The sequence below is a fragment of the Alosa pseudoharengus genome, unplaced genomic scaffold (genome assembly GCF_046254945.1).
Source record: "Alosa pseudoharengus isolate Yale_2024_CS ecotype anadromous, Long Island Sound unplaced genomic scaffold, YU_APseudo_1.1 YU_APseudo_1.1_scf_3, whole genome shotgun sequence".
NCBI lineage: Eukaryota > Metazoa > Chordata > Actinopteri > Clupeiformes > Clupeidae > Alosa > Alosa pseudoharengus.
In genome coordinates, this window is record NW_027468718.1 from 32,731,571 (window position 1) to 32,875,749 (window position 144,179).

At 41.5% G+C, this 144,179-nt stretch overlaps 2 protein-coding genes, 1 long non-coding RNA gene and 1 pseudogene across 4 annotated transcripts; 2 read left to right on the top strand and 2 right to left on the bottom strand.

Annotated features, from left to right (window-relative positions):
• The first annotated feature begins 31,548 nt into the window (after positions 1-31,548).
• Positions 31,549-72,569, top strand: LOC143100667 (alpha-(1,3)-fucosyltransferase 7-like). 2 transcript variants are annotated; one of them, XM_076264064.1, is made up of 2 exons: positions 31,549-31,646; positions 67,775-72,569. In XM_076264064.1, the coding sequence occupies exon 2, from the start codon at positions 67,797-67,799 to the stop codon at positions 68,892-68,894; it is 1,098 nt and encodes a 365-aa protein (XP_076120179.1). In that variant the 5' UTR covers positions 31,549-31,646; positions 67,775-67,796; the 3' UTR covers positions 68,895-72,569. The 2 variants fall into 2 exon arrangements, with proteins under 2 accessions (XP_076120179.1, XP_076120180.1); XM_076264065.1 differs by lacking the exon at positions 31,549-31,646 and adding an exon at positions 52,353-52,652.
• Positions 72,570-89,281: 16,712 nt separating this feature from the next.
• Positions 89,282-100,477, bottom strand: LOC143100669 (uncharacterized; annotated as a pseudogene).
• Positions 100,478-100,485: 8 nt separating this feature from the next.
• Positions 100,486-108,063, top strand: LOC143100670 (uncharacterized). The gene is made up of 2 exons (XR_012981916.1): positions 100,486-104,173; positions 107,564-108,063. It is a non-coding gene; the product is annotated as an uncharacterized LOC143100670 (long non-coding RNA).
• Positions 108,064-108,492: 429 nt separating this feature from the next.
• LOC143099738 (ZP domain-containing protein-like) lies at positions 108,493-113,064 on the bottom strand. The gene is made up of 9 exons (XM_076262671.1): positions 113,047-113,064; positions 112,872-112,904; positions 112,576-112,596; positions 112,448-112,471; positions 111,933-112,096; positions 110,411-110,811; positions 109,855-109,954; positions 109,445-109,742; positions 108,493-108,882 (listed from the first exon to the last, which is right to left on the bottom strand). Exons 3-9 carry the CDS (start codon positions 112,592-112,594, stop codon positions 108,761-108,763), a joined length of 1,128 nt encoding a protein of 375 aa, XP_076118786.1. The 5' UTR covers positions 112,595-112,596; positions 112,872-112,904; positions 113,047-113,064; the 3' UTR covers positions 108,493-108,760.
• Positions 113,065-144,179: the final 31,115 nt, after the last annotated feature.

Consider the following 144,179-nt stretch of genomic DNA (forward strand, 5'->3'; position numbering starts at 1 on the left):
TTACCTGCTGGTTCCCACCTCCGAAATGGGTATCCTTCACTTCCCGCGCATACTTGCAGCTCCAATTTTCGCTGTAATCGATATGGACCATCACATCATCATCATGGATGCTATCCTTCATCGTCTTGAGAGCGGAAAACTGGTGCCTGATGTTGAAGATATGTGCGGCAAAGTTGGGGAGATGTTCCGTGGTAAGAGCTACCAACCTCTCAATGGAAGTACTTCGGGTTTCAAGTGCGGTGTTCTTTACTTCTTTCTCCCTGGTTGCAGCTTTCCCAGTCCTCTCCACTGTGATAGACCTGGTCACCCACTCCTGCCAGGTGATTATGTTGCCCTTGTTCTCCACATCAAGTGCTGTTGGAATCACTCTGTCTTTGCAGGCCTCACAACGATTGTACATACAGTCAATGTTGTTGTTGTTGCACACAACTGACTGTACGACATCACCTGCGCAAGATGATTCCAAAACTCCAAGCTGGTGTAACTTTTTTATTTTGAAATGGAAATTTTCATGCAGCTTGCATGCACATGTATCCCTGTCAGCAACTTTTGGCCTGACAATCCAAAACGGTCTAAGCTTAAAGAAATGCGCCTTAGACACATTTTGATGCAGGTTTTCACCACAAAACTTCCTGTGCAGGTTATCCATTGTGTCACACAAGTGCCTTTTCCTATGGATCACTCCTCTCCGCCGGATCTCCCCAGATTTTCCGTTGACCACAGTGGATACATCATCCCTATGGGGGAAAGAATGTACCATTTTCAACAGGCCTTTCCTCTTGCTGTTGAGCAAAATGCCACCTTTCTGCTGCCTGACTTTTTTGTTTTTTGCGGTCGTGGCAATCTGCTTGGTCACAGTCACCCTTCAAGCTTGAAGTCTCCACTTGAGTTTTTTTTTCTCATGCTCTCTTTTCGTAAGGTCCTTGACAGTCTTCACTTTACCACTCTCCTTACGTTTGTGATACCTGAAAGAAGAACCCAAGATTTGTGTTACTGAACAGTCATTACACAAATGAAAGTTATGTGCACAACCATTGTTATTTATATTTGGACTTCATTGTGTGTCCATGTGTGAGCGCATGCACATCTGCCTCAGCCTCATGTACACGCCTGTCTTTCACAGTCTGTCTCAACCTGTGTGTGTGTGTGTGTGTGTGTGTGTGTGTCCCTATTATCTCCCTGTCACCCCGAACCTCTCTCTCTCTTTCCGTCTGTACTCCTCAAGTAGCTCAGGATTGCTGTAGATTTTCTCTCTGAACTTAGCCAGCCTAGCCTTTGCGGATGCCTTTTTATTCAGAACAGATTCCTGTCTGTTAGGAAATGAAATGACATTGCATATTACAGTTGATTTTAAAATGTAAAAGGTAAAAATATTACTTTACTATTTACAAAGAGAGCTTATATGGATAGCCATATCATAGAATTGTTACATTGAACCACACATTCTATTATGCAATGTATATTAAACTTATCTCAAAATGACATGATACAATGCAATGACATGAAATGATGAAAATTCATATAATAAACGGATTTATATAGCAGGTCAGTGCTCAATTACAAAGGACCACAGCGGCACCCATATAATTTCCGAATAAGATAAAAAAAAACTGTTAATAAGTATTGATGATATATACGTGTGTGTGTATATATAAATAAATAAATATTTTATATATAAATAAATACATAAATAAATATTTTTGTAAATAAATAAATACATAAATAAACTATGACATAGATACTATAATATACTATATACTATACTATATATCAAGTAAATTAATAAATAAATAATAAGTAAATAAATAACGAGTAATAAATAATAATAAATAAATAATATAAATAAATAATAAATAAATAATATAAGTTCATGTCACTTAAAACATTAATTTCTCATTACCGCAACAGTGAATCTCTTCACCGCAACAGGCTTTTAATTGTTGCGGTGTATGAGAAAGCTGTTGCGGAGCCTGAGTGACCTTGACCTTCTGGGGCCTCTCTGGGGCCACCATGATGCTAGGCTCAACTTTTGCTAGCTTTTTGTATTTAGACTTTAAAAACCTTAAAAATTCCCAAAACACAATAAAATTTTCATTTTTTAAACATTGAAAACTTGCTGTTTCGGTAATGAGAAACAAAAAGTTGTGTATGCTCGCTGACAACCAAGTTTTTAACATTTATCTGGAGAGATATAAAATGAGGTGCTTACCTGGTAGCCATCTTGGGTGTTACAGTAAAAGGTGTCCCCCTTCTCACAATGGCTGTTTTTTGTCTGTTCCTTGTGGTCTTAAATGGTGCTTGAAAATTGTTGCGGAGGCTGAGAATATTGGGTGTGACCAAAGTTCTTTTTCTAAATATTTTCTTTTTTTTTACCAGTGAATTCCAAGCAATAACTTTTTATTGAATGTAACAATTTACCTTATGAGATACATTTAAGTTTTTTATTATTTATTTATTTTAAATATTAAAATTATGTAGTTGAAGAGCCGAGATTCAGTAATGGACGCGTTGCGGTACTGAGAATTTCACATTAAATTGTAAAAAATACATAATTTAAAATATCACAATGTCTTCTTTTAATCACTTCTAATATAGCCTATGATGAGATGTTTATAAACCAGTGTTTCCCAAATTGATAGCATTTATCTGTTCATCACAATCCTTAATGCCACCTCATGAGTCTGATTTCGTGAGAATCACCCAGCGAATATAAATGCATAATAAAGAAATGTATTGATAATATGGCTGTAAGTAGATAGGTTAATGGCTTTAGGCCCAAATAATATTCAAATTGTATCAAATATAACAAATGATCATACAAAAGTATGTTTTTAGATAGGATATTGCAGTTACATTATGCAAATAGGTAATTTTTTTACCTTTTTTGTTCATGTGCGATTTCACCTTTACAAGAACACCATTGCAAAGCAATTATGGATGTTTTGACTTAATAAGTGTGCATTATTTTGTGAGAGCTAATTTGCATATGGGTATCATTTTATCAACTAATTTGCATGCGAGGGTGGGTCTGTGAAGAAATAGATTCTAGTTTTGAGGCTGTATTGTAACTGATCTTCCCCTGCAGTTGTCCACTGATTTTAGTAATAATAAATAGTATATAGAAATAGTATACAGTAATATTAAAATAAAAAAGAAAACATTTTACTATTCAATGTGAATTGGTAATCAACATTAAAGGAACACCAGGCAAGTCTGATGCTTTTTCTCTACGAAACTCCCCCTAGCGTCTGTACGTGTCGATACATGTGCGAGCCCTCGCTCGGTCTGAAGCTCTTTTCCTTTTCTTTGCATCTTCCGTCAAGGGTTTCCACTGCTTCTGTCGTGGAAAAAATCACTAACTTTTAACTCTAACTTAGCACTCTGAACAAAAACCAGCGGAGAACGGTCTGAGATGAGAAGTGGCCGCTTGTGGCCTTTTATTCACAAGTCCTCCTGGGTACAGCTCTGAAAAATGCACAGAGACTAAGTGTCACCAGGAAGGAATTTGCGAATGATGGATGTCCTCTGCAGCGGAGACTCCACGACCCAGGCCTTGGGGAGAAGGTGCGCATGTTCTGAGGATTTTCCTCTTGGGGGAAAGTTTTTGTATGTGGTTTTGTATGGCCAACCCTGGTCCAGTGTCTGCCCCCTATGAAATCGGCAGACCCTTTTTCATCCAATCAATGTATATTCAATAAATCATATAGGTAGATGAGCTCACTGAGCTGCCACAAAAATTATTAAATAATCCCCAGTAGGCCTGTGTCACGTTCGCGCACGTGCATGACATCCTCCCCCAGCTTCTGCCTGGCCACCTGGCTGCACATGAACTCTTCATGAATTTTACTACATATATCTCTCGGCTGCTGCCTGGCAACACATGACATCTTCAAAAAAAATCTGCCACACTTCGCCGGCTCTGCCATTATACACACGTTTGCAACAATCGCTAGCGTTTCATTAGCCTGCCTCTGTGCTGTGGATGCAGGATGTAAACTGATCCTGCTTCTCGCTATGTCTGAGACTTTGTGAGACTGAAGGTCGGTGGGTACGATACACTGAACTTACAAGCGGGATATTCTTCCTACAGGCAGTAGGGCGGGCGAGAGAGAGTCTTCATTCGCCCTGTAATGAGTCATTTAACCATATACCGACTTACGAAGATACGAAAACATTGCCTGGTGTCCCTTTAATTTCTACGAAATGTACCTTTCAACCAATATTGCCATCAGCATAATTTGCTAGCTATCAAATCAAGACTGGTATGTCCAGCTAATGTAACGCTTGCAAAGTAGGAGGCAATGGTTTACATGTCAAAGAAATCTTATGACAATTTAAAGGTTTTTGGTCATATTTTCAGTGCACAGTGACTTTGTACACTGGCACTTGTTTCATTCCTATTTTGCAGTATCCGCTGTATTCGAGCGGAATACAGTGGAATTTTCCCTCCACAGACGCACATTGGTAAATTATGGAATGAACTTGCGCTCCCGGGGGTGGTTCAGAGAAAAGAGGAGGCGTGTTCCGGCGCAAACGTTCCTTGGTGCTATTTTGCAGTTTCAGAAAACAATTCCGCCACAGACCAGGAAAAACCTAGTCTAAAGTCAGTGGCGCGTTTTTCAGATGCTATTTTAAGGGCACATGATAGGCAATAATGTAGCGCGTGCACAATTTGGTAAAGATGCGCTTGTTCATAATTTTTCTATTGCACAGTGAGATGGAGTACGTCTTGGGATAGAGAATTAGATGCGGGAGGGAGAGGGTCTGCTGGGCCAGACTGACCTATCTCTCCCTCAATGAGGAGGTATGTAGGCGTAACCTACGCCTGACCTGTCAGGCTGTGACAGATGTCACAAACACGCAACATTCGGCATACTGAAGATGCGCTTCAGGTGTTTGGATAGGTCAGGAGGCACTTTACTAGCCTGGAAAATCCAGACCCTGGTAATCTAGAAAGATTAAGGGTCTAGCCACGAATAATGAAAATGGCCCAACTCGAGGTGCACCAAGCATGCATTTGAAAATCTCACTGCACGCAATTGGATAACGCTACGACCAATGTTTACTGACTGATTCCGGACTTCAACGCAATTGGATAACACTACGACCAATGTTTACTGACTCACTTGCAGCACTGTCATCTACACCGACGGGATTGGTTCCTCGCGATGCAAGGGGTAAAAGTAACATGCATCATTACTCGTTGCCAGAGTGTCTCGCAGAGACAATTCAGATTGTGCTTTCGCGAGAACTCTGGATTTCCAGAGAGAGCACAGTTCCCTGTGGAGCTCCAGTGCTGCTGATCACACCTGTGTGAATCTGGCCCCCCATGTTATTCAAAAATGATTAAAAACACTGCTATTCGTTTGTGCTACGTTTGTGCCGTAAAAATTATTGTTTGTGCTGTTAAGGGTTTTAAGTAATTAAACTTTACATTTTCTGGCCAGTGACGTCACTCAGCCCCCCATCAATGTCCAAATCTTCCCAAAACGGTCTCAATCGTTTTTGTTAGGTTTGTGCTGATTTGTGCCGTTAAAAGAAACATTTGTGCTACTATGTTTTCTAAGTTATTATGGTTTATTTATTACTCCTGTGACGTCACCAGCCCCCCATCAATGTCCAAAACTCACCAAAATGGTCTCAATCATTTGTGCTATGTTTGTGCTGATTTGTGCCGTTAAAAATAACATTTGTGCAGCTATGTTTTTTAAGGTAACACGCTTTGTTACATGTGTGACGTCATTCAGCCCCTCATCAGTGTCCAAATCTCCTCAAAATAGCCGCGATCATTAGTGCTAACGTGCGTGCTGATTTGTGCCATTTCAATAAACGTGTGTAGGGTAGGCTACTATGTAAATTGTCCAGCGGCCTTGTCCAGCAGTTGTAGCTTATGCTTGACATCACCCAGCCCCTCCATCAATGTCCAAACCTAGGCCTATACCCAATCGTTTGTGCTGATTGCGTCGACATTTCTCCTGTTTATTACACGTGATAGCCTACCCAGCCCCATCAATGGGTTTTCTGTAACTATATTTTTACATTACCAAGTTCTATCTGCTATGCGCATGACATCAGTCTCACACACACTGGCCAAATCGTCGTTTATAAAGAGTATATTAATTTAGTCAACTTTATAAAGTGCTAAAAAGGCTACAAATGTACCTTTAGTTTTAGTTTACTGTCGTATGACTTTAATGTTTAAACATTATTTTGACAAACATACCAATTTAGCCTACCTTCTTGCCCATCTGAAATAACTCCTAGCTTTGCTGCCTACTTCCTTTCTGTTTTTGCTGTTTGCAAAGTTTCATATCCACGGTGCCTTGGAGACTTGGGTCAGCAACAGCCTAAGTGCTGCTTGTGTGCACAATCCACTGTAATTCTGATGCATAAAATTATTGAAGAAATGTGTTTATTTTAGAGAATATGGGCTACAGTGCAGTGATGAGTTATGGTAGGCCAACTTGGAGTTAATATACAGCCTCTCGTACTCTCGTAGCCTATTTATTCTGGTAGTGGTTGCAGTAATTCTGACGTTATGCACAAACAGCCACGTAGGCCTAAATAGTAGCACATCTTCTTTTCTTTTCTCGGTTAAGATCAGCACGATATAGCTTTGTAACTTAAAACATATAACAACACAAATGTTTCTTTTTTTTAACAGCACAATCAGCACAAACGATTAGGACTACGATTGGACATTGATTGGGGGGGGGGGGGGGTGCAGGGTGATGTCTAGCATAAGCTACAACTGCTGGGCAACTTCTACATAGTAGGCCTACACAAACGTTTCTTTAAATGGCACAAATCAGCACGCACAGCCAACGCGGGGTCATCCCTATGTTCCCCGGGTCCTATGTTCCCCGCTGCATCCAAGTAGACTGCAGCCGCACGGCAAGGCGCGGGTTGGTAAAGTGCTGTCGCGCGTGTTTGAGCTCCGAGTCGCCTCTTCTTGGAGGAAGAGCGCATGTTTGAATCTGCAAGCACTTTCACTAATGAGCATTTCTTGACGAAGCTGGCCTATCTTAGCGATATATTTGATATATCTTAGCGATACATGAGTTAAATGTCCAGTTACAAGGCAAAGACAAGCACCTCACCTAGCAAATAGATGACTGCATTCACCAAAAAAACTTGAGTAGGACAGGCGCCTCGATCGCGACAGTATTATGCCTTTGAGATTTCTGAGCGAAATCGCTGAAACGTCTGATTGGGAGGCACTCTTGTGATCCCATGTATTAAACAGTAGGCCTACATCACATCCCTGCAGAGTTTATTTAAAAAATATTTCCCAACCAGCAGTGCTCAGTATGACTGGATTATGGATCCATTTAATGCAGCATGTTGGCATTTCATTGAATATATTGTACAATGCTGTATAATGGCCAATGCTTCCTAATATGTTGCTGGAAAACAGAAATATGTGTGTTATGTAGGCTATTTATTTATTATTATATCTGCAGCACCAGCTGATTTTAACTCTGTTGAAGAGGATATATTTAGAACTTGTCATTATTTCAATACATTTGACAATTTTAAGCTTGACCTACCACTTTCTTAGAGCGATGAGGGACAGGTGGGGCTCGAGAATGCCCCCTCAAAGTGGGGAATGAAAGAAAAAGTTTGAGAACCACTGATCTAGTTTGTTAACTACCACAGTCACGAGTTAGGTCGCGATAGTCTGTCATTTTTAAAAAGTGGGTCCCCAGAAAAAAAGTTTGAGAAACACTGTTAAATCTAGCCGAGTCTGCATGGCTTCAGTCCCAAGCTTGTCGTTGTCTTTGCACTTGGCATGTCATTATTGATTCTTACTGTACAAGAGGTAAGGGAGGTGATCTAAAATAGCCTTTGGTTGAGCTGTCGGAAGAATGGGATTAATTTTAATGGAACAAAGAGATATCAAACTATACTGGGCTGTAGACCCAAAGGGACATTTTTGGATTATTGACGAGTCAGACCAAAGGGGCTTCGGAGCAACGCGCAGTCCCCCCTGCAGCGTGCCAGCGAACGGAAAAATGAACAAAACAAACCAATTAAATATCAACTTAAAAAGGCATGTAGTTGTAGCGCGTTTCTTCTGTGAGAGATGCAGCTCGTGTGTGTTGCTGTCCTCAATTTAGTGCTGAAGCCATGGAGGTATTATATATAACTGGAGAGAGTGACTAAGTCCCGCCCTCCATACAAATGAATGGTGGAGGCTAGGCTAGTAAATCCGGCCAATTCATAGTCAACGCCATATTGAACACTGGGGCTCAGATCCAGCGCCAGTCGGCTCTGACCATGCGCCAAGTTCTAAAGCTGGAAATGACGCATGAACCACGTCGATTTTTATTGGATATTCTGTAAAAAGAGAGTTGTCCTCCAGTAAGAGGGTGGCGATAATGCACATACTTTGCTTGCCACGTAACAAGAAGAAGAAAAAGTTGCTCGGGAACGCGCATTGAGTCCGAGTGGAGTCGCCCTGAAGCGCAACTTAATTTCATTGGATAACACAGCGGCTCAAACTAAGAGCGGTCTGCTTGCTGTCCTGCTGCAAATATGCATTCGAACTTGACGTGAAATATCCGTAGTCGAACTATAAATAAACTATTCGGTTTTTAGTGCCAAGTGTAGCGCATTTTTACAGTTTGTAAAAAGTTTGTTTTTTATTTTATTGTTTGCCATCTCATAGCGGGTGCTCTAAACGTATTCTAGCGTTGGCCCATGACCAAATCAAGCCAATAATAGCTAGTAGCCACAATAATGACTGAAGCCAGAGCCCTCAATAGCCACCCTGTTTTGAAAATTATATTGAAGATATTCAATATTATTGAAGATAGTATTGAAGATAACGCACAGAACGGTCAGCCTGAGCGGACAATTACGTCCCCAACTCATCTAAAATGTGGTGTCTTTACTTTGAGTTGTACACCGCAGATGGTAAAGTAACGGTTAAAGAGAATGTTGTCTGCGGACTCAGCAAAGAACAGTTTACTTACGCATCCACGACGTCCAATCTTCGCGCTCACCTGTGGAGTTACCATCCAAATGAGGCAGCGGTGTCAGAGGCACAGTAGACGGCCAGAGCATCGCCAGGCGTCCAACATCGTATGATTGCATTTCCGTAAATCCTAAATTATGTCCAGGGTCTGCTATTTACTTAGGCTGCAAAGCACAGGTATTTATTTGAGGTATGCTTATTCGAGGCAGACCTTTATTTCTTACATTGTACGTTATTGTGAGACATGCGTTTTGTTTGGAGCGGCATACCAGCTATCAAACGCAGACGATTTTCGGTTTTGGTATGGGATTTAATTTACTTTTTGACTTGTATTATATAGTTAAATGTTGAGGCTGATGGGCATTTAAATCTAGAGGGTATTTGATGATCACTGTAAAGTTTCGTGTAGTTGAAAAAGTGTGAGACAAGGCCTTTTTCATTCATTGAACGTGCACTGTGCTCTAATGGAATCCTTATTGCATAGCGAAGTAGCCTAAATTGAGTTTTTTTTAATTATGCATGGTTTACTTTTTATTAAATTCGTAGGCTGGAATGCCTCGCGGCAATATTGTGTTTAAATGTAGTAGCCTAGTGCTTCAGCCTCTGGCAAGCTCCAAAGGGGGCGGCTATAGGTTGAGAGCAACGTGTTGGAGACCCATGGTGTAACGAGACAAGGTCTTTATGCCGCTGTTGTGTAATTTATTGTCTTTAATCATGTTTAGGCTACGTTTGTTCGGGACAAACAACAACGAAACAAGATCAATACAATTTTCTTTATTTGTTTATTTGTCATATGATGGATAAACAACCATAATATGCACGTCTTCTCATAGGATCCTCAAGAAATACGCACTGAATAACGTTTGGCTGTAGCCGCCGAATAGGTACCCGCCCACCAACATGTACGCGCATGAGAGCTCGTGCCCAACATGGATTTTCGTGCATGGAGCTGGTTCCAAATGCTCCATGCAGCGCCATATTTGAAAATGGCGTATGCTAACATGCCGAAGCTAATCTGCACGCTCTTGACCCCCTGGCTGAAGCGGACAATGCGAAGTTACCTAGAATGCAGGGGCGGAGCTACGTGGTGGCCAGGGGGGGCCACGGCCACCACTGGTCAAAGCTTGGCCACCCTGCTGGCCCCCCCCAGCTCCGTTCTGTGAAAAGTAAAAAAAAAAAAAAAGAATTGCTGCCGTTTTCGACGGCACTTTGACAACACTTGGTGGACTGAACCAATTACTGCACTTTATCTACGACCATTGGCCCAGTCAGGAAGTGTAGCCTACGGTTCTAATCACATTGTGAGTAGGCATAGTGCAGCAGCAGCGGGACAATTCAAGTCATCTGTTAAAAACACTTGACAGTAGATTACTTAACCTCAGTAACAACAGGTGAGTTGATGATGAGTTGTAATATTAATGCTAATAAGATGTTAGAATGTGTCACGAATCATACCCTAGTGAGCTGCGTTGGGCTGTCCTTGTTAGGTAGCCTAGGCTCTGACATTGACGTGGGGCTGATCAAAAATAATCGGATGCCCGCGGTAACGCTGTTACAAAAATATTTCGATAAAATTCGGGTGAAATGCAAGCATATTAGGCACATATCTCCGGATGGCTCCAATAAAAGTAGGCTAATAGGGCCTAGCCTATGCTACTTTATAAAAACATAATTTGCTGACTAGTCCACTAGTGTGGTTCTTCCCATAGCTGGTCAGGCAGAGGCAGGCTGCTTTGCCTGAGTTCTTTGTTACATTGCTCCAGAACTGTTCATCGCAGCGAGATGAAACCTTAATTGCATGACAGAGCAGAAGTGGGGCTTTCCAACGAGACTAAACACTTGTCTGTGCGATCAAGTATGACAAAAAAAATCATGAAATTAAATCAAATTGATTCATATTTACAGTTCACCTGCGCACACATTACTCTCGTCTGAATTACTCGCGAACCCGTGATCGCATAGATATGGCAAGCATATCAGAAGAAAGAGGAGACACAGGGCTATCTATTGGTACCAAGTTTATTGATGCTTCTGGGCTGTAAAAACAGACAACGTGACTGCAAAATAACATAATGTACAAAAACCAACGCTGCACACCCATTACCCACGTTTGAATTAGGCCCTACTCACGAACCCGTGATCGGATAGATGCCACGCATGTCAGATGAAAGAGGAGACACAGAGCTATCATTTGATACCAAGTACATCCTTCTGGGTAAACAGACGAAATTACATCAAAATAATAACTTCATATAGCTCGACTTACCCCACGTTTTTGTGTGTTGTGGTGGCAAAGCATGTTCATAATCCAACGCTATCATGTGTTTCTCTATGGCAAAGCATGCTTGTAATCCGGTTTTGAGATCCTAGCAAATTCCTGCATGGCATCCAATTCGAGACTCACATTGCATCCCAATTTATTCGACAAAGAAACACCTTTTTGCCTTCACTTTGTTCATGACATTGCAGTAAAAAGTTGTTTCAGAATAAGTGTGTAGCCTACACACAGAACATGAATGATATTGCCAGATTCAGAACAGTCTGCCCTCACACATGTGCCAGCTGACAGCTTGCAGTGGTGAGATACATATAAGAATTTTTATAATACACTTTAAAAAAAAAAAAAATCAATGCAAGTATTAATACATGAAAATGTGGCAGATCTGGGTAGACTCTGAACTCCCTAGACTCTGAAAAAAAACTATGTATAGCATGTGTGTATGGCACTTACATTGATAATGCTTCTAACTAGTGAAAAAGCCCTTAAAACAGTCTAGGATTCTAAGGGTTCATTTCTTAATTCAGAGCCATGTTACGTACAGCCAAGTACTTGGAGTGGATATCAGAAAGAAACATAGTTTGGCCATCAGTATAAGATTAAATATCTGCATACAATATTTGTAGTATTTATCATTGTTCTTTGAGTTAACATCAATTGAATAAGACTGATTAAGTAAGGTGCATTATCATAATGTACTTTTTTATTGGCATTGACCTATTTATGGAAAATGTGTTGGAGTGGCCAACAAACTGACCTGTGTATCAGTGTTGGCTTTACACAATGTACTGACATTATTAAAATAGGCTATCCTAATCTTCAAAACGTTTTGAGTAGTTTTCAAATAGTAGTTTTGATTCCCAAGTGCCACCCCAATAAAAAGTCTGGACCCAGCTGGCCCCCCCTATAAAATAATCCTAGCTACGCCCCTGCTAGAATGTTAACTTTGAACTCGTTATATTCAGTAAAGAAGCACAAGTAAAACCATTGTAGGCCTATGTTATAAAAAATGTTCTTCATCTATTCTTTTACTCCGCTATACTCAACGTGGAAGTTAGGAAAATCGCCCTTCTGGCTTGTGTCAATATTGCACCGTGCGCGTATGTGTAGGTCTACCTGGTGTGCTACGGCAAGCAACATTGATAGAAAAATACACTTTGCTACCGTTTGTGCACGAAATGTGCACTCGCAAGCATATCTCATGCAATTTCCGTGGTCAGATACAAGGCGGGGAACATAGGACCCTTTTCTACAAAAAGGGTCCTATGTTCCCCGGTCCCATACAAATAGCGGGGAACATAGGACCCGGGGAACATAGGACCCGGGGAACATAGGTACGCTCCCGCCAACGCGATCGCAACTATTTTCATAAATAGTATAAGTAGTCACACATGTAACAAAGCGTGTTAACTTAAAAACATAGCTACAGAGATGTTATTTTTAACGGCACAAATCAGCACAAACATAGCACAAACGATTGAGACTATTTTGGGAAAATTTGGACAAGTATGGGGGGCTGAGTGACGTCACTGGCCAGAAAATGTAAAGTTTAATTACTTAAAACCCTTAACAGCACAAACAATAATTTTTACAGCACAAACCGGCACAAACGAATAGCAGTGTTTTTAATCATTTTTGAATAACATGGGGGGCCAGCTTCACGCAGGTGCTGATCACAGTGTCAGAGAGACAGTTCTTCAGTCTGATGAACTGTGGCCGCTCGGTCAGGTAATCTGTAATCCAGGATACCAGGTGAGTGTCCACACCCACCCATTATTCTCACAGCACTTTTCCCCTTGTCTAGGTGAGAATGTGTCCTGTGTAGGAGATAAGTGATGGCATTGTCCACGCCCACTTTCTCCTGGTAGGCAAACTGTAGCGGGTCTAGTGCATGGCGTAACTGGGGTCTGAGTATGCACAAGACCAGACGCTCCATTGTCTCACGTGTGATGTTAGAGCGACAGGCCTGTAGTCATTAAGATCACTTGGGTGTGGCTTCTTAGGGACGGGGGTGAGAGATGATGTCTTCCACAGTGTTGGGACTCGTCCGAGACGGAGGTTGAAGATGTGCTTCCATGGCTTCCCCAGTTCAGCAGCACAGACCTTGAGCAGCCTTGGACACAGTCTGTCAGGCCCGGCTAAGTATAGGTATATATACTCTTTTGATCCTGTGAGGGAAATTTGGTTTCTGCATTTATCCCAATCCGTGAATTAGTGAAACACACTCACACAGTGAACACACAGTGAGGTGAAGCACACACTAATCCCGGTGCAGTGAGCTGCCTGCAACAACAGCAGCGCTCGGGGAGCAGTGAGGGGTTAGGTGCCTTGCTCAAGGGCACTTCAGCCGTGCCTACTGGTCGGGGTTCAAACCGGCAACCCTCTGGTTACAATTCTGAAATGCTAACCAGTAGACCATGGCTGCCCCAAAAGGCTGCCCTCCTAGGTCGAAGTTTCATCAGCTGTCCTCTAACCTGATCTGCCGTAATGATGGGGGGGGGGGGTGTCTGAGGGGGTTGTCGGGTGGCTGGAGACTGATGGCTGTTAACTGAAGCCATAGTCCCGCCCCTCCTCAGAGAGAGCTTAGTTTCCGGAAGTAAGTTTCCCATTCATTTCTCCCATTGACGTTTTGGAAAAATCCGTATCTAAAGAGTTTTAGAGCATGTCTTAGGCTAATCAGCTATGGCATAACTCATAAGCATACGACATATTGTAACGATTTGATAGCGACACACACAGTTGTCCAATCAAAAGGTTTATTAGCTGAGAACGAGAGCAGGTACACAGACACATAACACAATACACACGGGCAGGGGCGTCACTAGACCTTATTCACTGGGGCACGTGCCTTAGTAAAAGTCTCCAGTGCCCCAGTACAATTCTAGCGCTGCTCTCGATGGAAATGGCATTCATGAGCGCATCTCCGTGCCTGCTTTAGTTATGACTCGAGCCTGTCACTTACCAGCCAATAAAAAAAAACAAGGAAAAAAGAAAGGGGCCATAATAGCCAATCAGGAAATAGCACCTCTGTAGCTGGGTAAGATTGAACGCAACAACCAATGAAAATCGTTCACATGATTCTTCCGAGTATTTCGTCCGCTGGAGCTCGTCATATCACTTTGAGCACAGAGTAAGTCGTCCCCTGTTTTAATGTTACAACAAATTCACAACTTATTTGACAGAAAAAATGACAAGTTGATCGCTGTTAGAGAATGTTGCCCACATAATTAGCATCTGTTTTTCAATGCTTAGCGTCGTAGCCTAAATTTAGCAACAGTTTACCAGCTTGTGCTCTCTCCCTCACACAAACACTCACACCATGTGTAGGCTGCATGCACACATGCGGACAATTAATAATGATTTATACGTATACTGGAGAGAGAGAGAGTCCTGTAAAAGTAGCCTATACTGTTTGTGAAGCTGTCCTACTGTAAAACTAAACATAGCCTTCTGATAAACTATTCAGAGATGGACATAAGACAATTCTTCCTGAACAGAGGGAGAGGGAAAGGAACAGTGAGGAGAGATGAGGAGGACGAGGGAGGTATGATAATTGCCCACATTAAAGGTAACATTTATGCTGATAATAGCCAGTGCTGTGATTTGATCAGTGGTTTAATGGCAAACTTAAATAAGTTTGCTGCATTTGTAAATGTAGCCTATAATAATCTACACAGAATCAGACTCTGATTCTGTGTAGATTATTAGGCTACATTTGCAAATTATCACCAAAAGTCAGTATGAAGGCTTTAGTAGGCTATTTAAGCTACAAAGAACTGCAGTATTGCCAGGATGACTACAGGACCCTTGCCTGGGAGGGAAGTATATCTCAATTTTGACTAAAAATAAGCTTCCCTTGTGTAGGAAAGCCTATTAAATTCATGCAGTGAGTAGGCTTACGTGTTTGGATGGCCTATGTGTTTGGATGTTGCTGCAGTGGCTGCTACAACATTTGAGGGAGAGAGTGCTGGAGGAGAAGGAGGAGGAGAAGAAGGTCGAAAAGAAGGAGAAGAGAGGGGAGAAAGAGCACAGGCTGGGCAGTACCAGGCAGGAGGAGGAGGAGGAGAGAGACAGGCAAGAAATGGATGAGGACATGATGGGGGGCTAGACAAAAAAGCCATTTATGTCATATTGCGCGCATTTAAATGTTTTTTTTTTATGTATTGGGAGTTGGGGGCCTGTGCCCCAGCAAAGCTCTAGGTCTAGAATCGCCCCTGCACACGGGGCAGGTCAAGCAGACACACACACTACACATACAGGGGAGGACGCAGCCCCCCACACAAAAAGGATCACACACGAGGGAGAACTAAAAGGGAAACATGTTACAATAAAGACGCTAACATTACACTCAAAACTAAGGAGAATAACGACATAAACCCCCCAAATGTTCGCTCTCGTATCCGAGGATGCCCTGCGCGGGAGAACGCTAACACTGTCTTTTGCGCCGACGTTACAATATCATTTCAAGTGAAAAAACGAAGAGAAAGTCCAAAAAAAGTCAAAGGTACAAGACTGTGTACATATTTTAATTTCCGAGCGAAGGAACTACTCATCCCATAAACCACCGTGCCTCACTGAATAGTATAGCAAGGCAGAAACCGGCGCGATTTTGCCATTTGAACAACTTCCAACCGACGATAGCATGCGAACCTTTTCCTCCAAACAGTGATTTTTATATAGTGAATGTGCAGTTAATAGCAGTTATCATGTAAATAATAGTGTTTTGGTATTTAATGTTATATTTACCATTGTGTATTTTATATCGTGTGTGTGTGTGTGAAAGCGGTTAATGTTAACGTTAGCAACATGGTGCAGTGCTTCATATCTGACTGCCATCCTGATGCATGGACCTGCATGGTCTGCTCTTGGACCACCATATTTAGTTTATTAACTTGCTGTGAATTATTACACAAAATGTTCATTAAATGTACGAAGAAGTATTTCTAGGTTAATTATTGATGATATGACTCGTACAGTATCAAGGCTACAGTAGCCTAGCTAATGTTAACTAGCATTACCAACCTCCCTGCAAAACCCACCACAACTTTGTAGGTCTTGTCCCTCATGCTGGCCCTTACAAAAACCACAAGCTGACCCTTGGACGCACAACAGTCAATAATGTGGCCCGATTTAAAGTGGTTTTTACCCGTTTGGACACTCTTGATTTCGTCCTTGAAACAGTGAAATATTCACGGGGGCATGGACGGTTTGCTAACCATTTTACTGCAGTGTCTAGCTGGTGGTAGCATCCAGCTTGGGCTATCAGCTAGCTAGTTCAAAAGTTTAAGTACTTAATGAGGATATACAGGGCTCTTTATGCCTCGACTAAGTTGATGTTGCTTATAAACAACAATTCATGTTCATAGAAACAACAAGGTCACTGAAACATAATATATTTCATACAGAGGCGATTGCTCTAAGACTATAGGGGAAGCTCAGCCTCCTAAAACATCACGGAAAATCGCATCAAATAACACTATTACATTAGCTTCTAGCCTACTATTCCAACTACAACATGCTGAAAACATGTTCATCTTCATGGCTAGTTTGTTCAGCAATAAGGTTTTGCCGGTCATTTATCGTGATTTCGCACCCGTAATACATTGCTGTGACGACACGATCCATCAAAAAACCATGCAAAAAACCCATAGATGCTCGGCTTCACTGGACTTTCAATGGCACTACAGAGTGGGCTGATCTCAGTGCAGAAAAGCTACACGTTTATTGGACAAGCGCCACAAAATCGTCATTTCCAGGGAAGCCCGGCGTCTCTGGGAGTGAATTGGACAGTGGGATGGCCCGGACGCCGAGCTTCTGTATGATGATTGGAGGAACCGTCATAGAGGCTGGACTCTTTTTGATTGACAGCATATGTGACAGGAAGTGCTTCAAGTTCAAGGGATGCATAGTGTTGGCAGGTAAAGTCGAGAGGCAAGGCAAGTTGCAGCTCAAATTCTCATAATTTGGGAGCAATACAGTCGGTTTCTATTTGTCTTTGTATATAGCATACTGTAAATAAAACTGTAATGTGGAGTTACAGAGTTTGTGACTTTTGTTTCAGTTGTGTATTTAGGCTAAGTTAGGTAGCGTGCTATATAACGGTGTAGGCTACATTATGCCATGTCTGCCATGTCAACTCTATAGCCTACTACTGTTTGGCCTATTCTGGGTTTTGGGATAATTTTTGCCCACAAAGAACAATATAGCACCTTAATAATATTAATTTCATAATTTACCATTTTTATCAGAGCTTCCCTGTAACAAAGAGCAGCAATCGCCACTGATTTCATACCTGTGTTGCAGCATGTAGGCTGTTAGCAGCATTCCAATCTGAAAGGCTAATGATTAGCCTATCGGCTACCTGAAAAGTTAAGTGTTTAAACATTTACAGTGTTCTATTTGATGGTGTATCGGCCCTGACTAAGTTTGTGTGACATATAAACCACAATCCTTGTTGATACAAGTATCAATGTTCCTCTAGAAAGTTTTTATTCACATTAAGATTTTCGCCATAGCAGAGCCCGTTTACGGAGAGCCGGATCACTCCCTATTAGCTCCATTGTACCACCAATCTGTTGCAGTTCCGCTAGGGGTGATCACAAATAAGTGCAAAAACAATGGGGGTCTATGGAGCTAGATGGCTAAATTGGTCTCTTTCACCTGGTTGTCATTGAGAAATTGAATATTTGATTGTGGTTTCTGCAGGCTCAATATGGATTATAGGTCAAAAGTTGAATGAACGAGTAGTCACGTCCTTTCGATTTCTTACAGGTTGGGTCGTTGTTGCCCACAACACACTAGCTTTCTGCTAATGAATGACATCATTGACACATTTGAAAGGCTTTTTAGAACAAATAAGTGACTCAATACATATAATACTCAGCGGTTTGTATTTTCTCTGCCCCCTCTTTCGACTGCAACATTCAAATTTTTGGGAAAAAAATTATATCCCGAGAAAAGTGGATTTGAGGGGTACAGCTCCATAGGCCTCCATTCATTCTGCACTTATTCGTGAGCGCCCTCATGTGGAACCAGAAGAGGAACAGCAACCTGTTCAGAAACCGGAAGTTTCCCGAGAGTGGCGGTTCTCCCCTTATTAGACATTCTCTGGCCATAGGCAGTAAAAGAGTCCGCCATCTTGGTCAGGAATTTTCACTGAGAAAGTTTACGCACTTTCAACCAATCGGAGGCATCCTGCCTGTGGGATTGTTCAGGATTATGGGTAATGAAGTACTTATCCAAGACATCGCGAATAAAATACATTTATCTCAAAACAAGGTTGCCCAGAGGAAAGAAAATGTTAAAATGAGAGCTCTTATCTTTATCAATTCTTTCTCCTAGACAATAATGAGATCACAGTGATATAAAAATGAGATTATTGCTTTTGTCTCCTGCTTCTCAGGTTTGTCTCTGGAGCAAAAGAGTTAAGTTATCTCAGTGTAGACTCCCTTTAATCTACAAATGAGATCTCAACAATATTTTAAATAATGCTCAGTGTTGTCCAATTTATACATCTCATATTTTACTCAGGCTGATCCACCAGAGAGCTCTCTCTGTAAACTCATGCAATACTCATTTCAGATCTATTTGGTAAATCTCAGATTAGGCTCCATCAGTTCTGTAAAAGGGATCTCTTTACAAGCTTGAACCATTCTCATTCTAGTCATCTCAGTTTAGTCCTTTTTTGATTTACAAAAGAGATCTGAGCAAAGGCTTATACAATACTCAGACTTGCTCAATTTATATATCTCATATTTTACTCAGGCTTATCCATCAGAGAGCTCTCTAAGTCAACTCATGTAATGCTCATCCAGACCTATTTGTTTTATAAATTAGTCTGATCTGTAAGAGATGTGATACAACAATTCTCAAATGATTTTCATTGGCTTATTTGTTTTAATTGCACATATTTTCAAGTTCACATTTGCAAACAGCCTAACCATGTGATGTGACCACCACACATGATGATGATGGCTCTGACAGAGACCTCTGAAGTTCGCCTACAAAAAAGCTACCATCTTTGCCCATATAAGGAGATCACCTGTTAAATTCTCGTGCAGGGAGACGACGAAATTGGAGATGCAGACGTTTTCCTGAACACACTTTTGTCCTCAACCTTCGAGTGGATATTATAATCTCTGGTACGTGAAGGCGGCACAATTTGATTTTTGCTACCCCAGAGCTAACTTGCGATGCAACTCGCTATTAAGCTAGCAAATTAGAGAGAGCAAGTTAGACTCCAGAGGTCTATGACGGTCGGACATGGCAAACTCGCGTGCAGAAGACTCCTAACCCATACCTGTCAACACTCCCGTTTTTCCCGGGTTTCTCCCGTATTTCAAGGTCATCTCCCAGCACCCTCCCTTTTTGTTATTTCTCCCGGAAAATCCCGTAATTTTGGCCATCAAACTTCATTTTAAAATCATTGATCCATTCAGGTTGCCAGATTGTGTATGAAATACACCCTACACATACAGGATCACTTAGTTTCAATTTCAACTGTTTTGTCATAGGCTAAAACCTGGCAACCCAAAACCCAAATAAGGAAGCGGGTGCCGACTGCGCAGCCTGAGTCTCGTCGTAAGCAAGCGGGCTAGTTGAATGGCCTACTCCAGAACTAGCTGTTGTGAAATTGTTGGGAATTTAATTGATTAACACATCACATACACTGTTATTGAGTGTTGTTGATACACTGAACTTGTGCCCTTGGAACCAAATCTGACAGCAAGCAGCTTTGGAGTTTTGGAAGTAGACTGCAGGCAGGCAGCTGGCGGATACATAACTGGCATGCGTAAGGTAATGGTAAGGTAAAAGCAACGACCGAAATGCAGTGTTAAAACACGTGTATGAAACGTATTAAATATGCAAACACAGATCCGGTATAAACACTGACTCCCCCACCCCCTGAAAAAAAATCTCCCGTTTTTGGAAAGCTAAATGTTGACAGGTATGTCCTAACCTGACTCTCGCCAGATGAATTTCGTTCCGCCTAGCTCCACTCATCCATCTGGGATCGATCCATTGGATTGTTGCTTCAGAAGGCTGGGCCTTATTAAAAAATCCTTCCATAAGATTGGATAAGCCACTTGTCTGTCATCTATTGACGTGCTACTTCAACCACTCACATCGAAGCCAACCCGTGACGCTGATAAGAGTCTCACAGTTGCTTCTACGCTATGTCACATCTATGAAACTCCCGCCCTGCGTCCTGATTGGCTGTACCATAAAATCGGTTGCAGAAATCACTCTCAATGGAAGAGGTCCCAGATGGATGTGAGTGAAGCTAGGCGGAGCTAAGCGGAACAAAATTCATCTGGCGAGAGTCAGGTTATGTTTGGTATGCCATATTCTTTAATATAGGTAGACAAAGGTGGCAAATACCCCTTCATGGAAAAGGTCGGCGATGCATTTCAGCCTTTTCTGAGACGAGAGGTTAAATGCAAACATTTCTTTTGCAATTAATAGAATCTGTAGCATGCAAATCAAACCAGCTATTAGCCTAACTGAAATAAAACTATGATATATCTAGGTATGGTGAAGGGTATGTCATGTGGGGCTATTTTAATTACAAAAGCCAAGGGAACTTTATTCAGGATGCATAGTATCCTGAGTCCATGAAATAACTGGCCTTTAAAAATAAAAATCTGCCTGCCTCTATGGGATTTTAACATAGGGGGTTCCTTTCTTATGCCCCCTGTATTTTAAGGAATAACATTTATTAATTTACGATACCTGGTTCATTCACAAAGAATATTGGTGTGTTTAAAGGTTGAATTTTTTCCTCATTTTTTAATTGAGGCATTAAGATCAATTTCCAACAGATGATTTATTGTATTCCTCTTTTAGTCATTTCAGCATGGTTGTCTTAACTTATGCACAGTTGATGGTTTTATAAAGACACATCACGTTAAAATGAATAGGATTTATTTAAAAATAACCATTCCCTACACCATGGGTTCCCAAACTCCATCAATGTGGGCCTCTCCTCTGAAAACAGTGACACCTCCTGTGGAACGCTCTGCGGATGGACAGCTGTGGAATCCGCAAAGGTCAAGAAGACTTTTGTTACGAGGGCTGGAGGTTCCAAAACATCCATGAAGCTGGGGTAATTTTGTCTTATTTTACATTATTGTGGTGAGCATTATTGGTGGGCTTTTTATAAAGGGTAGGCCTCTATTGCACTAAAATTATTCAACTTTATACAGTTAACGTCAAACTGTGTAGCTACGAAAGCTACGAAATCACATTGTCATAGAAATGATAGAGGCGAAATTTCCACTAGGTTTTATGAAGATATTTTACAGATGGGCTGAACATACATCAAAAGTAAAAAAAAAAATGACATGGCCAAAATGATTAACTCCCCAACAATATTTGTTGTATGGTGTATACTGTATTTTCTTTATTTTGTTTTTGTTCTTGACAATTGTCAGTGTCTCTTGAGTGATCAGAGATAAATGTTTTGGTCTAATTTAGATGTAATATTGAGTCATTGTCTTTGCTTTACTGGATTGACCCTAAAGCACTCCTACTCGTTTACAAATCACTTAAAGGACAAATCCCGTATGAATTGATCCATAGCTCTTGTTGGAAATCACTGTGTGCTGTTCATAGGAAAAAGAAAATGTGGCACAGCCAATTCTGAGCTATGGACAGGGAAGTATAGCCCAGAGCCGTATAGAAGTACTTTTGGTATAGCTGACCTAATGCAGGGTAGCCACGGGGTCTTAAAAGTCTTAAAAAGGTCTTAAATGTCATGTTCCTTAATTAAGGCCTTAAAAAGTCTCAAATTCCATTGCCGAAGTCTTCATTTTTTAAACAAAGGTCTTAAATTGCATTATACTACACTGCAAGCAAGGTGAAATGGGGGGAAACAACAACAACAATGTGAAAATTCAACAGGGGGTTGCGTAACGTCAGAGAACGTCTAATTTAGTTTTGCACGTCTAATTTAGGTTGCACCGATACTACAAAAGTGTCGCAATAGCTATTAGCAGTTGTCACAATACCTAATTTTATTAGTATCAATACTTTTAAGAATGACCGTGTTCTTGTGCATGTGCGCAAGGCATGCTTCTAGTGCCTCCTCCCCAAGCCTGTGGCTGTGCGTCTTTTCTCCTCACACACATATAAGCAGCTGTTGTGCCATAAACAGCGAGACATGGCTGCTAGTTTAGCTTAAGTGATTTTGTGGTGACACATAATAATAAGCTAATATCAAGTTGATTTGCTCACTTGCACCTCTTAAGTTTGTGTTGCTAACCTACCTAGGCTATGAGATGTAGGTCTACTATTGGATTTAATGTCATTTAGAAATAGGCAGTGCAACCTTTGCAAACTTTTACATCTGGAGAGAGCTCCTTGCTAACTAATCCTGCTAGCTCAGGTCATGTATGTCATTCGTCATTAGTGCTAAAATCATTATTGAACATGATCCCTTCTATGAACTTGTTAGGTTTTTTTTTACATTTATTTTATCTAATGCACATCCACATATCCTTATGAACTATGTGCAACTATTATTCACTAGCCTAAAACCGTGAGACTGAAGACTACAGTAATTACTCACATATTTCATAGTGACAGGCACTCAATTACACCTAGGCCTACACACCACCAATGTGCACTCAATTAGCCCTACACACCACATTAAAATTTGCCTAGGTGTAATAGTTTAAAAATACATATTAAGTGTTCAAATGACTAAATATGTTTAGCAATTAAGCAGATTAATAGTAATTATGCAGATTAAAAATACATTAACTGTACACTTTATATGAATTCGAAGATATATGAAATAGAAACATATGAAATGAGCCATAATTTTCCGTGTGTGTGGAAAGAGTCAATCAGAATCTAGGATGCCCACTGGTGTGAATGACAACACTATATTCAATATTACTGATGATGTCAAGGTGGTGGGGGCCCCCAAATCAAATACATTTTCGGAATGTCTATTTACACCCCTGGTACGAATAGCCTTGGCCACACAGCTGAGCTATTCACACCCTGTGACATAACAACAAAAAGACGTTGCTCACGTGCACAAAAAACATGTCGGACATTTGTTTTTTCGTCAGCAGAAAGTGAAGAATTCTGAAAGGTTTCGGCACTAATATCTGTTCAGATTAAGTTTTAGATTGAAAAGTTGTGTTTTATTTTAATACTCTTGGTTCAGTGAACACATACAACCGTCAGTTTGTTAGTTAACAGAAATGTCGTGAATATGACGTTCAGGCCTATAAGGGACCGTTCGTTATTTATAAACGGGATCACCGGAGGGATTTTGAGTGCTTCGATCAAAAGTTGCATGACCCTCTCCTGCCTGCTATATAATTTTCAACGACCCTCCAGTAGCATTTTCAAAAAAGACATGACCCTCCCCGGCCAATTGTCGAGGTCTGCCGCCCACGCTCTTACGCGCTAAGCTATGAAAACACATCAACATATATGCTACCGCCCTAATACCAACCTCTGCTTTCTGATCTTACACATCACACTTCACCAAGATGGTGGCCATTTCAGTAGATTTACTCACTAACATTGTTGTGGAAACAAAATAAGCATGGAAACTAAATGCACACTTCCTGCAACTGCATTAGCCTACTTGAAAAGTTACTCCTCTAGTAAGTATTCACATGAAATAAAACAATAAAGCATTGAGACCATTCAACAAAGCACACTGGGTAATAACAAATTCAACACATGAACTTGTTGCTATGGACTCGTCTCTAGGCTTCCTCAGTCATTGTAAAGCTGCCGAAGCTGAACATTATCCAAAACTCAATTTCTCAGACGAGCGTCAATTTGGGAGCTTGCTACACTCCTTCCTTCTCAAATGACTTGAAAAGGCCGTTTGCACAATTTCACAAATAATCACAGGGACCGAAAAATACCTAACATGGCAACGTTTTCCGGGTTTATCATTTTAACGTTTCCCCGCTGTCTTGCCGTTTTAATATTTTCCCGTAGAATATCCCATATTACTGTAATACTCTCATAACATTAGTCCTGCATTCTGGCCTGTCTCTGTGTTGTCCTGTTGTTACCCCTTGCCCTTCCAGTGAAACAGATGTATTCAAATCATCGTTTTGCTTGCTTGAATGCGAACTCAGAGCTAGGCCTATTTAAGTTAAAGGGGTGGTTCAGGATTTTGGACATAGGACCTTATTTCCAAGTAAGCAAGTGTGATATTTATCAGTGGAGACCGTTTTCAACACGTTTCATTCAGTCCTTCTAATTGCAGAGTTCGCAGGTGCTAGGCTAGCGCAAGTCAACGGTATGTGCTAGCCTGCCACTAAAAACAGTCTTACCCACTCCAAAGTACACCCGAGGCAAACAAATTATAACGCCAGACTATCGATGTAAATGTCTGTATTGATAGTGTTATTTCTAACGTTATTCTATCCTTGCATTTCAACGATCGCATTACATTTTGATGGACTAGTTTCTTAGCAGCGGCGGAATTATACTTCTCCGGTTAGTAGTACTGCGCCGAAAAGTAAACAATAAAGCGCACTCCAATGTGGATACCTAGTAGTAGCCTTGGTAATAGCAGTCCGCCGCTGAGTTGCAAAATGACTACTAACAACTTCAGGGACCAAAGTATAACTATTGCAACGCGATGCAAGGGTAGTTGTATTTCTTACACTATTCTATCAACACAGACATTTACATCGATTGTCTGGAATTTGCCTCAGGTGTAGTTTAGAGTGGGTAAGACTGTCTTTAGTGGCAGGCTAGCACATACCGTTGACTTGCGCTAGCCTAGCACCTGCGAACTCTGCAATTAGAAGGACTGGATGAAACGTGTTGAAAACGGTCTCCACTGATAAATATCACACTTGCTTACTTGGAAATGAGGTCTTATGTCCAAAATCCTGAACCACCCCTTTAACGACGTGGTTGTCGTGAGAGCATGATTCATTAGCGCTTGCAGTGTTCGGCCGTAGGCTATGCCTACGTGCGCACCTGCCAGGCTACTCAGCTAGACAAAGAATTCCCCCTGTATATTCACTCCAAGTTGGCCTACCATAACTTATCAACTACACTGTAGACCATAAACTGGCTATTTATATGACCAAATGTATTTGTTCAACTTTATGAAGCAGAATTACGCACTGCTACTTACGTAACACATTTGTGTTGGCAGGAGAGAGAATGACAGCGATTAACACATTGCACTTGTTGCTGGTTACCAATAAATACTATATATTTTTTTGAAAACAACAAAAACAGAAAGGATGGAGACAGCAAAGCTAGAGATGGGCAGGAACGAGGTCAATTGGAATGCTTGTCAAAACGTTAGGAGCTGGATGTGTGGATGAATGAAGCACAAGTATGCTTTATGTTAATTAATAATAATTAATAATGTAGCTTAAGCATGCACACTGTTTAAAGTTAGACTACACGGTAAACTACAAGTAAACCAAAGTTAAATTTAGCTTTTTTAGGGCTGGATAAAGTTGACCAAATGGATATAGGCTGTTAGGCGTGAATAAAGTAGGCTACTTTGTTGCTCCAAGTTAATGGGGACAAATGTTGACATTTTCCGTATTTTGCGTGAAAAACCCGGGAAATCTCCCTTATTTTCATTGTTCAATGTTGACAGAGCTATGGAACGAAAGAGAATGTTATATGGCGACAGAAATCAACAATCACACAAGCCACTTTAATTTTTTGCTGTTTTCATTAATACAAAAGATGGGTGACCCTCCCTCCTAGACAAAAAAAAGTTAGGTGACCCTCCCCTTAACAAAGAATAAAAAGACATGACCCTCCCCTATTTTCCTCCGGTGACCCCGTTTATAAATAACGAACGGTCCCTAAACTATAAGTTTACCCGCAAACACTGTGACCATTGCGCTATCCTCTTCCACAAGTAGATAGACATGGGATAGCATGCGGAAGACTGGGGTTTGATTCCCGCTTGATGCATTTTGGCAGAGTGAGTGTGCAATCACACAGGAATCAAAACGTCTCTGGAGAGAAGGCACGCAATTTGAACAAGAAATCAGTTCTCAAATGGAAGTTTTGATTGCAACAATTAGCTAGTTCATGCACCAGGGTGTAAATAGCATACAGTATACACCAGGGTATGAATAGCATCCACTTCTAACTATACATTGATGCAAACAGCATACCTTATTCAGAGTGTCTATTACACAGCTGAGCTATTCACACCCTGTTACGTAACAACAAAAAAACATGTTGCTTGTTGTTTTTATTATTATTACATTGTGTGATCAATATGCCAGAATAAATCACAGGGGTGCAAATAGCATACACTTTCTCCATGTTGTGTGCAGTTGATCCGTACAATGCAATTTGCTTGTGCAGCTTCTAAAAACAATACTCACATACACACTCACACAAAAAAAAAAATAAGAATACACGTTATAAAAAGAACATATCAAAGCATTAACATGGTTCCATTGCTTGAAGTCCAATTTTAAAGTGCAACTGTTTTGCTTTGTTTTATAAAATAAAAGTTTGAAATGCTATGTAGTGCCCTATTTTTTGACCCTCAAACTGATATCTCAATTGTAACTCCTACTTCTCAACAGTTTCTCATTGCAATGTCTCCTCATTTGCTCTATTATTTCTCCTAAGGAGAAACAAGTTGTAAGTGAGACTACACTCAAACATATAAGAGATCTCCCGTATTTCTCCTGCTTCTCAAACTAATATCTCTTATGTGACTCCTACTTGTCTCATTGCTATGTGTCTCATCTTTTGCTTGTTTTATTTCTCCTAAGGCAAAATTAGGAGAAATAACTGTGACAAAAGTAATACTTAAATGACCCTTAAAAGAGAATCACCATTTTGCCTCCTTAGCAACAGAAGGGATACAAATGAGAAGCAAAAGTTTCCTCTGGGTGGTGCCCCTTGAATTTTTGCCCTCTATATGAGCATATACAATCGCTTAGTACAGCCGTAGCTGGTCTACCATGTATGGTTACGTTTTCATGGCTTATACCCCAATTATCAATGGAGAAATTGTATTAAATTCTTACTCAGGGTATCTGCACATTTTCCAAGTGCAAATGTAAAGACTTTTAAGACCTTTTCAAGACATCTAAATTAAAAAATTAAGACTATACCACGGCAAAAAGATACATACGACAACTTAAAACTGTTTTATGCAATAGTTTTTTTCTACTAATTTTAACCCCCACCCCATTTTGGATGTCTACAGAAGTTACCAAATATATTTTGGCAAAAGAAAAATAATTGTGTGTGAATACCTTCACAGCTATAAATGCCCAATTTTAGGGTCTGGGCTGCTTGCTTTTGAAGCTGGCTGTACATATCTGGTTGTGCTTACTGGCTGAGGCTGACTGTTCTTCACCTGTGTCTGTAGTAGCCTAGGCTACTTGCCAAAGACATGTGCACTGGACTGGATTCCCTTCAATATTTTTTTCAAAGTTAGACTAAGCTATTTTAATAGGCCTACTTTGTATAATTTACTATGTGCATCTATTGTCCCATATGCAGCACAGCAAATTAAAGTTAATCCACTACTTTACATTTTGCATACCAGTTGTATCTAAACTAGGGCTGTCAAAATAACTGATTCATTTCGATTAATTAATTTGAGAAAAAATAACTGATTAAAAAAATTAGTGCAGATTAATCGATTCCGTATGACCTTTGACCCCGAGCCATTCTAGTCAGTAAAATTTAGACTGTAATATGAAGGAGAGAGAAGAAAACGTGCTGCCTGGATCATTGATTGGAACATTTACTTTTAAAAAACGGCCTGATGGTGTTGATAAAAAATAAAGTGTTTAAAATAAAGTCCTCTGCAATGAAATGCCTTGTATGTGAAAAAAAACCTTCTTCCCGAAGCGCTTTTGAATTTATTTCCTTAGCATATTAGGTCATATCATAGATTATCATGGCAATTATTTGAACAGTGAAAATAATAATAAAAGAGTTTTTGAACTTTAATGTCACTAATGCTGATTATTCAATGATTCATTAGAATTTAAACATTTGAAATACTTTCACAGCAAAAAATATATATGCAATTAATTTAGATTAATTAATCACCGAGTATGTAATTAATTAGATTAATTTTTTTAATCGATTGACAGCCCTAATCTAAACCAATCAAAGCTTGACTGAAACATTGTAAAACCATTGACTTGTTTTAAATTAAGAGGTCCTCCTGGCATGATCCTGCTGAAAACTGCTGGTTTCATCTCAAACACGCACGTATTATGAACGCACGTTTTTTTTATGTAGCCAGTCGCCGACATTCAAAAAATATGCGGTTATATTTCACAACTTTTGCGAAGTAGGCTAGGCCTACTGGGACACGCTGGCAATAAAGCTGCTGACAGATATTACAGGTATTAAAACTTAGACAGATATTTTCTTCCCTAGGCTAGGCCAGCAACACACGCTGGAAAGATCAACTTAACATGTACAGTATTTCCTCCTGACTGCGAAAACGTTTGTCTTCTTTTTATGTCAGTCCGTGGTTCCTTCATAAATTGCGCAGCAAATTATCAGACGAGTGACAGAAGCACTGCGCATAATTTGACCAGCAGTCTTCGCGTCCATAGTTTGTTGAAACGTTGCTGCGTCCGAGCAAAGATTCTTGATGCCCACCGCAACTCCAAAAAGGAGGACAAATGAGCGTCTGGCTTTTAAAATCCATGTGTCCGGCCTAAATTCGAACGTATGGCCAACCTATCGCTAACTGGCTTACCAACTCTTTCTCCCGCTCACCTAGGCTACCTGCGTATCTCTCAGGCCTCTGCACGAAAACGTCAGGCATATTTGTTCATAGCCTACTATACCGTTTTCACACCTTTAACCACACCGTGAAAAACATCTTCACTCTGCAACCACTACACTTCCTACCGTAGCCTCATAGTCACTTATACAATTGCTTTTTAAATACACGAAACCTGATGGAGACATTTCACTCGATCTCTTGCACTCGCTCACTCGCTGGCGGTCCCATACACAAATTTAATACCTCCCTTTCAAAAATTCAAGACATCCCAGCCCATTTAAGACTTTTTTAGGCCTTAGGGCCCGTCCACACGGAGGCGCTTTTTGGGTTAAACGCAGAGGTTTTGCTTCGTCTTGGCCGAGCGTCCAAACGAATCCTGTAAACGCACTGCCCGAAACCGCACTTTTTTGAAACCTTGTCCCAGAGTGGAAAAATCTGAAACCTTAGCCCTTTTGAATTCGTTTGGACAGCGAAACCGCACAACCTCAGCTGCCCTGGACTTGACACTTATAGTGTTGCCTAACAATTCTAGTTTTCATACATGACATTACCTACGATTACACTCCGTAGGATAAATATCACAACTGATGCTGCGCAGCGCCGATAGCTTATGACTTCGTGGACTGAACACTTTTTTCCCGGTGTTTTTTTATGCATTCTAGCTAGCCTACTGTCAGTGACGCGAGAGAACTTAAGTTATTAGGGAAGTGCGGTGTAAGTTTACATTAATTTGTGCGTAGTGCCGGTGTCATTCATTTATTTTACATGTCTTACAACATAAATAAATGCATTCATAGTGAAGTCAGAAATGAGCATACAAAGACTCGTTAAGCCTAATAGATGCGCACTAAATGCGAATGCGCGATTTGATGCAAGCCAAAGTATCGACTATTACTAACAAAGGTATTATAGCAATATTATAAATGTGGCGACGGAATAGCCTAGAACGTGGGTACTTTGCGGTGATAACCAAAACTAATGTGAATCGCAGACTATCCTACAACCAAAGAAAGTAAAGGAGATTATTTTTACCTGCGTTAGCCAAATAAAGGACGGGACTGCACCCTTCACAAACCGTAACAATTAAGTTTATTAGTTTTACAGTTGACTACAGTTGACAGTTGTCCACACAAACAATGGTTTCCTTGCACTAGCCATTTCGTCGTAGCCTATTGTCTGTATGTTTGCATAGCCTACAGCGCAAGCTTTGGTCAATTTCTGTAAAGAAACAGTGCCACCTATAGGCCTGGGATATGAAGTAACGTGTTGAGATGGAACCGTTTGGACGCAAATATTCTTGATACGGTTCCAGAGAAGACGGAGGAAAAAAAGATTGGTTTGGTACGTGTGGACTAGGCCTTAAAAACCGAAAGCTGTATTTAAGACTTTTTAAGGATCCGCGGGAACCCTGTTACTTCCGGAATCGGCTGTGGGCGGGACTGATGGTCTATTGTCACCATGTGGGGGAGGGGTGTGATAGGTGTGGGTTGGGCAGGCAAGCAAGCAAGAGTAGTGTCTGAGTCAGCAGGGTGTGGTGGACAGACCACTGCCATTCGAGCTGGAGCAGGGCAGTCAAACCTGTTGTAGAACTGGTTCATCCTGTCCAGATCTCCCTCTCAGCTCTGCCATATCCCCCTCCCTAAACGCCATCTTTTTCCTATTGAGAAGGGTCTTGACATTGCTGGTTATCCAAGGCTTGTTGTTTGTTTTTATGGGCTAGGTTTGCCCAGGTTGTTTTTGTTGCCGTATTTGGAGCCTGGGTTGTCCATAGAGATCATGTTTTTTTAGTGTATTCAGGACACAGACAGCTAGCGGTTGGTTAGGTGATGTTTTCAGTAAGTGACATAAAATGTTTTAGTCTAAAAAACGTGTGACATCGCGTGTGAGATTTAAAAGTCAGACGTTTTATACCCTTCCTCCCCGCATTCTCATTCCTCTTCTTGCACTTTTGTAGCTATTGTATAGAGAACTTATTGTCAATTATTTGCCAATTTATTGTCCCAGTCCAGCCATGAACCTGGCAAACAGGTTTGAAAAGTATGCAGGTAGGAGTATCTATTGTGGAGGATAGATGTAACGCACACCAAGATGAGGTGCTGGCTACCGGTGTGTAAACTTAAGTAGGAGAAGGAAGGTGCATCTAGGAGTATCTATTGTACAACTATTTTGCCAGTTTCTCTTTTTGGATCCTTAAAATACTGTGTATCACTAACCTTAGATTTACACTGAGTTTGCTATTAAGGAAGAATAAACAAGAATAAATACAGACCAAATCCATTATTAATGCTTACATCAGACCATTTTAAGCACAAATAAAGACATTTTAATAGGTTAATGACTAACATTTGTTCCCATTTACATTTTACTGAGCTCCCTAGCAGGAGATTAAAATTTCCGTCATGGACTAGTCAGCCACTACAATGACCCAATTCTCATTTGACAGATCCTGGCCATCCTGCTCAGTGATCATTACAGTCACCTGAGATAGGGATAGATAGACGGGGCGGGGCGGGGCGGTTGGTTTGTTGTTGGCATCCAACCTCAGAACAATACAACCCTGAATGTCATTTAGGAGTAACAGCCAGAGCAAGTACCTCATGAGGGCACAGTTTGCAGGTGTTCTACACTTCCATCAAATGGTAAGGAAGCTTATATCATCTTATATGAAATGAGGTGGAAATGAGGAGGAAAAATGACTTGAATGCATTTGGGTCGGATTTTTTGCTCGTAACTTGACCTCACTATCATATTCTTCAACCTCCCTTGCAACAGCAAAAGAGACAAATTTCACTCTCATTACAAATAGGCAAGTTCATTTATAACTAAATGAATGCTATAGAAACACCAACCTGTGACATTTTCCTTCTTGCTCAACCATAGTAAGCAGTTCTAATAACTTATTTATGCGTTTCCTGTATTTGTTTTCCGAGCTGATCTCATGAACACACTTTTTTGGGAGGTTGGAATTTTTAAAGTCGACCGGCATGAACGCATTAAAAGTCCATAGTATGTCCATAAAAGTCATGGGTAATTCCGTGTCGAATCAGAAAAGGTTGTTGTGGCACCGTCTCAGATCAGGCCTGTAAAATATTTTGGTTCAAATCCTATGTCTTCATATTATTTTTGGCCCTTGAAATCACTTGGTATCAACTATTATTTCTTAACTATTTTATTAATGCTATTAAAGATTTTAAGGATTAAACAAGAGATTGTGTTTTTCGGTCATTTTTATAGGATTAAAATGGTATGTGGGGAAACTAGTAGGCACTTGAAAATCTATGTGAAAGTAGCTCAGTATATGGGCATTTAGTGTACAAACTGGCAATGTTGTACCACAGATAAATATATCAAATCAATCAAAATCATTGTTTCGCCTCAGTAACATCCAAACAGCATACAGGTTTGAAAGAAGAGGAAGTACATATGAATTTAAGGAAGCTTAAGGGGGATGGTAGAAGGAAGTATTTGTATGGTTTGCATATTGCAAATTAAACAATGACAGTGTCATGTCACTCTTATGTCGATACTGCTTACCTGTCAACATTTAGCTTTCCAAAAACGGGAGATTTTTTTTCGGGGGGGGGGGGTTTATACCGGATCTGTGGTTGCATATTTAATACGTTTCATACACATGTTTCAACACTGCATTTCGGTCATTGCTTTTACCTTACCATTACCTTACGCATGCCAGTTATGTATCCACCAGCTGCCTGCCTGCAGCCTACTTCCAAAACTCTAAAGCTGCTTGCTGTCAGATTTGGTTCCGAGGGAACAAGTTCAGTGTATCAACAACACTCAATAACAGTTTATGTGATGTGTTAATCAATTAAATTCCCAACAATTTCACAACAGCTAGTTCTGGAGTAGGCCATTCAACTAGCCCGCTTGCTTACGACGAGACTCAGGCTGCGCAGTTGGCACCCGCTTCCTTATTTGGGTTTTGGGTTGCCAGGTTTTAGCCTATGACAAAACGGTTGAAATTGAAACTAAGTGATCGTGTATGTGTAGGGTGTATTTCATACACAATCTGGCAACCTGAATGGATCAATGATTTTAAAATGAAGTTTGATGGCCATGCAAATTACGGGAGTTTTCCGGGAGAAATAACCAAACGGGAGGGTGCTGGGAGATGACCTTAAATACGGGAGAAACCCGGGAAAAACGGGAGTGTTGACAGGTATGCGATACTGTCAAGCAAAGTGTTACCAAAGAATGAAACTGAGACAAAGTACACAATTCCTTTACTTAAAGATACACCTTGTCAAGTTGCTAAATCAGATTTTAACTTAAGTTGAAGTACAGACGTATTTGCTATTTGCTTTTAAAAATACCTAAATATTCAGAAGTACAAGTATTTGTCCATTTTAATGTATTGTAATGTAATATTTAATTTGGTCAATAATATGGTGTATTTCAGTTAGCCTATTAGCTGGTTTGATGCTCATTGAGGCTAACTGAAATACACACCATGCCAATCTATGTGGGGCTATTTTAATTCCAAAAGCCAAGGGAACTTTATCAGGATGCCTAGTATCCTGGATCCATTAAATAACTGGCCTTTAAAAATAAAAATCTGCCTGCCTCTATGGGAGTTCAACATAGGTTTAACATAGGGGTATGAATACTTATGCACCCTGTATTTTAATGAAGAACATTTATTTATTTACGATACACTATTCATTCACAAAGAAAATTGGTGTCCTTAAACGCATGGCCGGATTATCATGACCACGGGCCCTGGGCACAAAATTGGCACGGGACCCCCCTCACTCCCCGCATGGACGCACGCAGGCAAATAGTAGCCTACAACCTCACTCTCGCAAAGGACACCTAATGTTTACAGCGTATAAACCCTCAATCTAACAGGCTACAGATATGTTTTAGTATTGTTTTTTTCTCATGGATTACCATTTTGAAAAAGTTTGAAAACTGGAAAAATAGGTTAAATGCTAAATGTTGACCAGCCTACGCTGAAATTTGTAGGGTTAATGGATGGAATTGCACAAATTCGGGCGTTTCTCCCCCGAGTAAATTTTTCGAATTCTGGCAGCTAATTGGACGTTTTTCACGCAATTTTAGACAGAAACTTTAAGCTCAAAACAGTCAAGCTGCCCGCGTCTGGCTCATCCAAACCACACACTGCATGCGTAGGCCTACATGAAACAAACACTAACATGGAACTTGGACATCACAATAAACGAGGATACCCATAAATAAATCTGCACTGATAAGAGGTTTAATTGACAAAAATCAATGTTGTTTGTGTAGGCTATCATCTACTACAACAAAGTATTCTAAGCAGCCCATCGGTGTTTCTCAAAGCTGCTGTAGGGCAATTCCATGAAAAAATACAGTTTTTGTAACATCCATAACACCAATAAAATGTGATGGTATGGTTTGATGTGAATGATTACATGAAATTTCAGCATTTGCTATTTTTGGCTGAAGAATGTACATGAGAAAAAATGCACAAAAAATTAATGTTATCATTCACATCATACAAATGCCAAGGCCAATGCCAAGGCATTTGTATGATGGATGTGACAAAAAGTCAATTTTCCGTGGAATTGCCCTGTAACAGCCTACTGGTTGTGCTTTGGGGTTCGAGTGGCACTCTCGTCTTACCTGCTGATCCAGTAGGCCTAATAGATATCTTCACCTTTAGCTTCGTCTCGCCAAAACGTGTAATTTTCATAACATGTAAGCCTTGTCTGCATTCAATTGTAATCTACAGTATACCAGGCACGAATGCGCTCGCTCTATGCGTAAAAAGCCACTAAATTATGGGTGTGCTTATAGACAGGTCATCTGCTGGAAACATTAGGACTATTTTTTGGTCAAAGTTTTCTCCATGGAGTCCTGGTCAGAACCCCATTGGAACAGATTAAAACTTGGGGCATGTTGAATTTTGTCCAAAAATCCAATATGGCCGCCATATTCCAAAATGGCACATTTTTACACACTTTTTGCTATGCTATGGGGACATTTCCGGTAAAAACAGTGTCATTTGAGCAAAAAACTGTCCTTTTCTATCAAATACATATTTACAGAGGTTAACTGATGATTTTAAAACCCTAAGTTTAAATCATTAAAAAAATTCAAATGTTGTCAGATATTTGTCAAATATCAGAAATCATCAAATTTCCTTCAAACATAAACCTCTTACAGGTTAAATACAGTTCAAATAAATTGGGTACCTTAACTTAAACAGATTAAAACATATGGCATTTAGACATTTTCCCTCAATATAAATTCAATAATATCCCCAAAATGGTGAATTTTTGGGCCTACACTTTTGGCTAAGATAGTTTTTTTCCCTATTAAAAACATTTTGACAAATGTTAATTGATATAAGAAACAAGAAAGTTCCATAAAGGTGATGGAATTGCAAAAAATACTATTTTATCACTCGGCTAGATATATTATTACTATTACTATATTAACTAGATGTACCGCAGAGCGGTACAAAATATGACCGCCGCCCAGTCCAGCACATTTTTTCCACAAAAAGAAATCATCAAATTTCCTTCAAACATAAACCTCTTACAGGTTAAATACAGTTCAAATAAATTGGGTACCTTAACTTAAACAGATTAAAACATATGGCATTTAGACATTTTCCCTCAATATAAATTCAATAATATCCCCAAAATGGTGAATTTTTGGGCCTACACTTTTGGCTAAGATAGTTTTTTTCCCTATTAAAAACATTTTGACAAATGTTAATTGATATAAGAAACAAGAAAGTTCCATAAAGGTGATGGAATTGCAAAAAATACTATTTTATCACTCGGCTAGATATATTATTACTATTACTATATTAACTAGATGTACCGCAGAGCGGTACAAAATATGACCGCCGCCCAGTCCAGCACATTTTTTCCACAAAAAGAAATCACGCTGAAAGGCCTATATGATTCTAACTGTCTCACTAAATTGCATTATCCACACTCAATTCTTGGTATCTGCTAGACAACAAGTACCAAAACATGATTAGTTCATAGATTTCACATGTAAAATTAATTTTATACAACCCCACCTCCATCTTGCCTGTTCATAATTCTGAGAAATTCTTGATTGTTTGTGTTATGTTTATGTTATGTGTGTGGGTGTGTGTGAGTGTGTGTGGGTGTGTGTGTGTGTGTGTGTGCGTGCTTGTGTGTGTGCCTGCGTATGTGCCTGTGCATGCAAGCGTACATATGTCTACTGTGTGAGTATGTGTCATACGTATGATTACTGTGAATGTATGTGTGTGTGTGTGTGTGTATCTGTTTGTGCACATGTGTGCACATGAAATGGGTTAACATGACCCCTGGAGGCAAACATACGGGAAAAAATGGTCATCCTAGGCCCTACAGTTCTCAAGATATTCACAGAGAACTGTGTCTGCCCTACCCTCCTTTCGGGGGGTCCAGTCCAGCGGGGGGGCTACAGATCAAAACGACGGTTCCATGCTATCCATGTGGGGGTACATGCCCACCAAGTTTTGTGTACCCCGGTCTTTCAGTGTCCCGGGAATCCTTGTTGGTGTACGTCACTAAATGAACACATAAATTATTTTATTGTAAGGCCCCCCATGAACGAAAGTACACAAAACTTGGCATGCATTCGGATGGTGTCATAACGATCCTACACTTTTCATTTCGTGCAGTTTTGACCTTGTCAGCCAGAGATATTGTGATGAAAACACCAAATTTTTTGCTTTTTAATTTTTAACTAGGTGGCGCTATACATGAAATAAGTGGTAATGGGATGGGTTGACATGCCCCCTTAAGACCAACATACATAAAAAAGGTGGACCTCCTAGGCCCTACGGTTCTCGAGATATTCACAGAAAACTGTCCCCGGCCACCTACAGGCCAGTTGGTGTATAGTAACATAAATTAATTTATTGTTTGGCGTGCATACAGAGGGTGTCATAATGATCCTACACTTCCAATTTCGCGCAGTTTTGACTATGTTAGGTCACAGATACCTGTGATTACAACACCTGATTTTTACTTTTTTGTGTTTAACTAGGTGGCGCTATACATGAAATGAGTGGTTATGGAATGGGTTGACATCCAGATCAACATACAAAAAAAATGGTCCTACTAAACCCTACGGTTTTCGAGATATTCACAGAAAACTGTGTCTGCCCTACCCTCCTTTCGGGGGGTCCAGTCCAGCGGGGGGGCTACAGATCAAAACGAAAAACGATGGTTCCATGCTATCCATGTGGGGTTACATGCCCACCAAGTTTCGTGTATCCCGGTCTTTCAGTGTCCCGGGACTCATTGACGGAAATTTGGGCATGCGAAAAAGAAAATAAATAAATAAATTCTGACTAAACCTATATGACCGCCGCTTCGCTGCGCGGCGGTCATAATAATAGTAATACTTAGAGCTGCTGAGTGAAAATGACGTAAATCCAGAGATGGAAATGATCTTAGTAACTACCAGTCTTTGCTATCATCTTTTTCATTCACTGTTACACTTGCAAAAAAGACATTCAGAGCAAGATTGAGAGTGCAACTGACAATAGAAAACTTTTTTCAACTTTCAAATCTCTTCTCAATCCTCCACCACTGCCATCAGCTACTTCACTGTCAGCAGATGACTTTGCATAATTTTCACTGAAAGTGACCGCTGCATTATAAATTGTTATAAATCCACAGTAACACACATCATCTAATGTTGTGATCCATTTGCTATTTATGGCCTCACTGACCTGAAAAGGGGAAGATTCTATTGGGGAAAGGTTTGTTTGTGTGTGTATTTTAATGTACAGAAGCACATATAGTCTATCTGATCAATAAGTATGTGCCTGGACTCAATTTTATACACTGACCATTTTTTCACCCATTCATTTCTAATCGCGGGTTATAACTCAAATTGTTATAAAAACATAAAAAATTGTTTTGTGTGTTCAGATGCCCTGCGTTAACAAAGTCAAGAAGCCTCATGGTGAGAATAAGTTAACATTATTTTTTAGAGAAAATAATTGTCAATCTGTCACATTTGACCGCAAACACAACAGGATAAGTGCTCAGTTTGATGAGCCTATTAGGAGAGCTTTGCCCTGTGAATTGTTGGACTCTTTCTCTCCTCTTGATGAAGAAGAGGTTTCTCTACTGCTTCAGCAAAGTCATCCAACAACATGCCCTTTGGATCCTGTCCCGTCTATTCTTCTGCAGTCTGTCACACTGTTCTGCCAGCAGTCATGCATGTGTTTAATACTACACTCAGTTCTGGAATAGTTCCTTCTTCTTTTAAACAGGCAAGGGTTATGTCTTTGCTAAAAAAAAGTACACTTTATACAGTTGATGAAGAACTACAGACCTGTCTCCCTTCTTCCTTTCTTGTTGGCTTTGGAGGAAGTTTTCTTCAAGCAAGTCTATGACTTCCTGTATCAGAACAAACTGCTAGACCGTATGCAGTCTGGTTTCAAGAGTGACCATTCTACTGAAATTGCTCTGTCTGTGACTGAAGCATTGAGAGTAGCTAATGTAAACCTATTTAACCTATTTACATTTACTGTTACTGTTTAACTAGCCTGGCAATTTGCCATCCCCTTGGTACGCTTCGCTTCTACAAGGGTCTGGGATCTCGGCTATTGACGAACGTTTGCAAGCTGGATGCGTGGACTCTGTAGAAGTTTGAAACGATTGGATCTGATTTCACCCAATCGCTAAAGTTTGGCTGTGACGTATGTTATGCGCCAGCTCGATCGTGAATTAAGCTACACTACATCACTCAGAAATTGCCCACAACAATCATTCCCCACCAAAGCGAACAAGATGGATGTAAATGACCATGCCAGCTTTGCGATACAAATGTAAGAGTTAGTGGAAGAATAGCAAATAACTATTCAACAGTAAGGTTGAAGATAACATATTGTAACGCCGATGAGAAGTTAGGAGACGGGGAGGCTGATATATCGTTCCAAAACTCCGGTAGTTTATTTCCTATATATGTACAGGCTAGTGCACGGGCAACAGGAGGTGTCCAAAAACAACAAACTGATCGCTGATAAATCACGGTCTCAATCACTCGTCATTCACACTCATCGGCCAACAACACAACGCAACACAACTCAGTCGCACGTAATCTACTTCTACTCTGACTAAACTTAGACGTCTTAGAACCCCCTATTCTATTACCTTAGCAATCGCTAACCTATCCATACACCTAAATATTCCCTCCCGGACACCTCCCCCCAATCAAAACACATCAGAACTCATTGACACATTCCATGACACAGGAGGGAGAGGGAGACACAAACACTCGCGCACACACACACACACGCACACGCCGGGAACACAGGGGAAAGCCCAACACGGGGGCAAATAGCCTCGGCGATACAATATCATCACAATTGTCAAAGCTAGATGTGATCATCATTGAAAACACGCCGCTTCATTCATACCGGGTCTGCCGCACATGCTGTAATTTAATATCGAGGCTACTGCGCGACACAAATCAAACGTTTCCCAAATCCCATAGGGAGTAGGGCCACGACATCTTTGCCCGAAATAAAATGTGTTTTACACTCCTTTTGTTCGGAGTTCAGTTCCTGAACATTTGGAAGCGTAGCCAGCACGGACTGAATTGCTTCATTAACTTATGCCATTGCCAAACTCCTGGAGGACTACAATTTAAACATAGCGCAGAATCTCGACGTCGTCTCACACAACTCCCGCCTCCTGCTCGCTGATTGGCGCGGAGTCGAATCTACCGCTGCGAACGCGGCCAATGGCCGGAATCCCAGACGGAGTCGTGGAGGGAGATGAAAATCGAGCGGAAGTACGTAGGAAGGCAATTAAGGCCAGGCTACTGTTTAACCTGCGTGATTCAGCCCTGCACACACCCGGACTCAAACCCGTAAACAGCAGCACCTCAAATCAGGAGTCTGCTTAGTCATCAGTATTAATTCTACTAGACTTACCTGCAGCCTTTGATATTGTATACCATGAGATTCTCCTTCCTACACTGTCTGAACAGGGAATTTCTGGGAAAGATCTTGACTGGTTTGAATCCTACCTTAAAGGGCGTTGTTTCAGTGTGTCTTGTATCAAAGTCTTAGCTAAGATTCTAACTGAGAGATGTTTCTATGTGTATGGCGTGCCAAGGAGAATCCACTCTGATCAGGGGCGCAGCTTTGAGGGAGGGCTGTTGAAGCACCTGTGTGACATCTACAGCATAACGAAGACTAGAACCACCATTTATCATCCAGAGGGTAACAGTCAATGTGAACGTTTCAACAGGACACTTCATGACTTGCTCAGGACCTTACCCCCTGAAAAGAAGCATAAATGGCCCCAGTTGCTCCCTCAGCTCAGTTTGCCTATAATACCACCGTGTACCAGTCCACACAGCACTCCCCATACGAGCTGATGTTCGGTCAGAAGCCACAGTTACCAGTCGATCACCTACTTGGAAATACTGGAGGTGACAACAGGGACAGTCCACCAACTGATTGGGTGGTGCAACATCAAGAGTACCTGACTTCTGTCTATGCTGGTGCTATGAGACACTTAGAAGAGGCTGCGGCATATCGTAGGCATGGTGGTCCTGACACTGTACCCTGAGAGAAAGTGGAATAGAACATTATGTCCAATATTCCAATATATGGTTTAATGTTCTGCATTATGTCCAATATTCCAATATGTGGTTTAATGTTCTGCATTTCTCATTAGTGGGTCACTTTGATACTAAAAGTATGATTCTATGTAATGACTGTATGATATCTGTACTGTCCCTGTGTATATCTGTGTGTGACTGTATTTAGAGATAAGCAGGAATATTATGACTTTGCAGTGTTTCACTGTTCTGCATGGCTGCGTCAGTAGCTATCTGCTCCGGATTGCCAGGTTGCCACTAATCAGGGTCTGATTCAGTGTAGTCCACGTGAGATGGGATGACCAACGCCATCTCCCGTCAGCCTGGAAGGATACTTAAACCCTAACTATTTCCTTGTATAGTTAGAGCAGCTGATGGATCTTTAGGTGAAGTCATGCTGTCTCTCCCTTGATGCGCATCATTGTAAATAAACTCTGTTCCTGATTTTTCATACTATTGGTCTGACTGGGTCTCTATTAAATCTATGGTATCAAAATTACCATCAACCCATATTACCACCTGGCACTCTAGTCTTTTTCTAGTGGGCGGTGGTAGTGTAGTGGTTAAGGAGCTGGGCTGGCGTGCAATAGCCTGAAAGTTGTCGGTTCAATTCCCGGCTTTCATTATTATGCCCTTGAATAAGGCACTTAACCCCAAGTTGCTCCAGGGACAATGTGATCCCTTGTAATATAGTTGACATACAGTATGTAAGTGACTTTGGTCAAGAAGTGTCAGCTAAACGTAATGTGCATGTAAACTCTTTTGCAAGAACCATTTTCACGGTCACCACAAAATCCAGGATACATGGGTGTCTACCAAGTATGAAATTGTGGAATGTCTGGATGGAATTGGCACACACTATAAGATCAGGCCATATGGGGAAGAGGGCCCCCTTAACTCATTGAATGCCAAGCTGTTTTCGGGAGCTTTGTCCTAGAGTGCCAGCAATCTAGACCATTGTTGATGATTTTTGTACAGCCACAGCATATTCTGTGTTATAGCTATGAACACATACAATGGCTCGATTAAAAGGTGAGACTTTAAGCTCTCGGTGGGTGCAAACCGTGTATTTCTACACGCCTCTGTTCCTGAGAAATCCCAAGCTAAACAGTGGCTAGTTTTCATCAAAATCGCTGTTTTTTTCTAGAAATGGAGATATAACGTCTTTCATGAAATATGAAGTGTTGCCTGTTACTTACTTGTGTAAACTTTCCAGGAAGTGATCAGCGAGACCTGGTGAGACTGCCACCTAGTGATAGACCCACGAAAATGGCCTGGTTTTGACCTGACGTGCATGTGTCACTGATTCGACCCAAAGCGGCAACCGAGTTATCAAGGGCGTAGGTTTGGTCTGAGCTTTGGTGGGGACACTACCCACTAACACCCCCCCCCCCCCCCCCCCCGAAAAAAAAAAAACACTCAACTCTTTCACCAGCCACTATAGATATATAAAATTATTAAAATGTGATACTGTCCAACTACTATCCATGATTAAAATGTGCTGCTGTCCAACTTGATCTAACTACACTGTGTAGCCTACATAATATGATTTTAATATGTAGGCTACAGATATGTAGGCTATATTTAACATTTATTTTCTTTATTTATTTAAACACAGCTCAGTTTTAAGAAACTTAAATACATGCATGCTTAGCATTTTGTGAAAAGAAATCATTAAGGCTACATTGACAAACTCTTAACCGTGAGCTGCCTGTATATTCTCTGATTCTAATATTTAAAGATATCTAGGCGATGCACACAGCTCAGTTTTAAGAAATGCAGCCGAAAGACCATGTTGAATTTTGCTATAATTTATTTCAAAACCGGATTACTCTGGAACAGCTAACTATACACGGGAATGCATTACACCTTTGTGTTCGGTAAGGTCTGCTGTTTATTCTGATATATGGTTTGTCATGTGTTGCGTGAAGAGTGTGTAGGCCTACGATCTTCCACCGAGACGAATGGATGTGGAGATGGGCGCAGAGAATAATTATTAAATCTCTTGAAGTTATTTTTCTCACAAACTGTTTATCACAGCAAACAGTAGCACCGTTTAAAAGCTGAGAAAAGACTCTTTCATGTGACACATGTGTGATGAGTAGCCTACTTCTCGAGGAGTTCAACAGAGAAGAATGGGTGAATTTGGATGCACTTCATGCTTGTAGTGAAGTAAAGCTGAAGCGCTGCATGCTGCAGCTCACTGGTAGTTATTAGGTAACTTCAAATCAGCGCGATTTACCCTTATAGGCTACTGCACATTACAAGATCTGTACGAGATGATCCGCAGCACTGAAGTGAAAAATGATTTAACTCTTTGTGTAGCGCATGTGAGCGCTTTTTTCCCCATTTCAACCTGAATATTGGTGGGGACATTTCAGTCGTAATTTGACATTGGTGTGTACACGTCCTTCGGTCCCCACGCAAATCTACGCCCCTGCGAGTTATGATAAAATGTCCAGATAAAATGTCCAGATTGTGCATTTTCATGAGTTTTCGATCGTCATATATTTCATTTCCATTCATCACAGAGTTCCCAAAATCACATATAAGGTGTGTTAGAGTGTCTAGTTTCATAATTTAAAAAAAGGCTAAAAACGTAATATTACGTTTTTGGCACTCAACGCATGGGAAGAAAAAAAGTAATATTACGTTTTTGGCACTCAATGAGTTAAGACCATGCATTGCTCCGAGCTTAAATCTGTTCCCACTGGTCAAGATTCATCCAGCCCACTAGCACTGGCTGCTCCATAGCCTCATGGGTGTATTGGGAGGGAGCCAGGCCTCGGTAGCCATAGTCCACACCAGGACTAATGCTTAGCATCACAGTGACCAAGATGGTGTTAACTTTAGCCTTGACCAACTGTCCCAGGCTCATATGGAGGGCTTATCAGATGTCCAACCCCCCACAAACAGCGCCAGCCACCTGGCAGTGGCACCATTTAGCACAGACACTTTGGAAGAACCAGAGCTGGCCCCAAGTATAGCAGCAGGTAAAGATTTTCCAATCGTGTGCCCCCTGGAGGAGTTGGGTCTGAACCCTGATCCGGTTCTATCCCTCCGACGTTCCACTCATAATATTGCTGGACAGCATTCAAACCCCTTCCACCTCCCACAGTCTGTTTCACATGAGTTCTCTGACAGTGTAGCACAAGTAAATATTCTCCCTGTCCCCTTCAGGCCTTGGCAGTAGATAGGTATGCTACCAGGACGGTGAACTTTAAAGCTAGGTGTGTATGTGGAAAGGCTGACCTGCAGCGCTAGCACACACGCCCACCTGTGGGTGGTGATCATACATAGCTTCCTCTCTGGGAGAACAATGCCGGTCATTTGAATTGCTGGGTGCATGGGTGCGTGTGGTTGTTGTTGTTGGAAGAACATGGCTTTATTCTTAATTCTAAGACTTCATTGCTTCTCTCGCACGCCCGGCCTGTTGGCTGTGGATAACCTGTTGCATTTAAAGAGAGCAAATGTGTCTGAGCAATGTTTTCCCTTGAGTTATTTGTTTTTTTTGTATTAGTTCAGACTGTGAGAGGGCCATCCATGGTTTGTCTGTTTGTTTGTACAGTGGGCATCACTTTCAAATGACCACTTCAGTCGCGCATTACGAGGCGTGAAGCTGCGTGAAGCTTTAGTACCACTTTCAGCCACTGTGCGTCGCTCTGCCACTTTACATCGCTCTGCCTGCCGCCCCTACTGAAAAAGCAGGAGACTTGCCGAGAGTAATCCCAGCCTACGAATTCAATAACAAAATAAATCATGCATACAGTAATTAAGCATTACCTCGATTTAGGCTACTTGGGTATGTCTTAAGGCTTGACTACACGGTGGTAACGGAAATCGAAATTTGCTGTCTACATTATTGTCAGTGTTGGGGGTAACGCAGCTACGCAAATAAAAACAGTGGTGTGATAATTAAGCCAAAAGAGAAATAACTGTTCAGAATTAATCTGCCTTGGGTAGGCTTCTGCAGAAAACAATGTTGTTGCCGATTTAATACTATCTGGCAACGTTTTTAACAGGCTACGCAATAGAGGCTTAGACAACTATGACCCACGTTTTGGTTTCGTAAATTAATTTGCCCTACTTCTTGACTGCAATGTAGTCAATTGACTGCTTGACATGTCATTTTTATTTTTCTGTAGAATAAACAAATACATCTGCTTTATGCCGCAGAATTACATTCATATTTGGTTGACTTCTGCAGACGCGCAAAAAAACACTGTGTTGGATTCACGATCGTTTTGCGTTGTGTTTTAGTTCTGATGTCTGTATTGAAGATGGTCAATAAAGCTTGACGGCTGGATCAGGATCGGTGATCAAAAGAATTTATTGTAGATGGTACAACACTCACTAACCGAGCACAGGCTAAGTCTCAAACAGTAAAACTGCACAGAGTCTAACAGGTGTGGTAGTTAAGTAGAAGCGGGCTGCTGCTGAGCGTCTTGGCATAAGATGCTCCCCGAGTCGCTTCCTCGATCCGTCTCGAAGTCCAAACCTGAGACAAAGCCTGTTATACTAAAATCATATCAACGTAAATCATGCCAACGTGGAAGGTACCAACCACTGTACAAAACCCGGCCCTGGCCAGATGGAGATACTAGCCCGAATAGGCAGACATGCTGTCTCCCTCGGCCCATGTTATCACTGATGTTCCTCAGATGTTCCTAAACATCGGCCTGTATGACCTTCCTGCTGGTACACAGGCCTAAGGCACAGTTATGTACAATAATATGAACCTCTCCCTGTTGTATACTACACACAGTAACACAAAAGTAACACAGATGAACACATCAGAATACATACAGAAATACCCCAGATTTCTACAGTCCCCCCTCTTGATCGATCAATTAAAAAACACAGATTTTTATAGATCATACAAAACAAATAAAAGGAGTCTGATGTGGTCTAAAGAACAGAGGACAAACCAAGACAAGATTACTTCTCTAGCACTTTGAAAAAGGAAAAAGTGCCGGTGTCTTAAAAGAAAACATACTAACTGATTTCGTTCCGGAGGATTGTCTCACACATAAAAAGAAATTAAAAAGGAAAGGAATCAAACCCACATCCCCGGTTCATCCCGAGGCTGGGCAGGAGGTACTCTAACAGGGGCCAATCTTGGAGTGGTAGTGGTGGCACGCTTGATGATACACAACACCACTTGGATAGCTAAGTAGATGACAAAGATGGGAATGAGCAGGGGCAAAATTAACTGGACAATCTGAGCAAACAGGGACCCACCCCAGCTACTCAACCAACCTCCCAGGGACCAGCTACCATTATCCCGCTTAAGCTGCTGCACGTTGGCGTAAATATCTTTGATGTAATTGGAGACATTAACGGTCGAGTCAGGCACATAAGTACAGCATTCCTGTCCAATCAGAGCACAAGCACCTCCCTTACTGGCCAAAACCACGTCCAGGCAGATCCTATTCTGAAGGGCAACCTGTCTTACTGCATACAGTTCCCGTTCAATGTCTGAAAGAGCGCGTGCAGTGTCATTAGCTACTACATCAACAATGTGTACCAGATCTCTAATCTCATCAAGCGCCACAGTTAGGCCATAAGTTGGAATTAAAGCGGCAAAGAATCTCTGTGTCGGGGTTGCGACAATACTGTGACCCCCAAAAGCGTCACGCTTAGTCCTAGGGTGTATAGATGTTGACTCACCCACCAAATGTTCCCTCTCCACAATCCTCACAGCTGGAACAACATAAGCTAAATAACAGGAGCCTTGCCAATTAGGGGGAAGATAGGAATATGCATACTGTCCACACACAACATATGGGCAGATGCTCTGACCTACCACCGACCGTCCACTCTTGTCGGCCACCCAACAGATCGATCACACCACGTGGGGCATAACTCAATTTAAGCTTAGTAGGGGGCCCTCCGACCCATGGAGGATTTGGAAAAATGTCATCAGGGGAACCATTTGTAGTACTGTTAAAGGCTGCTACATACTCTGGGATGGTAAAGGGAATGGCTATGTAAGGATACACTTCAGAGGCAGATGGCATTAACCCGCATACCCAACACGAATGCTTACGCTTGGCCTGGGCCAACCCATGAGCCGTCTTCAGGAAAGTGTTGTCCTTGTGCACATCATGATGGCTGTCATACAGAGTATCAGTAACAATAACCAGGTGACACAGGATAACAGCACAACAAAACAACATTTTCGGTGACATTTTCAGATGATAAAGGAGACACACAAGAACAGTTACACAACACAGAATTCAGTGAGCTGATCGCTGTTAGAGAATGATGGAGTTGAGGATTCCTTCGGGAAACAGTCTTTTTGGGGAGAAGTGCAGGAGACCGGCAGGCAACAGTTCAGTTCAGAGGCAAAGTCTCTGTCCCAGATGTTGTCTGTGGCTCCCGGCAACCTCATAGGCACATGTGGAGTGAAAAGAAAGAGCAGTATCAGTTGAAGGATAGTCATGAAAACAATAGTATATATAATCATCTATTATAGGGGTGTAGCAACCTCCCAACCCTGGTCCCCCAGTGAGTCCCCGGTTAACCCGTTGCTGCGTGTTCAGCTCCCTTACGGGTGTCCCCAGAAACCAACCTCTAGAACCAGGACTACAGGATTACTCCCCCCTCTTGATCTAGCTTAACTGTAATCATTCTCAAAAATCGGAAATTGTAATTGTATCCTCAGATTAAACATTTCATATATCAGTAATCACACATATTTAATCATCAAAATCAATTATAAGACTTATCTAAGTCTATAACTTTTCATAACATGAGTTTGTGTCAAGAAGAGTCCACTACCACAACACTCTGAGCATGTTCGGATTCTCAAAGGAAAGATTCTACCCTCGGATCCCTAACCTTTCATTTCTCCTGACGTCATAAATTCCCTATCATAATGAAAGTCTCCCGTGAATCTTCCCCCCTCTAGTTCACACCTCACCCCTAAAAGAAGATTGGCGAAAACTCAGATAGAATTCGTACCCTCCCCAAGTGCGTCATGTTTCAGGCGGTTCTATTAGTTTGCAATGGCTCGCATGTATCCACTTTTCTCTCACCCTGGACCTTCACTGCCAACTGTGTTATCAACAAAATCTGATATGGCCCATCGTACTTTGCCCCTAGCGCTAACCTTTGGGGCTTGTGAACCATCACCCACTGACCTGGCACTAGAGAGTGCCCACCTTCCGGAGGGTCTCCCCACGCCTCTTTCACTTGATTAGCCGCTGTCTGGACCGCTTCTGTCAATTGCACACAGTAGTTCAGCATTGCATCTGATGTCAGGTGGATGTCGGCTTTCCTCAGATCAATCGTGCCTGGTGCAGAGAAAGGCCTGCCAGTCACGATCTCAAATGGGCTGAGTCCTGTGTCTCTGTTGCTTGTAGCACGCATGCTACACAGGGCTGTTGGTAAGGCGTCCACCCAAGGAATGCCTTCTTGATGTTTCTTGGCCAGTCGTTCCTTCAACGTCCGGTTGGCTCTCTCCACCTGCCCAGAGGATTCTGGGTGGTAAGGGCAGTTCAGGGACCATTGCACATTCAGCATGCGGGCCACCTCGGCGCAGACTGCTCCAGTGAAGTGTGTTCCGTTGTCTGAGCAGATCTGTTCTGGCAAACCGTATCGGGGAATGATGTCTTTCACAAGGACTTTGGCAGTGTGTAGTGCAGTTCCGGATCGTGCAGGGAACGCCTCGATCCACCTAGAGAACTTGCACAGAACAATCAGAACGTCGCGATAGCCTTTGCACTTTGGAAGAGTGATGTAATCTATCTGAAGAACTCTGAAAGGCCCTGGTGGAGCAGGTGTTTTCAATGTTGGCAGCTTGACCTTTCTGTCGTGGTTGTTTTGCCGACAGGTGGCACACCGCTTGACGATGTCCCTGTCCGTTGCTGTGAACTTTGGGGCCCACCAGACCTGTATGAATCTGTTCCTCATCTTTTCCACTCCCACGTGTCCAAGTGAATGAATTTGCGTCGCCAGGTATGGCAGAAGACTTTCTGGAGCCACTGTTCGTGTTCCAAACCTCCACAGGTTGTCGTCATGGAGCTTCGCCGCATTTTCAATCCAAGTCCACTTCTCTTCTCGGCTAGCGCTGTTCTGCATGTCTTTGATGTTGGCCAAACTTTCCCGTTTTCCCTCTTCAGATGTTTCCTTGACCTTCTTTGTCATTCTCATCATGCATTTCTCGTCGTCATTTTCAAAAATGTTCCTGTTACCGTTAGATCCGTCCGTGTTTCCATTTCCGTGTCCATTCTCGTTAGTCGTTTCGTTATCCCCCCCCTCTCTTTTTCTTGCGGCTGTTCTTGACACCGCATCCGCCATTGCATTGCCTCTTGCTTCAATGGTGTCTTGCCTTGTATGTGACTTTACTTTGATCACTGCCAGGTCTTTTGGCAGCTGCATTGCATCCAACAATTCTGCCACAAGCTGTCCATTCTTGATGGGACTTTGTTTCACACACGGAGGTGGTTTTCCAGTCAGTCTGACGGGTTCCATTTCCAACAGTCCACAGTCATTCTTTCCCCTAGCCCATGCTGGATGTTCCAGGAGATCCTCTCTTTTTAGCCTTCTCAGGTTCCACAAGACTTCTCCATCTCCTTCTCCAATGGCTATGGTGACTGGGGCTGTCTGCTTCAGACTGCATTTTTCTCCGGTTGGTCCACCAGCTGTCTTGATGATGCCTGACAGAGGTATTTCGTGTTTCTTCAATAGGTCGGAAATGTTGGATGAAAAGACTGTAAGTTCAGCACCAGTATCAATCAAGAATTCAATTTCGATGTGTTCTTCACGCAAGGCAGTAGCATAGAGGGTGTTATCGGTTCTCGCTGGTTGGTAAAGCACAGACACGCCGTCGGTGGTGGCTACTGTGCGCACAGGGCATATGAGTGCCTCGTCAGCTGACTCATCCCCGGCATCCCAGTCCTCCATCGCTGGCCTGGTTTTCATTGTCTTAGGCCTTGTTACCGGAGCAGTCGCTCCCTGGGCAGCATTGGATGTAGATGCCCCATCATTCACTGGTGCAGGTGGGGGTGGGTGAGGTAAAGAGTTGACAGGTGGGGGCGGGGGTGGTGGTTGTGGTCGGGTAGGGAAAGAGTTGACAGGTGGGTGAGGTGGGTATGGGCTTGTAGCCAGTGGCATTGGTAACAACAATAGAGGAGGAGGTACTGAAGCTATGGCTAGTGGCTGTTGATAGCCATACTGGAGTGGAGCAGTTTGATGATGGTTGGTTGCAGACGTTCTTCCTTGTCTTTGTGGATTGTAGAAAGCAGTGGCTGCTGATGGGGCCAGAATGATTTGTTTCGTGTCACCTGCTGGCTGTTGATCAGGTGGGGTTCCCATAACAGCAGCATTCTGTCCAATGAAGCTGTCTTTATCAATGTCCACTGCACTTCTAGATGTCTCCACCATGGCATATGGCGCTGTTGAGTCCAAGTCAGGCAGAGTCGGTTTGAGGCGGGTGCTTGGTTGCCTGTTGCGACCCCCGCCCACAATAGGTGCCGGGGTGTATGGGAGGAGTTGGCTCCTCCCCATTGAGTGGGCCTTTGATACCACTCCTCTTCGCCTCATTTCACTCTGTTCTGGCAACACATCCGCTTCCATGAGTTGCTCCTCCAAATCACGTCTTTCAGTCTCTGTTCTCCAAATCCTGTCTCGGATCTCTAATTCCAACTTCTCTAATGTCCTTTGTAATTTTTTCTCAAATTTGCCAAATTGTAATTTCACTGCCATCCAATCTGACACATAGGCCTGCAACTTAGTTTTCCTACCAAGACCCATATCTGGATTGTGCTAATATCAATTAATATTAAATTGTACTATGTGTTTCGTGCAGTGACGTGATCGATCCTTTATTTAAACTTTTAACTTAAATTTGTCAGTAGTGTGTGATGTTTTAGTGCCAACTTTTGCGATTCTGCTTTGGCCAAAGAAAAAAAAGAACCTCTCTCTCTCTCTGTCCTTCTCCTTTTTTTCCACACACACTCACACACACACGCTCGCTGCTCCCGCCAGGGAAAAGAAAACACTCTCTCTTTATCTCTCTCGTTCAGTAAACTGGCACTTGGTAAATTATTTTACTCACAGCATGAAGCCACAACAATAAATTTCACCAGTGTCAGTTCCACTTAACTCAGACTATTTCCTTTCTCCCAAAAACCGGCTGGACAACGACAACAATTAATGTCTCACTCACACCTTTAACAATCTCTCGTTAAATTCACAGTTGACCAAGTCAACAAAAACATAGGTTGGAAACCCTATCCCACTTTTCAATTACTGCACAACCAAAACACCCCCCTCTGGTGATTTCGTCTCCTCTCTGTATCACTGTAACGCTAAGTTTAGTCCTAGGCCATTAAACTAAACAAAGACCTTGAGAAACAACCACACAGTTCACTTCAGCAACAATGACTGTAGCAACAGTAACTCCTTCTATTTTCTCTTCGGCACCCGCACAGCATTTATCACAAAACCCACACAGCTTAGCATGTAATGGCAGTACAGAAAAAGAAAAGCTTTAATCCCCCAAGCTTGTCCGTAGTTAATCGATTACTTCTTTTAATTCGTTCACGAATCTATTCCAATTACCCAAAATATGTGTACACTTTAACCGTTTACTTTTTATCAGAAAACTTCTTATATCCAATGACATCTAGAGCTCATCAATCATTGATATAGGTATATAGGTATGTTACTTGTCAAAACACTTAATGACACAAACTTCAATACTCTCATTAATGTGCAGATGAGTAACATACCTATATACCTATATCAATGATTGATGAGCTCTAGATGTCATTGGATATAAGAAGTTTTCTGATAAAAAGTAAACGGTTAAAGTGTACACATATTTTGGGTAATTGGAATAGATTCGTGAACGAATTAAAAGAAGTAATCGATTAACTACGGACAAGCTTGGGGGATTAAAGCTTTTCTTTTTCTGTACTGCCATTACATGCTAAGCTGTGTGGGTTTTGTGATAAATGCTGTGCGGGTGCCGAAGAGAAAATAGAAGGAGTTACTGTTGCTACAGTCATTGTTGCTGAAGTGAACTGTGTGGTTGTTTCTCAAGGTCTTTGTTTAGTTTAATGGCCTAGGACTAAACTTAGCGTTACAGTGATACAGAGAGGAGACGAAATCACCAGAGGGGGGTGTTTTGGTTGTGCAGTAATTGAAAAGTGGGATAGGGTTTCCAACCTATGTTTTTGTTGACTTGACTGGGGTATTTCTGTATGTATTCTGATGTGTTCATCTGTGTTACTTTTGTGTTACTGTGTGTAGTATACAACAGGGAGAGGTTCATATTATTGTACATAACTGTGCCTTAGGCCTGTGTACCAGCAGGAAGGTCATACAGGCCGATGTTTAGGAACATCTGAGGAACATCAGTGATAACATGGGCCGAGGGAGACAGCATGTCTGCCTATTCGGGCTAGTATCTCCATCTGGCCAGGGCCGGGTTTTGTACAGTGGTTGGTACCTTCCACGTTGGCATGATTTACGTTGATATGATTTTAGTATAACAGGCTTTGTCTCAGGTTTGGACTTCGAGACGGATCGAGGAAGCGACTCGGGGAGCATCTTATGCCAAGACGCTCAGCAGCAGCCCGCTTCTACTAACTACCACACCTGTTAGACTCTGTGCAGTTTTACTGTTTGAGACTTAGCCTGTGCTCGGTTAGTGAGTGATGTACCATCTACAATAAATTCTTTTGATCACCGATCCTGATCCAGCCGTCAAGCTTTATTGACCATCTTCAATACAGACATCAAAACTAAAACACAACGCAAAACGATCGTGAATCCAACATTTGGTTTCCGTGACCCGAACGCAAGAGGAGGGGGAAGACGAGGACATCCATTCGGCGAGGTCAGATTGAGTCTTCGGGTTCAAACAGACTTCGGGTTCAAACAGACTTCGAGGGCAGATTTTGAAACTTCACATCTGTTAGAAGAGTCTATTTTGGGCCCCAGGCTGACGTGACCAACCCCAGCTGGAAGCCTACCAAGAGGGAGGACGCTGTGTGCGTGTGCACCCGCCGCAGTGAAGAAACTCTGACCAGGTGAAAGCAAAGAGTTTTTTCTCCTCTGTGCGTGAAAAGAACCAAGAGTAAAGTTAACTAGAATTGCGGTTCCGAGGAACTGCAAGAGTGGGTTTGATCAGTGGCACGGAACTCGGCCTCATCCAAGGATTCCAACGGTACCTCATTTATGAAAATCGGGCACACGGATCAAAAGTTGTCTGCATTAACGCAACATCCAATAAGCTAAAACGCATAAATAACATGGTTGCTATGCTGGTTGCTATGGTGGTCGCTAGGTTGACATTACAGGGGTGGTTTCTAGGTTGTTGCTAGGGTAATTAGTTAGTTGCTAGTAAGCCATCTTAAGCTGACTGCATAAAGTGATTATTTTAAGAGATACATTTTCAAACCAGAACTGTGTATAGGTCATGGTTAAAAACGTATCAGAATCTCAGAAATAATCACGTAATGCAGCCAGTTTAAGATTTTTTAAGAAGTCAGATTTTTTAAAGGCAATCAAATTTCTGCTGACTCTCTTCTGGCTGCGGTTAAAGGCCAGCGCCTCCTGAGAGGCCTGAAGGGTCAGTTCTGAGGTTGTTGGCTGCTGGAACCGAAAAAAGGACTGCATTTTCTTAAAAGACAATGTGACTGAAGTGCGGGCAAAGTTTGCACAGAAATGTACGATTTTTCCCACCCTCATCGACCTCGTCATAAAACTTGTTTAAATGATCACACGGCGCCTCCTTGCTGCTTTGTTGTCTACATCAGCATTTCTCAAACTTCTTTGACCTGAGGCCCAGTCAAGGCATACTTTGGGGTCATAGGGCCCACCTACATGAACCCACCCCCTCCTCCCAACCCCTATCAAATTGTAATGATATCACAATTATTATTTTTATACTATATTGCCTACATGCACTTCAAAACAGTCAATGTTTAAAGTGCTAAGATTGTTTACAAAAGTTTGTGAAAGCATGCACATCAGAGTACTGCTTTACTAATGTAAAATATAATTAGGCCTACACTAGTTTCATTGTTTTTGCATTGTTGCATGATTGATATGCTATTTAATTACATTTCATTTGAATGCCTGAATGTAAGAATTCAGGAAACACAATACCAGCTTTTAACATTTCTGTTGTTAGTTTATGTAAATCACATAACACATGAACTGTTTACATACTACTGATAGCCCATTACTGTACACAATAATACTGTGCCCATTCATTAACATAAACATCAGGCGTCTTGTTTACACATTTAAACCATATTTGCACTTCGAATTTCGCTTCCAAACTGTAATAACTACATCTACAAAGTCTAAAGAAGATAACCATGTAGTCTGTTCATAGATAAGATCAATTTTGACAGAACTACAGACTTCGTGAAAGTAGCCTAGTAGTCCTACATAAAAGGCTCCATATTCACTTCATTGCAAAATCGCGGTTGGTCTGTTTACACACTAAAACCATATTTACACTTCGAAATTCGCTTCCAAATTGTAGTAACTACATCTACGAAGTCTAAGGGAGATAACCTTGTAGTCTGTTCAACGATACGATACATTTTGACAGAACTACAGACTTCGTGAAAGTAGCCTAGAAGCCCTACATAAAAGGCTCCATTAACTTCATTGCAAAATCGCGGTTGGCCTGTTTACACACTAAAACCATATTTACACTTCGAAATTCGCTTCCAAATTGTAGTAACTACATCTACGAAGTCTAAGGAAGATAATCATGTAGTCTGTTCATAGATAAGATACATTTTGACAGAACTACAGACTTCGTGAAAGTAGCCTAGTAGCCCTACATAAAAGGCTCCATTAACTTCATTGCAAAATCGCGGTTGGTCTGTTTACACACTAAAACCATATTTACACTTCGAAATTCGCTTCCAAATTGTAGTCACTACATCTACGAAGTCTAAGGAAGATAACCTTGTAGTCTGTTCAACGATAAGATACATTTTGACAGAACTACAGACCTCGTAAAAGTAGTACCTAAAATTAGTGTGATAAATGGCCATCACGTAGCCTAAAGCATATAGCACTAGCATGACAACAGCAAATAGCTAACGTTTACGTTAGCCTGACTTACTTATCGTTGACGTTGACCCGTTGACGTTCTTTTTAATAAACTGCCTGTAGAGTTCTGAATGCTTCGCTTTACATGTAGATACCCTCATTATGCTACGGTGTAAGTGTGTTGCTATTTGGAGCCTTGGTAGCTATTTATTTTTACTACGTTTAGTTCAAGTGCTCTGGTTCAAGCATCGTTGTGTTTGGTGGGTCAGGTGACGAGCCGTCGGATCACAGCACAGCACCCAGAATGCATTGCAACACACCGTCTTAAAGGGACTCATCGTTAGGTCGGCTTTAAATGGCATACAGAACCTATAGCAATATAATGTTGTCTGTAAGCTCCACAGATCGTGGCAAGACAATTGAATTGATCGTGGACTTCTTGCCGGGCAATGATGAGTAACTTAACATGAATGTGTCAGGTGTGTAATGTGTGGATGTGCATAATATCTGTATGAAAGTGTGTTTCTCAATGTAATAATCTATACAACTGTACACATACATGATTAAGTTTGAATAGAGCATGCTGGGCATAGGACTGGGCTGAATGGATTGGTAAAATACTTTATTTATTATTATTTTTTTTAATGACCTATATGAACATGGTTTGGCTTTAAAAAAAAAGATGAGACAGCGCTTCGCGCTGTCTCATCTTTTTTTACATGACCTTTACAACTGGTGCTGGCAAGGCATTGAACTGGGCTGAATGGATTTGGAAAATATATATATATATTTTTTTAATGACCTGTATCAACATGGTTTGGCTTTAAAAAAAAGATGAGACAGCGCTTCGCGCTGTCTCATCTTTTTTTACATTACCTTTACACTTAGTGCTGGCAAGGCATTGAACTGGGCTTCATTCAAGGATTCCAACGGTACCTCATTCATGAAAATCGGACATACTGGTCAAAAGTTACATGCACACACCTTCATATACACAGACAGCCCAGCCCAGCCCATTAGACATTGCCAGATGGCTTAGAACTCTGCCAGGTGCAAGTAATCAACTCTAGCAGCAGAGCTCTACCAGGTGCAAGTAATGAGGTGCTGTGATGTCATAAAGCCCCAGCATTCCGCCAGTCATTTCAATGGGCCCAAAAAACGCAGAAAAACGGGAATACCGCGAAAACGACAAGGGCCAGCGACACGAAATCAACAAGCAAGTTACACCGGTTCGGGCCTGAATTTTTGGAGTTTGAACCGCGTCGATAGCTCAAACGGTCTAGGAGCAGTAGTTCGGCCAAAAAGTGGGTGAATAGGAAGATATAATAATAATAATAATAAGTAAACTTAAGAAGAACAATAGTGGGCTTGCTCCGCAAGCCCACAGCATGGCTTTCAGCCATGCTGTGGGCTTGCTGGATCAAACCCACTAAAAAATAGACATAATTTAGGGAGTAAATTAGAATTTTTTTGATTTAAAGCTGCACATTAATGAGAGTATTGAAGTTTGTGTCATTAAGTGTTTTGACAAGTAACATACCTATATACCTATATCAATGATTGATGAGCTCTAGATGTCATTGGATATAAGAAGTTTTCTGATAAAAAGTAAACGGTTAAAGTGTACACATATTTTGGGTAATTGGAATAGATTCGTGAACGAATTAAAAGAAGTAATCGATTAACTACGGACAAGCTTGGGGGATTAAAGCTTTTCTTTTTCTGTACTGCCATTACATGCTAAGCTGTGTGGGTTTTGTGATAAATGCTGTGCGGGTGCCGAAGAGAAAATAGAAGGAGTTACTGTTGCTACAGTCATTGTTGCTGAAGTGAACTGTGTGGTTGTTTCTCAAGGTCTTTGTTTAGTTTAATGGCCTAGGACTAAACTTAGCGTTACAGTGATACAGAGAGGAGACGAAATCACCAGAGGGGGGTGTTTTGGTTGTGCAGTAATTGAAAAGTGGGATAGGGTTTCCAACCTATGTTTTTGTTGACTTGGTCAACTGTGAATTTAACGAGAGATTGTTAAAGGTGTGAGTGAGACATTAATTGTTGTCGTTGTCCAGCCGGTTTTTGGGAGAAAGGAAATAGTCTGAGTTAAGTGGAACTGACACTGGTGAAATTTATTGTTGTGGCTTCATGCTGTGAGTAAAATAATTTACCAAGTGCCAGTTTACTGAACGAGAGAGATAAAGAGAGAGTGTTTTCTTTTCCCTGGCGGGAGCAGCGAGCGTGTGTGTGTGAGTGTGTGTGGAAAAAAAGGAGAAGGACAGAGAGAGAGAGAGGTTCTTTTTTTCTTTGGCCAAAGCAGAATCGCAAAAGTTGGCACTAAAACATCACACACTACTGACAAATTTAAGTTAAAAGTTTAAATAAAGGATCACGTCACTGCACGAAACACATAGTACAATTTAATATTAATTGATATTAGCACAATCCAGATATGGGTCTTGGTAGGAAAACTAAGTTGCAGGCCTATGTGTCAGATTGGATGGCAGTGAAATTACAATTTGGCAAATTTGAGAAAAAATTACAAAGGACATTAGAGAAGTTGGAATTAGAGATCCGAGACAGGATTTGGAGAACAGAGACTGAAAGACGTGATTTGGAGGAGCAACTCATGGAAGCGGATGTGTTGCCAGAACAGAGTGAAATGAGGCGAAGAGGAGTGGTCTCAGAGGCCCACTCAATGGGGAGGAGCCAACTCCTCCCATACACCCCGGCACCTATTGTGGGCGGGGGTCGCAACAGGCAACCAAGCACCCGCCTCAAACCGACTCTGCCTGACTTGGACTCAACAGCGCCATATGCCATGGTGGAGACATCTAGAAGTGCAGTGGACATTGATAAAGACAGCTTCATTGGACAGAATGCTGCTGTTATGGGAACCCCACCTGATCAACAGCCAGCAGGTGACACGAAACAAATCATTCTGGCCCCATCAGCAGCCACTGCTTTCTACAATCCACAAAGACAAGGAAGAACGTCTGCAACCAACCATCATCAAACTGCTCCACTCCAGTATGGCTATCAACAGCCACTAGCCATAGCTTCAGTACCTCCTCCTCTATTGTTGTTACCAATGCCACTGGCTACAAGCCCATACCCACCTCACCCACCTGTCAACTCTTTCCCTACCCGACCACAACCACCACCCCCGCCCCCACCTGTCAACTCTTTACCTCACCCACCCCCACCCCCACCTCCCCCACCCCCACCTATATAATCATCTATTATAGGGGTGTAGCAACCTCCCAACCCTGGTCCCCCAGTGAGTCCCCGGTTAACCCGTTGCTGCGTGTTCAGCTCCCTTACGGGTGTCCCCAGAAACCAACCTCTAGAACCAGGACTACAGGATTACTCCCCCCTCTTGATCTAGCTTAACTGTAATCATTCTCAAAAATCGGCAATTGTAATTGTATCCTCAGATTAAACATTTCATATATCAGTAATCACACATATTTAATCATCAAAATCAATTATAAGACTTATCTAAGTCTATAACTTTTCATAACATGAGTTTGTGTCAAGAAGAGTCCACTACCACAACACTCTGAGCATGTTCGGATTCTCAAAGGAAAGATTCTACCCTCGGATCCCTAACCTTTCATTTCTCCTGACGTCATAAATTCCCTATCATAATGAAAGTCTCCCGTGAATCTTCCCCCCTCTAGTTCACACCTCACCCCTAAAAGAAGATTGGCGAAAACTCAGATAGAATTCGTACCCTCCCCAAGTGCGTCATGTTTCAGGCGGTTCTATTAGTTTGCAATGGCTCGCATGTATCCACTTTTCTCTCACCCTGGACCTTCACTGCCAACTGTGTTATCAACAAAATCTGATATGGCCCATCGTACTTTGCCCCTAGCGCTAACCTTTGGGGCTTGTGAACCATCACCCACTGACCTGGCACTAGAGAGTGCCCACCTTCCGGAGGGTCTCCCCACGCCTCTTTCACTTGATTAGCCGCTGTCTGGACCGCTTCTGTCAATTGCACACAGTAGTTCAGCATTGCATCTGATGTCAGGTGGATGTCGGCTTTCCTCAGATCAATCGTGCCCTGTGCATAGAAAGGCCTGCCAGTCACGATCTCAAATGGGCTGAGTCCTGTGTCTCTGTTGCTTGTAGCACGCATGCTACACAGGGCTGTTGGTAAGGCGTCCACCCAAGGAATGCCTTCTTGATGTTTCTTGGCCAGTCGTTCCTTCAACGTCCGGTTGGCTCTCTCCACCTGCCCAGAGGATTCTGGGTGGTAAGGGCAGTTCAGGGACCATTGCACATTCAGCATGCGGGCCACCTCGGCGCAGACTGCTCCAGTGAAGTGTGTTCCGTTGTCTGAGCAGATCTGTTCTGGCAAACCGTATCGGGGAATGATGTCTTTCACAAGGACTTTGGCAGTGTGTAGTGCAGTTCCGGATCGTGCAGGGAACGCCTCGATCCACCTAGAGAACTTGCACAGAACAATCAGAACGTCGCGATAGCCTTTGCACTTTGGAAGAGTGATGTAATCTATCTGAAGAACTCTGAAAGGGCAGGAGGATTACTGTTAGCGCAGGCTTTATATAAAATTCTTCAACAGAAGGCCTGCCTCGAATGCAGGCTTGCCCAAAATAAAGGCCTGTGGTTTGCGCAGCCTACAGTAAGTAGGTTAAATAACAGACCCGCCACAATGTGCGGTATGATGATTTTTTACGAGCAAGATGTTTTTGGTGCTCTGCATGTTCTTAAATAACAATGATCATCAGTAGCCTGATATTCGACCATTATTTTGTGTAAATGGGCTATGCATTGGGTTAGACAGCAGGGGCCATATTCACAAAGCCTTTTATCTTACCACTAGGAGTAGGCTACTCCTAAATAGCAATAAAAGATTTTAGCTATAGGAGTTTCTCTTATTAAGTTATTCACAAAGCCTTTCAGACCTAGGCTACTCTTAGGCAACTCCTGAATGACAACTCCTGAACAGATTCTGGAGCTGAGCGCTTTAGAATCTTTGACTAACAGTCTAAGAGTGAGTGAGTCTTCGTTGCTATGGATGACGTTATTACTCATGCACGAGCTTGACTGAAGTGACCACCTAGATTGGCTGATGATTGTAACGCGGAAATTATTCCAAACACCTCCCTTACGATGAGTGGCAGGTGACAGGTCTGAGAATGCGTGCGCTACACAAGGACAGAAAATGATGAATAACTGAATAAAAGGCCTAACCTAAATTAATCAAGAGTAAGGCAAAACAAATAGCCTAGTAGCCTAATGAAACATACGGATTGATGTATCTTTGTAACATTATTAAATTAATCTGTTACTATGCCTATGCCTACGTTTGCAAAAGAGAACATTTTAATTTGATTCACAATAATGTTACATTTAATTTACATGTTGACAATGAGTAGCCTAGTTTTCGTTGTTGTTGGTGGCGTTATTGCATGTTAGTTATGCCTACAATGCAAAATTGCTTCCTCACGATTGGAAGCTCCTGTAGCCGCATAGGATTTAAAAACAGGCGAAATGCCACAAAACCGGTTTGTGAATAGGTCTTGACTTCTCCACAGCTGGTGGAAAGGTGTGATTTGATGGGGGCAGGGCCGGATTAACTGGGCACAAATGTCTGATGGCTCCCCCTGCCCCCCAGTCAACGTGAATCGGGTGGTCAGTTAATAGGCTATGCCGAAATAGTTTTCAACATTTTGAATATTAGTGTCGGGTGAATTAGGAAATGTTCTCAAAGTAGCCTTATGGCTGAAAGCTGCTTGGGATCCCCCCTGTCAAACAATTTAACCATACAAACGCGCGCACTCATTGTTTCAAAAGGAGTAAATTCGGCTTTGTCAGAACTGAGCTGTGGACGACACGGCACGGCATGCCCAATTGAAAATAAATTAACGCAACGCAACACAGACCCTGCTTCTCTCACGTAAGTCACTGACATGAACGAAACATAGAACCCGCTTCTCTCACGGCAGTCACTGACAGTAGCCTAGAATAAATGCATGGGGAAAAAAACTTCCCCATGACAAATCGTAAAACACTGAAAGTTAATATTTTGTCACTATAACATACATCTGTCCTTTGTCAAATGTGTTATGTTCCAAGTAGCCGAACATGCAAGCGCCAATGAATCGTGCTCTCACGACAATCACGCCGTTAAACTTAAATAGGTTAACATCACTCTAAGTTCGCCTTCAAGCAAGGAAAAACACGAGGCTGAAGTTAGCACCACTTTCAGATCGCGGGGGAGTTAAGTTTCGATTCCACCTTAAATATTGCAATTTTCTACCACAAGGGGCCAGTGTTGACCGCAAATCCGCGATAACACAGGCATGTGCCTGTTGCAGATGAACAGGCATTGTTCACAGACGTTCAAAAGCCTGTATATCTTTTTTCTGTTGACTCCATTGCCGAATGTTTTGATAAATGTTGCCTTTTGTGTTCTATTAAATAATTTAGTAATTTAGAGGGGGGGGGGGTATGTAGAGGGTGGCAGATTATGTAGTTTTTTCTTTATTTTTCTGTGCTGGATCTTTTGATACATGTTGTGTTATGTTTTCTATTAAATAATTTTGTACATATTGCACGGTGGGGGGGGGGGTTATGTAGTTGGTAGCAGATTTTGAAGTTTTTCTACAGTAAATGTATTCCCTACGGCCTACATGTCATTTTGCATCGGATTTTTCAACACATTCTGAAACTACACTCTCTCCTCTTTCCAATGACACCCCACTTGTGAAATTCTATGGTGGAAAATGGCCTTTTTTGCCCTTTGAAAATATAGTATGTATTTTGTGAAATTGCAGAATTTCAGCACTAGAACAGCCACACTCATCTCAGAAAGAATTTTGCAAGGGATCTTTTACCACATTCTGAAACTACACTCACTCCTCTTTCCAATGACACCCCACTTGTGAAATTCTATGGTGGAAAATGGCATATTTAGCCCCTCTGAAAATATAGTATGCATTTTGTGAAATTGCAGAATTTCAGCACTTGAACAGCGACAGATATCCCATGAAGGATTTTGCAAGGGATCTTTCACCACATTCTGAAACAACACTCTCTCCTCTTTCCAATGACACCCCACTTGTGAAATTCTATCGTGGAAAATGGCATATTTAGCCCCTTTGAATATAAATTGTATTTGGAAAATTGCAGAATTTCAGCACTAGAACAGCGATAAACATCCCATAATGCATTTTGCATCGGATGTTTCACCACATTCTGAAACTACACCCTCTCATCTTTCCAATGACACCCCCTATGTGAAATTCTATAATGGAAAATGGCCCTTGAAAATAAAATGTATTTGGGAAATTGAATATTTTCAGCACTAGATTTGGTCTAGACTTCCCATAATGCATTTGTCATGGGACATTTATTTTGGCCTATTTTTCTGATTATACATTTTCAGCACTACATTTGTAGCCTAGAAATCTAGACGCACCCTAGCGGCGGCAAATTAATTTGCTCAGCCTGTACGTCTAGTATCAAACCATAGGGATTTCTATTGGCTGACGCCGTGGACGTCATCCAATCACAGCGCTCTATTTTGGTAGAGAGTCTTAAGGTGGGCTTAACAGAAAGACAACAGTCCTGCGACGGTAGCAACAAGGAAGGTGGCTATGGCGAACGAAGAGCGGTTGTTTGAATCGGCGTTGGCGTCAACTTTGGAGGAGTTGGACTTGTGCTTTTCTTTGAAAGTTGAGCAACACAATGCACTTAAGTCATTCCTTTCGAAGAAGGATGTACTTGCCGTTTTGCCGACCGGATACGGTAAAAGTTTACTTCCCCGTTCACTGTTTTCATGCCTCTGGCCACGTCATCCTGCTCTTTGTTCTAAATGGTCATAGCGCTGGACTATTGCATGCCTAGGCAGTTTGAAAGACAATTCTCTGCCCGCCCCTTGGATTAAACGAGGTGAATAGTTTGATTCCAGACTATACATTTCAATGATATAGGATGGCCTGCCAGGCTTCTACATTTGGTCCCTATCACTTCATTTGCCACATTTCTGTCATTTTTGGGGCCATTAGTGTTTCTACCTTTGATTTGTTATTATGCTTCTTTCTAGTGCCATGGGTGTCCATGGCAGCACATACAAATGTACATAGTAAAATGCTCAAACTTTGCACACTTATTCTACTCAGGCCACTGACCAATTTCACCAAGTTACTGCCCCCAAAACCTAAAATATGTAGGACCACCAACTGGTCAAAATCCATCAATCTTTTAACAGCATTAATGCAAATAGCTCTGCAATGCTTTGATCTATCAAGCTCAAACTTGATCAGTGGATTAAGGCAAAAGGTAAGGCCCCACCCATCAATTTACAAAACTTTATCATGTGCACTGTAGTGCCACCAACAGACCAAGGTGAAAACTTTCCGAAAGCTTCACAGGTCTTGAATTTTGTCCATTTCTCTCTAAATTTGCAGCTCTGCAGCTATATTTGGGGGCCAAGCAGTTGAGCAGGAGCTGTCATGGCAACTCAGTTTTGTTACATTAGATGCATACACATCTTTCCACCATCAGGACAGTGAACTGTCATACTCTTCCTTCCTTTTGGCATTTGCACTTGCACACACCCTATTACCTGCTCCACCTCTCATCACACTTACCCCAACCCCCCTCCCCCCCCCCCCACACACACAAACCCCCTCAAAGTGCAAGTGTGAGAGAATCAAAGTGAGTGCCTGCAAGAAGTAAGAAAAATGCCTAATCAGAAAGATAGGGAACCCCTTATAGCCCCACCCGAACCATAAGTGTAATCAATGAGGGTATTAGCCCAACCAGGCCCAGCCCATCCCATGCACTGACAGGAGAAGGCCTGAAGGGGCACAGGGTCATCACATAGGGCAGTCATATGGATGGCACTTCAGGTGTGATGAGGGCCAAACACAAGGATGGCTAATGACTGGTGAGGTGAGGTAAGAGGGAAGAAAGAGAGATAAATAGTAAGTATTACTATAAGTCATGATGGTTAGTATTAATAAGTATATCAATGGTATATAGTGTTATACTATAGAGACAAAAGGCAAGAGAGGGAGAGTTGAGAGAGAGAGAAGGAGAGAAGAGGGCGTTGAATGGCAAGACAAAGACAAGAGGTAAGAGGGGGAGTTGAGAGATAGAAAGAAGCAGAGTTGTACGGCGTGACACATGAAAAGTCCATGACAGCACTATGCTATGGCAGCATACCTAAGGCATGGTGAAGGGTAGTCAGCACCAGCGCAGGTATGGTTAGTTGCCACCATGACACACATGACTAGGGTGCCAGTCACATGAGGACACAGCAGAGGTGGTCCATTCCAATAAAAACCCTGAGGTGGGTGAAGTTCCACACTACACTATACTTAACTATGGGAGGCACTAAAGATGTATGTGTTAAGTCTAGACTTGAAAATAGGGAGGGTGTCTGCTAATCAAATTGATGGAGAGAGTTAATTCCAGAGGAGGGGTGCGCTGTAGCAGAAAGCTCTGCCTCTACTGTTGGGATTACAAGAAGTCCAGTATTCTGTGATCGTAGCAGTCTAGGTGGGTAATATGGTACTAAAAGATCTTTAATATAGGTGCCCAGCCATTTATGGCTTTGTATGTTACAAGTAATATTTTTAAGTCAATGAGACTTTTAACAGGTAGCCAGTGTAAAGATGCTAGGATGGGGGAAATGTGTTAATATTTTTTGGTCCTAGTGAGTGTGCGAGCAGCTGCATTTTGTTTAAGCTGTAAATTCCTTAGACCGGTATTATTGCAGCCAGTGTATAGAGCATTGCAATAGTCTATCCTTGAAGTGACAAAACTGTGGATTCATTTTTCAGAGTCTGGTAAGGATAAGGACTTCCTTATCTTTGAAATGTTCCTTAAGTGGTAAAATTACGTTTTGGTTATTATTTATTGATAGATCCTGGTCAATTATAACTGCTAGATTTTTAGCACTTGTGGATGAGGTCAGTGGAAGATCACTATATGTATCCTGATGAGGATAGGATATGCCTCATCTTTTTAGGACCTAAAACCATCTGAGTTCAAAAGCAGGAAGTTTTATATATATATATATATATATATATATATTCTCTCCATGTTTTTATATCTCTTATACATGTAACATGTAACATACAAGTTTGTTTAACAGGGTTAATTAATCAGGCTTTATGGAAAGATATAATTGTGTATCATCTGCATAACAATGGAAATTAATGCCATGTTTCCAAATTTCAGCTTGTGGATTTTGAAAGTGGTGCTAACTTCAGCCTCGTGTGATAACAGGACGTAACAGGAAGGCATTTGGCTGAGCAACGGAGGTTAATGTTTAATTTGACCTGCGTTTCTTCTACGGCTGCAAACGGGATTCACTCGCAGTTAACCAAATATTTCTTTATTAGGGCAGGGCAGGCATATTTCTATTAAATTATTTCTATACCAGTCTGCTAAAGTCTGTAGTGAAATCTGTGTAGGGTTTTCCAGGCTCCATTTCTTTTTACGAGACACCCTGCTCACTTGAGCCATCTACCGGTTGTTTGGGTTGTTGCAGCGTCTCACTGGGAAAATACAAATTAAAGTCGCGTGATACCGCATGATCCCACGCGCGGACCGCGAGTGAAGCTGGCCAAGTCGAAGCACTGCCCACTGTACCTTATATTCTTTTGTTTGTTAATTTTGCCTACTGTTACTCAACTACCCATGCCTATGACAACTAGTGGTGTACTGTGTTGCCTGTACTATTATAGATTATTTCCAAGACAAATTTATCTTAAGGTAGACAATAGAATGACATGGCAGGTCAAGGAAAGCATCAAGAAAAGCAAAGATTAAGAAATCTTTGCATAGGCAACAAGGATGGAGGTATTTTTACACTTTTCAGACACTCAAAGTTTGAAAACTATGGATATTGTTTTAGAACCAACAACCAACAATCTACATTATCTGGGGGTTTTGTGTGCAAAAAGTGGAATTAATTGTCCAAAAATTAGAACAAAATGTGAAAATCACTTTTCGGACTATATATAATAGCTTATTTTAAAACATACAGATAAAAACACTGAAGATGGATCGTGAAAATTTGAAGACAAAAAATCTTGTTCCTTAGACTCTATATTAGCAAAATATGCAAAAAAATCAATTTTTACATGAAAATCCAGCGGGAGCCTATTTTCCAAACACAGTGCACTGTACTAAGAGCGGCTCTGGTTCTTCACTGGCTAACTTGATGTGATTGGCTGGATGACCGTTCAATCAAATCAACAGACCTATTTGTGTCTCTCTGTGTGTGCGTTATGGTAGATATGGTTCCCACTCTACGGGAGCGTTTATTTCCATATTTTACTTTAATTTTAATCTGACAAAAAGTGTGGGGGATAGAATCGTGTTCCAGCAAAAGTGTGTAAGCCACATCCCCCACGCTTGCTACGTGCCTGGTCCCCAACCACTCACTGCGGTCATCTGATGAGCATCTGTTGTGTCGACCAACCATAACCACTAGATCAAATTCAAGACTTTTTTCCTCAGTGGTTCCTCGTTGGTGAAATGAGTAGCCCAGTGCACTCCTTCCTGTAATAGTTTAGGCCCAAAAATCCCCCATTTTGGGGATATTATTGAATTTATATTGAGTTTTTGGGAAAATGTCTAAATGCCAAATGTTTTAATCTGTTTAAGTTAAGATACCCAATTTATTTGACATGTATTTAACCTGTAAGAGGTTTATGTTTGAAAGAAATTTGATGATTTCTGATATTTGACAAATATCTGACAAAATTATAATTTTTTAATCAGTTAATTAGTCATCAGTTAACCTCTGTAAATATGTATTTAATAGAAAATGACAGTTTTTTGCTAAAATGACACTGTTTTTACCGGAAATGTCCACATAGCATAGCAAAAAGTGTGTAAAAATGTGCCATTTTGGAATACGGCGGCCAAATTGGATTTTTGGACAAAATTCAACATGCCCCAAGTTTTAATCTGTTCCAATAGGGGTTCTGACCAGGAATCCATGGAGAAAACTTTGACCAAAAAATAGGCCTAATGTTTCCAGCAGATGAGCTGTCTATATTACTGTGCTACACTCAAAACTTAATTTTAGTGTCTCTACCTCTCAAAAGTTAAGACATAAGCAGATTTCATGTTTATGGGTTGTTGAAGTGTGGACTAACTCCTAAATTGCGTTCGAGAAACCGCTAACCAGCTAAAATGACATCCTGACATGAAGAATAGCCTAGTCTTGATGTTACGAAATGTTTTGATGTGATAGCTTGCCCTCTCTCACTGACCGTGTCAGTGTAGAGCTGACGGTAGGCGGCATTTGTGCAGGCAGCTACAGACACGTACCGTTTTTGACGTGATTGAGCGGGTTGCACAAATCTGCATATGATTAGGGAAGTGAGGCCTGCATTTGTAATGTGTCCAGTGCCCCTTACTGGTCCTGTGCCCCTGGGCAAATACCCAGTTGCCCTAATAGTTAATCCGGCCTTTAAAGGTTGGATTTTTCTCATTTTTTAAAAGGTGCTCTAAGCGATGCCACACGTTTTTTAGGCTAAAACATTTTATGTCACTTACTGCAAACATCACCTAACCAACTGCTAGCTGTCTGTGTCCTGAATACACTGTAAAAAAATGCGATCTCTGTGGACAGCACAGGCTCCAAAAACAGCAACAAAAACAACCTGGGCAAACCTAGAGTTTGAATTGCACGGGAGCAGCACAGGAAGGAGGGGGAGGAAGTAGTGAGCTAGCTCTCTGTTTTGTTTGAAAGTCAACAGAAGTGACGTTACCCAGCATCGCTTAGAGCCCCTTTAATTAAGGCATTAAGATCCATTTCCAAAAGATGATTCCTCTTCTTAGTCAACTTTAGCAAGGGGCTGAATACTTTTAATAGGCACTGTACATCCTTTGGTCAGTCAGTCAGTCATCTTCATCAGACCTTTAGTTCCTTAAATCCAACAAAAATATTTTACCTATATGTTCATAACTTTGCAACTGTTCAAATGGATGCAACAATATAATGAGTGAGAGTGGTCTGAGGAGGAAGGGAGATTAGAGAAAGTTTTTCCAACTGCTGAGTGGTATTGTAATATGATTGAACATCCAGTCTGTATTGTTTGATATATTTTTTTAATTTGTGCTTCTTTGTTGTTTTGTTTTACAGCAAAAACAATCAGAAAACAAATATGCTGGACTTTTGTAGCCACAGATGTACACTGCTGGCAACCTTCCTTGTCTGTCTCACGTTTTTGGGCAGTTTTTGGCTTATCCAGTGGCCTTCACTGTTAAATGGCCTTCACTGTAAAATGAAAATGACCTCAAGAATTGAAACTGAAGTCATTGACATGAATATTAATGCCAAAAATACAACTGTTTTAGTGTGGTACTGGCCTTTTGGAGAGAAATCTAGTGTGGATGGCAATGTGTGTTGGGAGAGGTTTGGCATACCAAACTGCAAGTTGGTGGACGATCGGTCCATGTTCTCTCAAGCAGATTTTGTGGTTTTCCACAACCGTGAGCTAATTCAAGGCCAACAAAGACTGCCCGTGGACCAGACCCGACCACAGAGGCAGAAGTGGGTATGGTTCTCACTGGAAAGTCCAGCACATAATGGTAATGTGAAGCCCTTTGATGGTCACTTTAATTGCACCATGTCTTACCGCCGTGATGCAGATGTTTATACACCATATGGCAGTTTGGTACCCCAGGACTTCGGTACTGGATTGACAGTTGAGGATTTCATACCAAAGAACAAGTCATCTATGGCTTGTTGGGTTGTGAGCAATTATGCAGCCCACCATAAGAGAACTGCTGTTTACAACAGACTGAAAACAATTATACCAGTGAATGTGTATGGTGGAGCAGTGAATAAGCGCCTTGATGGTAATGTTCTGTTACCCACAATCTCTCACTGCTACTTCTACCTGTCTTTTGAGAACTCCATTTTCAAAGACTACATCACAGAGAAGTTGTGGTACAATGGCTTCATGGGTGGAGCAGTGCCTGTAGTTTTAGGTCCACCACGGGAACAGTATGAGGCGGTGGCACCAAAAGACTCCTTCATCCATGTGGACGACTTCCCTTCATTAGAGGAGCTTGGAAAGTTCCTGAAGAGTCTGGCGGAGGATAAGGAACGATATGCCTCATACTTCAACTGGAAACTGAAGTATACGGTAAAGCGATTTGGCGATTGGAGGGAGGAATTTTGTAAAATTTGCCCCAAAGTCAGTAGCTTACAAAAGCATAAGGTCTATGAGGACTTCCATACTTGGGAATGGCAATAAAATCAGAGGAATCAAAACACCAACAAAAAGTCATTGTCTGTGACCTGCGCCTTTTTTCTTATCTTTACACAAAGTCTATACACGGTCAAGGTGACTTTATTGTCTCCAAGGGGCAATTATTTGCACAGACAGACATAAGGACAAGACACACAACAGTACATAAAAATACCCACAGTATCTAAAACACAATAATAAAAATAAATATAGTTAAAACAGTTTTGGCAGACTGTTTAAAATGGAAATGGAAGTCGGGATAAAAGAGTTTCTGAGTCTATTGGACCTGCATCTGGGCATGAGGGGAGTAGCTTAAACTGGCAGGACGGCTAGGGTCAGCTGGAATGGATTGGGCCATCTGTGACATATTCAGATCATGCTGTTGCATTTGTATGTATTTCAGAAATCAAATTAACTTAGAGGGTACCATGTGTTCAGATACAGCCTTCATACACATAGCTACTTACACTGTCTTCTAAAACTGATAGTTCCGGTCCTTGATTGTGATTGGCTGAATCACGTTCGATGCCGTTGTAAAATCCAGCACAAACATACACCTTGACCGCATTCCGTTCTATATTACTGCACTACCATAACTTGATACAAAAGTTAAAGTAGCTGCGTCTAGACGTTGCTTGGCAACCATTCAGCTAGAGGAAATATATTTCTTGGCGGAAGAATGATTATCTATGAATAAATCGTTACATTTCTCGTTGCTTTGCCTTCTTTATGAAACTTTGCCAGCTGTTTATAGCAACAGTTTTAGAAAAGCAATAAGCCACTCGACTCCGTAGGTTTCACAGCTAAGGGGAGTTTTAGGCCTCTCCATAAGTCAAATTATGTCTGATAATTTGTGACACAATTGATCATGGAACTGCAGACCGAAAGAAATACTAGACATACTTGCTAATTTGGTGTTATCAAACATAGAGGTATAAAATTAGGTTGTAGTGGTATAAGCACTCATTCAATGGGTGTGCATGTATGCGCGAGAGAAACTGAAACCGCTCAAGCTACACAGACAGTGGTAGGCCAAGACATAATGATATACAACAAAGTGGATTCCTAAAACTGTCCGTAAAAAACAGCATAGAGACTGGATAATCCACTGTGCAGCATTAAGCATAGTATTTAGCTAGAATACGAGCTCAAAGATAGCCTTATCATTCTTCCTGTTTAATAAAGATCTCCAGGCCACAGGCCACCCCCAGAATCCAGTAGGCCACCCCAAGTGCCACCCCACCAGCCAGAGGCGTATCAATCTTTTTAAAAGTGTGGGGGTTGTGGGATAGGAAAATGAAACAATCTGGCTAAATTATAAATAACTCCCTACAGGGGCGTTGTAGTATTTTCTGAGAGGGGTGCGGACTATATTGGTGTCCGGGAGTTTCTCCCCCGAAAATGTTTTGAAATTGTGATTGCTAAACACACATTTTAATACAGTTTGGGAGGGACAGAAGAAGCAGCGCCCCTATGTGTGGCTCATGTGACATGTACATGTAGGCCTACATGATCTACCTGCTATCACTTCACTATTTGACACTACCCTATATGGAGACATATCTGATATCTCATGTTATAAATCAAGAAATCAGGAGGCTACAATAAATTGCCTAACAGACAGCAGCCTAATTTCCAGGTATCACTAATACCTATTAAATAAATGTAAAGGACACAGAATAGTGACAGAACTGTAAGCTCAAATTCAAAAACGTTTGAAGTCTACCCAAACATATGCAAAGGGAATATAAATCAATTGTGTTGCATATAGCCAGCTTAATTAATGTAAATTTAAAGATTATGATTAGCAGTTTCTATGCTTTTTCCATTGATATTTACAGGAAGCCACGTTGTTGTTTAAACTATTGTTGCTTCTAGCCCACACCAGTTTCACTTGCTGCAGGGACGCATACATTGCATGAGCGCTCAAACGTTCTATTTGAGTTCTACATGCTGGAAATCTTAGTTCTCAGATGTAGAATTCAAATGTGTTTTGACCCGGCGGTTTGTAAAATCAAAATAAGATGTTCTAAATGGAATGCGATCGTATTTAAGACATTAAGATCTCCAGTAGGCTAGATGTGGCACTACGACACACATTGACATTGAAATGCCGCCGACATTGTAAGATCAGATCAAATAAGACGTTCTGAATGGAACGCGATGTAATTAAGCTGTTCAGATCTTTTCCAAGCGTCTTGGAGACGTAGGCCTATCAATTGTCTCTCTACACATGTAGTGTACACATGGGCGGATTATGAACTTTCGGGCCCCTGGGCCCAGATGTATTAAGGGCCCCCCACTAATTGTCAAATATGTGGGAGGGGGGATTTGGGGGTCCTCCCCCAGAACATTTTTAATTTGTTTGCTGTGATTTCCTGTATTCTGGTGCATTTTGGGGATGGCCAATACTAAACTCAATCAGACTCATAGCCTACATCCTGATTTGTTGATATTGAGGCAATGATTCAATGCAAAGGCTTGGGGTTCAGGGCCCCCAGACCCCTTGGGCCCCTGGGCCTGGGCCCGGTAGGCCCGTGCAGTAATCCATCCCTGAGTGTACATGTTAAAATGCCCTTGTGGCTTGATGTACATAGGCCAAACAAAAAGAAATTTGAAGTTAAGAATTGCTGAACACAAAGCTTCCATTAGAAATAACAATATGGATTACGCTATTGCTAGACATTACAAGGACAGAAACCATGGTTCAGCCACTACATTGAGATCCATTGGCATCGAGAGGGTTGAACCTAATGTAAGAGGTGGTGATTTGATAAAACAATTGCTAAAAAAGGGAGGCTTACTGGATTCACAAATTGAATACAGTCGAACCATATGGACTTAATGAAAAACAAGACTTGAGTGTTTTTTTGTAAACAGAATAACTGGCTTGTAAAAATGATTTTGTATATTCAAACTAATAGTGGTAACATAGATACTGTCTTATGCACATCTTGATATTGTGGTAATTAATTAACTGTTAGAGGTGTTGATAAACTGATGAACTTTTTATGTTGTTTTTAGATAGATAGATAGATAGATAGATAGATAGATAGATAGATACTTTATTGATCCCCAAGGGGAAATTCAGGGGGTCTCAGTAGCATACAGACATCACACACAACATGCACTTACAGCAGAAATGGTAAATATAAGTTTAAGTATAAACATATAACCAAACTCCACTGTACAATAGAGAAAGTAGGAGAACTGTCTGAACTTATGAACTTATGAACAAAATGATTAGGTGGATTTTATGAATTGATGAATTACTGATGTTATTTATTTATTTACAACCAAATTTCCCTCACGGGATCAAAAAAGTATATACTTATACTTGACTGACGCTGTTAATGAACTAAATGATTAGATGTTTATGAATTGATGAATTATGTCACTTAAACATATATGAACAAATTCTTAGAGGTGTTGTTTTATGAACTACTGATGTTGTATGTGAATGTATGAATTGATTCTGTGTTGTTTATGAAGTATATTAATGTTGTTAATGAACTTATGAACTATTTGATATTTAGCTTAAATATCACCCAACAAGGTCATGTGACATTACCTGATTTATTCACCTGTGGAAAAGAAGGGGGGATGGTACAGAGCGAACCTGATGAAGCGCTAAGCAAAACTCGTTGTTCGTTCAAAAAATAAAAATTAAGTTAATAGTGATCAGTGTGCGGTGAATCTTGATCTTTCACTCTTGGATTATAATAATAAGTGTGTTTGTTTGTGTGTGTGTGTGTGTGTGCTTGTGCATGTGCGTGCGTAAGTATGCCTACATGTCTACTGTGTGGGTGTGTGTGTGTGTGTGTGTGTGTACATGCATGTGTGTGTTTATGTGTGTGTGCGTGTGTGTGTGTGTGTGCCTGCATGAAGTCGGCAAATCAGTTTCCTGTTAATTGATATGGTCAACAAGCATCTGAAGATGAGTGCCGTCACTAAAAATGAGCTTCATTTATGCCTATCTTCTCTGTTATTTACCATACAAAAGCTGTGATGTGTTTTCTGACATTCAAATGTTCAAATGAAATCGGAATCTAAATATTTTCTCCATTTGCCTATTGGTGTATGATACTTACACAAGGAAAACTTTGTCCTGAAAAGTACACACCCATATAATTGCTTTCTAAGACAAAAGCCATGTGGTTTCATCGGAAGGGTGTTCCCTCACCGTCTCCATTAAACATCTCCACTTGTGAGGGGGCAATTCTGGAGCAAGTCTCCATTTACAAATACTTGGGCATCTGGTTAGACACTACTCTATGCTTTTCACATCACATCTCCCGGTTACAGTCTAAGGTGCGGGCCAAACTTGGTTTCCTTTATCGCCATCGCCACGCCTTCACTCCCTCCTCTAAACTCACGCTTATCAAAATGACTATTCTCCCCACACTTGATTTCAGTGATACTATCTATAGAACTGCATGTACAGTAAGGGCACTCTCGCCAAACTGGACACACTATCACTCTGCTATCCGTTTTGCTACAAATGCCCCCCTCAACACCCACCACTGCAGTCTTTACTCTCTGGTAAATTGGCCATCACTTCACACTCGTCATCATTTTCACTGGCTCACTCTCATTTACAAGACCCTCCTTCAACGGACACCGCCCTACCTGTCCGGCCTGCTGCATCGACAACCCATCACATATAACACCTGGTCCTCTCTCCACATCCTGCTAACAACCCCTAAAACCAAATCCATACTCGGTCTTGCATCATTCCAGTCAGCTGCTGCCGTTGACTGGAATGCACTACAAAAACACCTCAAACTGGTCAAATTTATTTCCATCTCAGCCTTCAAAGACACTATTTCACACCTTCTCACAGATTCCTGCAACTGCTTCCCCTCCATCTAACCCTCCTCTCAACGTTTAAGTTTTTATGTATTCATAATTGTTATTTTTTTATATTCTGTGCTGTTTTATGTAATCCTGTCCTTTGCTCGTGCCTGTATGTCTGAGTAGTTTTATGTTAACCCTGCGAGTCCCTGTTGCTGTCTTGTTGTATGTCTGCACAGCTGTGTTTGTCTACTGTTGCTTCTCTATCCTTTCCCACTGCCCCTTTCCCCTTCTCTTCCAAGAAGCTTATGCTTCTTGTCAGGCCATCACTGTAAATAAGAACTTGTTCTTAATGATCTGCCTAGTTAAATAAAGGTAAAATAAAAAAATAAAAAATAAACTATTTTGGGAAGTATTTCAATGAGAGTAATGCAATGAAACCATTGTAAAGTAGTCCTTTGATGTGTATGTTTTAGCTGAAAACCTTTTGTGAAACTTTGCATTGAAAACATTGACAGCTTTAGTCATGCCATGTGCACAAACAATTATAGCCTATGTAATGTTGTCCCCTTTGATCAGCATTTGGTAGGAACAAATCTTATCAAGCAGGAAAATTATGCTCAGTGGAAACTGGTTTTGCGAGGAAATGAAACAGTTTGGCAATCATGTCAAATAGAAAGCTAAGTCACCTATCATTAAGTCACATGATCAACCGTTAATAATTGATTATAGTTGAAAAATTATATGGTTTAACACAATGCCAGTTCATCTGTCTGACCTGCTACAGTCAGGCTCATAAGTCCCATGAGGGAGTGTGAGGCAACCTTTGTTAAGGGATGGGCAGTAGAAACTGACTTTGAAGAAACTGACTTTGTATTTTGTATCAGAATAGGTATTTTTTTGTAAAAATAATAAATTAAATTTAAATTAAATTAAAAAATACTGCCAAATTTTAAAAGCAATCACATACTTGGTGATGTGATGACATCAATAAATGACAATAAATGTAGACTGTTGCTGATTTAGTCATTTGCCCAGACTTGTTTTTGTGATTAGAATATTAAGATTCAGGAAGATGATCCAGTTCAAGATGAGTAACGTGTAGGTTGCTCACAAACACAATACACTCCCTCTCACACCAACTTCATGTATGTTGTACATATTGTTGTAATATACTTTGTTATGGATCTATTCCTTGAAATACTTTGGAGTAAAGATTCACATTTTTCAAATTAATGCTTGTCTCAATTCTTATCTTAGTCTTATTGAAATGATCGTGGTTGGCTGAGGTGTTTCCATCCAATAGAATAATATTGACTAACATTGAAGACATTGACATTGTTTCCCTGTGTTTCTTAAGATTTTAAAGAGCTCAATGAAAATCAAACCAGCTAATAGGCTAACTGAAATAAAACCATGAAAAACTCTAGGTGAAGTGTGCTCTATGGTGAAGTGTATGTGATGATGTGGGGCTATTTTAATTTCAAATGCCAAGGGAACTTTATCAGTGTAGCCAGTGGGACTTTAGGACCCAGGAGCGAGTGTTTTCAGTCAGCTGCTTAGCCAGGGAAACGGAGCAGAGTGGAACCAAAGATGGTTGATTACGAAGATACTAGATGTCATCATAATCATTATACATATTAACCTGAGAAATTTCAGATCATTCATTTTAAGCAAAGAACATTTCTGATACACTTTTTGGTTGGCCAGATGGTGGCGCTATGTTAGGCATGAAAATTACACATGTGAATATCATCACAATAATGATATTCAAAATGTTTGTAAACTTTCAGATCAATCACTTGAGGCATTGTCCATTTCTGGCACATTACCTGCTTGGCCAGGTGGTGGCACTATGACAGGCAGGCCCATTGGGTGTCTAGATATCATCATAATCATAATATCTATTAACCTGTTAAGTTTCAGACCATTTATTCAAAGCATAGAATATTTCTGGCACATTTCATGCTTAGCCAGATGGTGGCGCTATGCTAGGTATCTGAATTACATATGTGAATATCATCACAATAATGATTTCCAATATTTTATACCTACCAAGATTCAAATAAATCAGTTAAGGCATTAACAATTTCTGGCACATGTCCTGCTTGGCCAGGTGGTGGCACTATGCCAAGCAGGCCCACTGGGTGTCTGGATATCATCATAATCATAATATCTATTAACCCTTAGAACCCTAAGCTGTTTTTAGGGCATTTTCACTACCTTTATTCATAAGGATTTATTCTGGTCATTGTAAGTGCCACACACATATATTATATATTGTTTTTTTCAGGAGAGTTTAGGCTATTCAGATCTGCCATCATTTCATGTATTAATACTAGCATTGATTTTATTTTGATTTTTAAAGAATTAAAATATAAAAAGTGTATTATAAAAATTCTTATATTTCGACATGTATCTCACCACTGCAAGCTCACAGCTCTACATGCATTTCATGTGTGTGTAGGGCAGACTGTCCTGAATCGGGCAATATAATTGCCATGTTGGAGGGATACTCTGGGGCTGAGCAATTTACAGAAATATTTGCTGTGTGATTTACGGAAATAAATGCCATTTTTTATTTAGTGATGAAAAATGACCTTTCTGCGCTCCATATCTGTGACACGAACTGATCTGACCTGACTTGACCCGAGGTTGCGTGTTAGCCTGCGTGCCTGTGTGTATGCAGTCATAATAATTCTCAACTCTTTACTGCATTGCCATGAACAAAGTAAAGGCAAAAAAGGTGTTTATTTGTTGAACAAATTGGGATGCAATGTGAGCCTTGAATTGGATGCCATGCAGGAATTTGCTAGGATCTCAAAACCGGAATATGAACATGCTTTGCCATAGAGAAACACATGATAGCATTGGATTATAAACATGCTTTGCCACAAGAACAGACAAAAACATGGGGTAAGTCCAGCTATATGAAGTTATTATTTTGCTGTCACTTCGTCTGTTTTATAACCCAGAAGGATGTACTTGGTATCAAATGATAGCTCTGAGTCTCCTCTTTCATCTGACATGCGTGGCATATCTATGCGATCACGGGTCCGCGAGTAATTCAAACGAGAGTAATGAGTGTGCAGCGTTGGTTTGTGTACATGACGTTATTATTTTGCAGTCACTTCGTCTGATTTTATAAGCCAGAAGGATCGATAAACATGGTACCAATGGATAGCCCTGTGCCCCCTCTTTCATCTGATATGCTTGCCATATCGATGTGATCACGGGTTCGCGAGTAATTCAAACTAGAGTAATGTGTGTGCAGGTGAATGCAGAGAAGTATAGACGGTAAATATGATGCAATTTGATTTAATTTCATGATTTTTTTTAATTTTCATACTTGATCGTACAGACAAGTGTGTAGTCTCGTTGGAAAGCCCCACTTCTGCTCTGTCGTGCAATATAGGTTTCATCTCGCTGCGATGAACCGTTCCGGAGCAATGTAACAGAGAAGAAAGGGTGTGTTTTTTGACGCACTTTGCGTCAATCGGGTTCTAAGGGTTAACCTGTTAAGTTTCAGACCATTCATTCAAAGCCGCAACCCATGACATGTCGGAATCCAACAAAGCACCGACGTGGTGCATTTGTGAAATGTACATATTTGATGTGTGTGCTATTTGTTTTTGTATTTTATTTTCTGCCACATTTACTCGCTTGGCCAGGTGGGGGCGTAATGCAAGGCAGGCCCATTGGGTGTCATCATAATCATAATATATATTAACCTGAGAAATTTCAGACTATTCATTTTAAGCAAAGAACATTTCTGATACACTTTTTGGTTGGCCAGATGGTGGCGCTATGCTAGGCATGTGAATTATATGTGTGAATATCATCACAATAATGATATCCAAAATGTTTGTAAACTTTCAGATCAATCACTTAAGGCATTGTCCATTTCTGGCACATTTCCTGCTTGACCAGGTGGTGGCGCTATGCCAGGCAGGCCCATTGGGTGTCTGGATATCATCATAATCATAATATCTATTAACCTGAAAAGTTTCAGACCATTTATTCAATGCACTGTGATTTATGACACATTTCCTCTTTATGTGGTGAGATATTAAAATCATATCAAACATATTACAACATTCAAAAATCCATTCACAATTTAACATCAGCGACATCTTGGCATAATGTTTGCCAAATTTCAAATTAATCTGACAAACCGTCTAGGAGGAGTATGTTCAAATTGATCATGTGAAATCAGCATAATTGCCATTCTTTCTGTTGCCAGTTGGTGGCGCTATGCCAAACATGCATTATGGGCATGTGAATATTATCATTAACATGGTCTTTAATGACCTGTGAAATTTAAAACATTTCAAGCCATGCATGGTGAATTATGACACATTTATTGTTTGTGTGGAATGGTATTAAAATTAACAATTTCGCCATTTTGTCAAATTACAACATATCAAAAAAAGGCTTCACAACTTAGAATCAGGAACATCTCGGCGTCATGTATACCAACTTTGACATGAATCGGATCAACCGTCTAGGAGGAGTACGTTAAAATTGATCATGTCCACAACGCACAAATTCTCAATTACCTCACTTCCTGTGGGCGTGGCTAATGGCATGTTAATACAAAAGTTGTTTGTTTGTGGGAGTTACATACACCCCCCAAATTTGGTGTGTGTATCTAAAACTATATGCCAACCACAAGTCACAATGACATAAGGGGGCGCTATGGAGTTCCTGGGCAACGCCCGGTGCCAAGCTTTTGGCCCTGTCTATGCACTGTACCACTTGATGTCTGTGCCAAATTTCATGCGTTTTCACCCATGGGAAGCATCTTTTTTGGGATCACAATTCAGCACATATTTCATGACATATTAGTCTGCACAAAATCCCAATACCTCACTTCCTGTTGGGCGTGGCTAATTCATTGTGCATAGGAAAGTTGTTCATCTTGGGGAGATTCAGACACCTACCAAATTTGGTGTGTGTAGCTGAAAGTATATGCCCACCACGGGATCAGTTATCTAAGGGGGCGTAAGGGGGCGCTAGCGAGTCTCTGGGCCATACCCGGGGCCAAGCTTTTTTACCTAGCTGCTTTGTGTGACACTTGATGTGTGTGCCAAATTTCAAGACTTTTCGATTATGTTAACCACCTCAAAATATTTGCCAACCACGGGATCAGTCACCTAAGGGGGCGCTAGCGAGTCCCTGGGCCACGCCCGGGGTCAAGCTCTTGTACCTAACTGTGATGCGTGACACCTGACGTGTGTGCCAAATTTCAAGAGGTTTTGACCATGTTAACCACCTCAAAAACAGGAAAGCAAAAAAGTGGAATAACAATAATAATACAGAAATATAGCCGCAAGCGGCAATGGCGGGCCCGAGCACCTGCGGGCCGCAACCCGTGACATTTCGGAATCCAACAAAGCACCGACGTGGTGCGTTTGCGAAATGTACATATTTTATGCGTGTGCTATTTGTTTTTGTATTTTATTTTCTGCCACATTTACTCGCTTGGCCAGATGGGGGCGTAATGCAAGGCAGGCCCATTGGGTGTCATCATAATCATAATATATATTAACCTGAGAAATTTCAGACCATTCATTTTAAGCAAAGAACATTTCTGATACACTTTTTGGTTGGCCAGATGGTGGCGCTATGCTAGGCCTGTGAATTACGCATGTGAATATCATCACAATAATGATATCCAATATTTTATAAAGTTTCAGATCAATCACTTAAGGCATTGTCCATTTCTGGCACATTCCCTGCTTGGCCAGGTGGTGGCGCTATGCCAGGCAGGCCCATTGGGTGTCTGGATATCATCATAATCATGATATCTATTAACCTGAGAAGTTTCAGACCATTCATTCAATGCACTGTGATTTATGACACATTTCCTGTTTATGTGGTGAGATATTAAAATCATATCAAATATATTACAACATTCCAAAATCCATTCACAATTTAACATCAGCGACATCTTGGCATAATTTTTGCCAAATTTCAAATGAATCTGACAAACCGTCTAGGAGGAGTATGTTCAAATTGATCATATGAAATCAGTATAATTGTCATTCTTTCTGTTGCCAGGTGGTGGCGCTATGCCAAACATGCATTATGGGCATGTGAATATTATCATTAACATGGTCTTTAATGACCTGTGAAATTTAAAACATTTCAAGCCATGCATGGTGAATTATGACACATTTATTGTTCATGTGGAAGGGTATTAAAATTAATAATTTCGCCATTTCGTCAAATTACAACATATCAAAAAAAGGCTTCACAATTTATAATCAGGAACATCTCAGCGTCATGTATACCAACTTTGACATGAATCGGATCAACCGTCTAGGAGGAGTATGTTAAAATTGATCATGTCCACAACGCACAAAATCACAATTACCTCACTTCCTGTGGGCGTGGCTAATGACATGTTAATACAAAAGTTGTTTGGTTTTGGGAGTTACATACACCCACCAAATTTGGTGTGTGTATCTAAAACTATATGCCAACCACAAGTCACAGTGACATAAGGGGGCGCTATGGAGTTGCTGGGCAACGCCCAGTGCCAAGCTTTTATCCCTGTCTATTCACTGTATTACTAGATGTGTGTGCCAAATTTCAAGAGGTTTTGACCATGTTAACCACCTCAAAAACAGGAAAGCACAAAAGTGGAATAACAATAATAATACAGAATAATAATCCTTACAAAAACAATAGGGCCTTGCGCCCTTCGGGTGCTCGGGCCCTAAATATAGCCGCAAGCGGCAATGGCGGGCCCGAGCACCTGCGGGCCGCAACCCGTGACATGTCGGAATCCAACAAAACACCGACGTGGTGCGTTTGTGATATGTACATATTTGATGCATGTGCTATTTGTTTTTGTATTTTATTTTCTGCCACATTTACTCGCTTGGCCAGGTGGGAGCGTAATGCAAGGCAGGCCCATTGGGTGTCATCATAATCATAATATATATTAACCTGAGAAATTTCAGACCATTCATTTTAAGCAAAGAACATTTCTGATACATTTTTTGGTTGGCCAGATGGTGGCGCTATGTTAGGCATGAAAATTACACATGTGAATATCATCACAATAATGATATCCAATATTTTATAAAGTTTCAGATCAATCACTTAAGGCATTGTCCATTTCTGGCACATTTCCTGCTTGGCCAGGTGGTGGCGCTATGCCAGGCAGGCCCATTGGGTGTCTGGATATCATCATAATCATGATATCTATTAACCTGAGAAGTTTCAGACCATTCATTCAATGCACTGTGATTTATGACACATTTCCTGTTTATGTGGTGAGATATTAAAATCATATCAAATATATTACAACATTCAAAAATACCTTCACAATTTAACATCAGCGACATCTTGGCATAATGTTTGCCAAATTTCAAATGAATCTGACAAACCGTCTAGGAGGAGTATGTTCAAATTGATCATGTGACATCAGTATAATTGTCATTCTTTCTGTTGCCAGTTGGTGGCGCTATGCCAAACATGCATTATGGGCATGTGAATATTATCATTAACATGGTCTTCAATGATCTGTGAAATTTAAAACATTTCAAGCCATGCATGGTGAATTATGACACATTTATTGTTATGTGGAAGGGTATTAAAATTAATAATTTCGCCATTTCGTCAAATTACAACATATCAAAAAAAAGCTTCACAATTTATAATCAGGAACATCTCGGCATCATGTATACCAACTTTGACATGAATCGGATCAACCGTCTAGGAGGAGTACGTTAAAATTGATCATGTCCACAACGCACAAAATCTCAATTACCTCACTTCCTGTGGGCGTGGCTAATGGCATGTTCATACAAAAGTTGTTTGTTTTTGGGAGTTACATACACCCACCAAATTTGGTGTGTGTAGCTGAAAGTATATGCCCACCACGGGATCAGTCATCTAAGGGGGGCGTAAGGGGGCGCTAGCGAGTCTCTGGGCCATACCCGGGGCCAAGCTTTTTTACCTAGCTGCTTTGTGTGACACCTGATGTGTGTGTCAAATTTTAAGACTTTTCGACCATGTTAACCACCTCAAAATATATGTCAACCACGGGATCAGTCACCTAAGGGGGCGCTAGCGAGTCCCTGGGCCACGCCCGGGGTCAAGCTCTTGTACCTAACTGCGTTGCGTGACACCTGACGTGTGTGCCAAATTTCAAGAGTTTTCGACCATGTTAACTACCTCAAAAACAGGACAGCAAAAAAGTAGAATAACAATAATAAATAATAATAATAATAATAATAATAATAATAATAATAATAATCCTTACAAAAACAATAGGGCCTTGCGCCCTTCGGTGCTCGGGCCCTAATAATAATAATAATAATCCTTACAAAAACAATAGGGCCTTGCGCCCTTCGGTGCTCGGGCCCTAATAATAATCCTTACAAAAACAATAGGGCCTTGCGCCCTTCGGTGCTCGGGCCCTAATAATAATAATAAATATAGCCGCAAGCGGCAATGGCGGGCCCGAGCACCTGCGGGCCGCAACCCGTGACATGTCGGAATCCAACAAAGCACCGACGTGGTGCGTTTGTGAAATGTACATATTTGATGCGTGTGCTATTTGTTTTTGTATTTTATTTTCTGCCACATGTACTTGCTTGGCCAGGTGGGGGCGCAATGCAAGGCAGGCCCATTGGGTGTCATCATAATCATAATATATATTAACCTGAGAAATTTCAGACCATTCATTTTAAGCAAAGAACATTTCTGATACACTTTTTGGTTGGCCAGATGGTGGCGCTATGTTAGGCATGGAAATTACACATGTGAATATCATCACAATAATGATATCCACATTTTTTGTAAACTTTCAGATCAATCACTTAAGTCATTGTCCATTTTCTGGCACATTTCCTGCTTGACCAGGTGGTGGCGCTATGCCAGGCAGGCCCATTGGGTGTCTGGATATCATCATAATATTAATATCTATTAACCTGAAAAGTTTCAGACCATTTATTCAAAGCATAGAGCATTTCTGGCACATTTCCTGCTTGGCCAGAAGGTGGCGCTATGCTAGGCCTGTGAATTTACGCATGTGAATATCATCACAATAATGATATCCGATATTTTATAAAGTTTCAGATCAATCACTTAAGGCATTGTCCATTTCTGGCACATTTCCTGCTTGGCCAGGTGGTGGCGCTATGCCAGGCAGGCCCATTGGGTGTCTGGATATCATCATAATCATGATATCTATTAACCTGAGAAGTTTCAGACCATTCATTCAATGCACTGTGATTTATGACACATTTCCTGTTTATGTGGTGAGATATTAAAATCATATCAAATATATTACAACATTCAAAAATCCATTCACAATTTAACATCAGCGACATCTTGGCATAATGTTTGCCAAATTTCAAATGAATCTGACAAACCGTCTAGGAGGAGTATGTTCAAATTGATCATGTTACATCAGTATAATTGTCATTCTTTCTGTTGCCAGTTGGTGGCGCTATGCCAAACATGCATTATGGGCATGTGAATATTATCATCAACATGGTCTTCAATGACCTGTGAAATTTAAAACATTTCAAGCCATGCATGGTGAATTATAACACATTTATTGTTTATGTGGAAGGGTACTAAAATTAATAATTTCGCCATTTCGTCAAATTACAACATATCAAAAAAAGGCTTCACAATTTAGAATCAGGAACATCTCGGCGTCATGTATACCAACTTTGACATGAATCGGATCAACCGTCTAGGAGGAGTACGTTAAAATTGATCATGTCCACATCGCACAAATTCTCAGTTACCTCACTTCCTGTGGGCGTGGCTAATGGCATGTTAATACAAAAGTCGTTTGGTTTTGGGAGTTGCATACACCCACCAAATTTGGTGTGTGCATCTAAAACTATATGCCAACCACAAGTCACTGTGACATAAGGGGGCGCTATGGAGTTCCTGGGCAACGCCCGGTGCCAAGCTTTTATCCCTGTCTATTCACTGTACCACTTGATGTGTGTGCCAAATTTCATGCGTTTTCGACCATGTTAACCACCTCAAAATATATGCCAACCACGGGATCGATCAGTCACCTAAGGGGGCGCTAGCGAGTCTCTGGGCCACACCCGAGGTCAAGCTCTTGTACCTAACTGCGTTGCGTGACACCTGACGTGTGTGCCAAATTTCAAGAATATTCGACCATGTTAACCACCTCAAAAACAGGAAAGCAAAAAAGTGGAATAACAATAATAAATATAGCCGCAAGCGGCAATGGCGGGCCCGAGCACCTGCGGGCCGCAACCCGTGACATGGCGGAATCCAACAAAGCACCGACGTGGTGCATTTGTGAAATGTACATATTTGATGCGTGTGCTACTTGTTTTTGTATTTTATTTTCTGCCACATGTACTTGCTTGGCCAGGTGGGGGCGCAATGCAAGGCAGGCCCATTGGGTGTCATCATAATCATAGTATATATTAACCTGAGAAATTTCAGACCATTAATTTTAAGCAAAGAACATTTGTGATAAACTTTCAGATCAATCACTTAAGGCATTGCCCATATTCTGGCACATTTCCTGCTTGACCAGGGGGTGGCGCTATGCCAGGCAGGCCCATTGGGTGTCTGGACATCATCATAATTACAATATCTATTAACATTAGAAGTTTCAGACCATTTATTCAAAGCATAGAGCATTTCTGGCACATTTCCTGCTTGGCCAGATGGTGGCGCTATGCTAGGCCTGTGAATTACGAATGTGAATATCATCACAATAATGATATCTGATATTTTATAAAGTTTCAGATCAATCACTTAAGGCATTGTCCATTTCTGGCACATTTCCTGCTTGGCCAGGTGGTGGCGCTATGCCAGGCAGGCCCATTGGGTGTCTGGATATCATCATAATCATGATATCTATTAACCTGAAACGTTTCAGACCATTCATTCAATGCACTGTGATTTATGACATATTTCCTGTTTATGTGGTGAGATATTAAAATCATATCAAATATATTACAACATTCAAAAATCCCTTCACAATTTAACATCAGCGACATCTTGGCATAATGTTTGCCAAATTTCAAATGAATCTGACAAACCGTCTAGGAGGAGTATGTTCAAATTGATCATATGAAATCAGTATAATTGTCATTCTTTCTGTTGCCAGGTGGTGGCGCTATGCCAAACATGCATTATGGGCATGTGAATATTATCATTAACATGGTCTTTAATGACCTGTGAAATTTAAAACATTTCAAGCCATGCATGGTGAATTATGACAAATTTATTGTTCATGTGGAAGGGTATTAAAATTAATAATTTCGCCATTTCGTCAAATTACAACATATCAAAAAAAGGCTTCACAATTTATAATCAGGAACATCTCAGCGTCATGTATACCAACTTTGACATGAATCGGATCAACCGTCTAGGAGGAGTACGTTAAAATTGGTCATGTCCACAACGCACAAAATCTCAATTACCTCACTTCCTGTGGGCGTGGCTAATGGCATGTTAATACAAAAGTTGTTTGTTTTTTGGAGTTACATACACCCACCAAATTTGGTGTGTGTATCTAAAACTATATGCCAACCACAAGTCACAGTGACATAAGGGGGCGCTATGGAGTTCCTGGGCAACGCCCAGTGCCAAGCTTTTATCCCTGTCTATTCACTGTATCACTTGATGTGTGTGCCAAATTTCATGCGTTTTCACCCATGGGAAGCACCTCTTTTGGCATCATAATTCATCACATATTTCATCACATATTAGTCTGCACAAAATCCCAAATACCTCACTTCCTGTTGGGCGTGGCTAATGCATTGTACATACGAAAGTCGTTCATCTTGGGGAGATACAGACACCTACCAAATTTGGTGTGTGTAGCTGAAAGTATATGCCCACCACAGGATCAGTCATCTAAGGGGGCGTAAGTGGGCGCTAGCGAGTCTCTGGGCCATACCCGGGGCCAAGCTTTTTTACCTAGCTGCTTTGTGTGACACCTGATGTGTGTGCCAAATTTCAAGACTTTTCGATTATGTTAACCACCTCAAAATATTTGCCAACCACAGGATCAGTCACCTAAGGGGGCGCTAGCGAGTCCCTGGGCCACGCCCGGGGGTCAAGCTCTTGTACCTAACTGCGATGCGTGACACCTGACGTGTGTGCCAAATTTCAAGTGTTTTTGACCATGTTAACCACCTCAAAAACAGGAAAGCAAAAAAGTGGAATAACAATAATAATACAGAATAATAATCCTTACAAAAACAATAGGGCCTTGCGCCCTTCGGTGCTCGGGCCCTAATAATAATAATAATAATAATAATCCTTACAAAAACAATAGGGCCTTGCGCCCTTCGGTGCTCGGGCCCTAATAATAATAATAATAATAATAATAATAATCCTTACAAAAACAATAGGGCCTTGCGCCCTTCGGTGCTCGGGCCCTAATAATAATCCTTACAAAAACAATAGGGCCTTGCGCCCTTCGGTGCTCGGGCCCTAAAAATAATAATAATAATAATAATCCTTACAAAAACAATAGGGCCTTGCGCCCTTCGGTGCTCGGGCCCTTATAATAATCCTTACAAAAACAATAGGGCCTTGCGCCCTTCGGTGCTCGGGCCCTAATAATAATAATCCTTACAAAAACAATAGGGCCTTGCGCCCTTCGGTGCTCGGGCCCTAATAATAATAATAATCCTTACAAAAACAATAGGGCCTTGCGCCCTTCGGTGCTCGGGCCCTAATAATAATCCTTACAAAAACAATAGGCCCTTGCGCCCTTCGGGTGCTCGGGCCCTAATAATAATAATAATAATCCTTACAAAAACAATAGGGCCTTGCGCCCTTCGGTGCTCGGGCCCTAATAATAATCCTTACAAAAACAATAGGGCCTTGCGCCCTTCGGTGCTCGGGCCCTAATAATAAATATTGCCGCAAGCGGCAATGGCGGGCCCGAGCACCTGCGGGCCGCAACCCGTGACATGTCGGAATCCAACAAAGCACCGACGTGGTGCATTTGTGAAATGTAGATATTTGATGCGTGTGCTACTTGTTTTTGTATTTAATTTTCTGCCACATATACTTGCTTGGCCAGGTGGGGGCGCAACGCAAGGCAGGCCCATTGGGTGTCATCATAATCATAATATATATTAACCTGAGAAATTTCAGACTATTCATTTTAAGTAAAGAACATTTCTGATGCACTTTTTGGCTGGCCAGATGGTGGCACTAAGTTAGGCATGAAAATTACACATGTGAATATCATCACAATAAAGATATTCAAAATGTTTGTAAATTTTCAGATCAATCACTTAAGGCATTGTCCATTTCTGGCACATTTCCTGCTTGACCAGGTGGTGGCGCTATGCCAGGCAGGCCCATTGGGTGTCTGGATATCATCATAATCATAATATCTATTAACCTGAAAAGTTTCAGACCATTTATTCAAAGCATAGAGCATTTCTGGCACATTTCCTGCTTGGCCAGAAGGTGGCGCTATGCTAGGCCTGTGAATTACGCATGTGAATATCATCACAATAATGATATCCAATATTTTATAAAGTTTCAGATCAATCACTTTAGGCATTGTCCATTTCTGGCACATTTCCTGCTTGGCCAGGTGGTGGCGCTATGCCAGGCTGGCCCATTGGGTGTCTGGATATCATCATAATCATGATATCTATTAACCTGAGAAGTTTCAGACCATTCATTCAATGCACTGTGATTTTTGACACATTTCCTCTTTATGTGGTGAGATATTAAAATCATATCAAATATATAACTTATCAAAAATCCCTTCACAATTTAACATCAGCGACATCTTGGCATCATATTTGCCAAATTTCACATGAATCTGACAAATTGTCTAGGAGGAGTATGTTAAAATTGACCATGTGACATCAGTATAATTGCCATTTTTTCTGTTGCCAGGTGGTGGCGCTATGCCAAACATGAATTATGGGCATGTAAATATTATCATTAACATGGTCTTCAATGACCTGTGAAATTTAAAAAATTTCAAGCCATGCATGGTGAATTATGACACATTTATTGCTTATGTGGAAGGGTATTAAAATTAATAATTTCGCCATTTCGTCAAATTACAACATATCAAAAAAAGGCTTCACAATTTATCATCAGGAACATCTCGGCCTCATGTATACCAACTTTGACATGAATCGGATCAACCGTCTAGGAGGAGTACGTTAAAATTGATCATGTCCACAACGCACAAAACGTCAATTACCTCACTTCCTGTGGGCGTGGTTAATGGCATGTTAATACAAAAGTTGTTTGTTTTTGGGAGTTACATACACCCACCAAATTTGGTGTGTGTATCTAAAACTATATGCCAACCATAAGTCACAGTGACATAAGGGGGCGCTATGGAGTTCCTGGGCAACGCCCGGTGCCAAGCTTTGTCTATTCAGTGCTTTGTCCCTGTCTATTCACTGTATCACTTGATGTGTGTGCCAAATTTCATGCGTTTTCACCCATGGGAAGCACCTCCTTTGGCATCATGATTCATCACATATTTCATCACATATTAGTCTGCACAAAATCCCAAATACCTCACTTCCTGTTGGGCGTGGCTAATGATTTGTACATACGAAAGTTGTTTATCTTGAGGAGATACAGACACCTACCAAATTTGGTGTGTGTAGCTGAAAGTATATGCCCACCACGGGATCAGTCATCTAAGGAGGCGTAAGGGGGCGCTAGCGAGTCTCTGGGCCATACCCGGGGCCAAGCTTTTTTACCTAGCTGCTTTGTGTGACACCTGATGTGTGTGCCAAATTTCAAGACTTTTCGATTATGTTAACCACCTCAAAATATTTGCCAACCACAGGATCAGTCACCTAAGGGGGCGCTAGCGAGTCCCTGGGCCACGCCTGGGGTCAAGCTCTTGTACCTAACTGCGATGCGTGACACCTGACGTGTGTGCCAAATTTCAAGTGTTTTTGACCATGTTAACCACCTCAAAAACAGGCAGGCAAAAAAGTGGAATAACAATAATAATACAAAAAGTGGAATAACAATAATAATACAGAATAATAATCCTTACAAAAACAATAGGGCCTTGCGCCCTTCGGTGCTCGGGCCCTAATAATACTTACAAAAACAATAGGGCCTTGAGCCCTTCGGTGCTCGGGCCCTAATAATAATAGATTGAAAAGAGGTAGGCCTAATAATAGACCAGACATGATTGAATAGATATAAGAAAATGGACAACATATCCACATCAGTCCCCATCAACACAACTGTTTTCACAGGTCAGGACTATTAAGCTCTAAACAGATTGTTCAAAATTATAGAGCTACTGTAAAAGATTACTGTATTTTCAGAAACACCTTGGATCAAATTTAGAATTTAGAGATAGGCTATGCAACATTAAAGATGGGTCGCCATCCAAATGTATCTTGCGAGTATAGAGCTCAACAGCCCCGCACATTTAAAACACATTTAAAACTTTCATGTTTTCAAAATAGTCTTTTGTAAGTACCGGTATATATTACATTACATTACATTACATTACATTTGGCTGACGCATTTTTAGCCAAAGCGACTTACAACATGGTAACAATTTTACGTTTTAAAGCGATTTTCAACAATTTTAGGACAATTTAAAGAACAGTTTAAAAACAGTAGAGTACAGTAAGAATAAGTGCATCGGTGAGTGCTGTTACGTCTCAGTTCAAGACGGCTGGTGAGTGCTAGGATCAGCAAGACTTGTTGTGAGTGGTGCTATGAGAGGAGATGTTCTCTAAAGAGCTGGGTCTTCAGGAGTTTTTTGAAAATGGAGAAGGATGTCCCTGCCCTTGTAGGAACTGGCAGTGTCTTCCACCAGCGAGGAACAACAGATGAGAAAAGTTTGGTTTGGCCTGAGCGTACCGGTGGTAGAGCTAGACGTCGTTCGTCTGAGGAGCGCAGCTGTCTGGTGGTAGTGTATGTCTGTATGAGGGCATTCAAGTAGGTGGGCGTTGCAGTAGTCGAGTCATGAGATGACTATCGCCTGAACCAGGAGTTGGGTAAGTAAGTGAGTTAAGTAAGTCCTGATTTTCCGTATGTTGTAGAGTGCAAAACGGCATGACCGGGCGACTGAGGCAACATGATCTGAGAAGTTCAGTTGGTTGTCGAGAACAACTCCTAGATTTCTTGCAGTCCTGGTAGGTGAAACAGACAGGGAGTCAAATTTGATGTTGATGTCGTGGTGTATGGTAGGTTTAGCTAGGAGGACCAGCAGTTCAGTCTTTGAGAGGTTCAGCTGTAGGTGGTGTGCCTTCATCCATGTAGCTATGTCTGAGAGGCAGTCCGAGATCCGTGCTGAAACCAAGGGGTCATCAGGTGGAAAGGACAGATAGAGCTGTGTGTCGTCTGCATAGCAGTGGTATGAGAAGCCATGTGAACGGATAATCTGTCCCAAGGAGGTAGTGTAGATAGCAAAGAGAAGGGGGCCCAGCACTGAGCCCTGGGGGACCCCTGTGGTGAGATCGTGAGATGCAGATAGTTGACCAAGCCATGATACGCTAAACGAGCGTCCTGTGAGGTAGGATTCAAACCAGGAGAGAGCAGAACCGGAGATTCCCATGTTAGCGAGTATAGAGAGAAGGATGCGGTGATTAACCGTGTCAAAGGCAGCCGATAAGTCAAGCAGAATGAGTACTGATGACCGAGCGGTCACCCTGGCTTCTTTTAAGGCTTCTGTTACAGACAGCAGAGCCGTTTCGGTAGAGTGGCCGCTTTTGAATCCAGACTGATTTGGATCCAGAAGGTTGTTCTGTGAAAGGAAGTCAGAGACCTGTTTGGAGACTGCTCGTTCAATGCCTTTGGATAGGAAAGGCAGGAGTGAGACAGCGCGGTAGTTCTCAACTTGAGCAGGGTTGAGAGAAGGTTTCTTAAGTAACGGTGTTACCCGGGCCATTTTGAACGCTGTTGGAAATGTGCCGGAGGTTAGCGAGGCATTGATCACATGTGTGATAGCTGGTGCGATGGTCGGGCTGATGGACTGAAGTAGGCTCGTAGGTATAGGGTCCAGCGAGCATGTGGTAGGACGGCTGCATGTCAGGAGTCTAGATACTTAAAGGTACTGAAAGATGTTTCAGCAGCCTCTAGAGGTTGTAGGAGTGCGGTATCCAAGTCGGATGCGTTGTGTGGGCATGTAGAGAATTGACTGCTGATTGCCGCCACTTTGTTTGTAAAAAATGAGGCGAGGGTGTCCGCAGTAAGGCTGGATGGAGGAGGAGGCAGCTGAGGGTTGAGTAGCGATTTGAAGGTTGAGAAAAGCTTTCGAGTGTCTGTAGCGCTGTTGATTTTGTCATTGTAGAAAGCCGTCTTAGGGACCGTTCGTTATTTATAAACGGGGTCACCGGAGGAAAATAGGGGAGGGTCATGTCTTTTTATTCTTTGTTGAGGGGAGGGTCACCTAACTTTTTTTTGTCTAGGGGGGAGGGTCACCCATCTTTTGTATTAATGAAAACAGAAAAAAATGAAAGTGGCTTGTTTGATTGTTGATTTCTGTCGCCATATAACGTTCTCTTTCGTTCCATAGCTCTGTCAACATTGAACAATGAAAATAAGGGAGATTTCCCGGGTTTTTCACGCAAAATACGGAAAATGTCAACATTCGTCCCCATTAACGTTGGAAGGGTTGGAGCAACAAAGTAGCCTACTTTATTCACGCCTAACAGCCTATATCCATTTGGTCAACTTTATCCAGCCCTAAAAAAGCTAAATTTTACTTTGGTTTACTTGTAGTTTACAGTGTAGCCTAACTTTAAACAGTGTGCATGCTTAACACAAAGCATACTTGTGCTTCATTCATCCACACATCCAGCTACGTTTTGACAAGCATTTCTACCAATTGACCTTGTTCCTGCCCATCTCTAGCTTTGCTGTCTCCATCCTTTCTGTTTTTGTTGTTTGCAAAAAATATATAGTATTTATTGGTAACCAGCAACAAGTGCAATTTGTTAATCGCTGTCATCCTCTCTCCTGCCAACAAAAATGTGTTAGGCCTACGTTCCAAGTAGCAGTGCGTAATTCTGCTTCATAAAGTTGAACAAATACATTTGGTCATATAAATAGCCAGTTTATGGTAGGCCAACTTGGAGTGAATATACAGGGGGAATTCTTTGTCTAGCTGAGTAGCCTGGCAGGTGCGCACGTACAGTGTAGGCATAGCCTACGGCCGAACACCGCAAGCGCTAATGAATCTTGCTCTCACGACAACCACGTCGTTAACTTAAATAGGCCTAGGTTAACATCACTCTGAGTTCGCATTCAAGCAAGCAAAACGATGATTTGAATACATCTGTTTCACTGGAAGGGCAAGGGGTAACAACAGGACAACACAGAGACAGGCCAGAATGCAGGACTAATGTTATGAGTATTACAGTAATATGGGCTATTCTACGGGAAAATATTAAAACGGCAAGACAGCAGGGAAACGTTAAACTGATAAGCCCGGGAAAAGTTGGCATGTTAGGTATTTTTCGGTCCCTGTGATTATTTGTGAAATTGTGCAAACGGCCAAGTCATTTGAGAAGGAAGGAGTGTAGCAAGCTCCCAAATTGACGCTCGTCTAAGAAATTGAGTTTTGGATAATGTTCAGATTCGGCAGCTTTACAATGACCGAGGAAGCCTAGAGACGAGTCCATAGCAACAAGTTCATGTGTTGAATTAGTTATTACCCAGTGTGCTTTGTTGAATGGTCTCAATGCTTTTAAGGTATTGACTGTCTACAGGCAGATGTGAGGGAGCGGTTAGTAGTGCTAAGAAGAGCTGAAAATATTAGGAAAAATAGGAAGAAGAAATCACGAGCCCGACTAGCATTCTATAAAGACCCATTTAAGTTTGTTAAGTCTTTATTCGTAATGCAGAAGAGTGGTAGTCTTTTGGAACCTAAGCAGAAGCTTGAGGAGTATTTAGAGGGAGTGCACAAAGATAGGGAGAGGTTCAGGGAGATGGTACTTCCTGCTGATATCCCACCTATTGGTGAATTAAGTAGCCAATGCGACGATAGTCCACCAAGGTGGAAAGAGGTGCAAGAAGTAATAAAACGTGCAAGGGCCTCTTCAGCCCCGGGACCTAATGGAGTGCCCTACCGGTTGTATAAGAGTGCACCAGATGGTTTAAGATTTTTATGGCAATTAATGAAGATAGTTTGGAAAAAGCAGAGTATTCCCAAGGCTTGGCGGAGGGCTGGGGGAATATTTATTCCCAAAGAAAAGGACGCAGTGGAGATTAATCAATTTAGGCCAATTAGTCTACTGAATGTTGAAGGGAAGGTTTTCTTTAGTGTGGTGGCACGGAGACTGACAAATTACCTTGAAAGGAATAAACTAATTGATACCACGGTGCAAAAAGCTGGAATTCCTGGCTTCTCCGGGTGCTTAGAGCATACCAGCATGATTTGGCACCAAATTCAATTAGCAAAGCGTGAGAAGAGAGACCTGCACGTTGTGTTCTTGGATTTGGCTAATGCTTTTGGGTCTGTGCCGCATAGTCTGTTGTGGGAGGCCTTTGATTATTTCAGAATCCCAGGTAGCATTAAAAGCCTAGTAAAAGCATACTTTCTGGATATTCAATTATGTTTTACTACAGCTGATTACACCACAGGTTGGCAACAACTTGAGATAGGAATCATGGCCGGATGTACCATCTCCCCACTTGCTTTTACAATGGCAATGGAGGTCATTATTAGGGCCTCAAAATGGGTAGTGGGCGGGGAGAAGTTGCAGGGAGGGCCACACCTCCCCCCGATTCGGGCTTTCATGGACGACATGACAACCTTGACGACAACCGTTCCATGCACCAACAGGTTGCTGGGTAAGTTAAATAGTAATCTGCAATGGGCCAGAATGAAGGTGAAACCAAGTAAGTCTAGGAGTCTCTCAATTATTAAAGGGAAGGTAACAGATAAGAAGTTTGCTATAAATAAGGAGGTGATTCCCACAGTTCTGGAGAAACCAGTGAAGAGCCTGAGAAGGTGGTATGATGCAAGCCTTAGTGATAAATCACAGGTTGAAGACTTGAGACAGGTCACTAGGCAAGGTATTGCAAAAATTGACAAGTCGGGGCTGCCAGGTAAGCTCAAGCTGTGGTGTTTGCAGTTTGGTTTGTTGCCTCGGCTAATGTGGCCATTGACAGTTTATGAAGTTCCTCTGTCAAAGGTAGAGAGGTTGGAAAAAATGATCAACTCCTTTGTCAGAAAATGGCTCGGAGTCCCACACTGCTTAAGCAGTGTAGCCTTGTATGGGAAGGGTATTGTAGAGTTGCCAATATCTAGTCTGACAGAGGAATTTAAGTGTGCTAAGGCTAGATTGGAATTGACTCTTACTCAGTCCAAGGACCCAGTGGTGAGGAAAGTTGCACCCTCAGTTAATGCAGGGAGGAAGTGGAACCCAGAGCAGGCAGTTAAGCAAGCTCAATCAGCTTTGAAGCATAGAGATATAATGGGCCATGTGCAGCACGGGCGGTCGGGTCTAGGGGTGGGTGCAAGTAAACCCTTGTGGAGTAAGGCTTCTGCAGGAGAAAAGAGGAAAATGGTAGTGGAGGAAATGCATAGACAGGAGGAGGCTGTAAGATGTACTAAGGCAGTGTCGCAGGCAAAACAAGGGCAGTGGGTGAACTGGGAAGGGGTGGAAAAAAGACAGATTAAATGGAAAGATCGATCTATGGGGCATGGAAGCTAGTAAGATCAGATTTATGTTAGGTGCTACATATGATGTGCTCCCATCTCCCAAGAATTTAAGTCAATGGTTTGGTGAGGATGATAAATGCATACTTTGCTCGTGTGTGGGCAGTCTCCACCATATCCTATCAGGATGCAAGGTAAGTCTCACCCAGGGGCGGTATACGTGGCGTCATAACCAGGTATTGAAATGTGTGGCAGCGGCAATAGAGGATAAAAGAAGAGAAGTCAATTCATTAGCAGCTAGTAAAGGGGTAAGGCAAATTAACTTTGTACGTCAGGGGGATAAACCTTGTTCCGCGAAGGCCAGGTGTAAAACCGGCCAGTTGAAAAATGGGGCGGGCTGGGAAATGAAGGTTGATCTTGGCCAGCAGATGGCGGTACCTCCACATATAGTGAGTACTAAGCTACGTCCTGACGTAATTCTATGGTCGGATTCAGAGAAGATAGTTTACTTCATTGAACTCACTGTTCCTTGGGAAGACAGAGTGGAAGTGGCCAATGAGCTGAAGAGAGCTAAATATACTGAAATAGCCGAGGAGGCAGCTAAGCGAGGTTGGAGTGCACGATTAACCCTTAGAACCCGATTGACGCAAAGTGCGTCAAAAAACACACCCCTTCTTCTCTGTTACATTGCTCCGGAACGGTTCATCGCAGCGAGATGAAACCTTTATTGCACGACAGAGCAGAAGTGGGGCTTTCCAACGAGACTACACACTTGTCTGTACGATCAAGTATGAAAATTTAAAAAAATCATGAAATTAAATCAAATTGCATCATATTTACAGTCTATACTTCTCTGCGTTCACCTGCACACACATTACTCTAGTTTGAATTACTCGCGAACCCGTGATCGCATCGATATGGCAAGCATATCAGATGAAAGAGGAGGCACAGGGCTATCCATTGGTACCATGTTTATCGATCCTTCGGGCTTATAAAACCAGACGAAGTGACTGCAAAATAATAACGTCATGTACACAAACCAATGCTGCACACTCATTACTCTCGTTTGAATTCCTCGCGGACCCGTGATCGCATAGATATGCCAGGCATGTCAGATGAAAGAGGAGACTCAGATCTATCATTTGATACCAAGTACATCCTTCTGGGTTATAAAACAGACGAAGTGACAGCAAAATAATAACTTCATATAGCTGGACTTACCCCACGTTTTTGTCTGTTCTTGTGGCAAAGCATGTTTATAATCCAATGCTATCATGTGTTTCTCTATGGCAAAGCATGTTCATATTCCGGTTTTGAGATCCTAGCAAATTCCTGCATGGCATCCAATTCAAGGCTCACATTGCATCCCAATTTGTTCAACAAATAAACACCTTTTTTGCCTTTACTTTGTTCAAGGCAATGCAGTAAAAAGTTGAGAATTATTATGACAGCATACACACAGGCACACAGGCTAACACATAACCTCGGGTCAAGTCAGGTCAGATCAGTTCGTGTCACAGATATGGAGCTCAGAAAGGTCACTATAAAAAATGGCATTTATTTCCGTAAATCACACAGCAAATATTTCTGTAAATTGCTCAGCCCCAGAGTATCCCTCCAACATGGCAATTATATTGCCCGATTCAGGACAGTCTGCCCTACAACCACATGAAATGCATGTAGAGCTGTGAGCTTGCTGTGGTGAGATACATGTCAAAATATAAGAATTTTTATAATACACTTTTTATATTTTAATTCTTTAAAAATCAAAATAAAATCAATGCTAGTATTAATACATGAAATGATGGCAGATCTGAATAGCCTAGACTCTCCTGAAAAAAACAATATATAATATATGTGTGTGGCACTTACAATGACCAGAATAAATCCTTATGAATAAAGGTAGTGAAAATGCCCTAAAAACAGCTTAGGGTTCTAAGGGTTAAGGCCTATTGAAATCGGTGCATGTGGGTTTGTGGCCAGATCTGCTATTGGCTTGCTGTCTGAATTGGGCATTTGTGGTCGAAGTCTAAGGCAGGTGGTTAGTAACATGTCCTTAGCAGCAGAACGGGCAAGCGAATGGTTGTGGGTAAGGAGAAGTTACCCTTCCTGGGGCGCAAGCTAAGGTAAGCTAACTGGCTCATTTGTTTTGGTCGTGGGTAAGGAGAAGTTACCCTTCCTGGGGCGCAAGCTAAGGTAAGCTAACTGGCTCATTTGTTTTGGTGGTGGGTAAGGAGAAGTTACCCTTCCTGGGGCGCAAGCTAAGGTAAGCTAACTGGCTCATTTGTTTTGTGTTTGTGATGGACTGTGCCTAGGTTGATGGTACTTGGCTAAGGTTCTTTATGGTTTATGGTTCAGTCCACATCAACGGGACGGACCGACCTAGCCAACTTAAACCATGCCTAGGTTGGTTAAGGGTATTTGGATGCTTGTTGTGGTAATATGGGGCAGCATGGGGCGTAAGCTAACTGCTAACTGCTGGCTAATTTGTTTTGTGTTTGGGATGGGGCCTAAGATAATGGGCTAAGCTAACTGGCTAATTTGTTTTGTGTTTGTGATGGGCTGTGCCTAGGGTGATGGTACTTGGCTAAGGTTCTTTATGGTTTATGGTTCAGTCCACATCAACGGGACGGACCGACCTAGCCAACTTAGACCATGCCTGGGCTGGTTAAGAGTATTTTGAGTATTGGATATTTCAATGTGGTAATATGGTGGTAGCATGGAGGGGAGTGTCTCCAGGACGCTGGTTTCACTGTTAAGCCTTCATGAGGTGTCGTGGGCCTAACTTAACGAAACATCGGTGAATGAGGGTGCCCACTTGATAACCCCAATGACATGCCGCATACTATATAGGCTACTGCTGTTGGATAGGCCATTTGCATTGTGCTTGTGACCATTTGTTGGCGGATTTGTGGGTAGTGTGCTTTTTAAAGTTAAACTTGAGCAGGGGCTTCTGAATGTGTTTTTACCTTGGATTTTGGCACAAGGGATTTTAACATCTAATCCTGTGTATTAATGTAATTTCATGTGAATACTTACGAGTAACTTTTCAAGTAGGCTAATGCAGTTGCAGGAAGTGTGCATTTAGTTTCCATGCTTATTGTGTTTCCACAACAATGTTAGGGAGTAAATCTACTGAAATGGCCACCATCTTGGAAGTGTGATGTGTAAGATCAGAGAGCAGAGGTTGATTTTAGGACGGTAGCATATGTTGATGTGTTATCATAGCGTGTAAGAGCGTGGGTGGAACACATCGACAATTGGCCGGGGAGGGTCATGTCATTTTTGAAAATGCTGCTAGAGGGTCGTTGAAAATTATATTGCAGGTAGGGGAGGGTCATGCAACTTTTGATCGAAGCACTCAAAATCCCTCCGGTGATCCCGTTTATAAATAACGAACGGTCCCTTAGCAGCAGTGATGCTGGCTGAGAAGGAGGTCAGGAGTGTCTGGTAGTTTTTGAGGTCATCAGTTAGTTTGGATTTGTGCCATTTCCTCTCCGCGGCTCTGAGTTTGGTGCGCTGCGACCGGAGGGTATCATTTAGCCATGGATGAGAGTGTTTGGATCGAGCTGGCCTTGTGGTAAGAGGGCACAACTCGTCTAGACACGAGCTCAGTGTGGAGCAGAGCAAGTCTGTGGCCTCATTAACCTCCAGAGAGGAGAAGGTGTTGAGTGGAGGTAGACCAGAGGCAACCACAGAGGAAAAGTGCGTTGGAGAAAGGTTCCGGATGTTGCGGCGGAACGTGACCATCGGCTGAGGAGCCGGAGGCTGTTCTGTCAGGCTGACGTTGAACTGGATGAAGAAGTGGTCAGAAAGATGGAGAGGCGTCACCATGAGGGTGTTTGTGCTGCAGTTCCGAGTGAGGATCAAGTCAAGCTCTTTGCCAGCTTTGTGAGTAGGTGGGCTTTGAACCAGTTTGAGGTCAAAGGAGTGGATCAGGGCCAAAAAGTCCGCGGAGCCTGGGGCATCTAAGTGGATGTTCATATCGCCGAGAACGAGAAGCGGACAGTCATGCTCAGGGATGGAGGACAGCAGAATGTCAAGTTCGTCCGTAAAGTCGCCTAGTTGGCCTGGAGGACGGTAGATGACCAGCACGTAGAGTTTTGCTGGGGCAATCACTGTGATGGCATGGAATTCAAATGAGACGTATTTGTTTGAAGGCAGTAGTGGGGTGAATTTCCATTTGTTGGAGATCAGCAGGCCCGTCCCACCTCCTCGTCTAGATGGGCGAGGGGTGTGGGAGAGGGTAAAGTTAGTGGAGAGTGCAGCCGGGGTGGCAGTGTTCTCCGGTGTGATCCAAGTCTCAGTGAGAGCAAGGAGTTCCAACAAAAGGTGGTTGGCATAGCCAGCTATGAAGTCTGTTTTGTTGACTGCGGATTGACAGTTCCACAAGCCCATGGAGAAGGAAGTTTCTGTAGGTGAGGGCCGTTTAAGTTGCTGGAGGTTAAGGAGGTTTCTGCCCCTTTTGGCATGATGCCGTTTTCTGCGATGGCCGGTGATAACAGATATGGCGGAGTGGCACATTTTTCTCGGCACCTGTGCTCGGTGAACTTGCACAGGTAAACTTGCTCGTCTTGACCGCTTCCGTCTTAAACGAGTACGGCTGAAACGAGGGCTGACGCTTACGCTGACGCTTCGGCAACAGCCTCTATTGTTATGCTGACAGGAATTGCATGCAGCTGTCCTCGTGTCTCACTAATGATGAATCAGCGTAGACCGCCCTCTGACGTTCGCACAGCTTAGATTGTTCAAAAGGGTGTTAATTACTGTCAACTGAAAGTCCGCTCGCTCACACCGACCGAAACTCGCAGTTTTAAGTAGCCTCCTCACTCAGCTATATATAATATATAGGCAATCTTTATTTAGCATGTTTGTTTTCTCCATATGTGCTCATGCTGTGTTCCCCAAGTGGAAGGCCAGGTCTTAGCTACTGTTTTTTTTTGCCCCCCCTGACTCGAATGTCAAACTCTGCCTATACATACCTCAGTTGTAAGGCTATTTGAGTTATTTGCCATTTGGCTGTTTGAGTTATTGCTGCCTTTCATCAGCTCAAACCAGTCTGGCCATTCTTCACTGACCTCCGGCATCAACAAGGCATTTTAGCTCAGAGAACCGCCGCACTCTATGCCGCTCAACAGCTAAAGGAGCCAGACTGGTTTTGCAGCACCAACAAGCATGTTGGACTTCATAGGCTGTACTGTATATTATATCTGGTCATTTTCCATACAGTTTTGGCATAGCTTTTGATGGAGACTAACAAAGAAGTGAAAGTTTTTATTTTTTGATTAGGGAAACACAGCTGTTTCTGTAAAACAGCAAGAGTAGGCATGGTGGAACAATTGAATGCACATTTATGTATGCACCCATGTGTGATATACTGTATAGTATGCCAGAAATTGTCTGACCACACTGTTAGAAACAGACTTCATGAGGGTGGCCTGAGGGCCCGATGACCTCTAGAGGGACCTGTGCTCAATGCCCAGCACCATAGAGCTCAATTGGCATTTGCCATAGAATACAAAATTGGCAGGTCTGCCACTAGAGCCCTGTGCTTTTTACAGATGAGAGAAAGTTCATCCTGAGCACATGTAACAGACGTGAAAGGGTTTGGAGATGTCGTGGAGAACTTTATGATGCCTGCAACATCATTCAGCATGAGCGGTTTGGTGGTGGGTCAGTGATGGTCTAGGGAAGCATATGCTTGGAGGGATACAGAGACCTCTACAGGCAAGACAACGGCACCCTCACAGTATTGGGATGGAATCTTCAGAACCATTGTCCGACCTTATACTGGTGCAGTGGGCCCTGGGTTCCTCCTGGTGCACAACAATGGCAATGACGAACTCCTGAGTACCATTTTGAGTTTCTGTGATGAAAGTTAGGCATATTGGACTAGCCTACCGCATAATTTTTCACTTTGATTTTCGAAGGGTCTATGAATTCAACCCTCTGTATAGGTTCATCATTTTCATTTCCAAAAAAGGATGTGACATCCTTTAATTATTAATGACTAGTGACGCCTATGTAGTCACAAAGCCAGAACTGAGAGACTCAGGAGAAGTCTTTATCCCCAGGCCATCCGAACTCTGAACTCACACTATACTGACTTTGCACTCATTCACTCCTCAGCACTCATGACCCACCCCCCCCCCACCCCCCCCCCACACACACACACACACACTTACATGACTTTTAGCACTTTTACATCCCTCTCCCTATGCTACAGACCTTTTATTTATTTTCTTATTTCATCACACGTCAAAACACACACACACACACACACACACACACACACACACATATCTGACTTTCTCCAACTTTTGCACATCTCCATAGAACTTTTTATTTATTATTTTTGATTTCTCCTCCATCTATCTACCCATGTCCTTGATTGCCTAGCCTTTCTGCCCTCCCACCCCCATCCCCAACACACAAAAAACACACACACTTACATCATCACTGTCATCACCTCACATACATATAGCACACTGCTTGCTACAGTAAGCCTCCTCTACATACTTGCTGCACACTGCCCCCCCCCTACATGCCCAGCACATTGTCTTCAGGATCTTCTCCAACACACATCCTCTACATACTTACAGCACACTGCCCCCACCTACCCACACACACACTACACACACACACACACACACAGTCACTGCTCCACTCCCCTCCCGCCCACACACACATCTTCACTGTCATCACTCACATACATCATACATACAGTACTCTGCTTGCAATAGTAAGTCCAGTAACCATACTTGCAGTACACTGCCCCCCCCCCCTCTCCCCTACATACACAGCACATTATTTCATCAGGAAGCTTCTCCAACACACATCCCCAACATACTTACAGCACACTGCCCCCCCCCCCCCCCAATACACAGCACATTGTCTCATGAGGAAGTTTTTCCTTGCCCCTGTTGCTCTTGGGTGCTCCTTGTTGGTGCCCCACCTTTCTTATGCAGCCCTTGCCACTTAATCTACTAAATCCCTCTTCTACTGCACTTTTTACCCCCCCCCCCCATTGCATGTGACAATAAATTTCCTTGTATCCTTGTATCCTTGTAATGCATACCCAGTCCATGTCAGTATAGATATCCAGCATGATGTTTTTTTCCCATTGAGATGTGTTCCTTTAATGTGTGTGTGTGTGTGTGTGTGTGTGTGTGTGTGTGTGTGTGTGTGAGAAATCCAAACGACCTGTAGTTTTTGCATTTAGATCTGCCAAAATGTTGGACTTTTTTCTAGCGACCTTGACCTACTCCATGATGTTGACCTCTGATAGTAATATTAATGTGGGGCAGCCGTGGCCTACTGGTTAGCACTTCTAAATCAGGATTAATGAATTATCAAACCAGATATGTAATCACCCCACCTCTTGTAACTTTCAGCTCAAGTGCTATTAACACCATGTCTTATTCTCTACAACTGACTATCATATGCATTTGTCATGTATACAGACCTTACTGTCCTGTATTGACCCTAGGCAGATGGGTCTGGCCCATGAGTCGTGGATCTGCTCGAGGTTTCTTCCTATATGTATCTCCAATTCTAGGGACTTTTTACGGCATGCGTTACGTTTTTGAGTCGACCGAAATTTAAGACCGCGTGTCACTTTGACGCGTAGACTGTGCATGTGTGAAACGGAACTGCTGTAAACACTCCCCTCCAGTAGGTGGACCACATAGAAGAACAACACTTAAAACCTAGAAACAAACCTAGACAGAAGAAGACTTGTTTTGGTTACCATAACGACGATGGAGCAGAGCGCCTGTCCTCAGCTTGCCTGGCTATCGAGTTACGTGAAACACCACGACATGGAGTCAACATCGACCGATGTAAAGCCACAATCCACAGATACAGTGGGTCCCAGTTAAGTTTGGACGGGTTCCTTCATGAATCACGCACCCCATTTTCTCAGCAGAAATGGCACAAACTGCAGTTGACACAACCACAAGGTGTCACTTAGGAGTTCTGCCACTACTATTTTTGATGCGACTTGACTTAACTGCTTCCATGACGTAGTGAGACATTACCAAACATATATGATATGATATATAATACAATAGCGTGAGTTTATATCTTATACCCTATTTGTCACGGTTACTTATAGATGTGATAGTGTAACGATAAGCAAGCGCATGAGACTTTCAGCGGGGGCACGGGAACTTAAATTGATCACGGTATAGTTTAAGCTTACACTTAAACAGACAAAACATTCTAATATGAAAATGTAGATGCAATTGTTGTAAAATGGTGCAGCTCCTTTAAGAAAGCCCCGTGTGCAGGGATGGAAAGAGAGAAAGCGAGAGGGGATGTGTGTTAGAACTTAGATGCGTGTGGAAAAAGTAGACGTGCTGTTAAGACTAGAGCGAGTCATATTCAAAATAATGCAAAAAATAAATCCGCAGATAAAACCAATTATCCTCATTCATTGCAACCGCAGCATGCCTGCTTGCCGACGTTCAAACGAAAAAGATATCAAAGCACCTTTTGCGTTTGAATGTAGGACGATTTTTTTTTAAACAGCTGACAAATGATTTAGCTAATTGATTATAGCCTGCACACCAGCAATTGTTGAACATTTACCTGTACAAGACAGTAGCCCAGCCTAACAAGCATGTTGCATGTTGTAGGCCTACTGTAGAAATTTCACTTAAATTGCAACCGCAACATGCCTGCTTGCCGACGTTCAAACGACAACGAAAAAGATATCAAAGCAACAAGAGGGTTGAGTCTGAATGACACATATTGCTCATCATAACCATCTATAAAAAAAGTGTTTTTTCTTTTCTTTTTTAGCACGTCCGAATCCCAGGACATAACGCACTGGACCTTATAATAGGCTCGAGATATAATTCCAAAGGGGGCAGATAGGGGCTGCACTTTAAACTTAAAAAGATTGAACGAAGTGTGGCAGATTGGTTTACACCTCCACAATTGTTTCTGTGCCATTTCCTCTGTGCGCGATTAGTGGAGCTACCATCACCCTAATTGCAGGGCGGACTCTTATTTGGATATTTAGCTTAGCGGATATCACCGGGAGGTACTTTCTCCTGTCTTTGTTGCTACGCAGTGGTGTACTGCCCTCTCTATAGCTCTACCCGCATGCCTACGTCTGGTTGTTGTTTTCTTTGATTTGGCGGCTATACTGTGTGTTGTCCCGTCCTTTTGCTTGAGTTGCATGTTTATTCTGTGTGTTGTTTTCTTTGATTTGGCGCCTATCGCCGGCTATACCTGGTGTGTTGTCTTGTCTTTTGTTTAACCTGCATGTTTATTTTGTTTGTTGTTTTTCTTTGATTTGGTGCATGCGGTTATGCAGTGTTGTACTGTTTCTCCCTATGCTTGACTCGCATGCTTTTCTAATTGTTGGCTTATTGGTATCTTTGAGGTTTGTGTGTGTGTGTGTGTGTGTGTGTGTGTGTGATTGTGTGTTTGTGTATGCGTACTGTAACCTAAATTACTGTGACCAGGGCAGCTTCACTGTCAGGATCAACCTCTGGGCCCTGGTGGACAGCCTGACTGCCTCCCCTCCCCCTGCCTGAGATAAGTAGCCTTGTTAGCCTAGCTTGATAAATAGGCTATTGGTGAATGAATGATCGCCATATAATTACTGTCAAGCCTTTTACCAACTCTTGTGCCTCTGTTCCTTCTCCTCTCTCTCTTGCTCTCTCTCTTCCGGACAGGTGTGGTGGGTTTCCCACAGACGGCAGGCCAACCTTCAGGTGGCGGAGTTCCCCCCTCACTTTTCTCTGCTGTGTACAACGGGTGCTTTATTCTGAATTGCAGTCTAATTGCAGTGTCATTATCCTTCACGTGTGCTGCGTGTCTTCTGGGTCCCTCCTTTTCCCCCTTTTTGGAAGTCCTGCTCGCTGTGGTAAGCCCCTGCCCTGCTCCACTCCCTTTGATTACGGGTCACAGGTTAAGCTACGGCGTAACAGTGTGGTTGCCATCATTAACCATCCAGTAGATCTGACCCAGGTGTCTCCTGTATTTACACATGATGCATTGTTTTTATGGTTGAATCTGTGTTGTATGTATCAATAAATTATGTTGACTTAACTCTTGTCTCTGGCCTAAGAGTGTACGAATCTGTGTTGCCTTGTGGGTACTATAGGGAATATAGTGTAACTGGTCCTAGGGTGTAACCCCCTAGGTGGCGTAGTCGACTCCAAATTTCCTTGCCACGTCACAGAAGCTTCCCGCAATTTGAAATTGCGATCAGTGAATGGCATCGGGTGAAGCTTTTCGAAGTTGAACAGGCTATTAAAAACTATTTGCGCACCTCAATGTCACAGGAGAGACTGGGCTCTCCCTTCTATGAATTGAAAAAGACGTTATGCTACCTGCAAACTGGCCTATGATTTCATCATTGCTGAGTTTGCGGCAAAGCAAGACAATGTTTTTTCAGAGTCAGGATATGGCGAGTCAGTGTCATTTATTTGTCCAATGATAGCCTACAGACCAGTTTCCATAGTGCACATCTTATCAACAGTTTGAATGTCGTGTGTGTTTCTGCTCATTGACAAATACTGTTCAGCACAATGATTCATGCCCAATTAATTTCCCCTTTTAAAGTGTTCGCCTTTGTTACCCTATTTGGTTTCGTGATGTAGCCTATGATATGGCCAAATATGTGACTCAGCTAATGTTATAGGCTATACAATTTCCCCTCTTAAAGACAAGCTGGTGTCGCTTATAAGACTTGGCTACTAAAATGCACCGACGGTAGCTTTGGCTATGTGTAAAGTAAGCTATCGCATGATTTCATGCACGTAAGTTCATGCATCTGTCAAGTTCGCACAGGGCCTCGCACCATCTGTCAAGTTCGCACAGGGCCTCGCACCCCCTTGCGACGGCCCTGCAGCTCCTCCTAAGACAGCGAGGAATAAGTTAAAATACGCGATAAACCCGGGAAAAGTTGACATGTTTGGTTCGGTCCCGGTGATTATTTGTGAAATTGTGCAAACGACAGCCTTTTCAAGGCATTTCAAGGAAGGTGTCGTATCACCGGCATCAATAAATTGTTGGGACTGGGGAGGGTCATGTGTTTTTTCTCAATCACTTTGGAGGGTCATAGAAAAATTTCTTGCTGGCGAGGGAGGGTCACGTCTTTTTTGACTAACGCTCCCAAAACTTCTCCGGTAGCCCCTTAAATAAATAACGAACAGTCCCTAATTGATTATAGCCTGTAAGCCTACAACAGCAATTGTTGAACATTTACCTGTACAGTACATTGACAGTAGCCCAGCCTAACAAGCAGATGTTGTAAAAGACATCAAAAGACGCAATTAATCAGAAATAAATAATGTAATCTGAATCGCTTTAACAAACTGCAAGCAACAAGAGGGTTGAGTTCGCTGTGAGGCCAAACCCAAGAGCAGAGCCTATCTGTTAAAGGAACACGCCACCCAAAATCAGTAGTAATATATGTTCTTACCTTAACTTTCACGAGTTGAGTCATACCTCTCCCGCGCCGGTAGGTGCACTCAAACGCTCTGTCGCGCGGCGCGAATGTGTTAGCATGTTGCTATGCTAGCGGGCTCTGCCGTGGCCGTACAGAGAGGAACATAGCAGTAATCAAACACCTCCATTTTTTCCCTACTTAAATACAGTTGCACGAGTAGTTGATAAAAATGTGTACGTCACACAACATGAAACGTGGCGATTTTCCAAGCGAATAAACAGGAGAACTACAATGTGTGGCGCAATAGATCTTGGGAGTACTTCGACCTAGCGTGGTAATATTATTAACACCTAATTGTAGATCCTATCCACCACAGAGTTTAGAATCCATGCTGGATCGACCCTCAGCCTCTCCCTCCCCTCTGAGCGAGAGAGAGGCACACACATTAGAGATGCTCTGATGGGCTATTATTTCAACCATAACTGCATAGCAAAACTTATCATCCATCAGCCATCCATCAGCACCAAAGTTAGTTGACCAATTTTCAAAACGGCACCCGCCCACCATCCGTTGGTTGTTTTAATGTAGGCTATATGGGTGATTACACTACATTACACTGATTTATGGTGAAATATGTAATTATATTAGTTGTTAGTATTCAACCCTTTTCCACCAAAGACCATATTGTTAAGCCATTTTGAAAAATGGCCGCCGTGGCCCTAAAGGGGTCAAATCTGAGGCGCCTACAATCCTAAATCTGATCAGACCCCCTTTGTAACTTTCTCTACCAATTTTGATGTGTTAATCACAAAGTAATCTATTGTTGTGAAAATTTGGGTAGCCCAGACTGTCCTAAAAAAGGAAGATATAGCATGTGATAGATGACCATTCCAATGTCTAAGATAACTACAGTATCTTATCAGCTCAATATGATTAGCTCAACAACACTGGTGACCACTTCTGCATAATTTTAACGCAGTGCAGAAATGTACAGTATTTTTGACCATTTCTGAACTGTGAAACTCAGCAAACATGCTACGTGGTTGTGAACTTGCAGTATAATCATAAATATCAATGTGATTGGTAAGGCTGGACCAATGATTAGCAGTGACGGACTGGACGGTCTGGCATTTGGGCAGATGCCAGAAGGGCCGCGGCCTCTCGTGGGCCGTTTGGGCCGGCCAATCACGAGGCGGCATGCTTGTTGGGTTTGCGCGGCCCCTTCATTGCAAGGCCGGTTCCACATTATCTCTCGGCCCACTATCAAGCATCAGTAGTGTTAAATGGCTTCATATCAGCCAGCACTTCGAAACATAAGTGAATGTCTGCTTAAATTTAGTGAAGATGCTACGGTCGAAAATCTACAGTCGGAATTGACACACCTCGCTATACACTCTAGGACAGTCTGAAATCATAAACTATCTGAAAACAGGGCTTTAAGTGTAAAATACCGAACTTGTCCTTTAAGGCTAATATTCAATTGTTTACAACTGTAACTGACTCCAGGTCGATGTCGGAAGGCAACTGCAAGTTCCACAATGTATTGCTGTGACTGCTAATTATGATTCCAATTACACAATGTTGTATTTATCTGAAAATAAATTGTTCATATAAAGGCTTTAGATGTAAAATTGTTCGCTATCGAAGTGAGGCCTTGCAACCATATGGCAAGTTGCATTTCAAGTTAGCTCTGGGATAGCAAAAGTCAAAGTTTACTGTCTTAATGTACTGAAAATCACAGGACCCACTCGAAGGCAGAGGACAAGTGTGTAGAGCAAAACATCTGCATTTCAGATTTTTTCGTCCCCACAAATCTGAATAGGTGTGATAATTAAAAATTCCCATATTATTTTCCCATAGGAAAAATCGCAAGATACCGGATCTCCTTGTATGGCCAAAGATGGTAGCTTTTTTTGTAAACGAACCTCAGAGGCCTATTGTTTCCTGCACTGTGTTCACCTCTCGTTCCTTGTCCATCTGTGTCTTGTTGTCTTAGCCTATCCCTGTGTATGAACCCCTAGTTTTGTTCAGTCCCTTACTGCACCATTGTTTATATATTACTGTGTTATCCTGGTATCCCATTTACCAACATTACTAGATGCACAGCCACTGGGTAAAAGACGTTCAGTGGCCTCGTCTGCTATAACCTAGAATTGGCATAGTTTGTAAACTCATGTTGTCTCAATAATAATATGTAGTTTTAGGTTTCATCTCAGAGTTTGTCTTTCATTTGCATTATTAGTATGCCGTAACCTCCACCTATTTTTTGATGAAGGCATGCATTCCTTTGCATAGAGACCCATGTATATTGTCCTTGTGCTGGTCCGTTCTTTGTAAAGTAAAGATTCGTTTGAGTTTAATTGTGTGTTGTTGTACATTTGGGTCCAACCTCAACTGAGTATCTTGACATAACATGGCTGGCAAGCAACCATAGGACTCAATATTTTTCCAGTAGGGAAAGAACAAGTGTATACTGTATGTAAAGTAGGAAATCCAAAGAAGTCCAAGTTTCCAGTTATTTTATTTCACCATCACAATGTAAAAGTAATTGATTTAATGATAATTTAGCCTTTCTTTACCCAACCACATACTGTAAATTATTGTGAATATCATATCATATCATATATCATATCATATCATATCATATCATATCATATCATATCATATCATATCATATCATATCATATCATATCATAATAGATGACCTGATATATAATGATAAATACCCGACACCTTGATTAGTGTAAACATAATGTTATATTTGATAAAATCCAACTCAATTCAAAATCATTCATTTAACATTAAGGTCATAATGTTGAGGCTAATTTTGGCAGATAACTACACTCTTCTATTTGTCAGACTTAAAGAGACTTACAGTTCAGATAACACAAACAACAGAGGGTTAAAGCAAAGCCAATGAGAATTAGAGGGCATCTTAGTCATGACTTAAACTGGCATACCTTGCAAATCAACCAGTTAAAAAAGTCCAATGTAACAAGTTTTTTTGTTCTCCCATGTATGGTAGCAATTTATAAACAAAAATATATTTTGACCTTTTTAAACCATCCTTTGATATGTAGCCTTCCTGGTTCTGTAGATCACCACTCCACAAACCATGGCAACAGCTACCAGGAAAGCTCCAAAGAACATCTCTAGGTTTGGGTCCAAGTTTTGGGCCACTGTACAACAGAAAGGGGGAAGTTTTCAGAGACAGTCAGGACTCCACTGACTCGCCAGAGGCGAGTGGGTAAACTTAACAACAAGAATATAACATCAGCACTTAAGACTCAGTGAAATTCGATGTAAACAAACCAAGCGGCACTGAGCTGCTAATAACTGTCAATTATAAAATGACAACCTCCACAGGGAACACCACTTCTCTGAAATGGCAAATGTAGCCATGACAGTTAGTTCCAGTAGAGTAATTGATTAATTTCTGATTAATCACTTTGTGATTGTAACTGCTGCACTCTGCCTTTGGCATCATGCCTCTCAGGTCGAATCACATCTGTGAGGCCATCCTTCGCCAGCCTCACGACTCATTTCGTACTGTACTTTAAAACAAATCATGTTTCCGCACAAAGGACAGCTGTCATTCTGTCCAACTGAGCCAAAAATCACTCTGACACTGGTACTGAGGTTTTGGTTTACGTGACCAGAGGTTGTTATCCAGGTAAGGATTTCTAGTTAACTGATTAATACGTTTCGCATCACGGGTCAAGTGGTCTCTGGTTACGTTACCTTGATCGGGCACACTTGCAATTGCTCGCTGGGGCCTAATATGGACGGGACCCTGGGAGATGAAGTGACGTGACGTCTCGAGGGGGGCGTCCCTCTTGCGCCTTTGGAGCTCAGTGAAGTGGGTAACCTGGCCAACAGGCAGGAGAGAATGCTCGCTCTCATTCTCCTCAGTAGGGATAAAGTTATCATCAGTCAGGCTGGGAGCTTCCCTCTTGCGACGTGATGCAGGGCAGCTCTGAGAGCAGGTGCTGCCCGCTATGCCGGCCTTACAGAGGATGGTGGAGCAGGTGATGAACACCTACACACAGAGGACATGGCATCTCAAGAACCAACAGAGGACAATAACCTTATAATGACCTTATAAATTACATAAACAGTAGACTGTCTGCACAATAAGCTATGATCATTACCTGGTCATAGAGGCCAATAAACTTGAAAGCCTCCATTGCAAACTGGACCTTTGAGTCATTGCCATTGGTATAGATCTGCACAGTCTCATCCACTGTACATCTGTAAAATAGCAGCATAATGGTAGCCTCTAGCTAGCTGTTGCTTTCAGTTCAGATCAGAGAATATAGTTTGGACATCAATGGTTTTGGAAAGAACCAACACACTCATTAGCATGCAACGACTGAAAACAGTCTGCAATGGAGAGTGCCCAGACCCTGTTTCAAATGTGGTTTGGTGAAACATGGCAAGTATAAGGGGTTATCACTTAAACAATTGTGTCAAATTCCAAGCAATGTAATTTTCTTCACACATTTTCCCTATATATGGGCATTTAATATCTCATCAACAGATAATCACTTTTTCAATATTAATGAAAGTCATTTCCATACTACTTCATAAATCTAATTTGTGGATGTCAGATAGACCTTGTTAACTCTTAGTAGATGATCTATCTTGCTTGCATGATCTATCTTGCTTGCATGATGCTTCATACGTTCAGATCACAACTGGTCTTACCCATTTTTAAGAATCTGATATTTGCGTTGATCGGCAGGAAGATCAGTAGGAGCAGCGGTGCAATCGAGTGCCCGCAACTCGGTGTTGGGAATAGAAGAGATGGAGTCGATCTGCATGTACATCATCTCTCCCAGGTCGAACTCCAGAGGATAGGAGTTTGGGTCCTCTGCTTGACTGTATGCCACTGACTTGAAGAATTCAAACTGCAATGTGAACTCACCAAAGCCTCTCTGCGTGAAATTGACTGGTGGCCTGTGACCGTTGAATTCAATAGTCAGGTTACTCCGTTTGGGATACTTGCAAGAAAATTCAATATCCACCAAAGGTTGCCTGACTATGACAGCACTGGTATCAGTATAGGACACAATAGCATTGGAAAAGATGAGATATGCTCCATCATCCTTAAAAAAACAGATATGGAGAGCAAAATATTAGAGGCAAAGATTTCACAGTGGCAGGTCAATAGAACAGGGTCAGATTAGCAGAACTGAAGACCGAAATTTTAAAAAATGTATAAAAAAACACAGAAATATTTGAAACATTTTGAATTTGGTTCTATCTATCAATTCCTAAAAGCCTAGCCCTTTAGGCCTAATTGCAAACAAGGACAAGTAAAGATTTGTCACCTATTTTGAGACTCCAAAACAAGGCCTAGCAGTTATTAGCTGCTCTAGATTGATCTTATTAAGGCCTTACTATAATGCATGTGTCTGTGGATCAATACTTCTTCTGTTGAATGTTCAGTTAAAGCTTAAAGGTATCCAATGTAGTTTCGGGTATTTTGGTGACTAAACCAAATCAGTGGCAAACACAATCTGACAAAATGTTACAGATGGGCAAAGTAGTATTTTTAATGTTTGTTTAGAGCTGCTTATGTTCTTACATGTGCAACTGAATGCCACAGGGTTGTAACATAATTTTAGCACAATATTAGAAAGATTACCGTATTATGGCTTTATGGAGTGATACATTGAGTTATGAGCTTATGGCTCCAGTGATGCAGTGTTGTTTCACTACGGCAACGTATAGTGACTATTGTACAACTATGTACTGTGTACAACACTGAAGGCCATCTTTTAGATGTTACCACCATCAGAAGAATGGCAAATAGCTGTTAGTTGGATATAAGCATTACTGAAAGTTATTTAAAATAACAGGACATTTTAACTATGACCGCCGCTATGAAACTGCATCTAGTGAACATAGTTCCGAGAAAAATTTGAATCTTTCCTGTTATTTAATGGTATAGCAGGCCCAATTCAGACAGTGGTTAAATTCACCAGCGTGTAAGCGGATGACCCAGGTTTGATTCCGACTGCTTTGTAGTAAAAAGTTGCTTTGGAAATAAATATCTGAACTAAATATCTAACTTAAACCTATACTATGTTTAATTCTTTATTGATAATCAATAAAGAATTAAACATATTATAGGTTTAAGTTAGGTGCATATATGGTGTGCTTATTTGCATTTAAGCTGCGTCTTAGAATTCTAACAATCTGGCTTGAGGGTGTGAAGTCTCACCTCCATTTCAGTGCCGCATTCATCGAGGGACATGTTGGCTAACAGGTGAGTCCCGTTTGAGAACAGAGTGCAGTTGGAATTGGCAATCCTCAGCTGATGTTCTTCCAGCACAGATTCTTTCAGCACAAGGTGCATAGAGCTTTGCATGCAGATTACATCCAAATCTGTAAGAGATTAACAGACATTTTAACCCATTTTCTGGAGCACTAATGATAAAATACATTGGTAGGGCTTCAAAGCTTTTTTTATTAACCCTGCAGTGGACAGTTTGGTGCCTGATCACAGATAAAATGTTGGGAAATTATTGTGTTTCCTGGTATTCTGGTCACTGGGTGTTAAACCATCAGCATAATTACCTTGTTGGGTACAATTGGGTTCTATGGAACTATTTATTTGTTTCTGATTGGTAGAGAGACATTCCATGAGTTGGAATATCCCTGGATATTTCAACTCAGACTTTGCACAGCTAATAATAAATCACTCCGTGATACAATGCAATACTGCAGGAAAATTACCTTGTTCGGTGTAATTTACCTGACCTATTAGGAGAAATATTCTGCATTAGTATGTGCTTATACACCATATACCCGAAATCAATTTAATTATACAACTAATAATAACACTGAAACACTGAAGCTCTCACCTGCTGTTGTTTCTATCATACCTGCCAGAGAAAGGAAAAGGTGTTCAGCTTATCTGACCACTGTCTGAGTCAACTACAACATGGCTAACTAATTAGCAAATATTGTTTTTTGTTGATTGCCTCATTGTGCAAAAAGATCTAAGGGTATTATTAATAATGCTGGGCAAAGGGCAAGATGCTTCACTGGAAGTTTCAGCAAGTTACGATATGGCAATCTTCCCGAACACCTAATTCTATGGCATAGAAATATTCATAATTGAGTTCCATAATGGACTATGTGTCTCAAAATCACTTACCAGCAAGCAGAAAAATACTTAAAATAAAAAAAGCTGAGAAAAACATGGGTATAGATGTGTTAGAATATAAAAATGATATGTTATAATAAATATCATGATTGCATATATCAGAACAACCACAAATGGTGGTACATCTATAACATGTTGCGAGAGATAACAGATGTTCAACTCATACCTGTTAAATTTGAAGCGGGATGCACTAAAGTAAAACAGAGGAATTTAAAGGAAGATTTAAATATTTTTTATATAAAAAATAACATATTACCAATTCTAAGTGAAGCTGATTTGGCTGGCTAAAACGGTTCATACCATATTTATCCTTACTGACAACATACTGAGCCCTCACAGCAACGTGAATTAGTTAAGTCTAGTAAAACAGTACAAAATGATGTACAATTGTTTCCATATTAATAGTTATTCTCACAGCCAATTCATTATCCATGCCTTAAGTAATGTACATTTTGTAATTATTTTGTCGTAAATTCATTTGAAAATTATCAATGGGAAAAAAATCATTGAGTTATTTTGGAAAACCTACTATTGAATTTGAAGTGGAGCACACGCAATACGCTGGATGGTGGATGCTTAATGATAAACGTTATTGAATGTTCCAGGAATGCTTCAAGAGAAGAACAAATAGCAAAATAAAATACCGATAATAATTTAATTTGTTCATGCATTTTAGATTAGATTAAGATTCAACTGTATTGTCATTGCACAAGTAAGGACAACAGTACAGCAACATGCAGTCTACCATTTCTTTACGTGCCTTACTAGAGTAAAAATAACATAAAACATAACAGAAGGCTTATATAACCATGTAATAACAGTTGATACACTGAAAATGTCACACTATCATTAGATGAATGACATCCAATATTTTGTTGTGGTGCAAGCAGTAGTAACATATTTTCAGCTATCAACAATTACTGCTAATTTTAACATGAAGCTGTTATATCATAGCAAAATGGGTGCCGTTATGACAAGATCCATCTTTCCTGATTTATGCATTCAGTAGCAGTAGTAAAGGTTGTGGGCTTGATTCCCAGTTGCTCTCGAGCAAGGCACTTAAAGGAGAATTCCGGTGAGATATTGACCTAAAGTGTGTTGAAACATGATACCGAGTGTGAACGTATGTCTGACAGTTCATCTCAGCTTGTCCCCTGCGCTCAGAAAGCTGGCGCTAGTTAGCCGATGCTACCAACAGTTTAAAATAATTCTGTGGAAATTCATGGATTCCAGTTGCTGCTACTGGAATCAACTGGAATCCATGCATTTCCACAGAATTATTTTTGAAATCTGATCCCTTGTCATACCTGTTCTTTCGTACTTGTCGCTCGACTTATTGTGACTAAATTCAAGATGGCGGCGAACGGTAAACTTCCTCAAGGTACTGTCTGTATAAATTGTCTTGTAAATAAACAGTGCTTTTTCAAAGTTCTCAATGTCTCGTTTTAAATATCAAGGCCCTCAGAAGTCTACCAATGAAGTATGGAGCTACTTCGAGCCTCGCAAATGGTGTAAAACAGTGATTTATTCACATGGCTAGGCCGATGCCCGAGGCACCCCCATCGAAAAACTGTAGGTAACATCGGCTAACTAGCGCCAGATTTCTGAGTGCAGGGAACAAGCTGAGATGAGCTATGAGACATACGTTCACACTCGGTATCATGTTTCAACAAACTTTAGGTCAATATCACACCGGAATTCTCCTTCAACCCTGAGTTGGTCTGGGGACACTGGCTCTGTAATAATGGATGTCTGTCGCTTTGGACAAAGGTGTCAGCGAAACTAACGTAATTTAGAAATAATTTACAAAAAAAATGGATGTCAGTCTCAAAGGGTTCAGTTAAAGTGAAATAGAAAGTGTTGTCTTCTGCACAACCAAAGCATTCATTTGTGTAAGTAAGGTGCGTTAGGTACATTTGCGTAAAGTAAATGCCAATTTCACCCTTGACAGTAAATGCAAATGTCAAGTGAAACCCTTGTGTCATAGACTATGGTATCTTGCAGAGAAAATCAGAAGAATTGTGTTGTGTCTATAGCACTTCATAATATGTTTTTGATGCTGTGTATGTTCTCCACAATCTCCTTGAATGACACTCCTAACTACACAAGAACACCACTTTGGGGCATCACTGCCAACTAAATATCCTAATATATGCACAATCATTTAAACACTCAACAGAGCATCTTTACATCTATTCAGGTGGTAAGCAGGTAGGTAGGTAGGTAGATAGATAGATAGATAGATAGATAGATAGATAGATAGACAGACAGACAAAGAGACAGACAAAGAAACAGACAGATAGATGAACTCACTTGAACACAGCGGTGGCGTTCACAAAGGCAGCTGAATGAGCCGGAGCCTCCTGAGCACTTACTGCAAGGCTCCTCTTCTTAAATAGACACACCAGTCCCTCTCTGACACATCGCAATGAGGCCGATCCTGCCCCTCCAGCCCAGCAGTGACACCAGGTTCACCCCAGGGACAAAGCCTTGGGGCCACAGCATGACAGACAACTGCAACAATGAGAAAGGTCAAAAGAACAGGGATACCTGTTTATTATTCTGTCCTTTCAATTAGAACCAGATGTGGAAAAAGTATTTATTTATTTATTAAATTTGTACATTGCTACACTGTAAAGTTTGACTGACTGAATTTTGTATACAAAAAAATAGTTACTGTCTAAGGCAGGGGTGTCAAACATCATGCCCGCCAGCAGGTTTCATATGGTCCCCCAGATGTTTTGGGCAGGAAGGGAAAATTAGAAAAAAAAGATATGAAAGAAATGATAATGACCATAACAATGATGGCCCCCCACAAGGTCTCATTCCAACAAATCCGGCTCTCTCTCGACCCTCTAAGTTCACTCTCACTCTCCCTTGCTAAAGCGCAAAATGGTTAAGTCCGCCTGCACACCGATTTATAAGGTTTATGTAGTTGAGCATCGCTAGTAGTGGACCGCTAGGGTGAAGTAAGGTAATTTGGGACACTTTTTGATAGATCACAAATAAAACTATTTAAAATGCTACACAGGGTGGAAGTGAATACTTTTATCACTCCATATGAGTCTTAGCAACATTTCTGTGAAGAAAATATGTTGCCAATTATAATATTTATAAGATAGGCTATTAACCTTCAAAGACAGTCAGGTAAAATAGGACAGTCAGTTGTAGAATTGAAGAATTTGCAACAAATTGTACAATAATGATAATGTTTATTTTTATTTTTTAATAATTGAATTAGATACATAAAAGGGGGAGAGAGTGCATGTGTGGGGCATGTCCACTTGTGTGCGTGCTTGCTAACAGCTTTTTAAACTGCTTTAATATCTCCGCAATCGAACTGAGACAACCCATTGAAACAGCGGAAAATACACTTTCCTAGGTTACACAGGTAATTGAGGTATCTTGTGATCCACATCTCCATCTCCATCTATTTCAGAAAGACTTTGCGCCAGCTTGATTCATACCCTATGGTAGGCTACATGCTGATCATGGTCACTAGTGGTTCCGGATGCAATTTTTTCCCTTTCCCTTTTCGTTAGTCTTAACCTTTTTTTTATTCAGTAACGGATGGGATTTGTGATGTAGCGAAGTACAATACTTCACTCAAAACGTAATCAAGTAAAAATAAAATTACCGATTTTAAAAACTACAAAATACAAAAAAACTAGGCCTACTCAATACAGTAATGTGAGTAAATGTAGGCTAATTGTTACATTATACAATACATTCCACCTCTGATTAAGCATTTTTGGCATACAATGTTCATTGAACATTTAGAATTACAACCAGCGCATAGGCTTGCACATTATCGAATCGGCCCTAGTCTTATGGTTTTAGCAACAATTATTGTGATTTGCCTGGTATTCTTTAGTAAAATATATGTACAACCCTGTTACCAAGATATTGGGACACTGTTTATATGACCTGCAAAGCCACATTCATAGCCAAAGGCTCCATCTACCTCAAAGCAATGGTTTGTCCTCTCAAGAATGTTTTGAACCACATGCTGACTGAACCACATGCTGACTGATGCAGCTAATGAGTGCAACAAGTACAATTATGATAGGTATGTCACAAAAGGTTAGGCGTGGTTTCACAGGTTGCCTATTTTGGACACTAAATGCAAATCTGGCAAATGTGAAGCAAAGTGGCACTCCAGGGCAAAATTAGCTGAAAGTTGTTAGGGGTGCTGAGATGCTGATCAACATATTGTCAGGGTTGTGCAGGATCAACATATTGTCAGGGTTGTGCAGGAGGTTGTGCACCCAATTGCAAGACTCCACCAGGCAGAATTACGGACAAAACACAATTTATTTAACACAAACTTAACATTTAAAAAGACACACAGACACAGACACAGAGACACAGACACAGAGACACACACACAGAGAGACACAGAGACACACACACACACAGAGACACACAGAGAGAGACACACAGACACACAGAGAGAGACACACAGATTAACAGAAGGCCTTTGATTCTATTTGGCATGATGACCTATTTTGTAAACTTATTGAATCTGGTGTAGGGGGAAAAGCATACAACATAATAAAAACAATGTACTTAAACAACAAATGTGCAATTAAAATTGGAAACAAACAAACAGAATTCTTCACTCAAGAACGGGGTGTGAGACAGGGCTGTCCTCTATCACCGACCCTCTTCAATATATATATTAATAATTTGGCAAAAAGACTCGAGCAGTCAGCAGCTCCTGGCCTCCTATTAAATGACTCCGAAATCAAATTTCTCATTTTTGCGGACGACTTGGTTCTGCTGTCTCCAACAGAAGAGGGTCTACAGCAGAACCTAAATGTCCTGCACAAGTTCTGTCAGACCTGGGCCCTGACTATTAACCCACAAAAAACAAAAATACTAACCTTCCAGAAAAAATCCAGACATCAGAGAAAGAAATTAACCCTTGGTACATATGCAATCGAACAAGTAAAAAGTTACACCTACCTTGGGCTAAAAATCAGTTCAACTGGTAATTTCAACTTGGCCGTGAATGATTTGAAAGAGAAAGCAAGAAGGGCTTTCTATGCCATCAAAAAAACTATTCAATTTGACATACGCATTCGGATCTGGCTCAAAATATTTCAAACAGCTATCGAACCAATTTCATTATACGGCAGTGAAGTGTGGGGTCCTCTTATGTACAATGGATTTGAAAAATGGGACAAAAACCCAATCGAAACCCTGCATGCAGAGTTCTGTAAAAGCATCCTCAAGGTACAGAGGAACACACCTAACAATGCATGCAGAGCTGAATTAGGCCAATACCCTTTACTAATTAAAATTGAAAAAAGAGCTATCAAATTCTTCGAACATCTCAAAACAAGCGACCCCAACTCCTATTGTTATAAAGCCCTAAAAAGCCAAGAGATGAGTGTAAAAACAAGTCCCCTCATCCAGCTAATCCTGAGACTCACACATACTAATAGTACAACTAACTCAACTAATAGTCAGCCTCAGGACCTTGTCACCCTTTCTCAAACAATGCGGCCTAACCAAATTATAAATGCAGAAAAACAAAATTACTTATCATATTGGACTGAAACAACAAAAAGACAAAAAAATGCATCCAGACCTTCAAAACTTTAAGGATCTAAGTCTAAGAATACTATTAGGCGAGGAACAAAAGAGTGCAAGAGTCGCAGCAAGATATATAGATGCTTGCCATAAACAAAGGGAGTCAGTTCATCAGTGAAGCACACAAAAACTCAAATACACACACACACACACACACACACACACACACACACACACACACACACACACAGCCGTTGCAGTAATGTATGATGCATGATGTTTTGTTTTATGTCTCTACACACTACTACATACATGTATGCTTTGGCAATACAAATTGTATTTTTGTCATGCCAATAAAGCTCAATTGAATTGAATTGAATTGAGAGACACAGAGAGAGAGAGAGACACACAGACACACACAGAGAGAGACACACAGAGAGAGACACACAGACACAGACAGACAGACAGACAGACACACACGCACGCATGCACGCACGCACGCAGAAGTCTACAGTAGCATCAATATTTAACACTATTTAAAAGCCTTCAATCGATGAAGTATGAACTTACATATTACATAGACTATATGATAGAAGAATGAAGGTGGAGACAGTAGGAAACACGAGAATTTAAAATTAAATGTACCGCAAAGCGGTTCATCCTGCATATTCTCTTCGCAAAAATAAATGACGCTTGACAATTTGTCTCCATCACTCTAAAATTACCGATTTTAAAAACTACTTAAAAAATACAAAATACTAAAAAAAACTAGGCCTACTCAATACAGTAATGTGAGTAAATATAGGCTAATTCGTTACATTATACATTATACAATACATTCCACCTCTGATTACCATTATTAAATCACTCTTTCTTGCAACTTTTGTGTATGTAAATGAGTGTGTGCATGTGTGTGTGTGTTTGCTTTTGTGTATGTGCTTCTCTCTCTGTGGTTCTCTGTGTGTGTGTGTGTGGGGGGAAATAGGGTGTATGTGTGTGTGTGTGTGCGAGTGTGTGTTCACACACACACACACACACACACACACACACACACACAAATCATTACCCCCCCCCCCCCACACACACACACACACAGACAGGCCTCAAAAGACTATTTTGAAAACATGAAAGTTTTAAATGTGCAAAGGGGCTGTTGAGCTCTATACTCGCAAGATACATTTGGATGGCGACCCATCTTTAATGTTGCATAGCCTATCTCTAAATTTGATCCAAGGTGTTTCTGAAAATTCATGAATCTTTTACAGTAGCTCTATAGAAAAACTGGTCTCACTATTTACAAAGAAATGTACAATAACCATATCTTATGTTACAAGGACTCCATTGCCAGCACCAAAACCCACTATTTTTCCAGTATAATCACTACCAACAAAGGTAACTCTAAGTCACTGTTCTCCCTACTAAACAATATCACCCAGCCCCAGAACTCTCTCCCCCCTCACTTGTACACAACCTCCTTCTGTAACTCCTTAATGTCATTTTTCATTGCAAAAATCCGGAATATTCACCAGCACCTTGGAACAACTCCTCTCCTCAGCATCCCAGCCGACTCTCACCCTTCCACACACTCTTTTTCTTCCTTCCATCTCCCCACTCTCTTAGAAATCACAGGACTCATTCAGAAAGCCAAACCATCCACCTGTCAACTTGACCCCCTCCCCACACAACTTGTTAAAGCCAGCCTCCCCTCCCTTGCCCCCCTCATTTCTGTCATTATCCACTCCTCTCTCACCACTGGAACTGTCCCTACATCCTTCAAAACTGCTGCCATAACCCCAATTTTGAAAAAACCTGGTGCTGACCCCTCTGACTTTAACAACTTCCGTCCTATATCCAATCTACCCTTCATCTCCAAAATCCTTGAAAAAACAATTGCCACCCAACTCCATTCTCACTTATCCAATAATAACCTGTATGAACAGTTCCAGTCCGGTTTCCGCCCACTCCACAGCACTGAAACAGCACTTATTAAAATTACCAATGACCTCCTTATGGCAGCTGATTCTGGACTCCTCACCATCCTCATCCTCCTCGACCTGAGTGCAGCCTTTGATACCATTTGTCACACCACCCTCCTCAACAGGCTGTCTTCCATTGGCATCACCCACACTCCGTTCAACTGGTTCACATCCTACCTCTCTGGCCGCACTCAGTTCATTCAACTTAAGTCCCTTAAATCCATCCCCTCCTCAGTCACCTTCAGGTGTGCCCCAGGGCTCTGTCCTGGGGCCCCTACTCTTCATCATCCACCTCCTTCCCCTCGGCAATATCTTTCACAAATTCAACATTAATTTCCACTGTTATGCAGATGACACCCAGCTCTACCTTTCCAGCAAACCTTCGTCCACTCTCCCACCCACCTCCCTTACTGATTGCATCTCTGAAATAAAAACCTGGTTCACCCAAAACTTCCTTAAACTAAACAGTAGCAAAACCGAGGTCCTCCTCATTGGTACTAAGTCCACTCTATCCAAAACCGACAGCTTTTCTCCTCTGTTTCACCCTCCCCTCAGGTTAAGAGTCTGGGTGTCATCCTTGACAGCACACTATCCTTTCAATCCCACATCAATAATATCACTCGGTCTGCTTACTTCCACCTACGTAATATCAATATTCTCCGCCCCTCCCTAACCCCCCACACTGCTGCCATTCTTGTCCACAGTCTCGTCACTTCCCGTCTTGATTACTGCAACTCTCTCCTTTTCGGCCTCCCCCACAAATCCCTCCATAAACTTCAACTAGTCCAGAATTCAGCTGCCCGCATCATAACTCGAACCCCCTCCATTCACCACATCACTCCCGTCCTCCATCAGCTCCACTGGCTCCCGGTTCAGTTCCGCATCCAATTGAAAGTCCTCCTGTTTACTTTCAAGGCCATTCACAACCTCGCCCCTCCATATTTGTCTGATCTCCTCCATGTTCCCACTCCCTCCCGCTCTCTAAGATCCTCTTCCTCCATACACCTGTCTGTCCCCACCGCCCGTCTTACCACCATGGGGAGCAGAGCATTCAGCCGCTCTGCTCCCCGTCTCTGGAATTCACTACCACCCCAACTCAGAAACATTGATTCATTCCCCCATTTCAAATCACAACTCAAAACACATCTTTTTAAAACTGCTTATTCCATATGATGTTATTTTGTTTGCTTGTTTTGTTTCTGTTTTTGTCTTTTCTTGCTTGTTTTTTTAAATATTTTATATTTGTATGTACGGTGTCCTTGAGTGCCAAGAAAGGCGTCTTTAAATAAAATGTATTATTATTATTATTATTATTATAATTTTGAACAATCTGTTTTAGAGCTTAATAGTCCTGACCTATGAAAACAGTTGTGTTGATGGGGACTGATGTGGATATGTTGTCCATTTTCTTATATCTATTCAATCATGTCTGGTCTATTATTAGGCCTACCTCTTTTCAATCCATTATTATTTCTTTTGTAAAGAAATAGGCCTACATCTATCACTCATGTTATGCCAACATATTTATGTATATTTATGTATATTCACCTGAATATAGGCTGCAGTAGATAGAGGATTATTGACATCTGCTGTTGTCAGTGTGCAGGCTATCCCTTAAAGGCAGTTTAAAGGTTCAGCTAAATAAATAGCTCAGACAATGGCAGAAGTGCCGTTCGTCATGTTATATTTACAGTCTATAGTTATGAGGTTATGTGCCATCAAAATGATTTTGGAGACGTAATGTTAAGGTCGAAAAACTCTGTCACTTTAGCTGATGAGCTCTCACCCCTCGCTGCTTTGCTGAACATTGTGTAGCCTACCTGTAGGTCGTTGGCACCTTTATTTGCGACCGACGCGTAAGTGCCGGCTTTGCAGGTCCGGCACTCAGCTTCATGTTGAGTCAAACCGAGGCCGAGACAAAAACATGGAAATTTACGTTTTAATTCGTCAGTGAACTTACACTAAACAAGGAAGTTTGCGCTATTGAGGTGACTGACTGACCAATTAAATGTTTGAAATTACTATCGACCAATGACGGTAGCTAAGGTCAGGCTCTACTACACCCTACACTTTCCACTCAATGCAAAGCGAACTGTAGGGGGAGGCCGTGACTAGTATGTGAATGAAAGACATAGATATACCCATGAATGAAAGAGAGAGCAATGCAAATTCGCTGTAAACATGTTTGAGGCTAGAATAACAAAATCCCGGACGACTTTGAAATTCCGCCCGGACAAATTTTTAGGTTTCAAAAAGAGGACATGTCCGGGCAAAAGAGGACGTCTGGTCACCCTAGCACTGGTCCATTGTGGAGCAAGTATGCTCGCCCTAGATCGGGCGGACCAATCAAATCGGGCTTTACGATGTTGAACAGGTGAGCAACAGCGCCTGGTCTATCACGTCATCTGAGCATGCTTAGATTAGGCTTATGTTTGAAACAAAAACGCTGTGGCTAGAAGGATACATGGCTTTTAAAGGAGAATTCCGGTGTGATATTGACCTAAAGTGTGTTGAAACATGATACCGAGTGTGAACGTATGTCTCATAGCTCACCTCGGCTTCATACTGTATGGCGCTAGTTAGCCAATGCTACCAACAGTGTTTCGTTGCGGTGCCTCGGGCATCGGCCTAGCCATGCAAATAAATCACTGTTTTACACCATTTACGAGGCTCAAAGTAGCTCCATACTTCATTGGTAGACTTCCGAGGGCCTTGACATTTAAAACGATACATGGAGAACTTTGAAAATGCACTGGTAGTTTATTTACAAGACGATTTATACAGACAGTACCTTAAGGAATTTTACCGTTCAACACCATCTTGAATTTAGTCACGATAAGTCAAGCGACGAGTACGAACGAACAGGTATGATAAGGGATCAGATTCCAAAAATAATTCAGTGGAAATGCATGGATTCAGTTGCTTCCAGTAGCAGCAACTGGAATCCATGCATTTCCACTGGTGTATACCTCTCAACAAATATTCTAAAGCCTGAGGCACTAGGTTTTTCTTTTCTGTGCTTTTGATCAGTGGGTCTTGAAGACATGTTAAGGCTCTTTAACAGGTAGAACTGGTTATATGACATACCACAAACTACATAATGTAGGCTATTGCTGTCCTTCAAATCACAAAACTTTTGTTATATTTATATTCTTAAAGACAAAAATACAAATATAGTTGTTTAAGGAAAAGGGCCACAGATGGAGGCAGCAACTTGATATTTGGTGTGAGACCTCTTGGGACAAGTGGTTACACATGACAAAACTAAAAATTGTGGTAGCACATATTTATCATACCATAATTGGAAGTCAAAGTTGTGTTTTTGAAAAAAGAAAAAATTAGACATGATAAATATCAGATTCATGCGAATGTAACTCCTTGTAGTTATAGAGATATAAGCATTTATGTTATAATACTATTTTTAGTTGTTAGTCACATGGGGGTTACTCATTTTTCACTATTCCTAAAAACATAAGTGGAAATGCAGGTTCCTATGACCACATGGTAAAAAATGTAATGCACTATGGGTGACACATGCAGGTTCAAGTATCAAGTGTATCAAGTATCAAGTGATTAAAAAAGATTGTCCTACATGGTTTTGGGGAGATCTGGGGCCGTATTCACAAAGAATTTTAAGGCCAAAAGTAGCTCCTAAGTGGCGAATTTAGGAGCAACTCCTAAAAATAATGGGCGTGTCACTCCTAAATTTAGGACTCCTAATTTTTTTCACTAAAAGTAATTCACGAAGCATTTTAGACCTAAAAGTAGCACCTAAGTCTGGGACAGCTTAAAAGAAGTCGAGAGGACTCCTAAGTCAAGTCAAGTCAAGTTTATTTATATAGCGCATTTCATACACAGAGGTCATTCAATGTGCTTTACATAAACAAAACCAAACAATAATAACAAATAAAAGCATATAGGGCAATATAGTCAAAGAATAGTTAAAAGGTAAAGATCATAATAAAAAGAAAACATAAAACACAAGGTAAAATCATTTAAAAATAAAGAATAATTAGTAAGCAAAAACAAAGGCAAAAGTAGTAAAAAAGTAATAAAAGACAAGGTAGAATAATTATCAAGGCAGATTCAGAATTTGTAACTCGGCACAGTTAGCAGAAAGCATTTGAGAACAGTTTGGTCTTAAGTCTAGATTTAAAACTGGCTACAGTTGGGGCCTTTTTGATGTCATCCGAAAGTTGGTTCCACAGCTGAGCCGCATAGCAGCTAAAAGCTGCTTCACCATGTTTAGTTCTAACAGTAGGTTTTACTAGCAGGTTTTTCACCTGGGACCTGAGAGGACGAGAAGGTACTGCTGAACTACTACTACTACTTCTACTCCTAACTCACTAAGACCTTACATTGTGAATATTCCTATTCACAAACAGCTTTTTGTGGCATTTCACGTTGCAATGTTTTGAAATGCGTAGCCTATGCGGCAAACAAGAGCTTCCAATCGCGAGGGAACAATTTTGCATTCATAAAAGGGATGCAATAACACCACCAACAACAACCAAAACTACTCATTGTTAACATGTAAAATTAAATGTAACGTTTCATTGTGAATCAAATTAAAATGTTCTCTTTACAAACGTAGGCATATGGTGACAGATTAATTTAATAATGTTGCAAAGATACTGCATCAATCCGTAGGCCTATGTTTCATTAGGCTACTAGGCTATTTGTTTTGCCTTACTCTTTATTCATTTAGGCTAGGCCTGTCACTCATCATCGTAAGGGAGGTGTTTGGAATCATTCCCGCGTTACAATCATCAGCCAATCAAGGTGGTCACTTCAGTCAAGCTTGTGCATGAGTAATGACGTCATCCATAGCAACGAAGACTCACTTTTAGTTTAGGAGTTGTCATTTATCCTTACCAAGAGTAGGTCTGAAAGGCTTTGTGAATAACTTTTAAGAGAAAACTCCTAGCTAAAATCTTTTAGTGCGATTTAGGAGTACTCCTAGTGGTAAGATAAAAGGCTTTGTGAATATGGCCCATGATGAGTTTCAAGAACACATTTATTTATTTATTTTTGTATTTTCTTTTCTTTTGGGGGGGGGCATCCCAGTTCAACATCTCTGAAACTTTGTATCATCCTCCCTTTCACACACAAACACACAGAATGTTTCTTGAATTTCCCCTGGGGATCAATAAAGTATCTATCTATCTATCTATCTATCTATCTATCTATCTATCTATCTAGTGAGTCTGGTATCCAGGCTAAATCTGCACGGGGGAAAGTGTGAATCAGTATACAAATCAGCTGAAATCACTCTATAATTCTGACTCAATTATAAGACAACAAAGACATATCTGAAGCTGAAATGCTTATAATTGTTCTTCAGTATACATGTGAAATGAGAGAACATAATCCAAAAATACTGAAGCAGCAATGTTTGTGAAACACAAAACCTGTGTCGCTGCTAAAAACTTTTGGCCATGACTCAATTCTATAGACTACATTATTCTACTTTTATCCAAACACACACACACACACACAAAGGGCTCTATCTTGGCGATCAAAAACCCGGCGCAAAGCTTTTTCCTATCTTACACTCGGATTTTTCGCCATGCACTTCACTTTTGTTAAGCAATGCGCCCAGGGGTGTGGCAATTAACGACATAAGGTATGGTCTGGCGCATGATCTAAAAATCGCTATCTTACACCATCTAAATAGCATTACGCCACTGACCAAGAAAAATCGGGTCTATAGCGAAAGACACATATGAAGCAAATGAATTCAATAGTCATGAATTGGATCAACCGTCTAGGAGGAGTACGTTAAAATTGATCATGTCCACAACGCACAAAATCTCAATTACCTCACTTCCTGTGGGCGTGGCTAATGGCATGTTAATACAAAAGTTGTTTGTTTTCGGGAGTTACATACACCCACCAAATTTGGTGTGTGTATCTAAAACTATATGCCAACCACAAGTCACAGTGACATAAGGGGGCGCTATGGAGTTCCTGGGCAACGCCTAAGGGGGCGCTACTGAGTCCCTGGGCCACGCCCGGGGCCAAGCCTTTATACCTGTGTAGCCATTGTGATACCAGATGTGTGTGCCAAATTCCAAGACTTTTCATCCATGCTAACCACCCAGGGCTCCAGACTAACTTTTTGCACTGGTTGCACTGGTGCGCCTAACTTTTTTTCTTAGGTGCACCAGCACAAAAGTTAGGTGCACCCAAATTTTCAACCACATCGCATTTAACACCGCAGCAGGTTCACTTTTTTTCCCTTAATTACTGTCCTATATAGGTTGTCCTATGACTTATGATTTACAATTCTACAAGAAAAGTAACTTAATGAAGTGTTGGTGCTTTAAGTGCTTCACTGAGCTGAAATTTAAACTTAAAACATCTCAAGATGTATTAAATAAAAATAACAGTGAGTAAATTAACAGTGCACGTCTTTTAAGGGCTTCAAACTGCACATCTCATGGCTCAATGTTTTACATACTATCCTTCATGATCTTTAGGCCTTGGCTAAACCAGCTCGCCATGCTAGCATCTTCCATAGATATGTATTTGAGCACAATTTAAAGAGATGTTCCAAGTAGCCTGGGGGATTTTTATGTGATTTTGCAATGATGATTGCAATAATCATTTGACAGCCCCACAATGCAATTTACTTTTTAATTTTAGTATTTTTAAATTTTCAATAAGAACATGGTTAATGCAGTAACGAAATGGTAGGCCTATTATTATAGGCTATTGCAATGACTTGCCATGCTCGATCTAAATGTGTCCATTCAATTCACCGTACACAATGACCACTGTATACATGCAGGGAATATTCGGGCTTTAAATGTAGCAGCGATATTCGGTTTGCGCCAAATACCGGATTAAATTGATTGATGCCATCAGAATGAGTTTACACAACTCGCGCGCCAAACGAATATTGCTGTTGAAAACCGGGTTACTCCCTGCATGTAACTGCGGTCAATGACGCACTCCTTTTTTCGGCGATATCTGTATCTCTGTCGTTCGGTCGATTTATGCATTGTTCGCAATTTTAAGACGTCTTTTCATCTGCAATGACTCCTATAAATTTGGCGCAAGTGGCATTCCTGTACGTCGGGTTTAGCCTACGTTCAAACTATTTTATGGTGAATAATTATTTCGGAATGAACTTGGTGAAGGGAAGTTTCACTAGGCCTATCGTAGGCAACGATAAACTTGATCATCATCTCGGGCTCGTCTGATCGGTTTGCTGCTGCCAGCCGCTGAAAGGCAGTGGGAAGAGGGGACATTTATCTCGGCCTATGTGACCACACTGTAATGCAACTACATCCACTCTGTTTATCTGACGGGTCTCTGACCTCCCTCGCTCTCTCTCTCTCTCTCTCTCTGCAGCACACGCATTTTCAAATTTACTCACAGGCACTGGGCCACGGCCAATCAGAGGGGAGGTCCCGCCCTTCACTATCTGTGATTTGTTTAAACCACGATATTGGCCAAATATGTGTCTGTTATTGAACCAAAGGTAGAGTTTCAATGCGGACACTTTTTCCTCTCTCGAATAGGGCGCACAGGTGCGACCTCCGATTTTTTTTAGTCGCACTTTTGAAAAATTAGGTCGCATATGCGACCAAATTGGTCGCACTCTGGAGCCCTGCCACCTCAAAAATAGCAAAAAGGTGAACAAATAATAATAATAATAATAATAATAATAATAATAATAATAATAATAATAATCCTTTCAAAAACAATAGGGCTTCGCACCTCTTGGTGCTCGGGCCCTAATAATCCTTACAAAAATAATAGGGCCTTGCGCCCTTCAGTGCTCGGGCCCTAATAATAATAATAATAATAATCCTTACAAAAACAATAGGGCCTTGCGCCCTTCGGTGCTCGGGCCCTAATAATAATAATCCTTACAAAAACAATAGGGCCTTGCGCCCTTCGGTGCTCGGGCCCTAATAATAAATATAGCCGCAAGCGGCAATGGCGGGCCCGAGCACCTGCGGGCCGCAACCCGTGACATGTCGGAATCCAACAAAGCACTGACGTGGTGTGTTTGTGAAATGTACATATTTGATGCGTGTGCTATTTGCTTTTGTATTTTATTTTCTGCCACATTTACTCGCTTGGCCAGGTGGGGGCGTAATGCAAGGCAGGCCCATTGGGTGTCATCATAATCATAATATATATTAACCTGAGAAATTTCAGACCATTCATTTTAAGCAAAGAACATTTCTGATACACTTTTTGAAAAGTAGCCTGCATAGTAGCCTAACTACATCCACATACAATATCTTATAATAGGCCTACAACAATGCCTGACAAGGATGTATTCGTTTGGACAACATTAGGCTATACAGCCTAGAAAGGCTAAACTTAGGCTACCTTTAGTTTGTTAAATGTAAAGCCTAGCTTAATGTTACCTTTCTTTCCCATCTGAAATAACTCCTAGCTTTGCTCCTTCCCTCCTTTCTGTTTTTGTTGTTTTCAAAAACCTGTTATAGCCTATCCGCGAAACTTTCCCCCCACGGACCATCCAACGCATTCAAAAGTAACGCATTCTATTAGCTATTCCAGGCGTCATGTTTAATAAGCTGCCCTTTTTTTAATGAACACATACAGAGTTTATAAATGATATCCTTTAATTTCATGTTTCCATATCATTATGACCTGATTCGAAATTATGTATTCATGAATTAATTACAAAAGATTTAAAATGTTCATTTTACACCTGTCCGCCATAGCCCTTTGCATCTTGCGTACCCCCTAGAAGCAGCTCGCGTACCACCGGGGGTACGCGTACCACAGTTTGGGAATCCCTGACTTAAGGCATTGTCCATTTCTGGCACATTTCCTGCTTGACCAGGTGGTGGCGCTATGCCAGACAGGCCCATTGGGTCTCTGGATATCATCATAATCATAATATCTATTAACCTGAGAAGTTTCAGACCATTTATTCAAAGCATAGAGCATTTATGGCACATTTCCTGCTTGGCCAGATGGTGGCGCTATGCTAGGCCTGTGAATTATGCATGTGAATATCATCACAATAATGATATCCAATATTTTATAAAGTTTCAGATCAATCACTTAAGGCATTGTCTAGAGATGTCCGATAATATCGGCCCACCGATATTATCGGCCCGATATTAGCATAAAAATGTAATATCTGTTAATATCGTTATCGGATTTTTTTTGCCTTAAAACCGATAAAATAATGTTTGCGTTACACCCAAATAGTGCCTATGCGCTCCTGAAGCGTTTACCGGCGCACAGATGATGACCTCATCAAGCTGCGTCTTGAAGCATACAAACAAGCGTGGATGGCTGCAGTAACAAACTTGCTCGCTCTGTTTCAACATTATGTCTGTGGTTTGGAATTGGCCATGGCCGTCGTAGCCCCTTGAGTTGGCCGTGACGCCCCATTGAAAATCAGAGGTTTACAGGCCACGGTGGCCTTGGTGCCCCCTTCTTTAAATATTCTGCTTTGCGTCCTACTAATAGCGATATATATACCTATGGCCAAATTACGCAGTGGAGAAAGTGACAGCGCAAGAAAGTGCGTCCAAATTAACCCATTCTTCTCAGTTGAACTACTCGCGAAGTAGCCTACTCATCACACAGACATCACAAGTATCACATGAAAGAGCTTTTTCTCAGCTTTTAAACGATGTTAGCCGCTAATTGCTGTGGTGAACGGTTCGCGAGAAAAGTAAATAATATCATTCAATCATAAATTCTACTGAAGGTTTTGCGTCCATCTCCCTACCCATTCATCTCGGTGGAATACTTCAGAACCCTTCGTTTAACATATGACAAACCATATATCAGAATAAACAGCAGACCTTACCGAACAGAAAGGTGTAAATCAGTCCCCTGTACAGTTAGCCGTTCCAGACTAATCCCGTTTTGAATTTGCAGTAAATTTCAACATACATGGATGTCTCCAAATTTGGGATTTAAGTTTTACACTGTGTTTAAATTGTTCCACATTATTTCATAACGGGCCAAATACAAAACAAATATTACAAATGTCGCCTAGATATCGGTAAATCGGAGGACAGCTGACTGTAAGAGTTTGTGAAAGTAGCCTTAATGATCACAAAATGCTAAACATGCATCTAGGCTATTTGAGTTTCTTAAAGCTGAGCTGTGCTTAAATTGTTCAATACATGATTTCATAACAGGCCAAATATAAAATAAATTTTAAATATAGCCTAGATATCTGAAAATATTAGATGATCAGATGATTTACAGTTATATGTAATATGTCATGTTTTATGTTTTTGTATACAGTGATGCAGGTCTACTGCAGTGAATACAACTTTGATCATTTTTATAGCCTACTACTGTATAGTTAACTTTGGCCTTGGTGCCCTGACATGTGGCCTTTGTGCCCCCCACCAAATATGCCCAACTGAAGGCCAAGTGGCCTTGCCCCTAAAATGGTGAAATTCCAAGCCTGATTGTGGGTATGGCCCGTTATGTACTTCACCTCAAGCCTGAAGTATTTTTTCTAGCTCAAACAAATGTTTTCAAAATTGTGCAGTATAGTTGCTTGCCACATTGTAATTGACTCATATTTGTGCATTCATTCAATTAAGGTGATTGAGTTTTAGTTAAAGAAACAGTTCATGAAGCATCCTACAAATGCAGGCTCATTTAACACAGAAAAAGGGTAGCCTGTCATACACTATGCCTGTTATTTTAGTTGGCTTTACATTCTGCTATGTTGCACATAGTTGTTCAGGTACAATGTTTTATCATTTGTGAAGAAGTCAAATTTGCCCTATTTGTTGTGGGCATTGTCAAGATTATCTCAGGGAGAGTGTAATCCAAACTGTTGTTTGAGACAATTAAAAAAAAAAAAATAAACATGGCACTTTTTCCCTAAATTAAGTTGAAGTATTTTTCTTATATTGCACAGACAATGTTAACATTTGGAAAGCCTTGTTGCATTCAAGAATGCATCCAGTGGGGCATCACAATAACATTAAGCATGTTGTGTTAATTCCACAACAGGAGATATGTGATGTTACCTAAATTAGTTTTGAGGAAAAATAACCCACATATCGACATCGGTATCGGCTGATATCGGAATCGAAATTTGAGAGTTGGACAATATCGGCATATCGGATATCGGCAAAAAAGCCAATATCGGACATCCCTAGCATTGTCCATTTCTGGCACATTTCCTGCTTGGCCAGGTGGTGGCGCTATGCCAGGCAGACCCATTGGGTGTCTGGATATCATCATAATCATGATATCTATTAACCTGAGAAGTTTCAGACCATTCATTCAATGCACTGTGATTTATGACACATGTCCTCTTTATGTGGTGAGATATTAAAATCATATCAAATATATAACATATCAAAAATCCCTTCACAATTTTACATCAGCGACATCTTGGCATAATGTTTGCCAAATTTCACATGAATCTGACAAACCTTCTAGGAGGAGTATGTTAAAATTGATCATGTGACATCAGTGTAATTGCCATTCTTTCTGTTGCCAGGCGGTGGCGCTATGGTAAATATGCATTATGGACATGTGAATATCATCACTCCCATGGTATTCAAAGACCTGTGAAATGTAAAACATTTCAAGCCATGCATGGTGAATTAAGACACATTCATTGTTTATGTGGAAGGGTATTAAAATTCATAGTTTTGCCATTTCGGCAAATGACAACATATCAAAAAAATCTTCACAATTTAGAATCAGAAGCATATTGGCATCATGTATACCAACTTGAATCAGATCAACCGTCTAGGAGGAGTATGTTAAAATTGATCATGTTCACAATGCACAAAATCCCAATTACCTCACTTCCTGTGGGCGTGGCTAATGTCATGTTAATACAAAAGTTGATTGTTTTTGGGAGTTACATACACCCACCAAATTTGGTGTGTATATCTAAAACTATATGCCAACCACAAGTCACAGTGACATAAGGGGGCGCTATGGAGTTCCTGGGCCAAGCCCAGTGCCAAGGCTTTTCCCCTGTATATTCATGGTACCTCTTGACGTGTGTGCCAAATTTCATGCGTTTTCACCAATGGGAAGAACGTCTTCTGGCATCACAATTCATCACATTTTAGTCCGCACAAAATCCCCAAAACCTCACTTCCTGTTGGGCGTGGCTAATGCATTGTACATACGAAAGTTGTTCATCTTGGGGAGATACACACACCTACCAAATTTGATGCGTCTAGCTGAAAGTATGTGCCAACCACTGCCTCAATCACCTAAGGGGGCGCTACTGAGTCCCTGGGCCACGCCCGGGGCCAAGCTCTTGTACCTAACTGCTTTGCGTGTCACCTGATGTGTGTGCCAAATTTCAAGACTTTTCACCCATCTTAACCACCTCAAAAAAGGAAAACGCTCTGAGACAAAGTTAAAATAATAACACTCGTAATAATAATAATCCTTACAAAAAAAACAATAGGGCCCTAAATATAGCCACAAGCGGCAATGGCGAGCCCGAGCACCTGCGGGCCGCAACCCGTGACATGTCGGAATCCAACAAAGCACCGACGTGGTGCATTTGTGAAATGTACATATTTGATGCGTGTGCTATTTAGGGCCCGAGCACTGAAGGGTGCAAGGCCCTATTGTTTTTGTAAGGATTATTATTCACCTATTATTGTTATTCCACTTTTTTGCTTTCCTGTTTTTGAGGTGGTTAACATGGTCGAAAACTCTTGAAATTTGGCACACACGTCAGGTGTCACGCATCGCAGTTAGGTACAAGAGCCTGACCTTAGCTACCGTCATTGGTCGATAGTAATCTCAAACATTTAATTGGTCAGTCAGTCACCTCAATAGCGCAAACTTCCTTGTTTAGTGTAAGTTCACTGACGAATTAAAACGTAAATTTCCATGTTTTTGTCTCGGTCGATATAAACATGAAGCTGAGTGCCGGACCTGCAAAGCAGGCACTTATGCGTCGGTCGCAAATAAAGGTGCCAACGACCTACAGGTAGGCTACACAATGTTCAGCAAAGCATCGAACGGCAGCGAGGGGTGAGAGCTCATCACCTAAAGTGACAGAGTTTTTCGACCTTAAAATTACGTCTCCAAAATCATTTTGATGGCACATAACCTCATAACCATAGACTGCAGAAAATATAACATGACGAACGGCACTTCTGCCATTGTCTGAGCTATTTATTTAGCTGAACCTTGAAACTGCCTTTAAGGGATAGCCTGCACACTGACAACAGCAGATGTCAAAAATCCTCTATCTACTGCAGCCTATATTCAGGTGAATTAAATATGTTGGCATAACATGAGGGATAGATGTAGGCCTATTTCTTTACAAAAGAAATATCTAATAATAATGGATTGAAAAGAGGTAGGCCTAATAATAGACCAGACATGATTGAATAGATATAAGAAAATGGACAACATATCCACATCAGTCCCCATCAACACAACTGTTTTCACAGGTCAGGACTATTAAGCTCTAAAACAGATTGTTAAAAATTATAGAGCTACTGTAAAAGATTAATGTATTTTCAGAAACACCTTGGATCAAATTTAGAGATAGGCTATGCAACATTAAAGATGGGTCGCCATCCAAATGTATCTTGCGAGTATAGAGCTCAACAGCCCCGCTGTTATTGTAATTATTGTTTTTGCACATTTAAAACGTTCATGTTTTCAAAATAGTCTTTTGAGGCCAGCCCCCTGACTCAAATGTCAAACTCTGCCTATACATACCTCAGTTGTAAGGCTATTTGAGTTATTGGCTATTTGGCTGTTTGAGTTATTGCTGCCTTTCATCAGCTCAAACCAGTCTGGCCATTCTTCTCTGACCTCCGGCATCAACAAGGCATTTTAGCTCAGAGAACCGCCGCACTCTATGCCGCTCAACAGCTAAAGGAGCCAGACTGGTTTTGCAGCACCAACAAGCATGTTGGACTTCATAGGCTGTACTGTATATTATATCTGGTCATTTTCCATACAGTTTTGGCATAGCTTTTGCCATAGAATACAAAATTGGCAGGTCTGCCACTAGCGCCCTGTGCTTTTTACAGATGAGAGCAAGTTCATCCTGAGCACATGTAACAGACGTGAAAGGGTTTGGAGATGTCGTGGAGAACGTTGTGATGTCTGCAACATCTAGCCTGGGTGTTCCCATGCTGCCTTGCGCACGATTTGATTCACGCTGCTAAGGCAGCCTGGAGACCATGGAGCAAATTTTCGCCTGAGATAGGGGACCAATCACAGAACAAGGGGGAAAGCAAGACAATGATGAGCTATGCACAGACGCATTTGATAGACATCCGTGGCACCCAATAAACGGATCTGGGCATTATTTTCAAATACAAGAAAATGAACGTTTGGTTTCCAGACCACGTCTCATTGAGAAGTGGTGGCGCTAGCCAGGCTATGCAACATCATTCAGAAATATAGCTGCAAGCAGCAATGAGGGGGCCAAGCAGAATAGGCCGGAGTAGCCATGGCGACAAGATAGAACTCAGCAGACACCCGCGATCAACACTTTCAACTAGTGTCACATCAAAACATAACTGATTTTGTAGGGCTGAAACAGGGCTGAGTATTGCCACCGCCTCCGCCAGCCAGCCCCCCCACCTAATCACCCCTGCCCGTCCCACCCCGTCCCGCCTCGCCCTACCACGCCCTCATTAGAATGAACTGGATGGAACATGTTGTCATCAGTTTCACATCCAAAAATAAAAGATTGTTAAAACACATCGCAACTACAGATCAAAATGCAATATTGCTAATTGCAGCACCCCCTACAGGTCAAAGGTCAACATATTTTTTGAGCGTCTTCCTAATGGGGTTCTGAACCTATGTAGTAAGTTTGGTTATGATACATGGCAGGGTTGCTGAGCTATGAGCTCACTTCCTGTTTGGCGGCTTCGCCGCAAATTTCGATTGGCTGTTACAGCCGAATGCTACTGTCAATCGTTCCAAAACGCGATGCACTGATAAGGCATGGTCTAAAGATGGTCTCTGCCAATTTTGGTGAGGATCCACTGAAATTTGTGACCTGCGAAAACTTGTACGTGTTTTTGATTAAATCCAATATGGCGGCCGAATCAATTACGATGACATCACAAGTTGGCCTGGGTCGGCCTAAGGACCTCCAACAGTATTACCAGACACCACTAGTACATTTTAATTCCAAACACAACAGCAGCTACAGGCCAAAAGGCATGTTTCTTAATTACAGCGCCCCCTAGAGGTCAAAGGTCACCAGATTTATTGAGTGTCCCCCTGATTTGGTCCTGAGTCCATGTACCCAGTTTGGCTTTGATACATGCAAGGGTTGCTGAGATATGACCTCACTTCCTGTTTGGCAGCTTCGCCGCAAATTTCGATTGGCTGTTACAGCCGAATGCTTCTGTCAATTGTTCCAGAAAGCAATGCACTGATAAGGCATGGTCTGAAGATGGTCTCTGCCAATTTTGGTGAGGATCCGCTGAAATTTGTGACCTGCGAAAACTTGTACGTGTTTTTGATTAAATCCAATATGGCGGCCGAATCAATTACGATGACATCACAAGTTGGCTTGGGTCGGCTTAAGGACCTCCAACAGTATTACCAGACACCAATAGTGCGTTTTAATTTTAAGCACAACTGCAGCAACAGATCAAAAGGCATGTTTCTTAATTACAGCGCCCCCTAGAGGTCAAAGGTCACCAGATTTCTTGTGCGTCCCCCTGATTGGGTCCTGAGTCCATGTCCTAAGTTTGGTTATGATAGATGAATGGGTTGCTGAGATATGAGCTCACTTCCTGTTTGGCGGCTTCGCCGCAAATTTCGATTGGATATTTCGGATGAACGGTTATAGTTCCGAAGACAAAACACCACAACTTTTGTGAGGCTTGGTCTGAAGATCATGTGTGTCAAGTTTGGTGACGATCGGACAAAATTTGTCACCTGTGAAGTTTTAGTTTCACTTACACTAAAATCCAATATGGCGGAAAATCCATCATGGCGGAAAATGACGTCATAGGGTGCGTTGAACTCGGCTTGGTCCAAGGAATCCAACGATACCTCATTTTTGAAAATTGGGTCAGCGGGTCAGAAGTTACGTGCGTGAACGCAAGTCCAACTTTGGCCTGTTGGTGGCGCTAGAGCGCTTGAGGTGCCAACATGAAACTTGGTGAAATTAATCATGGGACTGTCCCAAATCGGTGTGCCAAATTCACAACTTTTCACCAGACGGTTCTATGGGCTGCCATTGACTTCAATTTTTTTTTAAACAGATCAATCACTTAAGGCATTGTCCATTTTCTGGCACATTTCCTGCTTGACCAGGTGGTGGCGCTATGCCAGGCAGGCTCATTGGGTGTCTGGATATCATCATAATTATAATATCTATTACCATGAGAAGTGTCAGACCATTTATTCAAAGCATAGAGCATTTCTGGCACATTTCCTGCTTGGCCAGATGGTGGCGCTATGCTAGGCCTGTGAATTACGAATGTGAATATCATCACAATAATGATGTCTGATATTTTATAAAGTTTCAGATCAATCACTTAAGGCATTGTCCATTTCTGGCACATTTCCTGCTTGGCCAGGTGGTGGCGCTATGTCAGGCAGGCCCATTGGGTGTCTGGATATCATCATAATCATGATATCTATTAACCTGAGAAGTTTCAGACCATTCATTCAATGCACTGTGATTTATGACACATTTCCTATTTATGTGGTGAGATATTAAAATCATATCAAATATATAACTTATCAAAAATCCCTTCACAATTTAACATCAGCGACATCTTGGCATAATATTCGCCAAATTTCAAATGAATCTGACAAACCGTCTAGGAAGAGTATGTTCAAATTGATCATGTGAAATCAGTATAATTGTCATTCTTTCTGTTGCCAGGTGGTGGCGCTATGCCAAACATGCATTATGGGCATGTGAATATTATCATTAACATGGTCTTTAATGACCTGTGAAATTTAAAACATTTCAAGCCATGCATGGTGAATTATTTATAAATTAATAATTTCGCCATTTCGTCAAATTACAACATATCAAAAAAAGGCTTCACAATTTATAATCAGGAACATCTCGGCGTCATGTATACCAACTTTGACATGAATCGGATCAACCGTCTAGGAGGAGTATGTTAAAATTGATCATGTCCACAACGCACAAAATCTCAATTACCTCACTTCCTGTGGGCGTGGCTAATGACATGTTAATACAAAAGTTGTTTGGTGTTGGGAGTTACATACACTCACCAAATTTGGTGTGTGTATCTAAAACTATATGCCAACCACAAGTCACAGTGACATAAGGGGGCGCTATGGAGTTCCTGGCCAACGCCCGGTGCCAAGCTTTTATCCATGTCTATTCACTGTATCACTTGATGTGTGTGCCAAATTTCATGCGTTTTCACCCATGGGAAGCACCTCTTTTGGGATCACAATTCAGCACATATTTCATCACATTAGTCTGCACAAAATCCCAAATATCTCACTTCCTGTTGGGCGTGGCTAATGCATTGTATATAGGAAAGTTGTTCATCTTGGAGAGATACAGACACCTACCAAATTTGGTGTGTGTAGCTGAAATTATATGCCAACCACGGGATCAGTCACCTAAGGAGGCGTAAGGGGGCGCTAGCGAGTCCCTGGGCCATGCCCGGGGCCAAGCTTTTGTACCTAGCTGCTTTGTGTGACACCTGATGTGTGTGTCAAATTTCAAGACTTTTCGTTTATGTTAACCACCTCAAAATATATGCCAACCACGAGATCAGTCACCTAAGGGGGAGCTAGCGAGACCCTGGGCCACGCCCTGAGTCAAACTCTTGTACATAACTGCGATGCGAGACACTTGACGTGTGTGCCACATTTCAAGAGTTTTCGACAATGTTAACCACTTCAAAAACAGGAAAGCAAAAAAGTAGAATAATGAATAATAATAATAAATATAGCCGCAAGCGGCAATGGCGGGCCCGAGCACCTGCGGGCCGCAACCCGTGACATGTCGGAATCCAACAAAGCCCCGACGTGGTGCGTGTGTGAAATGTACATATTTGATGCGTGGGCTATTTGCTTTTGTATTTTATTTTCTGCCACATTTACTCGCTTGGCCAGGTGGGGGCGCTATGCCAGGCAGGCCCATTGGGTGTCTGGATATCATCATAATCATAATATCTATTAACCTGAGAAGTTTCAGACCATTTATTCAAAGCATAGAGCATTTCTGGCACATTTCCTGCTTGGCCAGAAGGTGGCGCTATGCTAGGCCTGTGAATTACGCATGTGAATATCATCACAATAATGATATACAATATTTTATAAAGTTTCAGATCAATCACTTAAGGCATTTTCCATTTCTGGCACATTTCCTGCTTGGCCAGGTGGTGGCGCTATGCCAGGCAGGCCCATTTGGTGTCTGGATATCATCATAATCATGATATCTATTAACCTGAGAAGTTTTAGACCATTCATTCAATGCACTGTGATTTATGACACATTTCCTGTTTATGTGGTGAGATATTAAAATCATATCAAATATATTACAACATTCAAAAATACCTTCACAATTTAACATCAGCGACATCTTGGCATAATGTTTGCCAAATTTCAAATGAATCTGACAAACCGTCTAGGAGGAGTATGTTCAAATTGATCATATGACATCAGTATAATTGTCATTCTTTCTGTTGCCAGTTGGTGGCGCTATGCCAAACATGCATTATGGGCATGTGAATATTATCATTAACATGGTCTTCCATGTCCTGTGAAATTTAAAACATTTCAAGCCATGCATGGTTAATTATGACACATTTATTGTTTATGTGGAAGGGTATTAAAATTAATAATTTCGCCATTTTGTCAAATTACAACATATCAAAAAAACGCTTCACAATTTATCATCAGGAACATCTCGGCGTCATGTATACCAACTTTGACATGAATTGGATCAACCGTCTAGGAGGAGTACGTTAAAATTGATCATGTCCACAACGCACAAAATCTCAATTACCTCACTTCCTGTGGGCGTGGCTAATGGCATGTTAATACAAAAGTTGTTTGTTTTTGGGAGTTACATACACCTACCAAATTTGGTGTGTGTATCTAAAACTATATGCCAACCACAAGTCACAGTGACATAAGGGGGCGCTATGGAGTTGCTGGGCAACGCCCAGTGCCAAGCTTTTATCCCTGTCTATTCACTGCATCACTAGATGTGTGTGCCAAATTTCAAGACTTTTCGATTATGTTAACCACCTCAAAATATTTGCCAACCACGGGATCAGTCACCTAAGGGGGCGCTAGCGAGTCCCTGGGCCACGCCCGGGGTCAAGCTCTTGTACCTAACTGTGATGTGTGACACCTGACGTGTGTGCCAAATTTCAAGAGTTTTCGACCATGTTAACCACCTCAAAAACAGGAAAGCAAAAAAGTAGAATAACAATAATAATACTCAATAATAATAATAATAATAATAATAATCCTTACAAAAACAATAGGGCCTTGCGCCCTTCGGTGCTCGGGCCCTAAATATAGCCGCAAGCGGCAATGGCGGGCCCGAGCACCTGCGGGCCGCAACCCGTGACATGTCGGAATCCAACAAAGCACCGACGTGGTGCATCTGTGAAATGTACATATTTGATGCGTGTGCCATTTGTTTTTGTGTTTTATTTTCTGGCACATTCCCTGCTTGACCAGGTGGTGGCGCTATGCCAGGAAGGCCCATTGGGTGTCTGGATATCATCATAATCATAATATCTATTACCATGAGAAGTGTCAGACCATTTATTCAAAGCATAGAGCATTTCTGGCACATTTCCTGCTTGGCCAGATGGTGGCGCTATGCTAGGCCTGTGAATTACGAATGTGAATATCATCACAATAATGATGTCTGATATTTTATAAAGTTTCAGATCAATCACTTAAGGCATTGTCCATTTCTGGCACATTTCCTGCTTGGCCAGGTGGTGGCGCTATGTCAGGCAGGCCCATTGGGTGTCTGGATATCATCATAATCATGATATCTATTAACCTGAGAAGTTTCAGACCATTCATTCAATGCACTGTGATTTATGACACATTTCCTATTTATGTGGTGAGATATTAAAATCATATCAAATATATAACTTATCAAAAATCCCTTCACAATTTAACATCAGCGACATCTTGGCATAATATTCGCCAAATTTCAAATGAATCTGACAAACCGTCTAGGAAGAGTATGTTCAAATTGATCATGTGAAATCAGTATAATTGTCATTCTTTCTGTTGCCAGGTGGTGGCGCTATGCCAAACATGCATTATGGGCATGTGAATATTATCATTAACATGGTCTTTAATGACCTGTGAAATTTAAAACATTTCAAGCCATGCATGGTGAATTATTTATAAATTAATAATTTCGCCATTTCGTCAAATTACAACATATCAAAAAAAGGCTTCACAATTTATAATCAGGAACATCTCGGCGTCATGTATACCAACTTTGACATGAATCGGATCAACCGTCTAGGAGGAGTATGTTAAAATTGATCATGTCCACAACGCACAAAATCTCAATTACCTCACTTCCTGTGGGCGTGGCTAATGACATGTTAATACAAAAGTTGTTTGGTGTTGGGAGTTACATACACTCACCAAATTTGGTGTGTGTATCTAAAACTATATGCCAACCACAAGTCACAGTGACATAAGGGGGCGCTATGGAGTTCCTGGCCAACGCCCGGTGCCAAGCTTTTATCCATGTCTATTCACTGTATCACTTGATGTGTGTGCCAAATTTCATGCGTTTTCACCCATGGGAAGCACCTCTTTTGGGATCACAATTCAGCACATATTTCATCACATTAGTCTGCACAAAATCCCAAATATCTCACTTCCTGTTGGGCGTGGCTAATGCATTGTATATAGGAAAGTTGTTCATCTTGGAGAGATACAGACACCTACCAAATTTGGTGTGTGTAGCTGAAATTATATGCCAACCACGGGATCAGTCACCTAAGGAGGCGTAAGGGGGCGCTAGCGAGTCCCTGGGCCATGCCCGGGGCCAAGCTTTTGTACCTAGCTGCTTTGTGTGACACCTGATGTGTGTGTCAAATTTCAAGACTTTTCGTTTATGTTAACCACCTCAAAATATATGCCAACCACGAGATCAGTCACCTAAGGGGGAGCTAGCGAGACCCTGGGCCACGCCCTGAGTCAAACTCTTGTACATAACTGCGATGCGAGACACTTGACGTGTGTGCCACATTTCAAGAGTTTTCGACAATGTTAACCACTTCAAAAACAGGAAAGCAAAAAAGTAGAATAATGAATAATAATAATAAATATAGCCGCAAGCGGCAATGGCGGGCCCGAGCACCTGCGGGCCGCAACCCGTGACATTTCAGAATCCAACAAAGCACCGACGTGGTGCATTTGTAAAATGTACATATTTGATGCGTGGGCTATTTGTTTTTGCATGTTATTTTCTGGCACATTTACTTGCTTGGCCAGGTGGGGGCGCAATGCAAGGCAGGCCCATTGTGTGTCATCATAATCATAATATAAATTAACCTGAGAAATTTCAGATTTTTCATTTTAAGCAAAGAACATTTGTGATACACTTTTTGGCCAGATGGTGGCGCTATATTAGGCATTTGAATTACACATGTGAATATCATCACAATAATGATATCCAATATTTTGCAAAGTTTCAGATAAACCAATATTGGCATTACCAATTTCTGGCACATTTTCCTGCTTAGCCAGGTGGTGGCGCTATGCCAGGCAGGCCCATAGGGTCTCTGGATATCATCATAATTATAATATCTATTAACCTGAGAAGTTTCAGACCATTCATTCAAAGCATAGAGCATTTCTGGCATATTTCCTGTTTGGCCAGATGGTGGCGCTATGCTAGGCATGTGAATTATATGTGTGAATATCATCACAATAATGATATCCAATATTTTATAAAGTTTCAGATCAATCACTTAAGGCATTGTCCATTTCTGGCACATTTCCTACTTGGCCAGGTGGTGGCGCTATGCCAGGCAGGCCCAGTGGGTGTCTGAATATCATCATAATCATAATATCTATTAACCTGAGAAGTTTCAGACCATTCATTCAATGCACTGTGACTTTATGACACATTTCCTGTTTATGTGGTGAGATATTAAAATCATATCAAATATATAAGTTATCAAAAATCCCTTCACAATTTAACATCAGCGACATCTTGGCATAATATTCGCCAAATTTCAAATGAATCTAACAAACCGTCTAGGAGGAGTATGTTCAAATTGATCATGTGAAATCAGTATAATTGTCATTCTTTCTGTTGCCAGGTGGTGGCGCTATGCCAAACATGCTTTATGGGCATGTGAATATTATCATTAACATGGTCTTTAATGACCTGTGAAATTTAAAACATTTCAAGCCATGCATGGTGAATTATGACACATTTATTGTTCATGTGGAAGGGTATTAAAATTAATAATTTCGCCATTTCGTCAAATTACAACATATCAAAAAAAGGCTTCACAATTTATAATCAGGAACATCTCGGCGTCATGTATACCAACTTTAACATGAATCGGATCAACCGTCTAGGAGGAGTATGTTAAAATTGATCATGTCCACAACGCACAAAATCTCAATTACCTCACTTCCTGTGGGCGTGGCTAATGACATGGTAATACAAAAGTTGTTTGGTTTTGGGAGTTACATACACCCACAAAATTTGGTGTGTGTATCTAAAACTATATGCCAACCACAAGTCACAGTGACATAAGGGGGCGCTATGGAGTTCCTGGCCAACGCCCGGTGCCAAGCTTTTATCCATGTCTATTCACTGTATCACTTGATGTGTGTGCCAATTTTCATGCGTTTTCACCCATGGGAAGCACCTCTTTTGGGATCACAATTCAGCACATATTTCATCACATTAGTCTGCACAAAATCCCAAATATCTCACTTCCTGTTGGGCGTGGCTAATGCATTGTACATAGGAAAGTTGTTCATCTTGGAGAGATACAGACACCTACCAAATTTGGTGTGTGTAGCTGAAATTATATGCCAACCACGGGATCAGTCACCTAAGGAGGCGTAAGGGGGCGCTAGCGAGTCCCTGGGCCATGCCCGGGGCCAAGCTTTTGTACCTAGCTGCTTTGTGTGACACCTGATGTGTGTCTCAAATTTCAAGACTTTTCGTTTATGTTAACCACCTCAAAATATATGCCAACCACGAGATCAGTCACCTAAGGGGGCGCTAGCGAGACCCTGGGCCACGCCCGGAGTCAAACTCTTGTACATAACTGCGATGTGAGACACTTGACGTGTGTGCCACATTTCAAGAGTTTTCGACAATGTTAACCACTTGAAAAACAGGAAAGCAAAAAAGTAGAATAATGAATAATAATAATAATAATAATCCTTACAAAAACAATAGGGCCTTGCGCCCTTCGGTGCTCGGGCCCTAAATATAGCCGCAAGCGGCAATGGCGGGCCCGAGCACCTGCGGGCCGCAACCCGTGACATGTCGGAATCCAACAAAGCCCCGACGTGGTGCGTGTGTGAAATGTACATATTTGATGCGTGGGCTATTTGCTTTTGTATTTTATTTTCTGCCACATTTACTCGCTTGGCCAGGTGGGGGCGCTATGCCAGGCAGGCCCATTGGGTGTCTGGATATCATCATAATCATAATATCTATTAACCTGAGAAGTTTCAGACCATTTATTCAAAGCATAGAGCATTTCTGGCACATTTCCTGCTTGGCCAGAAGGTGGCGCTATGCTAGGCCTGTGAATTACGCATGTGAATATCATCACAATAATGATATACAATATTTTAT

What these genes read in the sequence shown, in the direction of transcription:
- LOC143099738 (XM_076262671.1), bottom strand. An exon ending in GGTAAATTACACCGAACAAG is followed by an intron (nt 112,097 to 112,447) that starts GTAATTTTCCTG and finishes AATCTCTTACAG; the next exon opens with ATTTGGATGTAATCTGCATG. An exon ending in TATCAGATTCTTAAAAATGG is followed by an intron (nt 109,955 to 110,410) that starts GTAAGACCAGTT and finishes GCTATTTTACAG; the next exon opens with ATGTACAGTGGATGAGACTG.
- LOC143100667 (XM_076264064.1), top strand. Translation starts at nt 67,797, where the DNA reads ATGCTGGACTTTTGTAGCCACAGATGTACACTGCTGGCAACCTTCCTT.